Source organism: Motacilla alba, chromosome 2 (genome assembly GCF_015832195.1).
Source record: "Motacilla alba alba isolate MOTALB_02 chromosome 2, Motacilla_alba_V1.0_pri, whole genome shotgun sequence".
In the NCBI taxonomy this organism is placed as follows: Eukaryota; Metazoa; Chordata; class Aves; order Passeriformes; family Motacillidae; genus Motacilla; species Motacilla alba.
The window spans coordinates 65634026-65778204 of record NC_052017.1 but is presented as its reverse complement, the minus strand read 5'-3'; positions in this window follow the sequence as shown (position 1 = coordinate 65778204).

Here is a 144179-nt window from a genome sequence, read left to right as displayed (position 1 = left end):
TCATGGTACTGGATGGCAGGGGTCTCATAAATCTAACCTGGTAGTGTTGCCAAGCCAGAAACTCCTGAAATAATGCAATTTTCTCCTTGTGTTTGAGGAATATAGCACTATCATAATGTCATCTGTTTGCCATTAGGTGATTTTTTTGGAATACTTCTTATAATTTTAATATGGTTCCTATACTATTACAAGTGCTTAGGCTTATTCTAACACACATATTAATACCAAAATCTTAGAAACTCATGAATGGCACATTTACTTGAATCTAACATTGGTTACAAAGGGTTGAAGATGTCCAAAGTCTAGGGATGGTATCTTGTACTCATGTTTCAGAGTAAATTACAGAAGGTGATTTTTTTTTCCTTCCAAAGTTGTCTTCTCCTGGTCTGAAAATCTCAGTTAATAAAATGCTGTGTTCTGAAATCTACCTAATTCCCACCAGGAGCTGCATGAGGCTGTTTTCTTTTTAGCTGACTAATTATTATTATTGTAGACATGTTATTTACTCCAAAGTGGTTTGGGTATAATTGATTAGGTTGCACCATGTCATGAAAGAACAGATGGCAGGCTAGTCTGTCAGTTCATCCACAGTCTATAAGAATGCTAAGAAAATTAAAATTGAGGGGGGCAAAAAAAGAAAAAACAAGAAGAAAAGAAAAAAGAAGGTGACTAGGAGGGAACGAACTAAGCTGTGCTTGCCACACAAAAAACTTCTTGTTGTGGGTGGTCCTTTGGGAAGGTAATCGGAGATCTGCAATATGTCCACTACAATCAACAAAAGGGTACAATACTTCTCTGCAGGGAACTGGGTAGGGAAGAATTTGTTTAAATAAAATTGCAGGGTTGTAAGAATGTTAAACTAATTCTCTAATGTTCTGTGCATTGTCTGGGGAATTTTGGCTTTGCATCATTTGCTGTAGTGAAGTACAGAAAAAATATTCTATTAGAAGTGTTTTGGAATGTGTTAACATGTATTTTAGCTTTGGAAACCCTGACTGTGTTTAATGACAACTAAAAATGCCTTTAGAAAACTGGACTCTCTTGTGTTCTCTCCCTGAAACCTCTCCCAAATTCTTAGTAGAATTCTTTATCTTTATCTTGCAAAGGGAGTTCAGTTTGCTGTCATTCTGGTTGGTCAGCATCTGCATTTTACTGTGTGTCCATGTTAATTATTTGAGATAAAATACATTGGATAAAACTGTAGGTGGGTTAGTTGCATATAGAGGAACATAAAGTTTTGAACTGATCTTCCTTTAGCATTTACATTTATATGTGTAAAAATGGGGGAACTGTAAGAAAATGGCAGGAAGAGACATATTCCCTGTCCTTCCCAGAGTGCACAAAAAACAACAACTATACCTCCAAAATCCAAACATCCCAAAAGAAGAGGCCCAGAAGAAAGTAAGTAATTTCCATGAAAGCCTTCCCCTTTCTAGACCAGCTTCTCCTTTATGTATTAGGTGGTATTTTACTTTGCAAAGTATCATGTTGTATCAGCAAACTGAAAAGGCAAGACGTCAGCCTTACTCTCCCTGTGAGGTGGAAAACAGGGAGTGTCTCACTCCCAGTCAACCGTCTCTGATAAGATCGCTCCCAGCAGGACTCTCCCCCAGTTTAGCCCATTTTCTTCCCCTCAGTCTGGAAAATACCTACTATGCTGCTCCCACAGAGCAGCAGGGAGGAAGACTTACCTCACTATCCTCTTTCTCTTGTCTCTAAGTAATCCTGTGTGAAGAAAGGAGAAAATTGCATTAATACAGGAGTTTTTTGCTAGGCAGCACTACAAGGTTAGATTTATGAGATCCCCCATCACATACCATGAGCCCAGTTTTTCAGGCGCTGGACAAATGAGCTTCTTGCTCCTAAAATCTTAAAGTCCCAAAAGAGAAGGAAGTCACAGGGATTTGTTATTAAACACAGACAGGGACAAAATTAAACCTTCTCAATCTCAGAATTTCAGCTTGTCTCGCAGTGTATTATCTCTCAGCCCAATGACCTTCCCTCCCTCAAATGTATAATTGTGCTTTCAATTAAGTAATTCCGGTAGAAGCAACTTATATTTTACTTCCATAAGGTAAGCTTCTCTTGTAACTGCACTGGCAAAGTTGTGCTTCTTATTTTTTTATGCATGTTGGGCTTTTCACACATCTGGAACTGCTGTTATCCCAGCGAATGGTTTTTTTGCTGTCTGCATGCCTTCCCCAGTGCTGAGCAGCTCCAAAATATCTGCCCTCATCACCTTCACAACGGCTTTTCTGTTTAAAGAAAGAAAATAACCAGAGTCTGATCACTGCATAAGTATTTGGGACCTTATCTTTATCAAAAATTGTCAGTGAGGACTAGTTCTCATCGGATTGCGAGTCAAGGATTAATTACACTGACCACAGATGGGCACGGTGCAAAGAATGTCGGTAAACTCCCCACACAGCTCCCAGAAAGTACTTTAATTATGGCCTGCATAAATTTCTATTCCAGTTTTCGGACTCCCTTAAGCAGAGACTACCAACTGTCCTAAATTGCTTGGTGGTTTGCTGAGGTGGAAATGTATCCTCTATGGACTAAACTCATTACTGGGAGGTTTATTAGCAAGAAGGTAGTCTAAGTCCATTAATAAATGAGGAGTGAGGCAAAATCAATTATGATTTTAATATGACTGAACCACTAAGCTGCTTTTTTTGAATCTATCATTTAAAGGGAAATAAAAGAGTATGGGCAATTAAGAAGCAAAGAAGATCATAGCTGGTGTGGTTATTGATAAATGCAGGTGAGTAAATATCTGGGAAAATTAAATGCACAGATCAGCAGTACTTACTTCACTTTAAGGAAATTTGGGAACTTTGTACTGAATCACTAAGAGGTAATTTTCAAAGCCAGACCACTGGTCCCTGCAATAAAATAGAGTATGTTTATATTGTAAAGTGCAGAGGGAGTAAGCATGGGGAAAGAGAAATAGGGTCATTTAGCATCTAGCAAATGTGATTTGTCTGCTCAGTAAAATGATATAGCTATTAGGACAGAAAATCTGAAAACTGGTCGCAAAGAATACTACATAAGTAGAAAGTACCCATTTCAAACTGTGTCACAGCAGCTTGTATACTGTGGGTATTCTCAGCTGTACAGCAGAGCAGACGAAAGGAGGAGGACAGAGGCCACATTTCTAAACGGTAAGAAAACATTAGGATATGTGCTTCACAAAATTGCCTTTGGAAAACAATGCCAAGTGGTAGGGATGGGAACACTGTTACATGGGCTGAAAGTGGTTAAAGATTTCTAAAGTGGAAGTAGGAATGAATGACAACAGGTTTTTGACATGGGCAGTTTGAATTATTGTGGGAATTGTCATATTGCCTACTTTTCTGCAGCATCTTTTTTAACAGTTTGGAAGAGTCAATAAATAATATGTGAAGCACGTATTCCCAGTATCAAGCAGAAAACTACAATGAAAGCTGTTTTATCTGTGCTGTGGTTGGATTCCTGGGCTGGTTTGGATAACAAACTTGATTAAAGTGAGGTTTTGATCCATTGTTCACAGATTCCAAGGAGAAGGCTCCATTTCTATTCACTCAATAGGGGTCAGTCTTGGGAAATTTTGCAAGACTTGAAGAATAATCATGTAGGGAATTTTTTTGTTGATTTCAGGAAAACCATTTTCAGTAAATCTTTAAAAGGTAATGTGTCTTTCATCACTTCTTGTTGCTTTATTAGAAGGTCTTATTGAACTTTAGGGTAAGATTTTTCCTTTTAGGTCTTTGAAATTATGGAATTTGGACTGCTGACATTCTTGATGGGTTTTTAAGGAAATATGAACAGCTGTAATTAATGGAATGACATGTTATATTAATTTTCTCTACCTAAATATTAGAAGAACATTTTCTTTGTCCTGGTTGAATGGTCTAGTTACACTGGCTGAAATGTTTATTTTCTTACCGTAGTATTTTGCTAAATATTTTGCTTAAAAGATTACTTCCTAGAACAATTTCTACTAAAAAAAAGCCTGGTAACATGAAAACTTTATAAAAGTATATGTCACATTTATGGCTAAACAGAATCTATGAAAAAAGTTCTGACACTGATTTACCAATAAGGGTCAAATTCTTCTGGCTTGAGTTTTGTAATCTCAGTATTTTCACATGACAGGACTTTTTACAACAATCAGCTGATTGCTCTGCATGACCATAAATTTAGTTCTCTATGTAGAAATCAAAACATCTGTGAGTTTTATGCTGAATTTGCCATCAACCAATTGGATTCTGGAAAACATAAAACTGAATTAATTTCTGTGATAAGAAACTTCTCTAAATACCAAGTTAAAGCCAGTGGGGAATATGTTCCTGAAAGTGTTGAAATAAACTAACACTAAATCAAAAGCCATGCAAAGCAAAACTGGAAAATTTTATTAAGCTTTAAAAAAATGTATTGGTGTCAACAGTCTTGGAGAGGATGACTGAAGAGGGACATTTTAATTAAACAGGTCTGAATAGGCCAAACCTCTTGAAAGCCTGTGAGTTTGAAATGTGGTTTACAGCTATTCACATCTTTTTGAGATTTCAATGCAAGCATCCCTTCCAGCAAAAAGATCCTCAAGCACAGTTACAATGAGCAATTGTCACCCTAGGAAAATAGTGGAACATAGTGAAGTCATATCTCATTCTCTGATCAAAGTTCATTAATCAGGTGCCTCAACACAGCACCCAGAGTGCAAATATGCAAATATGGAATGACCTCTGATTTTGGTCTCCATATTTTTAAATTATGTTTCTAATTTTTAGATAGGCTTTGGCGTAGCATCTACTTTTTCCACATGTACAGTTTTCTTTTATGTAATCTCTCCCCAGCCATTGAAACTTACATATTTTGACTTATTTCTGAGTTAATTTTAGTCAACTTTAGAAATGACACATGACATTAACTTGATCACTCCCATCGCTGTGTACTATCAGCAGGATAATAAAATAGAATTACAGAATTACAGAATAGTTTGGGCTGGAAGGCACCTTTAAAGGTCATCCAGTCCAACCTCCCTGCAATAAGCAGGGACATCTGCAACTAGACCAGGTTGCTCAGACCTCTTGAATGTTTCCCGAGATGGAACATTCACAACTTCTCTGGCCAACATGTTCCAGTGTTTTACCACTCCCACTGTAAAAAAAACTTTCTTTATATCTAATCTAAAGCAACTCTCCTTTAGTTTTAAACCATTGTCCTCGTTCTATCACAATATATCCTACTAGAAGGCTTGTTGTCATCTTTCTTATAGGTCCCCTTAAGGTACCGGAAAGTTGCTCTAAGGTCTCCCTGGAGCCTTCTCTTTGCCAGGCTGAACAGTCCCAAATCTCTCAGCCTGTTCTTCACAGGAGAGGTGCTCCAGCCCTCTGATTACCTTTGTGGCCTCCTCTGGACTCAATCCAACAGGTCCATGGACTCAGGACTCCAGGTGGGTTTCATGATGATGAGATAACTGCTTGCTTTCCAGCCTGAAGCTGCTGTCCCTCTGGTGGAGGCATTTCCAGGCCTCAGCATAATTTCCCAGTCTAATATTTTCACACCAGCCCACTACTGTGTATCAGTTCAAAGTGATTTCTGGTGATGTGAGCTGGTACATGGGCTCCTGTTTCTCAAGTTCTTTAAAGCAGTATCCATGTAGCTTCCACAGAGATGTGACATTGCTACAAGGAAAAGGGTTAGGGGTTGGAATCTTGGTAAAGTAGGACTGCACAAGCTTCTCCCCAACCAAACATGCTCTTCTTTGCTTCTCAGATGAAGGGTAGAAACTTGACTAACTATATCATTAAACAAACAAAGCAAAACACATTTTTGCCTGACAGCTTGGTACTTGCTTTTTGATTTTTGTGGGGGTTTTTCTTTTTTTCTTTTTTTTTTGTTCTGAAATGAAGTACATTTGAAAGCTTGTTTGTGCTCTTCGTTTCTTGACTGTCTACTACAGTGTTGGCTTTACAGGCAAATGATGATGCCACTGCTTATAAAGTAGTGCAGGAGCTGATGGTGGTGAAGGAAGTTGAAGTAGAAGCTAGAAGGGACAATAAAAGATGTTGTGAGGTGAAGCTTGAATAATTGTCCGGCTGCCTCCTCAGAAATCCCATTAGCAGATGAGCAGGGAGACCTTTCCATCTTAACCACAAGTCAAGAACAATCTGACCACACTGATCTATGCGGGCTTTCTGTATAGAGTGATCTGTGTAGGCTTTCTGTATAACATGAGGCTTATACAGAAATCTATGCGGGCTTTCTGTAGAGAGTGATCTGTGTAGGCTTTCTGTATAAGATGTATAAGATGACTTGTGACCTAACACCAGCCAGCCATGGGACATGAAGAATGAATCTTCATTTGAGTTAGAACCTGTATGAGCTGGAGAAGAGGGATCTTAATTTTAAATGCTGGAGTTGTAAGCAACAGAAAGATTGATTATTTTTTAAAATTTTTTGAAAGAATTTTTTTTATTTAAGGAAGTGAGTATTGTATCTTAAACAACATATACACAAACTTGAAAGTATTAAGTGAAGCTGGTTATAATTTTCACATGTCTATTTCATATGTAAATTTTTGGATCACCATTAGGATTTATTACCAGTGTTGCTCCTGCACTCTTGTCATGGTTTATTCCCAACCAACAACCAAGTCCTGCTCAGTCACACATTTACTTCTACACCAGTGGGATCAGAGAGAGAATTGGAAGGGTAAAAACAGGAAAGCTTTTGGGTTGACATAAAGACAAGAAAAGCAAAAGCCATGGACACAGACAAACCAAAGCAAAGAATTCATTCCCTGCTTCCCATGGGCAGGCAGGTGTTCAGCCATCTCCAGGACAGCAGGGCCTCTTCACAAGTAACATTTGTCTTTGGGAAGAAAAATGTCCTCACTACAAACATCCCTCCTTCTTCTTTCTTCCTCAGTTTCATATACTGAGCATGATGCCATATGCTCTGGAATATCCCTTTGGTCACTTAGGGTCACCTGCCCTGGCTGTGTCTCTTCTCAGCCTCCTATGAACCCTCAAATCCCTTGCCAGCATGGCAGTGCAAAAAGCAGAAAAGGCCTTGGCTCTGTGCAAGCCCTGCTCAGCAATAACAAAACCATCTCTGTATTACCAACCCTGTGTTCAGCACAATTCCAGAACGTACTCCCATGTTGGCCAGAGTGAAGAAAATTAACTCTACCCCAGCCAACATCAGCACAAGTCTGTACCAATTTGCCCTGAAATTGATATGCAGTCTAGGGCAATTTCCTAAAGGGACAGTGGACACGATCCCACAGAATGGAATGTATTAGAGCTTCCTGATGTACAGATAAAGTGCTTACCTATTTACAATTTTGTTGTTCCACTTAGCCCTTCATTTAAATTTTACCTCTTTCTCTTTCAGTAGATGAGTTTGGGGCTGTTGTGAGAGCTATGACACAAGAAGCATTCAGTTTGATTGCTACCATACTGTCCAAAAATACCTTACATATATTGATTTATACACCACATAACATGCATGTTTGAATACATATATATACATATATATGCATCTATACATACATGAGACACCTCTGTATTTTTTATGAAAGATCAAAGCAAATGTTTGGTTAAAAGAAATGCACGTCCAAAGACATAGTAATACCAGGAGCTACAGGAAGTCTTGTTGGATGAAAAAGGAGAAGCAACATGTGTAGTGTTTTAGCCAGTTGCCTTCGCAAAGGCACATGCCCAGCTCAGGTGTGTAATGAATATTTCAGAAATCTGATTTTCGCATTTACTTTGGAAATAGTTGCATGTGCAGTCACTTCAATGTTCAGCTTCCTGCTTTGTCTCTACAAATGAGATGACAGAGATTTCACACCTTGTGCTGTCTAGACATCTTCTGAAATTCGGTCTTAAATTTGGTAAATATCTTTCCTGAATTAAGGGTCTTTGACAACCCATTGACTCCCGTATTTATTTTTAATGAGTGATTGTCTCTTCTCTTGTTTGGCTACACACACACCCCCCCCTACACCCCCACACACCCAGGCTCCCCCCTCCCCCCACTCTGTTCAACTAAATGCATTCTAGAAACTTTGTAGAGGCAAAATATAAATTAGTATTATTCAGACTGACAGGTTATTTTAGACAATATTGTCCTATAATTCAAGCTGTGCAGATGCTACCTATAATGTCAGAATAGCTTCTGCAATCAAAAACTTGATGATTCATGATCTCTGTGTCTTTTGGAGACACTTTGTAACACAGGGCCAGATTGGGAGTTTTAGTTTAGAGGGAGCATTGTTAATCTCAGGATAATTCTTTATTTATATCCTTTCTTTTATGGAGGTTTTCTACTAGAGTAATTAAAGCATCAAAACCTGCTCTGAGGCCACCTCTATTTCAGGGCTCTAAAGGAACTCACCACTGAATGAAAATCATTTCAGGAACAATTAGGGAGAAGGTCCGCATAAATTCTTCCTGTATCCAGGGCATTAGCATCACCCAAGTGTCTCTTGCTTACAGTACGTTGTGACAAAGTAAAAGCTATTTCAGCTGTTATTCTGTGATGGTTGTTATTTATGGAACATAAAAGGATACTGAAATACAAAAGGGTTTGAAAAGACCAGGGTAAGATCAGATAAAAAAAAAAAAAGAGAAAGAAACAGGCATCTTGGGATGGTAACAACCCTGCCATGTACTGACAGGGAGGTTGTATATTTTTAGAATATACTGAAAGGAATGGTGCTTTTACTTAGGTTTTTATGGTTTACCATGAGATGCAATTTTCTGGCCTTATATGCAGTTGTAACAAAAGTCAGAGAGATTTTATGATAGCTGCCAGAGTTCATAAATGATGGCATACACTAAAATATTTATAGAACTGTAAAATCTTGATTTCTCTCTGGTTTAGCAGATGGGGTCCTAAAACTGGTTCCCAGATTGTCACATTTCTTTACCCTTTGATGACAATGAAGCCTGTTATCACTTTTTTTCCCCCTCTGGAAAGCAAGTTCACTAGTGTAATCAAGTTCATACTTCTATCCAATTATACACACCAGGATCTCATGAATTAAGATGTGTCAGCCATATAAGATTTGTAATTATTCAAGGCAAAGGGCCTATTGTTAAACACCAGGATCTGAGGAGCCTTGCCATGTCTCTGACCAATGACCATTGACTCATGTCAGTATAATTGCTGATGAAAACTTGCTTCCTGGTAATTAGGCTGCATCCACACAACACAGAGAAATGCTGCTTATGCACTAGAAGTGGTGAACTTAGGTTCCTGTTTGGTGCAAAGCAGCAATATAGCACAGCTATGTGCTTCTCTTCAGGATGGTTTTTGTCCTCAGAGAAAATGTCGGTAGCACTGCTAAACTCAGCTGTACTTCAGAATGAATTCTGATGGCTGGAGTTGCAGAAGCAGAATAAATAATCTCTGAAGCAGAATTTTTCCATTGTTGATCAGTATTTACTCTGCATTAAAAGACGTTTCAATAAAATTGAAGATGCTGAAGAGAAAACATCAAGTAATGTCCCTTTTCTATCATATTTTCATGAGATAGTTTCTAGGCTTTTGCAGATAATCAGTGAATGAACATGCAGTACCTATATTTTATATATATATATATATATATATATATATATATATATATATATATATATATATATATATATATACATTTTGTTGCAATATTTGTCTAAATATTTACAAGATAGAAAAGCAGAGCAGGGCCTGGGGTCCCTTCTTTCTAGAAAAAATGGAAACTTCTTCACTTCTGAACTTCATGCATAAGAAAAAATATAAATTAGCAAAACAGTGGATCAAGAAGGGAGGATCAAGAGAAGTAAAAATGGTGTGATAAATATGTTTTTAAAGCCCAAGGCCATCTCAATCTAGTGTCATTTCTCCGTATTTAAATAAATGCAAAAATCTGAACACCAAAATAATGATGAATCTAAATGCATTTCTGTTTTGGCATACTATTAGTAGTATCTACTGATATTATGCCAATAGAGGTGGAAGACATGACAACCAGGCACCCATACCTGAATGCCATGAATGACTGTAGCAAGTCTGAATACCAGAGTTCAGAGTTTGGTCTTCTAAAAGATCCCAGAAAAAAGCACAGCTTCATCAACAAAGCAAACCCATTTGAAATGGATGAGAATGTGGACAAGGTAATAGGTGGATTATTCTGGGATTTTGAATGATTTGTTTTGTTTGTTTTGTGTTTTTTTTTAAACAAAGAGCATTATTTCTTAGCTTACAGTTCCTAGCTGCCTGATTCCCCACCTTTTGGGTTTTCTTTTCCTTTCTCTGTTTCTATCAGGAGAACAGAAGAACAAATAAATGATAAATAAAAAGAATGTAGGTTAAACACAGGAGTTAGAGAAAGATCTCTTATTCAGATTCTGTAGGCAGAGCTTTTATGCAAACTGCAGTGATTAGTATTTTCATTTTTGTAGGAAATGTTTATTTCTTCAATAAAGTGATTCTTATTTCCAAAAACGCAGTATTTTTTCTCTCTCTCCCTCGCTCCTATCTTTTTATATGTCTCCTAGCACCTTTTTGTCAGAATGTATCCCAAGATTTTTTTAAATAGGTAGAATAACAACAATAAATAGCAATGTCTCTTTTTATTTAATGGCATTTATGAGAATTATCTCATTGAGCATTTATAAGGTTTGGTCTATTTGTGTGGGTATGAGAATTACTTTAACCAGATGGCCTTATTTAGACATTGTTTTGCTTTAACTTCTGCATATGTTACCTCACCAGCTTGATTTGAAGTCAGACATTTAGCATGAAGCATAAGGTATTGAGAAAAGAGCTGGAAATTCATTGACAGCTGCATTGTCAATGGAAACCTATCTTTGATATGCTGGTCAGTTTGGTTTGGTAGGAAAACCTGAGGATCTTAATTTAATTTCCATTTTTCTGTTGTCTTTTGGAAGTAGAAGTAAAATGTTAGATGGTAGGTAGCTTTACATCTGTTACACAGAATGTGTGCAGTTGTGTCTTTCTTACAAAGGAGATGTATGACAACATGAGAACCAAAAATGCCTGACCATTGGCTCTAAATTCACTTGTCAGAGCTTTCAAACATCTGCCAAATGGCACTGATGGTTTTGTTTTCTCAGTTTTATTTCTAATTAGAAAACAGAGAGTGAAGTCTGGATAGAGCTACGGTGCTGTAAGTACAGAATGCCTCTTTATCCAGTGGTGGATAGGGGGACATTCTCATCATTAACAGTAGGGGAACTGCAGGAAAAGTAGGAAATGCATTTTTCTTTGAGAAAAGGTGGGTTGAGACTGGTGCTAGTCAGCCAGGTTTCTTTGATGTGTTAAGAGTGAAGACCCATACAACTAGTTTCCATTTCTTCAACTGTGCTTAATTAATTCTTAGGCATGAACTCTGAGGTCATGAACATATGTATCTGGCATACCTTTTTTATCAATTATGTTCAGTTTGTGCATGTGAACCTGCGAACCCCAAGCTCTATAGAGTTTCTCTACCTTCAGCAGGCTCTCAAAAAAAAAAAGCCCAAATAAAACCCAGCTCTTTTTTTTTTGTGTGCTTGGCTGAGTCTCTAATAAACAACAAGGTAGCTTCTCTAGAACTCTTCATTTTTTGCCCCCAAATGCATTCCTCCTGCATCCTAGCTGCTTGTCTGGAGTTGGTTGTACTTACTTTATAGCCTAAACAAGCTGTTTGGTTTCCCTGAAGAGAAAGCCAGCACTGCCAGATGATGACTTGTCCCATCCTGAAATGCATCTTGTATAATTTGCTTAGATCATTTGATGGGAATTCAAGTAATTTATGTTAAGTAAGAAGAATATTTTTAGGTCTGAGATGTGTTGGAAAGTCTAAGGTTTCACTTGAAATACTACATGATCTTTTTATCATTTTGGATACCCTGATTGCTGTGCAATTTACTGTGTGGTATTGTTCAGTTGAGGCATTAGAATAAAGGGTGCTACATATTTGAGCTATTCTGGCACTATTTTCATTGTAAAAATAGATTGTGATATTTGTCTTTGTTTCCTTTTTGTCTTGCTTTGTTTGGCCTTTAGTGATTTTCTTCACAGTAAGATACTGATAGATCATAAAATACTATATAATAATACTATATAACAATACTGTACAATTTAGAAAATGAAGTATACAAGAATGAAGTAGCACATAATATACACTATTCTGTGTATATAATTATGGAAAATTTGTTACCAAGTATAATACCTGCTATCACAGCTTTTGTTTAACATAGTTTTGGTAAAAAATTTACGATTTTTGTATAATTTTTAATTTTTATCTGAACATTACTACCTTCAGCCATGCACACGCACAAAAGTTATGAAGTGTCTAGATCTTTCACAATAACAGAGCTATATACATGGAAAAAATACTGGAACCTAAGAAAATCTGCAAAAAATATCTGTCATATGCGTATAGGTTAAACCAGAAAAAAATACTTTTAAAGTATTCAGACTAATGCTATGGTACTGATTGGGAATACAATCTGCTATTTCACAGGTGGCACATATAGCTATATTTTTCAAACTTAGGTCAAGATGCCTTAGAAGAAAATTTTGTATCACATGATTTTGCATACATTTCTGCTTGTGCTTTGAGGTGTGAATTCAGTCCCTGGAACACAGTGTGACAAAAATGTTTTTCAGCTTCAGCAGTACAACTGGAACAGATAATGTGATGAAATGTACTAGACTGTGTGTGTTTGGGCGGTTGTGTGTTCAAAAAGTACAGGTAGAGGACACAAGGAATTTTGAGAGAAAAATAGTATTATGAAAAGTCATTGTATATCTTAATAGGAATTGTTAGCCTTATGTAACTGTCAAGCAAGAAAAGCAGTCTGTCACTCCCAAAAAATCCTGAAACATTAGTAAGATTGCTTTACATAGTTTGGAAAACTAGTAGTTTGGAAAATTAAACAAAGTGCTCTTGCTGGAAGCTAATGAGAAAGTAGAATTGACTAGTGGGCGTTTCATCCCATTGGTGTAGCTCTAGGGCTGATGCTAGAGCTACTGTGTGCTAGAATTACCATGTTCTTTTCATAATACCTTTGTAGGTGGTGACATATTAAACATGATAGAGAGCTTGTCTTAAGTAAAAATTTGAGAGGAAAAACCATACAAAACCCTGCAAAGTCAGTCATAGGCTTCACAGTTATAGTCAAAAAGTGAGTTTAGATTTGATGGGTAAAACCTTGGTCCCAGTGAATGTTTTAAGACTGAATGCATGGGAATGGCTTCAGAAGTATCCACAACCCCACATAGGAGGGGAGAAAAATTGCCCATATATGCTCACCATGTAACTGATGAAATAACATCTCTGGACACTTTTATTTTTAACATGACTAGAGGTGAAGTAATCACATTTCAACCAGCAATGAGGTGAAGCCCTCAGTCTAACAGGAAACAAGTTTCCTAGACAGAAGCATCTGATTATTCCAACCATTTTTATATAGTTTAGCAAATCTGTTCTTTTGCTGAAAGTACAGTCCTTTCTTTGCCAATATTTCCCATCCGTCCCTGGGAAGAGTGCATGGCTGGTAAATCAACACAATTATTATTCTATTCCATAGGACATACAGTGATTTACATTTATTTGCCAACATTTTCTTCCTTGTTGCCCCAGCAAGAGCTGGGAAATGATTTATAAGGATGCAGAAGTGCTGGCACAGATGTTATACAGCCTCAGCATGTTTGCAGTGCACAGCATGGCAGACTGTTCTGGAAGAGTTGATGCACAGGTAGGGAAGGAGGCAGCCTGTGTGCCAGCGGTGCCCTCCCAGCTACTGTGTGGGGCTAACCCTGGCCCTGCTGTTGGCAAACATATTTGGCATCCATCTTCCTAACAGGTCATTTCTGCATGCTGCACTTTGGGGTGGAGGATTGTTTGGTTCTTGTAATTAGATGCTTCTGTTGAATTTCTTATGGACCTGTGGGTCATAAAAACCTTTCTGTTTTGGAACAGTTGGCAGCTCCATTTCACGTGTTTGCTTTTTTCCCCCTCTCTTCCCTGCACACCACCCCCATAGAGGAGGCTTGGAGGCTGAGTGGATACACAGAATAAAAATGTACTTTGCTATGGAAACTGCTTTTCTCCTTCTTCAGAAAGCTTGGCATGATTGATAAGTTTTGTCTTTGCTTGTATGTATTATCAGAGCAAATGAAGACTATCAAATCATTAAAATTCACATTTCAAATGTTAACATTCAGGAAAAATAAGCCATTGGAAAGCCAAATTGTAAGCATTGTATTTCCTCCAAAAAAGTAAATTTAAGTAGCTTAAAAGACATTTCATATTTCATGATGTAGTGAAGTGTGGGAGTCTACCTAGTCTAACTGCTGTGATACTGACCCAAATACCTCCTTTTTCTAAGCACCGCCATTCATAAACCTTGAAGGTCTGAGGCTGAGAAGGGCTAGGAGTTGGGGACAAATATGAATCCTGCTACTTTTCCATGCTTCTCAGCATGGAGCCACCTGGAAATCTGCTGAGGGGGCACCTGATCTCTTCATCTACATCATTAAAGAAGATATAAAATAATACTGGTCCCAGCATGGACCCCTGAGAAACAACACTTGTCACTGAAGTCGTTTGGGACTCTAAGCCATTGACCTCTACCCTCTGGACCTGACCATCCAACCACTTTCTTCACCTTCTAACAGACCACTCATCAAATCCATCTCTCTCCAGTTTAGAGGGAAGCATGTCATGGGGAACTGTGTCACAGGCTTTAGAGAAGTCCACATAAATTATATCTGTAGCCCTTCCCTTTTCCTCTGATGTAGTCACCCCATGACAGAAGGCCAAAATGTTCATCAGACTGGACTTGCCCTTGGTGAAGCCATGCTGGCTGTCTTGAATCACTTCCCAATCCTCCATGTGCCTTAACTTAGCTTTGGAGGATTTGTTCCATGATCTTCCCTGGCACAGAGGTGAGGGTGACAGGACAGCAGTTCCCAGGGTCTTCCTTTCTACCCCTTTTAAAAACGGGTACAATGTTTTTCCTTTTCCAGTCATCTGGGACATCACCTGAAAGTACTGTAATTGTCTGCCCAGGGAGGTGGTGGAGTCACCATGCCTGGATGTGTTTAAAAAAAGATTGGAAGTGGCACTCGGTGCCATGGTTTAGTTGAGGTGTTAGGGTGTGGGTTGGACTCGATGATCTTGAAGGTCTCTTCCAACCTAGTGATTCTCTGATTGTGTGATTGCCATGACTTTTCAATAACTCTGTGATTCTGTGATTCTGTAATTGCCACAACTTTTCAAACATCGTGGAGGGCTTGGGAACTATGTCAGCCAGCTCCCACAGGTCTCTAGGATGCATCTCATCACGTCCCATAGACTTATGTACATTAGGATGTTAGGTGGTCCTGAACCTGATCTTCACTTGTAGTGGGAGGCATTTTGCTCCTTCAGTCGCCATCCTACTGTCTGTCCACTTGATAGATGTGGGAAGAGAAGTTGACAGTGAAGACTGAGGAAGAAAGTTGATGAGTACCTCAGGCTTCTCCTCATCCATTGCTATGAGATTTTCAGCACTGTTTATCAGGTGGGGTACACATTCTTTGACCTTCCTTTTCTGGTTAACATACCTGTTAAAGCCTTTCCTTTTATTCTTCGCACTCCTTGCCATGTTCGATTCCAGTTTTGCCTTGGCCTTCCTCACCCCATCTCTGCACAACTGCATTTCACCTCTATACTCTTCCCAGGTCATTTGTCCCTGCTTAAACTGTCTATGCATTTACTTCTTTCCCGGTAATTTGACCAGCAGGTTCCCACTCAGCCATGCTGGTCTCTTGCCTTTGTCCGATTTCTTGCCCCTGGGGATTGCCAGCTTTTGCAATCTATGAAAGACTTCCTAAAAGATCTGCCAGCTGTGTTCTTTTCCTTGTCCCTAAGGGTAGACTTGCAGGGGATTCTGCTGACTATCTTCCAGAAGAGCTAGAAGTCTTCTATCCTAAAGTTCAGGGGCCTAACTCTTTACCTGACACATATTCCTCATGTGACCAACATATTTGGGTAACACTCTCAGGCACATAATGTGATTCTTGAGGGGGGATCCTGTGCAGGGTCAGCAGCTGGACGTCAATGATCCTTCTGAGTCCTTTCAGCATATTCTGTGATTCTCATCTCTGATTCTATGGACGTCTAGCTTCATCTCCCCTGCCGTGGTCAGGGATACCTTCTACCAAACCAGGCTGCATGAAGACCCATCCAGCCTGGCCTTCCACACTTCCAAGAATGGGGCACCCACAACTTCTCTGGGCAACCTCTTCCAGTGTCTAACTACTGAGATTATTGCTATTAAGTTGATAGAAAAAAAAAAAAAAAGTTTCTATGTAGGATATAAGTCCAGGCAAAATGTTACATCCCTCTCATCGGGAGAATAGATACGTAAAACTGAAGCACAAAAGCAAAGTAATTTTTGAGGAACACTGGTATAGACTTGAGGACATTAGTCCTCTATGAGTTTCAAAAAATGAGTGCCTAGATTTTGGGGGCATTATTGCTAGACATGTTGTTGCTTTTATGCAATGCATCCATTTTAGGCTTGGTAGAGTAGGCTACAAGACTTAAGCACTCAGTGTTTAAGTAATTTGGTAGAGGAGCAGTGATGATGATGATGATGAAAACAAAGGGAGAGGATTATACCTGAGGCATGGAAATTATGCTCTACCCTGCCCAGAGTCAAACTCCGGCAATGGCTTTGTGGTTATAACTTAGGGAAGAACTTTAGCCCACATGAGGAAGAAATTAAATAATGCAACAAGGATGGGCTCATATCTGGGGCAAATCCTCTCCCTCTCAACTATGTACAATCCCACCACAGGTGGTAGATTGTAAGCACTTATATTAGGACTAATATTTTCTTTGTGATGGCTGGGTATAGTGAGCAAAACAGGCTTTAGTGACTCCCCATAGTAGTAAATAACCTCCTGTGGGTCCTCTAAAATACCCCAACTCCTTCATTCAGCACTGAGAGATCTCCAAACACTTAGTTCATAAACAACCCAAACGTTTTAACGCACTTTCCTCCTTCTCCCAGGGGATGTTCTTGGCTTGTGTTTTCTCCCTTTATTACAGCTTTAATCTTACGATGCGAACTGGGACTTGTTTACATTTTTATTTTTAAAGGGTTTTTTTTTGTGTACGTGTATGTGTAAATGCATGCACTAAAGATCTAAATTGACAGATGCCTTTTTGTAGGACTGAAATGACATATCTAAGTTTTACTGCTCTCTTCCCTGTATTTGCATTTTTAATTACTTGCATCATATTTTATTAGTGTGTTACCTGATGAAGAATTCCAACTAATTAATTTCACCTGGAATTATATGTAGGTGTATGAAAAATTATTCTCGGCCATTTGTGGAGACCAGCTGTGTGTTAAGAATATCTGGTCCCCATCTGAAAGATTAAAGAAAAAAAGTAATCAAGAGCAAACAGCTGACTGTAAAAGCAAGCCCCTTTTCTTCTCAAGCCCTAAAGATATTATTATTGGCAGATATCCTTTATTACTCACCCTATACACTACACATTAACTCAGAAGTTTGTTCTAACTGAACATCATTCAGTCAGATGACTTTTTCTTCAACCATTTCAGCCTTAATTTGTAGTAAAGCTAATGTTTTTCTATCCATATGCAAAGACTGGTTTATTTCCACTCCAGCATTGCTCACAGAGGTATAACTTCCCTTTGACCAGTTTTTATTTTTTTCCACTCTAATTTTCCTTTTCTAGGTGGAATTAGGAGAAGGGAAAAATTGATTAGGAATGTAGGCATTTTATAAAAAACTACCTGTAAAGGAAAAGGAAAGAAGAAAAGAGAATGTGAAATATGTCCTGATCCTGCAGCACAGCTGACATACACTCACACACGTGCATGTGCCCACTCTCTCTCCGTGAATAATTCTGGTTTGATTCTTTGTCTGTACTGACAACAGATGGTGTTTTAATAAAGTCCAGTAGGAATATTACTGTGAGTAAACAATCCAACACATGCCAATTTCATAATTGCTGGGTACTGATACAGCCTCTTACCTGATGAATCCAAATTGGGAGGAAACCAACTGTGCACACACCTACTGGCAGCAGCCAAATCCACAGCTGTGGTATGCTCCAGCACTGAGCTTCACCACGGAAGGTAAATTGCAGCTCCAATCATCTTTCTTGGCACTGGGCTTGGGGAACAGCTGCCATCTGGCTTGTCATCAAAGTATGGTCACCGAGTTTCTGGGAGATGAAATAGCTTGCTTTTTTACCTTGACATGCACGAAGATTGCAATCTTCATCTTTACAGGTATCTCTTAAAATAACATTCTTGGCTTCCTAAGCCATAGATTTACCAAGTGGGATTTTCTTCTTTAAGTGATTCCCACGCCTATAGGGACTTGAAGTCTAAACCTGTTATATGCTAATTAAAGATTCACACCCACATGACTTGTCAAAGAGATAAATCTTACTCATTTGTTTTCATCATTAACAGGGAAAAAAAATGTTAGTAATACCATGCCCTACATTAGCAGGTTTATGTGGAAACGTTTGTTTTTAATAGAAGTGGAGATGCAGTTAGAAACATTATTCCCATCACTGTTGATATAACCCAGTATGGAAATTGCAACTTGGCAGAGAAGAAGGAGGTGAAAGGCAAAAGAGGGAATTCAAATATTCAGGACCAGCATTCCAGCTCGAAGGAACTGTGTAGACAGCCCTCAGCAAGTGACTGCTTATTAAGTGTATTACATGATCATTATTTATATATTCAGTCTTTTAAAGATACTCTTCAAGTAATGGCAGATTAGATCACAGAAGAAGGAAGTGAGTCTCCTTATCTATAGCAGTATTTAAGTGCTTCATTTCTGTTAGTTTCTAGCAGGCCCCATGCTGCACAGCTACACATCAGAATAAAAAAACTTTATTTTCATCAGTAATTCTTAGTGTTGAGAATTTAGTCTTCAAATTTCATGCAAGAGACAAATCTTTAGAAATTTTGTTTCAGCTTAGATTGGGACTGATTGGGACTGATTGAAATTCCAGATGAATCTTAAATAAATTAAAATAGCTGTTTAAAATATCCAGCAAATGTAATTTCAGGTAATTATCTGACTTCACCAAATTACTTCTTGTTGATGAGAGCTAAGTATGCTTTTTTGCATTATTGCCTTGATACACTGTATCATTATCTTTCAAGATTTTTTTACACCAGTGAATCTGTTTTCAGATGGAAAATTAATATCACTGGAAAATTTTCAGCTGTGGTAATATTCACAGTCCTTTCAGGGATCAAGATTTTTGCTCAGTGAAGATTACCAGGCTCTTAGCATGGGAGCAGAACTCCTTTGCTCTGGATTTAGAAATTCTATTGAATTCAGAACTTGTGATTGTGGTTCACTTTTTCCTCAATAAAGGTTTTGTGTAGGAATTTGAGTAAGACAGGCAGAGAAGGCTGTCCTCCCACTTAAATGCCTGCTTTGGAGTTACAAGGTTCTGCTCCTGTCTTGGAGTTGGCAGTCATGGTTTCCTGTCTAACCTGAGGAAGATCAGTGGACGTGGATACACAAATAAGGAGTTGTGCTGCTGCATCTGAGCTTTTTCTTGCCAGGCCACAGAAGGTCTTCAGAGATACAACCTCCATGGTATACAAGGTTAAAAAATGTGCATAGATATTTTGTGGACCTATCGACTGAAAAACATTTGTGCTGGATACCTTTATGATTAGTCCAGCTGTCAGTGCTGGGCTGGGTTGGTTTTGCATATGCTTTCTATTTCATGGTGTTCTCTCTACAGATACGCTAAACAACACTTTTGCCTTTTTAATTCACTACTGACATTATATTTCTAAAAGAAAAAAAAAGAAAAGGCAGGTGATTAGGAGTGGATCCATGCTAGAGGAATAGCTATTTCATACACGCTAAATAAATGTACAAGGAAGTGTTTTGGCAAGAGCTACTGTGCTGTTCAGTACCTCCAGCAGAACTGAACAAAATCTCTAGGGGAAAAAGGCTTGGTGGAGCTCCAAGACACATGTTCATGGTAGCTGCCTGACACAGCAGTCTGCATATACAGTGCTGCTGATGGACAGAAAATGAAGCTGTTGTATGGAAATGCTTAGCAACTTTCTTCCGGAAAAAAAAAAATGCTCCCAAAAGAAGTTTATGTAGAAGATGAAAAATTGTTGCCTGTGGGTTTCTCTAGCTTGGAGATTGGCAGACTTGGAGATGTTGGAAATTGCTGACCTCTCTGCCACAGTTTGGCCACACCCATGCCTGGGCGGCATTTCAATACAGTAGCTGCCTGCTGGATTGGAATCTCATCAGCCCATGAAATTTCAGGTTTTCTGAGGAAGGAAAACACTGCAACACTTCCAAAAATTCATGGGGGCTGTGAGATGTGGTGGTTTCAGCTGTGAAGCAAAATTGGATGCCTGAGACAGAACTGCTCATCCTGTCCTTTTATTCTTTCTGTTCCCAAAAGTTGGCATCAGAAGAATTAGGAATTAAGAATCAGGTCATGTCACCTCCAGAAAAATTTCAATCAGGGTTATATGTTGCAGTATCCCATTTTTTTAAAGACCTGAGAATAGGGAGTGGACATGTAAAGGCAGTACGTGCTATACACTGACAAACACTGATTCACAAAAATTGTATTTTCTTTTAATTGAGAGCAGAGGTTGTGAAATCACTTTCTACTCCAGGACCTGGGGCTCTAAACATTGACTTATAGTAGAACAACTTAATTTGGCCCTAAGCCAAAGCAGAAACAATGACAGAATCTGAAAATGGATGGGAGAAGCAGTCATAAATCTAGCACTTAAGTAAGGATTGATCCAGCATAGTGATGAGAGGTGTTTATCTCATCCATCAGCCAACCTGACCTGCAATCCATTCAATCCTGTACAAGAGCTGTTGTCCATGCCTTTTCAATATCTGATAAGAGTTTTAGGCTTATATATAGGATGCAATATTCAAAGTAAGCTTTGCTGGGATATTCTGAAAGAACTGCTTATTGTGTAGGCAGTTCCGTGTTCCTATCTCCTCCTACCTTAGTGGAAATTTGTAGCAGATTCCTAGCATCAGTAGCTGCTGGAAGAGGGTTAAAATTTTTAACATCACAAAGTCAGCCTTAGTTTTCCATTAGTCAATGCAATGCTGTCAAATCTGATGACCTTTTTTGTTGGAATGCCATTTAAAAGTATGACTAAATTATTCTCCAAAGCTGAATTGATACCTAAAGTAGATATATATTCCTCTAAATAAAATAGAAGATATATTACCTTACCCTTCAATGCTCTAACCAATACTTGGGCTTCAGAGGGAATGGAGGGTGCCCATTTCCACTGTTCTTTACAACAACTCTCTGAAAAAACTTTACAGCCTGAGTAACCTTTTTTTTTCTTTTTTTATTGGTATAGAAGTATCCTATTTCTTTTGGTATAGGTCCATTTTCACAGAATAACAATATCATCAAGGCTCCAGCACACTTCTAGCCTACTCGACTGTTGCTGCACAGCTCCAGAAGAAATGTCATCAATACTTTAACCAAAAAAAATGATCATGCTTATTTGTGTCTCAGCTGTAATAGTCAGAGCTTTTCCCAAGACTTGCAGAGTTATACAGCCACAAAGATAACCTTTGCTTTACTGTGACTGGCCTCCATTAAGTCTCAACTCCTCCACGCATGTGGCCTGTTGGTAAAGACAGTGTACATTTCTCAGTTAAACAGGGAAGTATTAAAATAAATAAATTCAATCTCCAGCCCAACAAAGGACATGCTTAGTTTTAAGTACATCAATATTGCTTAAAGGCAACTGGACTGTTTGGAGGGACGAACTGAAATATGTGCTTAGAAGCAAAAACCTCCACAAACCCAGTAAACAACTTAATGACATGCAAGACCAGTTCTCTTTTACAAACAACAGAAAAAAATCTCTAAACAAAACAAGACCAAAAAAAACCCCAAAACAAAAAACAATCCCCCCACCAAAACAGCCTCAGACCAAGACTTTTTTTCCAGCCAGCTCAACACCCAGCATGGAGGTGAGATTTTTTCCAAATAGCTCAGCTTCCATTTATGCTCTTAAATACAGGCCAGATTTTTATAAATGCTCACAATCTAGTGTTTAGAGCTCTTTGGACATCTGGCCACTTATTTCTATGCCAGAGCTAAAGCCTTCTAGAAATCTGGTCCCAATTGTGTATGCTTGGCACTTTTGAAAATCTCACCCTATGGAAACTACTTTTATAATGGCATTTCTTTTCCCCAAAAGGAAAAGCCATGAGATGTAATTATTTTATGTACAATGTCCACACTTCAAATACAATTGCTGTCACTTTTCCTTGTGCCTGTTAAAAGTCCCAGGCAAAATAATATTTTCTGTTGCTCTTCCAAGCATTTGGGCCTATATGCACACAGAAAGATTATTAAATAAAGTTTTATTCTATTTTTACATGATATTCCTTCAAGATTGAAACTAAAGGAGGAGTCACAAGCAGAAAGAGGCAGGGGAAAGCCACACAAAATTAATGGATATCATAGCAAGACTTGAGTTTGTTATGCTGTGAGTAATGAAGAGTCAAGTCCTAGAAGTAACCGTAGAAAGAAAAAAAAATTATCTGAGATGGCCTTAGGACTAATTAATCTGAGGCCTTAAGACTAATCAAGCTACAGAATATTCTTTTCCCTTGCAAATGTAATTGGCCCTTTAATATTCATATTTACCACTCAAAGTCTATGTTTATAATTGCTATCCTGCTCTGAACAAAGACTAGCCAAGATACCCTGACAGAAGCATCTTTACTCCTCTCTGCAGTACTGCCTATCCCATTGGGGCTGCTGCTGTCTCTGCGCAAGCAGAATTCCAGTTAGATGTAACAGCACCATTTAGCAGCCACTCACACAAAGGGTGAATAAGCAGTGTCTAAACAGCCTCATTTTTACAGAATCCACAGCGCAGATTCTAGCAGGGAGCTTGCTAGAATGTTATAAGGTCTCATTTTCTGTCTGAAGAGACACATAATGAAAATTAAGTAGCATCCTAATCCATCAAATGCTGTGTCTTTTTCTACTTCATTCCTTACCAAAAAATCATGGAAATACAGCCATTCTGTCCAGTGACCCTTCTGGATAACTCCCAAAGCTTTTTCAGCCATCGCAGATGGCGGTGATTTCATTGTATCCTGTCAGAGACCATGTCCACAACAGAAATCTTTCCTTCCTCTCTGGAGTCAGACAGATGATGCTCTGACAACATTCTTCATACAGGATTGCCGTCTCTCCATCCAGTGGTGGAGCATGCAGCTGTGATGTCAGTTTCTACCAGTCCCAAATCCCAGAGGAGCAGTGCTGGCAGCCAAGAGCTGGTTCCTGGAAATTCCTGCCTGCAAGCTTTGATCTCTCCAGCAGCTGTTGTACAAATGCAGGTGGGACACAGTGTACCGTGATTGCCCCCGAAATTGTGCTGGAACATGGCCACCACACCTATCTGTGCACATTAATGAGTAAGGAGAAAATAGGTAGATGTCACCCTCTTAACCTCCTTTCCATCAACCCTCTCCACTTATGCTATGAATGACAGAATTTCACCTGTACCTTGTAAATCCTGGATTTTGAACTGTGGGCCACTGTCCAGCATGAGGAACTCACCTTTTCCTGAATTTCAAGACTCAATTCTATGAGGAAGTACTTAGCCAGGATCCTAACTAGTAGTTTGGTAATTAAAATGTACCCTAGGGAGCATAAATGCAACTAAATCAAAGGGAACAGTTAAAAAACAAACAACAATTGCATTGCCTAACTATTAAGGGCAGGAGAGCCTATTCAAGAACCTCTGTTTACACCACAGAACTTATTTATAGCCTTGAAGTGATGTTACCACATGCATGCAGGGTTGCCCTTGTCGTAGTTGGACAGAGCACTGCGGAGCCAAAGCCTTGTAAGGCTTTGCAGCCTTACCACTCCTACATATGAACCTCACATTTGATGGGCCTGGGGAGGTAGGAGTGCACCCAGCAGCACTGTCATTACCCCAGCGCACAGTCACTGTCACTCAGAGACATGGTGTGAAGCCTGAGGGGGAAGGGGTGTGGTGCAATCAAAAAGGAAAGTCCGTCTTTTGGAAAATGGGAGTTGATTAGTAGGTTGGAGTTCTTGCACAGGACTGGGAAACCTGAGCCATGCACCCAGTTTCAAAGTGTTTGAACTTACTTCCCAGGAGGAATGATATTTCTGCCAGCTCATCTTCCCATCAAGAAGAATGAGACACTCATCTACATTCAAGAGACTGATTTAAAGTACCAGAAACCATACCTTGGCTTAAAGTAAGAGTTTTTTAAAACCTGCTTGACTCAATGCTGTGGGTTGGCAGTTTTGTATGCCAGCGGAGGAGGGTGTTGTTTGTGTGCTCCATGCAACAGCATTTGATAGGAGTTCATTTTGATAACCTCTCTGCCACTTCTCTCAGTGTAGGGACTGTTGAGACACAGCTTCTTCTGTTTTGTATGTGGACCTTGGCTTTGTGAATTCTGCTCACTGAAATGAATACTTTCCACGTCCCTTTTAAGCTCCAGTTCTTAGGTTTACTCTCTGTCTCTCTCTCTGTGCCCCACCACCCAGCTCTTTTTCTGTTTTTTATCAAGATAACATATTTTGTATTAGCAAAAAATAATCTCAACGATGCCTTCCTCAAAAGCAAGCTTTTTGGCTTATTTTTCCCTTTTGGTGTGCTTGGTCAACCTTTCTCAAAGCCAGTAATTTCCGATGTAAAATAAAAACAAAGAAGTTCCAGTGATGGAACACACAATACTTGGGACACTCTTAAATGGAGTAGGAGCATAAATTGATTATTTAGCTGCATAAAAATTGGTAGGTTTGGTTGAGTTTGAGTTTATTCGCTAGTTTCTTTTGAAATAAGCTTTTGTATCAAAGCAAAATGGCTGACATGATCCTAACAAATTGTGCCAGAAGATATATAATATAGTTCTTGCACATTTCCATGGATTCTGGCACAAGATGTTTCATCCATATCTATATGTAACCCAAAGAGGTTTCCCTGTTCCTGCAACACTGCTAAATGCTATTTCTTGGAGTACTCCATAACCAGAAAAATGAACAGGGGTGCATTTCTACCGCAACCAATATCTACAGAAACTGAGGGGGTTAGAGTAAAAAGCCAATCAGCAATTTCTCTGTGATCAAGGTGACCCATGCAAAGCCATTTTGAAAAATTGTTGTAAAATTGGCTTCATCTTAAAATGAAATAGCTGCTTAGTGCCAGAGAAATTGTTTAAGATCACTACGGTGAAACTAGTGATAGTGCAGTGGGATGGTCAACATTTCACTGAGTGGAGCAGTTAGCCAAAATATATAAAAAATTCTTGATAGAACTCTAACCTGGAGCTGACTTGAGAAAGAGATAATTTACTCTCATTACCCATCCAGTTTCACTGGGAATATTACTGGCAGATGACAAGGATAGGACTGACTTGCTTTCTTTTATGGGCTTCACCAGCTCCTGTGGCTGTCTCATGTGGAAGGACTGCTAATAAGAACAAGATACAGAGATCTGAGGGTTGTCACTGCCAAAAGAGTAGAGAAAGCTATATCTTTAAAAGTCAGCATCTCTGCTAAGTGTGATGTCTTAATGAGTGATTACTGGGTTTATTTCCTTGGAAGTATTCTGAAAACATTTTTAAGATCTGAGTAAACTTTATGGTGCTTTTTCAGAGACTAGTTTGCATTCTGAGAAGAACTGCCACTAGGACAAGCTGCCTCAAGAGGTTTTGTTGCTGAGAATCAGGGGCATAGGATAGGATTGGTGTGAAAAAGCTGCAAGCAAAAGCAGTGGCTCTGAACATGGAGGGACTGCAGGAGGAGCCCTTCAAATTTGCATTGTGGCACCCATCAGGGAGTAGTGGATGGGTCTTCCAGAAACAGCATTTGTGCCAAGCAGAGCAGCACTCCCAAAAGTGGCACTCCAGTGCTGCCCTCATACAGACTTTAGTCAGAGCTTTACAGGAAGGACAGAAAACTTAGGCAAAATTCACTACTGGATGTCATTTGCTTGCCATTGCAAACAAATAGAAAAACAAAACATACCAAATATGCTACTTGTGCCTGCCTATGCAGTGGATACCTTATTGCATTTTCATTTACAAAATCATTTGGCTTCATCAGCCATGAGAAGCCCGGCTTCCTTCACTGCATTTCTTCTCAGAGAAACCAGCCCCTGAATACTGCAGTGACACAGTAGACATTCAGCAGGGCATTGGTCCCATCACATTAGGCTCCGTCACATCACATCAATTGATGTGACTGACAGAACCCGACGTCTCATGTCACAGCAGGGCACTTCACCCAGCACCACGAGTTACAAAGATGCACTTTCTAGCAAAGTAAAATAAAGATGAATTGAAATGATGTTGGGTGGGGGAACATTCTCCAGGTCTTTCTGGTCAGAGCAATCTAAAAGCAAGTTGTATTCCAGTTTTTTATTGGAGTAAGATGGGTGAGATTTATGAGATACAGAGAGGCTCTAATTAGCTTCCTCAGAAAGGCTGATTTTATTAAAATGCAAAAGGAGATTAAGAGGCAGTAGCTCCCTCAATAAATACCTTGTGAATATGTGTGTATTTAAGCTCAGCAGGCATTAAGCTAGCTATTATATGTGTTTGTATGTTGTATGTGGTTATATTCCTGTACATAGGTAGACAACTGGATTAAATGCTTATGAGCACAAGGAAAATAGCTACAACACTGCATTGCATTTTACACTTTGAGGTGTCTGGGCAGCTCCCACTCCTGCATGTGAAAAAGCTACTAATACCACATCCAGTTGTACTGGAGGGTGAAATGACTGCCTGGTCCCCAGACTGGGCAACTTTTTCAAGCTAGTGGTGTCTTCTTTTGTTGTTAATCTGCAAGGTCCTCAGAACTACCTTCAATTTCCATTTGTGTTAGAGACAGACATACTTTCTTAATCTCACTGTTGCTCCATTTTTTAAAAACTTTTTTTGTCTCCTGACCCATTAAAAGAGTGAAGTTTCTTTTCTTGTTTAGTGTGCGTTGGAGGAAGTGTGTATCAGGTCTCCTGTTCTGAAACACCCTGTACTGCTGAAACCCTGAAAAGCATTAAAAAAAAAAAGATATGTATTATATAGTGTATATGTATTACATACTGATATTGCAATATTATTGCAATGTTAAATATATTTTATAAGAATGTATACATATGTGCATATTAGCAATTCATTTACATTAGCTCCTCATGTTCATCAGAGGTTTTGCAGTGCAATTATTTTTTGGAGGCTTAGCACTGCAATAATTTTTTATGTACAGATTGCAACCTGTATTCTGCCTAGAGACCCTACATTCTCTTTTAGCCTACACTTACATGGTGCTGTCTGTTTTCTGATACCCTTTCTCCACGTTTCATGTTCATGCACCCTTTTCTCACAGTCCCTTCAGACCCATCCCTTCAACCCTCTTCAACCACCCTCAAAGTAGTGCCCCTTGGCACTCCAGAATGTCTTCTGCTTCGTCCATTCATTTATTGCTTACTACTGCAATCCCTGTCTGTGGGAATCAGGAGGGGGCCCCCTTCCCTGAGTCAAGCTGAATTTCCTCACTGCAAGTGGTGGAAGTGGCAGCTATCATCATGAGGGTGGTCAGCCTACCTTTCCCAGGGAAAGCCTTCTAGAGAGGAGAGCCAGCCCCACTGAGATGGGCTTGACACGTGCCCTGCAGGAAATAACAGACAGTGGCTGCTCTTCAGGAAAGGGGGAAAACAACCTGAACTCTGAAAAGGAATATTTGATCTCAGCCTTTCGAAACAACAGTCACACCAAGCCTCCGTGAGAAAACTGGTAAAAGAAAGCTTCAGGAGTGTGAAAAGGCTCTTTCCCCATCCTTGTTTATGTGTATTTAGAGCAACTCAGCCTGATGGCCTTGATACCTGGTGGATAGTTGAAATCACTATGCATCATGTGTTTAATTTCATCAAAAACACTGCTGTGTGAGTTTCCCTCTTTTACTTTCTATTTTGATGGCATTTAGAACAATGTGTTACCCTTCCATCAGTAAATGCTAATTTCCAGCACATTAACTGACTAAATATTCTTATAGAAATAAACTTGTCGATAAGTGGCAGCTTTTAATTAAACACTCATTTATTCTGAGACTAAACTGTGACGTTTGGTTTGAGATTTGCCAGAGAAACAGGGGGCTGTCTAAAGTTTGACTGAAATATACTGTGTCTGAAAAAAATATTCAAGATACTCTGTTAAACCCTGAAACACAGTTTTCCATCTTATCTGAATGCTTTTCTCTGGTTTTACTTTCCTGTGGCTGCTGAAGAAAAGATTTGTCTCTAATACTTTATTGATAGGAAAGTAAATGTGGTTTCTGCAGCCAGACTCATGCTATTATACTGAAACCTGCCAGGGAATATTCCTTAGGATTGGACACTGACCCTCTGTGCTATTGAACTGTTAGTTTGGGCTCTTCCATTGCTTTGGACTTGCTAGCACCACCAGCCAATATCACCCTGAGCAATTCCCAGGCATGTTTCCAGAGATTTGAAGGGGCACAGATAATTTCCAGTACCCTGTCTTTGTGCAACTGTCCTGTTTTAGAAAGTAAGAATGCTTCAGTCTTATTTCAGGTAATCCAGACATTTTGCGCTAGTGGTGTCATACCAGAGCATGATCCCCTGTCTGCCCAAATTGCCAGTGTTGTGCCCACGTTGGTACCCGAGCTGACTCCAAAGCTGTGTCGATAATTCAGCTGCTGCTGCTGGCAGGAATGGGAGCTGCCAGGTGCTCAGGGCTGCTGTCATCAGGCCGGGTATGCACGGCTGTATTTAAGAAGCTGAGATTTGTAAAGTGATGATTTATGTGTATCTGGTTCCATGAAGATATATACAGAGGAATACAGAAGGCAGGTTTTAGATTCAACAGCAGAAAACAGATACAGAGCAGTGATTTGTGAAACACTATCAAGTTGCATGCTGAGAAGAGGAAATCACCTCCCTCGCTCAATTGCCCCGGTGTGTTAATCTGACAACTCTGGTAGTCAGCACTGACTGCAGTAGGTCTCTGTCTGTAGTGTGATGGATAAAACAGCAGCTGTTTTGATTTGTATTATCCTGTACACCGGGATTTTCCAAGAAAATCTATAAGGGAATGCATAACCGAATTCAATAAAATATGGTGATTGTATTTCCCTTATGATCCTTTGAAAAGCCTTTTAAAATATTATTTGCTGCAGTATATACATGCTCCAGAAAAATATTTATAGTCAAATGTTGCCTGATTTTTTTTAAAGCTACCCTATTAGCATCGCAGGACAAAACATTGTGAAGTTGAAATTGCACTACACCTTCATGCATATGCATTTTTATTCAGTAATCCATGATGTACACCTACCATATTTCAAACTACAGGGTGTCTTTTTCCTAAATAAGCATGGGTATGGGAAATTGTATGATGGTTAAATTTTTTCCTGATATGTTCTCCCCAATTTCATTATGATGATATCATAATTATAGGCTCTGTCCTGTTTTGGGGTTTGTCTTTTTTTTTTTTTTTAATTCAGCATTTTAATGAAAGTTTCTTATTTCCAAAATATATATTACTTAGATGGAAGCTATAGTCAAATTTTCTGCATTTATTTTTATAAGGAAGCTATTAGGTCTGCTATAACTTCTCAGGCATTATTTTTCCCTTTTTTGACATTTACATTATATTTCAGATTAGCTTTTTTAGACATATTACAGGGTAAACGATAATTTCAATTTAACTTATTTTCAGAGAATTTTTTATAGTTCTAATCCTTGTATTTCAAAGACTAAGGATATCTTTTCTGAAAATTTTCTTTTTTACAACAAGTGACTTATGCCTAACTGATTAAAAATGGATAATTACAGATGTAAGTTTTTTTATAGAAAGTAGTCCTTTTTTATTTTCCTTTAATGATTTCAGTATCAGAAAATGACATGTTTAACAGTTAATAAGGTTACAAGTCTTATAACTCGTATTCTATGTGTTTATCAGATTCACCTGAATCTGATGTGTTCTGCTACATGTCAGGGTGTTTTAAGAATTTCCTGGCACTTTTATCATTAGTTATTAGAACTGAATATTCCTCTTCTCTTGCCTGCTGGTGGATCTTTTCCATGTCATGGAATTATTTCAGAAATAACCTTCCTTCAAAACTTCTTTCAGCCTCTGATCATTTGAAAAATGCTTTTAAAATTTTTTTTTAAATTTAGGTTGACTAACACAAAGTCAACTGATCCTAGAAAATATGAGGAAAAACCCACATATTTCATGATTAGTTGTCCCTGTAGATTTTTTAAGGTATCATGAATATCAGCATCAGATTAGCTGACTTAAAAAACCTATTTTTAAACCATACTACAAAAGACAAATTTAATATTTCTGATGCTCCCAAAACCTAAAACAAAACAAAAAAATAAATTCAAAGACTTTTGTTTTCTAAGAAAAATCCAACTGAAAAAGGTCTTTAAGTGACAGAGGAAAGATTAAAATATATTTAGAGATAGGTTTTTAAAAGTGAGAGTTATGCACAGGAATTTTTAAAGCTCTACCAAGCCCTCTTGCTCTTTCTCTCTGAAAATAAATGTGATTAGTTTGTCTATCTGAAAAAAAATCATTAAGCAAATATTCCTAAATAATTTTGTGCTAGTGGAAGACAGGGAAATACTTGGTAGAAAGCAAATATCTAAACTCATTTACTGATTTGCATCACAAAAAAAGAGAGTGAAATTAAGTTTATTCTTGTATTCTTGTGGGACACTCTCTTCCCCATTACAATTAATTTGGCTAATAATCAGGCTAAACTAATTTTGTCACCCACAATAACAGGTGAAAATCAAAAGCATACTACAGTATGAGAGTGGCTTATGTTACTTCATTACACATCATAAATACACATCACCCAAATAAAAATGAATGAGATGGTAAAGGATTTTTTCAGTATACATTTGGGTTGAATGTGTAACTCATGAATGAATTACAGAGGTCATTCCAAATATGTGTTGCAGAACAAGAGCATTGCTTTCAGAAATCTTGAGTCGGGTCACTGAATACTGAAGCCAATTACAACCCCAGAAGTTTAGTAAAGAAAAAAAATACTTAAAGTTTTATTTGCTTGTATTTTTGATTGTGGACCCTGAAGAGTCAAATCCTTAAATTTTTGTCTACAGCTGTATGACCAATAAGTGCACAATATTTAAATGAAAGTCAAGACAATCTTTTAACCACTTAATTGTAAGAATGTGTTTTTAGGAAAAAAAATACCCAAACACCTGATCTTTATAAAAAATGGTAATAAAACTCTAAGAGCTAGAAATAATCGGATGTAACTGTTAAAGAATTCCGCTTTAGTGTATTGCATCTTGTAGTTTTCAGCAATTTTATTAAGATAATTGATTTCCTTTCTCCACTTGTAAAGTGTGAATCTTAATTAGTGAACCCTTGTTTCATTAATTCAGGTGAATTCAGTGAGGTCCAAGGATATCTCTAGATTTGGTACAGACAAACCTAACCATGTCTCTATATAAAATACTAGCCCAGATTTATCACCCTGCTGGTCAAACACAGGTTTTGCCTCAGTAGCACCCGTGCGTGCACTCGCTCTGTGTGGGTCTATGTGAGAAGTGTTGATGGATTGCCAGTACCAACACCTCCTGCATGTCAGGGAAGGAAATCATTGCTGGTGGAAAAAAAATTTCTCTGGAAGGTTCCATTTAAACACACCCAGTGACCATGAAGCTGGGACCATGCTGATGACACCTTGCTGGCTAGAGTAGTCTCACCCATACTACGGCATCCCCAAAAAGGGCAGCCTGAGCAGGCTTCCCTGATCCCATCTCCCTGCCAATGCTCTCCTGCTCCCGTGCAACTGCGAGCTATTCTGCACACCCCATCCCCTCACGTACTGAGGGCATTTCTCCCTGGCGACCTGACCACACAGGAGACAACGTCCCCCATTAGGGAAAGGTATGACTTTTACAGGAAGCAGCTTGACTTTAAAAAAGAGTAAATCTCTTCCCCTGGATGTTGTGAATCAGGATGGAGAACTGATGTCTGCAGAGGTGACACGGCAGGGTAAGACACTCACAAATTATGAGGGCAGATGTCAGTTCCAAGTGACATGTTTTCCATAACCTACTGCCTCTCTTTGTTTATCCATCAAATACAATCTATATAGCAACTGCTCATCTATTTAGTCCTGGGTAGAGCATAGAAATGCAAGTCAGACCTCAAATTTAGTTTGTCATTTGCCTTCTCAAAAGGAGATGTGATTTATGTTTATAATAAAGTATTTGAAATGTCATTTAATAGGAAAACAAATGGCAGTTGGATTCCCATGAGCAAGGAGAGAGGATTGTGAAACTTTGAATTAAGCGGTTCTATCTTATCACACTTTAAGTTACATATTTTTATCCTAATTGTAAAAATTATCTGCCTTGACATATCTTTTCCATTATTTTTGTTAAAGGGTATTCATCAGCGGTGTTAATGATGACACAAAATTTTAATATATGCATTAAACATTTAAGTTTTAATATGTTAACATGACACAGGATGTGAATAATAACAATGTTTTATATATGAAGTGAAAACATATTTTATGTTGGAAATAGTTAGAATGCCTGGCAAGTGACTTATATCCATAACAATTTCATTTAAATATTGCTTTTGCACCCCATCTATCTTAGATGCAATTTTATAGTCCTTTTTAAAAATTCATTTCTGCATGACCTCTTTGAGGCTGCAACTTAGTGCCTCTAGCCTACATATTCAATTGCACTTGTACTTGTTCCCATTCAATTACCTTTCAAAGTGGAGAAACCAGCAAGTGCCCAGATCTGAGCAGCATTTACCATTCTGGGACTTTTCAGGAATTACAACTTCTGTGCCGTTACACAGTAATAAGGGTAAAAGGCAAGAGAAAATCCATCAAATTGCTAAAATATGATGGTATACCAGGTTTGATTTAGATCTTCATAATTTGAGACCTCTTGGAACAGCCAGGTAGTTCCTAATAAAAGATTATATTCCCTTGAATATCAGAAGATTATGATGCATATATACAACAGCTTTCCTTTTATTTCCTCCTATCCTACCTTCTGACTTGTGGCTTAAAAATTATTGTCCCAATAGCATCAGGGAAAGGGATATCTTTGAAAGGATATATTGTAAAAGGAAAGGAAATATTTTGGTGTTTTAATGTGCCTAAGTGGGAAAGTAATTTGCAAAAATCTCTGCAGAATTTCCATCCTCTACGGGCCTCTTATCATATGACCAAATTGTGCTGATGGAATGAAATCTCTGCTCTCTGACTTTATTCATAGCATAAATTCAGGAGTAGTTTCCATTCATGACAGTGTATAAGCTTAAATAGACCTTGTACCCCAAAAGTTCACACTTTCAGTCCGTTACGGCTGTGACGTGTAGTTAAAAAATACAGAAATCAGAAAGCAGGCCTTCTGGAGCTCCAAACAGGCTTCCCTGTACGGTGCCCATTCTTATGATCTGGCTGAGAATTTACAACTCATTTCTGAGCACATTTCTCTCAGACTGCAGCAGACACTGCAGCCCAGCAGCAGGCTGTCTCTACCCCACCACCTCCAGCAGATGCAAGATGTAAAGGAAACAGATCAGGAAAAACACCAGGGAAGGACAGCAGATACTGTAAATCCACCTGGAAAAACTCTCACTGCAAAAAGGCAGAGATTTTTTTTCTGCATCGAATTCCAGGTGAATGTGGTAGTGTGATATAATAAGCAACAGAGAGATAATAGGAAAATCATCATTTCAGAAATGTAGCTAAAAATCTTGTACTGAATACGCAAATATTAACATGCAGATGGTAAATATTTTTATCTTTAGAAATACTAGCTATAATTTGCTTCTGTGTTTATTTGTGTCTGGTATGTAATGTCAAGCATTTAAAATATTTATGGTCATGTTGGTTCTAGTCCAGCTCTTTGATTTGTATCTTTTAAATGAAGTTCCTTGTTAATAACCTAGAGTAAATGTATTTTAAAAGATGTTTTCATCTTCTACATGCTACATGTATATGTATATATGCACACATATTTTTAAGAGCACAAATGGATGGGTCAACATTTATTTTGAAGAAAATGTTTTTTCTCATTTTTTTATTGCTGTCTTGTTTTAAAAAAGGATGCAAATAAGTTTACAAGGGTCAGAAGAATTGTTCTGCCTCTGCAGACAATTCACCTACAGAGGTTCAGCCACTGATGGAAAATTGCAAAATGGAACTACTACTTTTTTCCTGTAGTGAATAATTTATGCTTGGGAATGGTTTCATCACCGAACACTCTTCAAGTCATTAAACTGAACTGAAGAAAATGGGGTGAAGTCATCATCAAGAAGGTCAATTTATGGAAATACTGTTATCTCTTTCACAGTATTATTAATACCTACTGACACCTTCATGTTCGGCAGGGTAAAGCCAATCATTAGCCTATAAGGTATAAGTAAGGTCTCAAGCACATGCTCACAATGAGAACATCATTATTGTAAAAGTGATCTGAATGCAGCAGGTATGAGAAGGGAAAGACAGTGAGACAAGAGGAAGAGGCAGCTCTTGATCTTAGAAAGCCATAAATATAAAACCTAATTTTGAGCAGGCTGCTGTATTTTTTGCCATGGATCTGCATGGTGCTGCTGTTACTAACTGCATACTGGTTATCTGTATGACAGATCGCTTCAATGTCTGAAGAACAGCCACTCTGTAATTTTACGAAGAATTAAACTTGGCAGAGGGTAAAAGGGAAAGGCTATTTGACTCCCTTTGAAATGTGTGTAATTGTAATATTTACAACATTACTTACTAACGTCTAGTTCAAGTACATTGGCACCTGGGAAAAGTTTCCTTCTGCCAGTCCTACTGTTTTCAAATCAAATGACTTGCATGTGGATTACATACATGTTAATCTTTGCAATCTGACTGTCATGACTTAAGGTTCAGATAAGGCTACTTAGCAGGATTTTTGGCACTGGCAATCACAAAGAGCACAAGTTTAAGAGTTTTATTAGCTAAAAATGCTATTCCACTGCATGAGTTTAAGAGGATATAACACTTTAGTGACAAAGTTATACACAGCACCTTTAGAAAAACCTCTGAAAATTCTACATGCCCAAAAACCAAAAAAATTATAGCATTGCCCTTGTGTATCATAATATTTTAAATAAGCATAAAATTGATGTAGATACCATGCTTTATGAGCTTAATAAGTAGCCAGTCCTACTAAATTTAACTTGCAATTTTTGCAAATCTGCTGATCCAAGTGCACTTCTCCAGGAAGAAGCATAACAAATTCCAATCCTGAACACAGTATTTCCTCTTGTAACCAATACAAATAGTGCCTTTTATTTCAAAGGGATATAAACTCTACCTGAATTTTCTGATACAAGTAAAAAGAGTTTATCCAGATTTTGCTTGCTTGTTTTAATGAAGCCTTCCACACTGGAATGTAAATCTCAAAGGGACTACCTGCAATTGACATGATCAATATGAATTTCTGAATGCATTGAATCTTTTCCATAAATGTGAGTTACTTAAAAAAGTAAATCTGGATTTTGGGTAATTTAAGAATATTATTTTCTAAGGGCTTTAACAGTAGCATCATAGAAATGCAGGAATGAAAATCATCTTTAAAACTCAGCTCTCCCTGCTTTAAGAGATTGTCAAATATTCTCAGACATCTGATTTTTCTCTGTTCACAGAGGTTTTCAATTACGAAGTAAAGAAGCTCCATAGGCAGCTACTTTCAGTCCTTAAAAGCCTTTGCAGATGGAAAGTTGTTTTTTTTTTTAACGTCTAATTTAATCTAATCTAGCCTTTTTCTCCCTTTAGAAAAATTAAGACTGTGATTTCTTTTCTACATTGGGTGAACATGGAGAGTAGCTGATGACCATGCTCATTATAGAACCTTTTTACATATTTTATGATTACTGAATTGCTCCTCACTCTTATCAAAACTAAACAAACCCATTTCTTTCAACCTTCTGTTACATTTTTAAAAGTCTTAGCAGTACTTATGCTCTTGGCCCACACTCCACTTAGACTGCATCTTTTCTTAAAATGCCATCCTCAAAACGTGATCACATATTTCCCCTGAAGTCCTGTTACTGCTGCATAGGCCAGAATAAAGACCTCCATCTCTAACTTATGGCATGCCACCTAGCACACTCCAGAATAACACTGGTCTTTTTACTTGATATAATGTTCAAACATATTAAAGTATTGTAACTCATCATTGCTGCTAGATATTTTCTGTTCAGCCATTTCACATTTTCTGTTGGTTTTCTTCCTTCCCAAGTATAGCATTCCTTAGAATTTCATATTCTTGGTTTTGGAATATTTCAGCAACATTTTTAGGATCACTGTGAGTACTGATCTTGTCCTCCCAAGTACTTGGAATCCCTCCTAGAAAGATGCCATCTGCCAGTTTTATGTGTACTCCATAATTCATTGTCCGTCTCAGTAATGTGACTGTTCAATAGATTGGACCCAAAACAAATTTGTTGTGTGAGTTTTATAGCAAACTCCTAAAACTGACAAATTTTAGGATTTATTTTGTTTGGAATCCTCCATTCCATTCATTCATAATGGCCAATCTACCTCAATATATGAAGGTTTGCATCCTTATTCCTTTACAAAGGTCAGCATCCATAAGTAGCTGTGACAGAAGCAATGTCTTTCATAAGTTGCACATAGAAACAATAGTGCCATTGCCTTTTTTTTTTTTTTTTTTCAGTTTTTCTTCAGTTCCTTACAGGAGAAAAATGCCAACTATGTAAGTTCTTTGTCATGTTCTCTTTGACCAGATTTATGACACACCTTTGCAGAGACTTGGAAATAACTTTTGGGTTTACCACTGAAATTATAGCTCATGATCTATAATTTCCTACAGCATTTCAATATGAACGGGTAAAACTGTCACTAGCAGAGTTTCTATATACTGTGCAAAATGTTCTTTTCTTACATACAGCATACGGTAATTTAAAAAAACCAAGAGCATCAATGTATGCATGACACTTGTTTTGCACTTGGGATTTGCATTCAGAGAAACACATAAGATTGCTGACTCATAAAGTAGATTAATTTGGAGGACCACTGCTCACTAATTTCCCCCACTAATTTCCCCACATTGCCACTAGTAAAACTGTATAGAAATAATGCACTTCATTCACTGAGGTGTTTTTTGTAAAACTGACTGGCTGTCTCTCTGGGTGCTCAAATGCCTTTTCATATCTGGCCCCTAATAAATAATGAAATGTAGACGTTGCCCTCAGCTTACTAGTTTTGCTTTAGCATTGCCTACATCCTGCCTGTCAACTGGATTTAGCATATTTGCATAATTATGTTTCATTCATTCACTACTGGATTTTTTTTCAACAAGAAAGGGAAAACCAAACCAAACAAGGAAGCAGGGAACAGCCTATCTGCATGAGGCATTTAAATGCCTCCTGCTAGGCATGTTTGAGCAGATCCTATTTATGCATTTAGTCTGAAAAAAAAAAAAAAGTAAAACACTTAAGGTAATTGAAATAATCTGAATTCAATTTTAAATCCTGCTGGCATTATTTAGTATTCAATGAGAACTGTCATGCAATATATATATAAAAAAAAAGGGTAAATAATATCTTCCCAGTACAATTAGGTAGTCCTACTGCTACTGAAATGTCTAACAAAACTTCTGGGACCTTTTGGAAGAGCAGCAAGTAACTTTTGTATAGGCCTCATTCTTAAAAAAACTCACAGCAGTTCAGTGACTAAGAATTCTCTTTCATTGTCAAGTTCTTGGAGACCAAAGCTGTGTATTAGAAAAGCTTTGCTTCTGCTAACCTGAGGATCAGAAGCTGGGAACAAATCTTGATATTTTCTGCAGGAATAGGATTATTTCTGTCATTGAAAACTGAGTGGTACCAATGTGCAATCAAGCAAGGATGTAACTTTGCAGGGATGTACTCTGGAAACACACAAGAAAAAGAGAGTAGTTTTTGCACAGGTGTGGAAGATTACAGAGGGTTAGTCTAGCAATGAGACAAAAACCATTCCCTTTTCAATGGATCCAGAAAGAACAAACAGAAAAGGGAAGAAGGAAAAAGTGAGAAAAGTAAGATTATTTTTTTTTCTTCCAACATCTTAATGTCTAAAGCTGGTTAGTTTACTCCCAGACCATAGGAAAAATAGCCATAACAGAAGCATAGAAAACAGACTTCATCGTAGGATCCTGTGTTTCAGAACATCTGGTCTGTCCTTCCACATTTCTGATGGTAATAACTATCCATACATGAAAGCATCTTCTCAAGGCATTTTTAAAAATCTTGACTGACACTTGAAATTCAACAGCTTCTCTTGGCAATGTATTCTGGTTTCATTACTTGTATCACTAGAAATTTTTTTACCTGAAATCTAAACCTAAGTCTCTCTTACTTGAAATAAATTTTTCCTTATCTTCAGTGGATATGTAAAGATGTTTTTCACTTCTTTGTAAGTAGCCAGACTTTTACCATTTTTCTCCTGCTTAGTTTTCTTTAACAGTTGCTTTTGACCTCCACTGGCTGACTACCAGTGTTTCCTGACATCCCATGGGCTCTGAGTTCCTTGCAATTCTCATTGCTTCTTCCTGGCCTCCCTCCACCTGATCTGAATCTTTCCCTGTGAGGCTGGATTATCCTGTGGCCTCTAGGTGGAAAAGGAAAGATATGACTTCTCACACATCTTTGATTTAAACCTGAAAAATCAGAGTGATTTCTTTAAAAGTGATAATTTCTGTCCTCACAGGGAGATGTTATGCTCTGTTTCATTGACATAAGGTGTGCTTTTCTTCAACTGCTTGTTTGCTATATATATCTGTCATTGAGTAACTAAAGATTTCAATTCATATTGAAGAATTTTCAGCAATGACAAGTTGGTTCAAAATCCAGCTACTCACCACTCTCCATATTAAAGCAGCAATAAATTAATACTTTTATATGCTCCAAATAAACCAGTAAAAAATGCTGAATATGAAACTGAGATCAAATCCCTTTGGAGAAATTAATTTTTGGTTCTTTAGGATTTCTAGGACTGTCATTTCTCATTTTTGAGCTATTTCTAAAACTAAGTATTAAAGCAAATTTATCTTCTGAAACATGATAGGGGAAAAAAATGGTTTTGTAGGATTTCATGGGCATTGTGTCTTTGTTAATCAACACAAAGTACATTGCATTTACCAGTAAGAAATTAGAAATTAATTTATGCATATTTCTTTTTTTAATTGCCACTCTTGGAAGCTCATTATATTTATGAACATTGAGCAGTTCTTTCTGGCTCACACACATCACTACCCATTACTCAGAGCAAGCAAGAATAGGTGCAAAATAGGTTCAAATGAGGTTCATCACACATACTGGAGGTAAAGATTCTCCTGCTATAAATTAGCTAATAATGTATTTGACAATACAGAGAGCTAAATGAATGTCTCATGTCTAACAAACAGCTGTATTTGCACTCCTACAGATAATCGGTGAGCACTCAACCACAACGAATTTATTGAAGGAGGCTGATAGTTCTTTACCGTAAGACTAAGTCAGAGCATATTAATGTAACACACAGTCATACATGTGCCCCCAAAAATGTGGGACACATGTGCCAACCATCCAGCCATGCTGATCTGTGGTACTCTGTCACTTTGCTTACAGTGGATTACTGCTGACAAGTTGTAAGTCCAGATTGGCTGGATTCTGTTATGGGATCTGATCCTTTGTGATGCTGAATATTGCTCTAAGTGATACAGACTGCAGACTGCAAGTCAGCACTTCATGGAAAATGTATAGGAAATTGCAGAAATAAGTCCAGGAGCTGCCACCCCCTGAAACAAGACAGGGAAAGCAAGAAGTTACTCAGAATGATCCCCAACTCTCTGTTCTGATTTTCTCTAGTTGCTCTTGTCATCAAAAAATACAACTAAAGGGAGGCAAAAATTGTAATTAATGGCCAAGCTATGTGTGGACCCCCTTCTGTGGTTCTAGGCATGAGGTTGTTGTGGCAAAATTTAAGAAGACAGCCTTTTTTGGGGTTGTTTTTTTGTTTTCTCTTTGTACAAACTGGACCCAAGCTCTGCAGGCTCCAGGGTTCTATTGTTCATTTTATTAGTCTTTCCCAAGAAATGTAGTTTTAACCATTGAGGAGAAAGAAGCAAATAGCTCTGTTTCTCCAGAGAAGCCAACTACATTATGATTATGAAAAAAAACTATGAGGTCTGAAAAGCTTTTCTTGTTTAACTCTTCCTTTTTACCAGCTACGTCTACAACTCTCAAGCTCACATTTCTAGGCAGGCATGCACCCACACCAGACATCTGACTGTGCACAAAACTCTTGTGCATGGTCGGCAAAATAGCTTATTTCTACCAGATTGTTTTTTGGAACTCACTTTTTCATGTATGCAGAACAGTTAAGAGTCTCCAGGGCAAGACTGGAGTCCCAGTTGCTTTTTATCTGGATGTGGGAAGAGGGATAAAATGCCAAGCTCTTGGGCTTGTGCCCACTTGTCCCAAAAGACCAAAGCTTAAGCTCAGGAATTCAAATGCAAAGCAACCAGAATCCTTCACATATGGATGCTTGTTGTGGGAATATTTTTGGGAAATTCAAGAGCAGGTTAAATAGTCCATTTTTATGGACAATAGGCTTATACAGTTTTTCAATACAAAAGTAAGGTAGCTGTCTTTTCTCTTCCAGTCTAGTGGTAAACTAGTGTTTCTGTTGGTCTTTCATGTTTTCATTGCATTTCCTCAACTGAAGGCAATTTGCACAGCTTTCCTCATGTCCAGGTAAGGTAAGAAAATGGCCATTAAAGTCATAAAAATCTGGGAATGAATGATCAGACACCAGTAACAAATGTAGCTGGGATTACTTTATTTACTTGTGAATCAGCTACATTGTCAGATGGGAGTGCAGGAAGAGAAGCAAAGAGAACTTATTTGCTATGATTGGCCAAGTTCACAAAAAATATATATATATTTCCTAAAGGATACCAATGGGAAAGGCATAGCAAAAGTATTATGTGGTTTAGATTCAGGGAATTTGGTCATGAAAAGCGTCTTCATAGGTCAGTTGTCCAGCTTGTCTGAATGGATATTTTTGCAAATTATCTAGTCTTGTGCTTCTAAACTGAGTCCATGGACAAGCCGACTCTTCATGTATGCACAAAAAAAGTACTACGAGTTCCAAACTGGGCTTTCTGAAACTCACTAGACTTCGTTTTCTGCCTTTAATAATTACTATATGAGACACAAAACAGACAGACAGAAAAGCAATGATCAATATTGCCATTTTGCTTGGCTAACCCAAGCAGGGTGAATTAGAGATGGACTGGACAGTAATATGGGAAATAATGGAATGCCATTATATAAATTCCAGCAATGCCTGATCTCAGCTGTGGTATATGGTCAGATACTTCAAAAGCATTTTGCAGGATTCAAGAATATTTAAGAAAGAGGATCATGATAAACAGGCTTCAGGTAATTCAAACATCTAATGAGGAAATAAATTTTCTGCTTTAAAATTAGACTAGGGAATGTAGTGTATATTCATAAGAAAGGCTGGGAGGAGTAAACGTGTCTCACAGTGCAAGGAGAAGGAAGGCCCTTGTTGAACTGCAAGATAAAAAATGTACCTTGGATTGAAATGTGCCTAGGCAATGAGGCCCAGAAGACATGGAATGTGAAGAGGAAATTTCTCTGAACAGAAATAAAAATATGCGAAATTATTTCACTTTTCTTCTGAAAGGCAGATTAAACCACACAAAGCTGGGTGTGAACATTTAATTCTTCTAACTTAGAGATCATGATGATAGCTACTTCCATGCCAGAGAGCAGGTGTTACAGTAGTTGAGCCATAGGCCTAGTCTGATCTTGTCTGGCACTTCATCCTTTTCCAAAAAACACTCTCACTGAGGACAGAGATTTAGTCTTGCATCAGAACATTATTGCCAGCACCAAGGAATGAAAGGGAATTGGCTAGCATCAGTGTGGGAGACTGATGAGGCCACTGAATATTCAGCAGTGGCACTGATTCAGGATGCAGAATCACAACCATCAGGAATCTCCAAAAAAATAGCCAGGTTTTGTTTTTTTGCAAAATCTGGAGAGTCTAATGGCCCTTCAAGCTGAGGCTCTGATTCTGGAAAGAACTGTGCAATGTCGTAGCCTGTGATGGCACAAACATAATGATTTCCAGAGTCCTGGATGCAGCCATTTCCATTTGTTCCTGAATTCACATGCCCACACATAATAGTTTGTTCCTGAATGCTACAGCTCCAAACAAAGCCCAATTTAATATTAAAGCATGATGTCAAAACTGCCCAACTCCTCTGAAGAGGCAACCATTGAAAGGCTGCTGTTATTTCAATGTTAATGGAGGATAAGAATTCAAGTACAAACCATTGTTTTGAGTATGGTTACTTACAAATACATAGTGAGATGTCATGCTTTCAAACTCAAAGCTTTTGTTTAAGTAGAACAGAAAAACTAGGGTAGAAGGAAAAACTGATGCAGAGACCACAATTACATACTGGGGCACTGGCTGAGCCAAAAATACACCTGTCTCAACATTCAGTCCAATCTCCCTGCACTGGGCTGCCTACCAACTATTCATAGCAAGTCAAATTTTAACCAGAAAAAGACTGTGAAAGGACTCTTGTGTATGTGTGTTAGTGGAATATTACTACAAACAGCATTTGCAAAAATAAACAATAAAAACATATTTTGAGCTATTATAGTTGATTTTTTTCAGGGTCAGAAAAAAAGAACTCCCCGTGCTGATTGCTAAAAAGGAGGGCATATGCCCCCTAATACCTTTAAATCTTATTTCTCGTGAAAAGGAGCTCTTACTATTTTTGTTTCTAATCTAGGGCAAGTTCTGAAATCCTTGTAAAAACCAAGGGCTTAATAATGAAACAAAAAATAACTGGTAGCTTTATTTTTATATCAAAAGGAGATAAGGATTAAAAATACTAATGGTGTCTAACTGAGTATATTCCAGTCTGTTTCCCCATGGAAAAAAAAAAAAAAGAAGAGTTTGTAAAGATTAGGAACAAGACTCTATTGCCTGGCACATGAGGACCTATGACCTTGACCACAGTCATGACATTCTGGCTGAGCTCCAGCTGTCCTCAGAGGGTGCCTGGCTTCAGCAGAACATGCAGAATGGGATTGGTCATTGACACAATTTAACCAGTCACTTCTTATTAGCAATTGTCTTTCATTAGAACCACATTAAACACGAAGAGATGCTTTCATCACTATGTCCTGAATTCACATTCTGTCTATACATCTATTTTTCCCCAGGTTATTTTTCCCATTGCTACTACTTCTACACTAAAGGAGAAACTCAAAAATTGCCCAAATTTCATAGACTCTATATTTAGGTTTTTTTTTCAAAATAAAGGCTTTCGGTTCTGCATAAAAATTTGATAAGATACTGAATATTTGGTAGATAAGACTTTTTTGCATTTTGAAAATTATTGGTCATTCCCATGGAGATGTCACATGGAGTCCCCCTTATATATGGGTGATGCTAGTTGCCAGCATCATTTAAGAGGTACCTTTCATTTACTCTGAAAAACAGCATTGTATTCAAAATCTCTACAGATCCCTATAAATAAACCATATAAACTTCTAAAAAAATAGCATTCAAAGCAGCTCTTTGCTATATCCTGATTTTTCTGTAAAATATGTAAAATACATCATTCCATTAAGAAATTGCAAAGAAATCATATTACAAAATTGCTTCCAGTGCATTTAACAAAAATAAAAGGTTGGAATCTCTATTTGTGATAATCACTTAAGATTTTTTGTCTTGATACCATACTGAATTATTTCATCATCTTGGAAAGACCATTCAGTGTATCCTTCTTGAAGGATACCTTATTTAAATACATGGACACAGAGGCACATACACACATATGTCTTGTTGCTAAATTTCATTCATATAAATGGAGGTGGCACTTTAATAAAAAGCATCAAAAATAAGTTCACTTTCACTGCATCCCTTTTATATATTCCCCATCATTAAAAGGTGTGAGATGGATGGTAAAATAGATTTGCAAATCTGTTATTTCTCCTCAGTATTGCAGCCTCAGAGCCCATTATCAGTTTCAGAAGATGAGCTAGGCTGAAGACAGATCTTTTCTAATGGTCAGGAGTCAATGGCCCATTTGAGAGAAAACCATGAAGACCACACACATACTTTCCAGCACATAACACTCTCGAGTCTTTCTACCTTTTCTGGACTTGAAGCAAGCTTAACCACCAAGGTTTGTATAGTTTGCTATAGTTTACCTGCTGTTACTTGCATCCATAATGCTGGGAACTATTTCTGAGTACCTTCTGCTCATCTGTCTTCCAAAAGAAGATGTCACATATATCAGCTATTAGTGAGATATTTGCTAGTCTTTTCCTGTTTATGTCCTTCATATACTATGTTCATGCATCTGTCCTACTGGGTGTCAACAGATGAGGCCAGAGATGAATATTTTCATGAATATTTCCTGCTTCTTACTGCTGGCACTTCATTACCCTCCACAGAGCCATTGCAGAGCTTCCATCAATGCTGCACTTGAGGTTGTGACAATGTTATGGTACAGAGCACATACAAAGGAAAATGCAAACCAATTTGCTTCTAGTGGGGTCTAGAAGAGCCTCTCATTAGAGCTAGGCTGCCTGCAGTGAAGTGATGCCAAGCCCTCTGCCCTGCCGGCTTTATATGTACCTGAATACTGAAAAACTGTCCCTAGAGAAGAATAAAACGAGTCTGACCCGCTCCAGAAGGAAGGCTTTGATACCACAGACTTTCCCAGGGGTGATTTGAATTACTGCTTATGTACACCATCAGCTCCAGGAAGAAAGTTTGTTCCCTCTTTTGCAAGCATTTCTGTATTTATATGCAAGAGTATATTTGAGCCCAAAAGCTTTGACCTGGCACCACTGATGCAATGCACTGTAGATTTCAAATATACTGCCATTTAGACTCCTCTGAAACGCCCAGGGATTTCTCTCCATTTGCCATCAAGGTAACTGGCCTGGCCTCTGCAACTTTCTCAAGTACTCCTGGAAGACAAGAATGGCCAAAACAATCTCCCACTGGCTGGCTTGGGGGGGAAAATTTGTGCATACTAGGATAGTAGAAGGTGAAGCAGGTAAACCTCTGAGGAACGGATTCCAAGCTCTGCTCATTTGACAGCTGTTTTCACTGGCACATCCTCTAACACTGAGTCAGAAGAAATGTTCCTGAAAAGGCCATAATTCCAAATAGTTTTATGCACCATCCTTCATTCATTCTGATGATGGAATGAAAAAGTCAAGGGCTGTGTTAATTAGTTTCTTTTCTGAAATGGACTATAAATATAGTTAGAAGATGTAGAGCAGAAGAGCAAACTGTGGCCTTCTGTGGTGGTACATTAATTTTGCTGGAATGAGATTTCCTGTAGAAACAGAAAAAAATTTGGTTATCCACATTCACTCTGTTTTCCATGATCAATGGCTTATTTTACTGAAGTTTTACATAGAGTGTTACACAATGGAAGTTTTTATGATGCAATAAACTACAAGATGGGAGACACAAAAAGGTTAATTAATTTGGTCTCCAATGCTTAAGTATTCCTCCCATATCCAGACACACTGCATTAGGGTGATAATGTTGAAAGAATCAGAACTGCATATGTTTCTGGATTTAAAATTTTAAGAAGTTTGACAACAGTCAGCTTTTAAAATTGCAAGTTTTTTTAAATCTGTGGAAAGATTATTTTGATCCTGGCCTAGGTCTAGTATCAGACAAAATTCAAAACTTGAATACTTGAGCCTTTACACTTTGATCCATCCGTTGCATAAGCAGCCTAACACTTGTCCCTTAAATGGCATTTGGAAAAGGTCCTACTATTCAGTGGGAAGTATTCAGGTTCAAACATCACAATGAAATTTGGAAAAGTATGATATAACTTTAAGCAAGTACAATTTTCTATCCTTTACCATTTCATTGTTCACTAGCAGCAGTTTCTCAAATCTGTAATGCATTTGCAATGAACATGCATTACATAAAAGCATATTAAGATGATTAAAAAACAACTATGAAATAACATATGCCTTGCTTTATTGACTTGCTTGTATAGCTACTTAGTGATACTAGCTAGTTAGCTGCTTTAAAAGGCAACACACAAAAAAACCACTTGTTCAAGTAACTGCAGAATATATTAGAATATCCTTTCATATTAAGGATGACTCTTCTTGTTTCCTGCCTCCCCACAGAAAGATGACTTTGCGTCCTAGTAAAACAATTGCGAAACCCCCACTAGGATGACTATGATTTACAGTAAGTCCTAAATGTTGAGTAGAAGCTCTTTGATCCCTTTTTGCAAATTTTGGCCGAAGCTGCCAGGCAGTGACATACCTGTTTGTGGGATTCTGATGTTTTTGATGTTCATAGTCTGTGCATTGTGCTTTGATTTATGGAAGCTTAACTAAACCAGTCACAGTCTGCCAGGAGCTGCAAGTTTCTGGTTAAAATATGTATCTCATGACACATAAATACTTTCTGCAGAAAACCCTTTGATTCTTTTGTGTTTTCTGACGTGTCATCAACAGGTCTGAAAACTTGGCTAAAGTTCAGGGACTGTAATGAAAACTTCATCACAGCACCAACTGTCACACAAGCTGAGACAGCATTTGGGACAAATAAGCAAAGGATCCTCAACCTCCATCTCTTCTGCTCATGCACATATGTTGAAGCGCCTCGCACTAGTTGTGGGAAAACCAAAGAGGTTTAGAATAGGAAAGAGTTTACCTGAAACCTGAACAGACCTTCGAGGGGGTCCTTTAAGAAAAGCTATTTGCTTCTGGCAGCATTGTGATGCAATGCTGAGCAGTTAAACCAGCCAGGTGATCACCCTGGGCTCCCTCTGTAGTCAGCAGGCCAGTGGAAGAGAGTGGCTCTTCCCCATGCAAGAGAAGAAGGCAAATTTTGGCATTAGCATCACATTATTATGTACTGCAGTCATATTAGCACATTGCACAATACTAGCACGTTGACATTGTTAGTACATTGGAATTACATCAATGTATCATCAGCACAGCCTCTTTTTCACTCTGACCACAGAGGGTACCAGGGGTAACTTGACCCTCATGAAACGCCCACATTTGGGGTATAAGAAAAACCAAGTGTGGTATGTGCTAAAAACGGTGTCCTGGCAACTGGACAGCCCTTTTCAAAACATGTCTTATTGTACAGGTAGGTCTGTAGCAACTGGCAAGGGTAGCTTAGAGTGTATTCTGAGCTATTTGCCAATGGAGATTAAATGATCAGAATGAATGGCTGTGTACCTGGCATTTCTGTGGGTTTCAAGGTTGGTTCCCAGATCCCTAAAGATGCTAAGTGTTAAAGGCATCTCTCCAGTGGAAACAACCCGCTCAGGGTCACAGCAGCCCCGCCACGTACGACAGGCTGGGAGCTGGAATGTGCTCACTTCTTTCCAGGACAATAGCACTGCTTTCCTGCCTTTCATGCTGCAAAACAGATTCAGCCTGGTTGCATTAAATTCTTACGTTAATGTTCCATTAACTAGCCTCCCTTTCTTTATATTTGCTCTTGTTCATTGTTCTGCTTTGACTTTGTTTCACTCCCCATATAATTAAAACGTTTAACACTGTTCCTTCCTGTGGTCGGGACACATTCGCTTACGTCCGTGTCGCGCCCACCCCTGGCTGAGGCCAAATGGAAGCAATTACAGCCGGGGTGCACGTTGTCCGTGTGCCGCCCCCCTCGCCGCCGCCCAGACCCTAAAGCGGCGGCGCCTCCGACCTTTGCCGGGCCCCGCGGCCAGGCAGAAGGGCTCGGGGGGGGGGGGTCTTTCTGCTGAAATAAAGGGGCGATATATTTATTTGTTTTGGGTAATATCCGTGACGACTGGCAGGGTTGCGCACCCACAGCCCCACCCCCGCCCCGCCGCCCCACTGAGGGGGCCGCTGCCGCCGCCGCCCGGTAGGTGGCGCCTCGACACCGCCCACCTGCGCGGGCCCGGCCTGGCCCGGCCCGGCCTGCTCGGGAGGACGGAGTAAAATAAAATATCAAAATAATAAAGCGGATGAGCAATGCTGCCGACCGCTCCCCCTGCGCGATGTCTTCTGAAAAGCGAAGCAGCAGGATGGGCCTGCAGCCCGCTGCCGGCGTGAGGACACCAGCGCCACGGTCCGGCTTGTCCGGCTGTCCGCCCCAATGAGCTTTTGGCTTACGGAAGAGCTATAAAAAAAAAGCGAATTAAAAGCACTTTAGTCTCGGGTCAGCGGGGCCTGGCAGAGCCTGCCCGGCTGCAGCACCGGTCACTGCTCAATCGGTGCCCGGGCATGAGAGGCTTTCACATCCCCTGGGATCACACGGCGGGTGCAGCCGGGCTATGGCAGCACAAAACGGGTTCAATGGAAAGGTGAAGCACTCCCTTTTGGGAATGAGAAGCTGCTGTATCAGGAGAGGGTGCTGGGCTGTGGGTCACCGCCTGAAACAGGGAGGAGGTCGGCAGCAGGTCGAGTTAACTCGAGCCCCTTGCACCCTCTCCCCAGAGCTGCCAGCTCAGCTTCCCGACTTGCTCGTCCCATGCCCCGCAGTGCTTGCCTTTCACACAGGCTGTGTCAGCCCCTCTGAGTGCAAATCAGGGCTGCTGCCTGCACTCGAGAAGCCAGGACTTCATCTCTCCTACTGTTTTTAGTTCCCTGACTATAAAAAGGAGCTACTGATGTTTTGCCTACCCCGAAGTCAAACCCATTAAATAGTATAGTAGAACCTTCTATCATGGTGATGAGAAAAGTAAGAGAAGGAAGCTATAGATTTTTTTAAATGCTCACTTTCTTCTTTGGGTGTGTTTGTTTTTAATTAAACACAGAAGTTCATTAAAATGGATTGATAAAAATCAAGAGATTTATTTGGGGGTTTCTTTGTTAGCCTGTATCAGTTTATAGTGTATCTGCGCGGTGAGGTAGTCAGCTGCAAGATGTGTGAGGGATTTAAATACTGAATATCCATGTTTGGGAAGCAGGCAGGAAGGAAGTGAAACAGGCAAGGTGTTTTGGTGATTTTTAAATTGCATTTGACAAGAGTCACTATGCTCTCCAAAGTATTCACAGCTCAGTGTCAAAAAAACTGGTTTGGTTCACTTCTCCTTGAAAATCCTCTCCTGCAAGCAATGCAAGTAGTTGTCCCAAAATGATAGGATATTTCTGGAAAGAGAAAGAAGTGTTTCTGTTGCAATATCTATGCTTCCACTTTTGTATATTTTTACTATAAGCAGCTGGGATGTTGGGAGGAGAGGGTGTTGGTATCACATCTTTGTTACTAGAATATTGACATCTCTTGCTTCATTGATTTTTTATTACAGTCCCAAGGTTGGAAATAATGATTGTCAGTGACAGCTTCTTTGCTGTTTGCTTCAGCTTCAAGTGGTAATTTCAAGCATATTTTATTTTAGTTTATTTCTCCGCATCTATATAAACTCCCTGCCTTTCTGTCTGCGACAGGAATAAGTAGTTTGTGAAAAGCCACCTCTTGAAAAGTTCAGGGCTGCAACATGCTAGCATAAAAGATAACACCAAACCAAGCTGCCTTTGTCACTACTACCGCTGCTGTCTTGGCATCTGTCGACAAAGCGCCGCTCCAATCTGGGGATCCCTGCTGGGGTGAGATATGGCCACGTCTCCAGCAATGGACCGGGCGACACCAGTGCCAGAACACTGCGACCATCTGATGCAAGTCGCTCCTAATGAAAGTCCAGCATGGGGCTAAATGAGTTTTCTCCTCTGCTGGGTGAGGGGCTAATGATAAAAGCCCTCCCTGGGCTCGCCACTGCTGTCAGTAGCTTTGTCAGGGCATATGGCAGTTAGCTAAGTGCAGCTTGTGCGAGGTTCCCTCTCACCGTGTTACCTCTGGATTTGGCTGGCGGGCTGGGCCGAGGCTCCTCTGCCTGCTGCCTGAGTGCTGTGTGGGTGCGTGCATGCTTGCCATGGCTAGAGGGTGGGGAGTTGTGGGGCGCTATCAGTTTGGCACCCGCCAACTGATAGCTATGTTGCTATTGCTGCTGGAGGAGCGCAGCTCACATGAAATCTGTTCCGGTTTGCTGTAGAAAAGGCTAAAATTTGCTAGTTAGTGCAGTTAGCTGTGCTCCCTCACACACACACAGACACCTCTGCTGCCCTAGTTGTGTGGGCTCAGGTATTCTGCATTTTCAGTCACAGCATTCACAGGGTTGTAGTAGTAGTAGTTGTTGTAGTAGTAATGAAGGCGAAGTAAATAGTACAGTTGTGGCCACAAAGTCCCTAAGCAGCTCACAAAACGTAATTTTGGAATAAGAGGAAGAAAGTAGATTCTGTCTTCTGGAAGTAGACCTTTTATTAGAGAAACCAGTGAGAAGTTTGGTGAAGTAGATTAAAAAACCCAAAAGACAAATGCACACACACACACACGCACACATACATACACACACACAGATCCTGCATGGAAAGTGTGAAGAGTTAAAAAAAAAAAAATACACCACCACCAAACCACTGTATGGATAGGAGGAGCTTGCTGGCTCACATTCTTATAGCAGTTTCTTCCACCTCAACTTTTTGTAGCTGATGTTAAATGTGAGACCTGTAATTTATTTTTTTTTCAAACACAGCAGCAGCAGCATGTTCTCTGCACCTGTTGGTTTTATGATTTGCTTCTCACAACAATTCCTTTGCTGTTGAGACATGATTCGAATGACAGGCACTGCTGAATCAGCTTGTAAATAGAAATGGAGGTGGGTTCGATGCATTTTCCAAAATAACCTCCCTCTTCACGCCTTGTGTAACTTGCCCTTTGCAAGGCATATTTTATTCCTCTTCATCTCTTGCCATTCAATTTCTCTGTTCTGTTTTAATATTCTTTCTGTCTCTCACCATTATTTCCACATTCTTGTGTTCTCTTTGCTCTATACTCCTCTGAGTTCACTCCTCAACAAGATATCAGCAATTTAGATAACTGCAGAGGCATTCAAAAGTGAAATGCTTAGTTAAAGCATGATAACCCTGCCCTTGAGATGAATTCATGGCAGGTCAAAACCACATAAGGCTTTTCTTAGAGACCTTCAATTACAGGATAGTCACTGCTCCTGACTGACCACACTAACTCCATGGTGCCCTGGGATTGATAATCCCCCAATACTGAGTTAGACTGGCTTTTTGCCTCTAAGGACACAAAGCAGCTCAATGGAAGGCCGTAATCTGAAGCATTATGAGAAACAAAACAAAACACAACCTTTCTACTGCAATCACTGTCCATTTTCTGTGAGTTAGAAACTCTACTCAGTAGAGTCCTGAGTCAGGATTTTGGAATGCTTTTGGGATTTGTCAAGGATGTACTTGTTTAAACGTGTATGGCACACTCTGTCTGTGAATCTCAAAGCACCTTAGGCCTGTTTATCATTTGGACTATTAAGACCTCTGGCTGGATAGGTTATGTCAAAGATTGGAAAACTTAGGCATTGAGGCTGTGGTCTTTAGGAAGTTTATTACTGCTAAGATCCCTTCCAAGATCTGTGCCTAAATGCTTGAGGCACTATTGGAAAAGGGGTTTACGTGCCTTAGCAGATTTGCCCTGTTTCATAAGCTTCTTGCCAGCATTACTGTCAATCCTGAAAGCCTGTGGGAGTTCTGGATAGGTCAGGGAGGTCACACAAAAGTCCATTTAATTGTATCAGATCGAAGCAAAGTACAGATGGAAGCCTGCTGTGTTTTTCTGGCACAAATTCCATATGCCTTTTAAAACTAAATCTTTGGATTTGGACAACACATTCGTTAGCAAGTGCTTCACACGGGCTTCAGGTGATTCTTCTGTTGGTGGTATTATCCATATTAATAATTTTTTTAAGGAATTACTATTATTTATATATTTTGTTGTGAATCACATGGTAAGCTCCATCAAGTACCAAAAGCATTATGTCCCATTTGTCATATTGCTGTGATAAGTTATTCAAGAATTTAAATTTGCAATTTGAATGAAATAAAAAGGAATTTTATGTGAAAACTGTTTTGCTGTTGATCAATCCCCATGTATCCAGTACAAACTTAAGATATGCTGTGAGTGGCTTTCACTATCTCTTGGGGGCTATGGGAGGAACAGCTGAGGGGCCGTGCATCCTATGAGAGGTTCTCAGAGCAGGCAGGCCCCAACAAGTCTCTGCCTGGATGAGGGCAACTCTGACCACTACTGAAATGTGTGCAAGGCCAGCTGATGTTCTAGGGGTTCCCGGGATGTCTGCTGCAAGCTCCTGTCGCTCCAGTCCTGTGTTTGCTATGCTTCTCACACAGCACTGCCTCACTGCAGGCTTCCATGTCCTGGTGCAGCGTGCATCCAGTTGAGGAGTTTGGGTCTGTCCCCAGCTCCTGCTCAGGAAAGGCTGTTTCTAGGCAGCCTGAACTATCTAGCAAAACACACTGCTTACACAAACTGTGTATTTGAAGGACGCTTGCAGAAAGGGCAGGGAAACTTTTCAAGTAAGCTTGGCCTGTTAGAGCAAGTTTATATAAAGACTATAGGGCAATTAACTTCTTGACAACTGTTTTTTCTTGATGGGCCCTACATAAGCAAAGTTTCCTGAATACAGAAAAGTAAGAGTGATTTTTATAAATTTATTATTTATTAATAAAAATGCCCTAAAAGGTGTTGTGTAGTTTGCTCCATTCACCTAAAATCTCAGGTTTCTTTATGGAAAAGGCTTCCCAAAATGCTCTTCACTTTTTCCATTCAAGAAAGTTTCAGGGCAAATTTTAAATATAGACCCCACCCAATCCTCCCCCACCAATTTAAAAATACTCATTTCAAATGTACTTGCAGGGAAATTTTGTGTTCTAAGTCACTTTACCTCAAAACCTTTAATTTATGACGCATCAGCTTTTTGTCTTCTCTCCACCTTTTCACTTTTTTGCCATTTTCCTCAATACTTCAGGATGTATGGTAGCTTATTCACACTATTCCACTTTTTGCTTCTGCCTTCCAAAGTCAAGGAAGGTTTGAAAATTGAATGCAGGGACACATAAAAGGAAGGGGGAGATCACACACAGGTGAAGATAAGAGAAATAGAAATAAATCCACAACTGATCCTGTTTATTGCAACCATAACAAAGATAATCAGAATAAAGAGTGGGGAAAGTTTTGATTTAATGTATTAATATTGTTCTTTTAAATCTGTAAGCAAACATTTAAATCAGAAAACAGAAATTTAATCTGATTTCAGAGTTTCCAGTCTAAAATATTTGGAAATATATTCTTAAATTAATTTTATTTCTGTAACTGTTTTCAATGAGATGACATTTTAACTTTGAAAAAAGCCATTTGGTTTGACTTACAGCTTGATTTGCATTATTCCAAAGGCTCCAACAAAGCTGTGGAGCCATCATCTGTGGTCTCTGTGAGTGTGGTTCTTGGACATTTTGGTGGTGGTCATGTTTTCAGTATCCACAGGCACTTTTTATACCCGAGAGGAAGACTAACTTGTCTATAAGATAATGAAGCCTTTTAAACAAAAGAGTAAAAAATTAGTTAGCTTGAAGAAACAAGATGACAGAAATAGAAATACCAGTACTTTATATGGAATAATGCTTGGCTGAAAATGTTTTTTTTTTGTCTGGGTAGAAAGGGGAAGGAGCAAGGGATAGCAAAGGCGAAGGTAGACTACGGATAAAGTATGTGAAATTTTATAATTGTCCTGTGCTCTGGTATGTTACTAGCCACAGGAATGGGCTGGAACAAGTTCTTATTCCACTACTTATACTGTTTCCTGTGGCCTCAGTAAATCACTTAACCTTTGTCCCTAAGTTCCCTTATTCAACAATTGGGAACTTTAAAACTTAATTTTCTGCCTCACAGAAGTGTTGTGAAATTTAACTAGTTAGTGTCTGAAAAAGGCTTTGAACCTCACCAAATAACTACATTGGATTTTTTTAAAGTGAGGAATATCACAAATGCAGGGCAGAAATATATTAGTAATATTAATATACAAAAAATTCTTTTTTTTCTGCCCTTCAGAAACAAGACCAAACAAGTTGAATGTGAAATCAGTGTTGCTGTAGAGTATAAAGAAGCAATGACTGAATAAATCTGCTTTGGAACACACCCTGGTAATTCACAATTCTATCAAACAATCTTCAATCTCCTCATTTTGCATTACTGGCATTTATGATGACTCTACCCTGCATTTTTCCTTCCGATTTTAACTCCCCTTTTAACAACACAAGTTTGTATTTGCCCAGACAAGTAAGAACATTTTTAGTATAGGATATGGAATGAATTAATTGTTTGGTGGGTTTTTTTTCCATAAAAGGTTTTTCCTTTTTTCCTTCCCAGTAATATCTTCTATAGTTTTCTTCCAGTGTGCTGTCAGCCCTACATTTATCAGGTGTCATTTCTTCTTATTCAATAATTATGCTATTTTCAGTAGTGCTGGATAAATGCTTCGGAAAGCTGTCTACAAATACTCATTTGAGCACTTAAATAAACTCATTTCAATTATGTTCATGCATATTTTATGTACACTTTATCTGATCATTCTAGTGATTGATTTATTGACTGGAATGTTTGTCCAAATGAAAGATTTTAAGGCCCAGGTAACTCACCAAAAAGAAAAAAAAAAAAAAAAAGAAAAAAAAAGAGTGAAATCTGCATTTCTCATAATGAAAATCTGTACTATAAACCATAGTAAACTCAAGGTCAGTGTGTTATATAAACATGAAAAATTAGCAATAGTCCAATAAAATTCCTTCTACTTTAATTCATTTGCAGTCAACTAATCCTGAGTAAATGGCAAGCTAAGTGTTATCAAGAATGATTTTTAAAACATCCGAATATTACCAACAGGTAGTTAATGAAAGAAAAACAACATTCCAGAAGTTGACAGCTGCAATTCATGGAATAAATCGCCTGCAATTCATGGAATAAGTCACCTGCAAATTCTCTGGTCTTTTATTCTGTTTGTGTTATTTGATACTGAATTTGGTACAATAAAATTAATGCTGTTCATCTGACCAACACAGGAGAACAACCTATTCAAAAATGCACAGTTATCCACAAAGTGTCCTTTGGAGAAAAGTTGATTTATCCCATAACATATTCCAGTTGAATAACTTGTGGTTTTCTCTACATTTAGTTTCAGCATGGTCATGCCCAATGGATGCATGGCTTATTTGTTTAGATGACTTATTATTCAAATAGGAAAGAGAAATGATACCTCTACTGATGAGTGCTATTGCAGGGTGACATTTAAATGGTTAGCAGTGCTAAGAATCAACAAAACATTTCTGTTCTTCCTTCCAGTAAGTGCTTATATGTGCAGAATAGTTTGGAGAAGTCACAAGTACTCTGAATACAAGCAGTCTAACATTTACAAATCCCAGAGTATTTTTTTACATACATGATTTTCAAATTTCAGAGTAAAATTAGTAATCTCCGAGGTAAGCAATGAAATTTCTCTCCTTAAACTAAAAACAAAAAAGTGAGCCCATTGAACCGGCAGGCCAAACAGCACCACTGTCTATAATAGTTTGTATTTCCTCATATCATTTTACATTTCTCCTGCTACAAAGTGGTGCATTCAAAAAGGTCCAAGAAACATTACCCTTTGTAATCTGTCTTCTCTGATAGGAAATTAATCTGCCATTAGAATTACTTTCTCTCTCATTCTCTGTCTCATTTTGCACTTTAGAAAGTAAATCGAGCTTCTCCAGTGTGTGACAGCTCTGTCATGTGGGAATTTGGCCAAGTCAAGAAGACTGTACAAGCAGTTGAGCGGTCTAGTTGCCATTGGTGGGATTGCTCATTATGAAAGTCACATCATTGCCTTGTAACAAGGACAGCAAGGAGCAATCAAGAAATGTTCAGAGCTGACCAGTTTGTTGACGGAAGAAAAGAGACATTTAATTATTTAACTGAGTATTAGACACCTGGTGCTGCCCCAGGATTTGTTTCATAGCCTTAAACCCTCTCCAGCATTTATGGCTTTAGGTAGTGTTTCCTGTATTGCAAGACAATGGAGTAAAGATGACAATTACATGTTACTGAAGGACAACTTGATTACTGTCGTTCTTAAGGATGGGTTGATGCAGTAAATCACACCAGGCAGGTTGAAATTATTTCAGTTGGAGGGGTAAAAGGAGTAATTTTCTATAGCTTTTGGGAAAAATTAATCAACTCCTCCCCTTTCCTCTCTCACCTCCCCCCCTCCTTCTATGCCAATACATTGTGAAGGGCTGAGTACACTACGGACAAGATGGGAGATAATTCCCTGGTGTGTGGATCACAAGGAGACTTCAGTGTGAGAAAATGAGATATGGGAGAGCAGTTGCCTGAACAGTCAGGGATCCCTGTTAGACAAGCAGTATATTTCAGCCCTTTACTGACTTGCAAGTTTGACCAGGACCTGCTTTTGTTCCTAAATTTCGGGTTTTGGTGACTGCTGCTTTTAGTTTCTAACTGATTATATTGTTTGATCTTTTTTAAAAGTTAAGAGTGGTTTTATTAATAAACTGGAAGGTTTATCTGAGAATCATCAGGATTAACTTCTACAGCAGTTGAGGGTGAAGAAGGAGTGATAGTCACCAGGGATAACTTAGTGAGGAAATGCTGAAATTGGAGAGGCATGGGTTGCCCAAGGAAGTAAATCCCAGTAGGCAGATAAAACCTCTATTCTGAAATAAGATTTCCCACTGACTTGGGGGATGCTGAAGTTAATCTTTCTGTACACCACCTTTCTGATATCTCATGGAGAACTGGTCTTTTGGTTTGTGACAACCTATCAAATGCTCTGGTTGTGGAATCTGTCTTAAATTCTGAGTAATTTATTTATTTAATTTCCCCCCAGAAAGAAACAAACAAACAACATTTGCTTCTTTCTTAGACCATCATTACTGATTCTATTTAGTCCCTTCACAATTGCTTGCAGCTGGATCCATTAAAAAAAAATAAAACACCCTCTCCTTTTTAAATCATACACAAGATGGTTACTCTGACTACAGTGATCTGCAGCTACATTAATTTAATCCAATGCTATCTTCATTTCCTTCCTTTCCCATTTAGTTACATAATGTGAAAATTAGCCTATTTTGGTATTATTATGATGATTTTGAGCTTCTCATTCTTCTCTCACATAGTGCTGGCTTCCCCAATATGACCTCAGAAACAATCAAAAAAGAAGAAGGAACAGTTCTCTTGTCATAGCAAACTTTTGTGTAAGAGTACCAGCATAGCTCCTGCTTCCTGAATGCTTTCTGGGGCTATTCTGGGAACATAGGACTCCCACTTACTCTGATTAACTTCTGATTACTGTAAAGAATGAAAGTACTTAAAAAAAAGAGATGAGTTCTATTTCCTGTGAATTGCTTTGTGTCTAAGAAGCCAGGATATGGTACAAACAGGGAGAGAAAAAAAATCTCTTTGGTATTTAGTTCTAAAAAAAGAAAGGCAAATTGCTATTTGGTCTGTAGGCTGGGCTGTATGGCCATCTATTTATTTATAATTGTTTTGGAGTGGTAAGAACTAAGCTGGTGGCAGGCCCTACTCAGGGCTTCTCAGTAGAGTAGGCAGAAAATTAGTTTTATTGATCCAGAAGTGAGGGGTAAGAACAGTTACTGTGTCTGTAAGATGGGAAAACCCAGACCTGGTTGAGAGAAACAGGATTGGATCATAAATTTGGTTGCTGCTTCTCAGGTGGCAGCTGCAGCCATCCTGCCATCCACAGAGGTACAGGTGGACATTGGGCCTGTGTCATTTCTCTGTGTCTATGGCAGCCTGCTACCCTGAGAAATTGCTTTTTTAACCTATGTCTAGAGCATGTCTTCCTTCTTGACTGAGCAGATTTTTGTAGCCCAGTTAAGAGCTGTATTTGTGGTATTAACTGCAACAGGTCAATATTTGTGTTGGTACAATACTGCCTGTGATGGGAGGACTAAATTCAAACCGTGGTTCTGCCAAACAAAATTGCACTAGAGTAGAAAAACAGCCCCAAAGTCAATCCTACATTCTGTGAATCCTGAAATCTCAATGTACATTATTCTACACCAATATCTTGAATATCTTTCCGACTTGAGAGACTTTAAAAAGTCAGTTTTGTTCATCTACAGTATCACAGCCAAATGTCCATCAATGTGTGGGATCACATTAACCTAAAGGAAGTGACCTATGATGCAGCCAGGCAATGGAAGAGCAAATACACTGTGAAACTCAAAAAGAAAACAATCCTTTATTTCAATGTGGTCTATGTTGACTCTCCCATTACTATTTTGAAAGATAATATAAGTTTGCATTATGGGAATGAGCAGGAGTCTCAGTGAAACTGGATTTTGGTGCTCTGCAGATTTGGTTTTTAATAAATATGTTCTATTCAGGTTTTCCCCAAAATCTGTAAATACACAGATAGCAGAGTTAGGACTTAAGCAAGGCTATGGAATCTGGACACTGCTTGAAAAAACTGGAGATAGAAGACATCCTGGACATCTGTAGTTTAATGAACAGATCATTTTTTTCCATGTTCTTCCATATAGGCAGAAGTCTACCAAATCATTGTAGGCATGTTTGTGTAATTTTTTTTTAAGTAATACTTCCATTTTTCTCACCTATCTGCATGATACTAAGAACGGAACTATTTCAGTAAAGAAATGAAATTACCAGATGAAAACCAGACAGTGTACACATTTTGTGGACTGATGTTCAGGCAGTGTAAAACATATTTGCAGTACTCCTACTCTTTGCTATTCCCTCACTTTGGTCTTCACATACTCTTTGCACTACTGCTTATAAAAGACACTGTCAGGCAATATCAACCATTTTACTTTATTTTATTTTTTAATGAACTAATAACTACTGCATTGAAACATATGGAGTTGATTACTAAGGTTCTTAGAAATGCCCCTGCCCAAATTAAGGTGAAAATGAGACCATATGCCAGCGACAATAGTATGGGTTTTATTTGATGTGTAGGGAGGATAGAAAGAGTAAGGAAAATACCACCATTTCATGAACCCCAGTGATGCTCCACTAGACCTCTCCAGCTGGTCTTCTTGTCTTCTTGTTGGTGAAGGTCACCCTGAAAAGCCTAGAATCAGATCGGTTAGTATACATTCAGGCCAGATAGGAAAATCCTGGCATCTCCCTGGGGGGGGGGGGGGGGGGGGGGGGGGAGGGGGAGGGGGAAGGTTGCCATTGTCTCTTACAACAGACTCTGGTTTTGTTGCATCATGTGCAGTCCTGTGGTGCAAGGCCTCAGGAATGACTCTGGGGGCACTTTGGGGTAGCCTTTGGTGGATTAAGGCACCCCCTCAGCTGCCCTTCATGTGAATGTCCTGTGGATGTGGCTTTCCCAGGGCTGGGGGTTCCATAGCCAGTTTGTGTAAGGGAGGATGGGTTCACTGCCCCTGAGCAGAGGTTACAACACACCAAAACTTCCTCCCCCATCTCAGCTGGAGGGGAAATCTTTGCAAACCTGCCTCCAGCAAATGGGTCTCTGGGCTATGGCCTCCCCCACCTCAAAGCAAGCCAGAGATGATTCTTAGCATGGCTGTTGGGTTTGACTCACATTCTATTCCTTGTTTACTTGTTTGTTTCAGGTGATTGAAAAATGGGTTTTCTGTTTATCTAATCTCAGCAGTATGACTTTCAGTCCAAAGTCCCAGTCAGGTATCTTCTGAGAGGCATCTTTGGTTATAGCATCTTTATACGTCTTTGTTAAAATGACCAAAACTTTGTATCAATGTTTGAGGCATGAACTATTTCAGGAATAAGGAACTGAGAATATGAAGGATGTAAAGTATCAAGTAAGTTGTTCCCTCTTGTCAGAGTCAGTAATCTGGACATTATATTGGCAAATAACACTTAAGATGAATTGCACAGCTCAATCTGCAGCTCATACATGTATATTGGAAAACTGAAGAGAATTAATGTGAGCAATTTTTTAAAATTAAATTGAAAATGAGATATCTTTTTTTGCCAACAGAATATTACGTCAAATTGTTTTCTTTATTGCATTTTTCTTTTGAATATGATTATTATTTTCCATTTTCTTTAAGTGTGCACAATCCTATTGTTTCTCCATGCTAACTATTTGGACTTTCCTTTGATCTATAGCAATTTCATTTAATTTAACAGAACAGGATTGGAGTTCTCAAGCATTTTATCATTTCCTTTGTGATGAAATCTGATGCAAATCCATGAGTTCTGTAGAAAAAAGCACTGTTATTGACATAAATGTGCATTGTGTCAGGCCTTCACATTTCAGGCATTTTTTATATGTCCTGACAATAGTTCTTGAACTGTGTAGACAGTACTGATGGATTATCCATTCTTCAGCATTTCAAAATGGAAACAAAAAAGTTGGTCAAAGAAAAAAATCTTGGTCCCATTGTAATCAAAGGATGCTCATTACAAATATTTCCAAATGCTTTTCTTTTGAACTACAATCCAGATATATAGACTTACTAGACTTCTTTATAGTGTAAAATTTAATTCCTTTCTTGCTGGAACTAGACAACAGTGGTTGTCTAAGGGTCAGTGAGCCTGATTTGATTATGTTGAATATAGGGTAGCCTCTGTCCAAAGCACAGTTACGTTATATATGATGAAATGAGATTGTTAGGTAGGATCATTTCACATGCTGGTGCCTCAGGACGTCAGCTAGAAGTGCACGAGAGCTCCCTCAGTTGTTAAAAAAGAAAGGCCAAAGAGAAGTAGGAATTACAAACAGCTGTCAAACACATGCTGGTCACATCTAGAAGGGGGCACAAGAGATCATGAGCTGGAATACTAGTGCCAACTGTATGTCTGCTTAGTTCCTTTTAAAGGATTTGATTAGGAGAAAGTAAGCTTTAACTTGATGATGGCATGTCCACCATGTTCACTTGACACATTATGTGCTTAATTGACGTGTCACTGTGAAAAAAATACTATGAAATTTACAAATTCTTGGTTTGTACTCCAGAAAAGGATAAAGTAGCAGATTTGCTGTTGCTTTATCTCTTTAGTATACTAACACACATGACCATGAAGAGATCCTAGAAAGTGAAATCAAGAGAGTTGTTAGATTTATTAATAACTTAAGGAAAAGTACTGGTTGCCCCATTCACAGAGGAATTAAAAGCTTGCGGCACGCAACTATATCTCTGGCAGGGCATATACTACACAAAAAGTTCTAGCATGAATTAAAGCTTCAATAAGTGGAAGAGGTCATTTATGTTTATAGTCTTATTCAAGATAATTTCCATGAATGGGATTTTGAGAAAAAGACCTGACAAAGTCAGACCTAAAAAATTCATTATGAATCAAGACTCATTACAAACTGAAGGCTCAGCTCAAAAGCAAATAACGAAAGCAATTCACTTTGCTGGAAGAAATTTTAAGAATAGCCATTTACAAAAGTAAGAGCAGGATTTGGGAAAGAACCTGTGGGCTGTCAAAGTTCCCTTTTCACAGCAGTAAGCAAGAACCACAATGGCTCTCAGTTCTGCTGATTCTTCTGTGTCCTTTGCCCAGTTCATGCACATAAGCCACATAAACTCTTTCCTTTCATACATCCTCAGTGACTGTCTTCTGTGGGACTGTCATTGTAACGACATGCTCCATATTTTACGGTCTCTTGTCATACCAATTTTTCCAATATTCAGTCAATCGGGTAACAAGTTTAGTGAGAGGCAGAATGAAGAGATTTGGTTTATCAAGCCACTAACTCTCATATTGACGTTGATTGATAATAATGATGTATATATGCACGTGACATGGTGATTTAAAGAAAAAAAATTTGGTAGAATCCTAAACAAAATCCAGGAAGAAAAATATGAATGAAAAGTTAGAATTCTCTGAAAAAAACTTCATGGCCATAAATCATATTTTGATGCAAGAGAAGGAGAAAAAAAATCAATCTACATTTTTCATAATAGACAAATATATGATAGGATAAAGGACAAATAGATGTTGGATGATCTAAAATGTTTGGAAGGTTTCTTGCATCAAGATGGCCACAAAACACAGTAGAGGGGAAATGGCAGTATTATTCAGGATACAAAAAGGACAGAAAACTTCAATAAATATTTCCGTTCCCTGCATTTGGAAATGAGGGGGATGGTATCTTTCTATCTGATGATGAGGTATATTACCAGCCTTCTTCACTTCTAATGGAATAACAGAAAAAATCCTAGAAAATAAGCATCTTTTACACTTGGGGAGGAAAGTATAATTTCACTGCTCCGTTTTGAGGATTGATTGATGAGATATTCTGTAAATGTAATGGGCTTTTCAAAGACCTTTGAATCGGTGGTGCATAATGTTCTGATTATGGAATCAATGCAACGCAACACCAATAAAGAACATATTAAATGGATTAAAAATTGGCCACCTGACAGCTTTCAAAATCAGTCATCAGTGGTCAATGAGTAACCCTGACTTGCTGTTGAACAGTTGTATCCTAACATTGAGAAGATACCACAAGGGTCAATACTGGGCCAGTACTGTTCAGTATTTTTGGTGCTGGGAATCAGTAACTGGGAAATAATTAATTGCAGCTGTGGAGAATTCTAGGTGACCAAGACATCGTGGAAACAGGCACACAAACTGATCTGGATCAGTTGTCGGTAAGCTTGTTCAAACAAACTACTTTGAATACAGCTAATTACTCTATCTAAGAGGAAAAATTGAGTTCATGACAAGGCAGGAGTCTCATTCAGCTAGAAGTTAGACTGCACATCTTTAACAGTACTGGTCAGAATGGATAAATTGACACAACAAAGCACCAAATCATGATCTTATGTCTTCTTTGAAGAGGTATTTAAACAAAAAACAAGTAATTGATCATCATACAGAGTAATGCATATGGATTGCAAGGGCCTAGGATGACTGAGAAATGAGACTCAAATTTCTAGTGGCCTGTCTGACTTTGCACTCAACAAATGTGTAACTTCATGTCCCCAGAATTTCAGCTCTTGTAAATTTCCCATGAATTTGTATTCTATTTTGGTTGTATTCTTATTTTTTGCAAAACAGTTAGCTCATGCCTTTAAAAAATCTCAGTCATGATTAGTAAGGTCATCTTAAAAACATAAGCTGAAGAGGGAAATGACTGCATCATTACCCACTGGCCACCCCTTACTTTTAAAAGACATAATACCTCTTCTCCATCCCCTGTGCCACACAAATGCTAAGTACTGTCTTCAAGTCAGGGAAGTTTCTGGCAGAAATGCTGAACCTAGAAATTCAGGGTTTGGTGAAATTCTGTGTTCTGAAGGGATTAGTAGTATGAATATATACTTAATTCTCTCTCTCTCTCTCTCTCTCTTCTTTTTTTTTTTTTTTTTGGCCCAATTTAATGTTGCCATTTTTATCTCTGCTGTTACTTTTTTATCACTTCTAGTCACCCTTTTTGTATTGTATTTCAGGTGTCAAGTTCTCCATGCAAGACATTTTTTTTCCCTTGGCATAACTAGATCCCATTGTAATAAATAGAAATTTCCTAATACTCATAAGATTACCGAGACTCCTAGTAGTTCTGAAGCATGGAAAATTTCAGATGTGTTTGTAGCATGAAGCTGATCCAGTGATGTTATCTAGTGTGCCATTATTATTGTAGCCTACAGACTATGGTTGCCTGTCTCTACATGCAGATAGTGATGAAGCAGTGAACAAAAGCTTTCTAAGTGAGGGAGGAGACATGGTACAATTTGAAATTGTTAACCATACAATATAACAAAGAGTCCTAAGTTTGAAAACAAAATATAAGGTTACAGTTTGAAAGGAGGGTAACTAAGTATGGAATTGTGTACAATATAATTATTATTATTTTTAAGGGCTTGCCTAGTTTAACCCCATAATTCCATATGTGAGCACATCATTAGAGCATATCCTTTATTTAAAAAACAGTCAGAGGGGAATGTGGGTAAACTTTGGACCAGTTTACATGAAGAAAGTTGTCACATATAAAAGCAAAGAATTTGGTCAGATTTTGATATGATATTATGTTTGTCAAAGTGGAGTGTTGCCAGTGCTGTCACTATTTGCACTATTACTGGATACAGGTCAATTTTAGGGAAGAGATTTTACTGAAAAAAAAAATTACCTCAGTTCTAATTAGAAGACCTTTTTGTTTGTTTGTTTTTCTAAGTGTAGTTCCAGAATTTCTATCTTATAGTGATGAAAGCTCTTATTCCTACATTTTAGCTCTCTTTATTATGGAATCAGCATCTTCCTGTGTCTCTTGGGCTGATGTTAAAATGTGACTAATCAAAGGAGTTCTGTATGCAATCCCTTGATATTCCATTAAATAGAATAACCCAGACTTGGTCTCCTTTTTGTGTAAATAGTCCTTTGATGTGTACAACTCTTTAATGGAAAGTGAGAGAATCCAGTGTTTCAACAGGATGCATTTTTCATGTGCAGGAGGAGACCACAGCTGAGATGAACCATAGTATCCTTATTTACATGGTTTACCTTGTTTCTGCATCCTTTAGGGCTCTTCTAGTTATGTTTTGAGGCAGTAGCAAGTGAGGAGGCGTGTGCTGCAGGAAATACTGTGCTGATAGACTTCAAACTGCCACAGGGAGTTACTGTGAGGACCTAGGGGAACCAGGATAAACCCTGCGATGGACCTAATTCTCCCTGTCCCACACTTCCTCTGGTTTCTTTAGATTATGGTTTAATGCTGTTGAGGTGTGCCTATGGATATATAATATGCTTTGCATAAGCGGGTGTGGTGTCATTTCCTCTGCCTAGCTTTGCTAATGCGAACTGACAAAATCCTTATTCCAGTCCTCTGAGAATCTCACTAGAAAAGAAACTGGAAATGTATCTCCTTGAGCAGAGGGTCATGCAAGAGGCTCATGCAAGCCCAGAAATGGAGATGCTACAGCGGGATTTTTTAAGTTTTCAGAAAGGACCACTCACCTGAAGAGTGCAGTTATAGGTAAACATAGGCAAAATTAACACAGATGTTTCTTAGATAGGTAAAAGAGTGATTACTCCCATGTTGCCCACTTTGGAAGAACAAATGGGTGAGTTTTTCCATTCCATTTTTTCACAACACTGCTGAGTAACACAGTGTCCAACTACTTGAGCTGAATAACCAGCTAGAATTTTTTTTTTCTAATGGAACATACTTAGGAGGAAAAAACCAGTCTTCTACAAAGATGGAAACCGTATATGGAAAAGCATAGATTATCTGCTTGGGGAAATTATTGTGCTCATATCTTAAAGGTAAATTTAATACAGAAATTTAGCTTTGTTGGAAGACTTTGCTTAAAAGTAAAGAAGATTTTACTTAAAAGTAAATATTTAATATGGTTAGGAATAGGGGAGATGAAGGTAGAAAGGAGTTACAAAAGTCTTTCTCTTTAGGTGAGCTCTAGGAAAGTTTTTATATTCAACAAGAAGCTGCCAACAATGTTAGTACTCAGCAACTTTCCCTCTTCCAGGAATTGCAGTAGATCCACTGATAACAGAATTTATGCTTGAGCACGCAGCACTGACTTAAGGTTAGTGCTTATGAATATATTAACGTTCCTTTCAAATTCTAAGGAACATAAAGACTTTAAAAATAATGAAGTGTATTTAAAAGTCTGTTGCTGAATTTACATGTTAGGTTATTTTGTTATTTAGGGATTTTCCTCTGCTGGATTTATGCTAGAGCACAGTTAATCAGCAGGCTGCACACAAAATGGCTGTTCCATGGAAAAACCCACGAGTCAGGTGCCACTGGTCTTCCATTGCATGGCCAGAGTTTGGAAACTAAACTGAAGACTGAATTGATGAACCAAAACAAGGACTGCTGAACAAAGAAAATCATGAGCTAGCATTATTTTTTTAATAGTTTTAATTTAAAAAGAAAGGGTAAACCTGGTCTTTTTACCTTTGTTATAAATGGTAATTGTAAAGGTCTGCCTTGCAGGGTGTCCCAACACCAATGATTAGAGGCTCAAAGTTTAGCTTTCAGCCTGAAACTGTTTTTGAGGTGGAAGAATAATATGAATAGCTCTCATCTTCCTAGGGGAACAGGTTTATTTTCCTCTCCAAATCTTTTTTAGACAGCTAAGTTTGTAACATTATGAAATGGTAAACAATACCAACAAAATCTTGGAGCAACTTTGAAAACTCAACTCATAATGTATATTTGATTGCTTTCAGGTTCACTGTTAAGATTTATTGGTCTTCCAGTTGGTAGAAATTATTTTGGGGGAGGGAGACCAAGTGTTTTTCTGTCACCCAGGCAGGAAGACAGAACATGATTTGTTCACTTATGTGACGTAGAGAGAGCTGACAACTCTGTGATTATGATGTTAAGCAAAGTTTGGAGGGCGTTGCGCGCAACATTTTGCACTTTTTTCTGTTCCCTATGAGGAGAATGATACTGTTTCTCTTGTGCTTTGTTTTGCCTCTTAAAATTATAAGGTCTCTGAGGTATGGGTTGTTGCTGATGATGGACATATATATCGAAGCATTCACTGGAGACCAGACACAAGCAGCACTTTCAGGAGTTACTATGTACCGATAAATAGTATTGAGGAAGAAATATGGACTGCTAAGAAGTGAAGGAAAATACTACCTCTCTGTTGTGAAGTAAAAATTAAAAGAGCATATGTGGCCTTTGTTTTTCTCCCCATGGGTATTATGTATTCTCATAGCCTTCACTAACCATTTCAGAGCAGGACAGCTGACCTTCGAAAGTAAATACGATTAAAGCTGAACAAATCAGGTAATTACAATAAAAACATGACTTGACAAGCAGCCTCTGGACAGAATTACAGTTCTATACACAGCCTTCTCATTCAATTAGGATGATTTGAAATGGTAAAAATATTTAGTTTACTTTTGCTTGATATTTGTGGGATACTCAATTTCTAAGCTATATTTAAAAAGTTCTTAATAGTTCAACTTAGGTATTGAGTTCTTGCATCCATCACTCAACAGGACATTAACAAGGTATTACCAGAGGTACCTGGACACTTTTTCGACCCAAATCTCTGGTGATACAGGATTTCCCTCCCTAGCATGGCCTCCTTCCCTCTCCTGCTCTTTTGCAACAACCTGTTTGCAGCTCAACAATTGGAACAGCTGCAAAGCCCTGCAGAGAAGAGCATGTGCTGGTCTCCTGCCTCTCCCCTCTCCTTCTCTCATTTGGGAAAAGTGCAGGTAGCAGCCTCCCAGCTCTAAGGGAACACATAGAAAGATCCTGTGAAAGGTGAGAACCAGAGATGGGAAAACATCATGTCCATAGAAAGAGGGGGACTCAAGACTAATGCTATGAATGTTGCTGTAGTATTACCATGCCACAGTATTGGCATCAGCACTTAGAAAGACAATTAATTGTCACCTGTCACCACTGCTCAAACTGCACTGATGTTCCCAAAGCAAAGATGAGTTGCAAGGTACAGAAAAAAAGGTGAGCAGAGGAAAGAAATCCAGAATGTGCCACTGAAAGCATACAGCTCAACATTGAAACACAAGGTCAGGGAGGGGAACCAACACACCCTGCATCAGCAGAACATCAATAAATTCCTATGGCCAGAGTAGGTCTCATAGTATCAAAATTAATTGGTCAAATTCCTATAGAAACAACTTCTAAAAGACCTTTAATCCCATTAAAACCAATCTGAGCAACACTCTCTAAAGCACAGAATGCTCAGACATACAATCAAGAAAGAACCATAATAGAGTTTAAATAGATGAGATAGGTAATATGATCTGGTGAAATCCCTGGTACTACTTCCATGCATGAAAGTTTCACAGGAACAGGCACATGGTGGAACCAAGAGTCCCAAACAGGCAGGAGACTTGGAATGGTTTGGATGTGTCTGGCAAAAGGAGCTGCTTGTGCAGATTTCCTTGGGATGCAGGTCACAGAGCAGTGTCTGCAGGGCTGTGTTTTTTAGCAGTGTCACTGCAACTTGGAGACTAAGTGCCATTCTGTCCTGGGAAACAAGTTGTGGCACAAAGGTACCTGAGCTAGGGGAGATCCAGGGTAGCACATCTGGTGGGCACAGCTCCATCAACATGGATCCCACAGTGTCGTGGTGGCACTGGCGTGGCACAGCACTGTCCTTGTCAGAGACATGCAAGAGCCTGGCACTTTCTCAGCTGTGCAAGCACAGCACTCCAGTGCTGTAGCTGGGCTGCCTCTGCTCCCAGCAGGAGCTCAGGTGCTGCTGGCCTGAGCATCTCTGCACCTTGAGCCTCATTGTGCAAAGTATTTGACAAACACAAAACAGAAAGATACCTTGCCCCAAGGAGTTTACTGTCTAAATAAAATGGAACTAGTGTAGACTGCACATTGCTCAGTGTATAAAGCAGTGCTTGTCGCTTTTTCTGCCAGCAATGTGCCAGAAGTCAAGCTATTAAATTGCAGTTAGGAGATGGGCTAGGTACTCCCATTGCTTTTGCAGAGTGCCATGCAGCAATCATGGCTCTTCATCATACACCTGACTCTATCAAAATCCATATTAGGGTCTTAAAGAGTGATAGAATATCTCTAAGCTTGGTGAGTTATATGCCCCTCATTAATATACCCTTTATTTTCAGGGATCTCCCATCTTTTGAAAGGGTGAAGATTACTTGAGGTTTTAATAAATGAACTGCTGCAAAGGAACATGTTGCTTTCCTCCTCCTAAAAAGATGCTATTTATATCAATAATCCCGTTGTGAGTGTTACTCCAAACCTCAGAACAGAACAGTGACAAGTTAACCAACCACTTTTGTAATAACATTTACTGCCCTTTATGAAGTTAACAAATCTATTTTTCAAATTTCAGTCATTTAGAATACAACGGAAAAAGCCATTTTTTCATATGATAAAATGTAGCTGCTGCTGGAATCAAAGAGTCAACCACATTTTTTTCATTAATTTGATTATTCTGAAATGATTGATAAGATTAATTAAAACTGCTTTGATTCAGAGATCTTCAGAGGACCCATCTACACAACTCTTGCAATTTCCACTTGAATAAAAATGGAACAGCATCTATAGGGAGACAGATATACCCAGCATGCCTCTTTTCCACTCTAACTGTATGATAGTTATTATGCCTATTATTCTCCTTGTGAAGCCTCAGTCTATCAGGAATATTTTGAGAGTCTTTCTAGTAGGATGTAGAAGGAAAAAAATACAAACCTATGAGAGAAAGAAAAGAAGGAAAAGAAGGAAGATAAAGAAGGAAGGAAAGGAAGGAAGGGAAGGAAAGGAAGGAAAGGAAGGAAAGAGAGAGAAAGAGGAAAGAGAGAAAGAAAGAAATTGATAAAAGAGTAGAGAGACAAGTAGAGAAAAACCTTAGAGCTTAATTGTAATTTCAACAAATTAAAAAGCTCAGCTACTCTGCATTGAACCTTTGGGGGAATAGATAATTTCACCTCCCCGAACAAAATGCCTTAAAGACTTCCTTTAAAGCTGTGAATAAGCAGTAGTTTTTCACCCCTTCCCTCCCCTTTCCTTGTCTGTGATGTAGAGTTAAGGGTATCTAATAAATCAATAGTATTTGCATAAATAAAACCGAGCTTGTATTACAAGATCAAGGCTAAAGTCTTCAATATTATTCCCATAAAATACTATGATTAGGGAGGGCTTAATCCACTCTCTGGATCCACAGATGTTCTTCTTGAGTGTGTCTATAAAAACCTCTAAGAAGGCATTTATTTTCTTGTTTCATAATGTGCTGTTGACTACTCCTCAGTCTAGCTGTACTGCTAGACTAAAACATCCTGTGGAAGGGCATGAGTGACCCAGAGTTCCCGCCACACTCTTCCTTCCAGTGTTTCTGTCTCAATGTGCTCCCTGAGATGATATTTTGTAACATCTCAGTAGAATCGCACTAGTTAAACTAATTTCAGTAACCATAAAGAAAACATAAACAAACACACTGCTGTGTTTTATTGCTGTTAAGGTAGGTAAGGACATGATCCAACCAAAGTTTAGATATGTGTCTAATTAAAAACTGCCAAACATTCAGCACACTGCTATTCAGTAAATAGGCTTCAGAGGCCTTTGATATTAAACATGCATGTAGGTGTTTTACTAAATTTGGTCCCATGAAGAACAATATCAGTATCACAGGGGCAAAGTGACTGTTTAGAAAGTAAAAAGAAATGTAGGAAACTTCAGGAGACTAAACTAACACTATTGATTAAAAAACCCAGTTCTTACTGTATCTTATGCTGATGGTACCAGCCATGAGATGTTGCAAGACAGTGAAAACCTCTTCCAAATCCCAAATCAATGAGAAGTTTTGGAATTTACTTTATTGGGCCCAGAATTTTTTCCCTCAGACCTTTTCTCAGCCGTTCATGTGATTAGAGTAATGCACAAGCATAACAGATGTACTTTATGCTGCCACAACATTATGGTTTAGTCAGAGTGCGCATTAAATCTATCTTTTCAATACTGTGCAATCATTTCCATATCTGCATGAGTCTACCTTTAGTAAGCACATGTACAATGTAGGCCACATTTGCATGTGAAAAGTCATCAAAAATTGGGAGGAAAAGTGCCTACCTCAGTAATTTTTAAATAACTCAGTCCATTAATTGGTAACCTTTGTTCTCCTACTTGCACAGGCATAAATTAGTTTTATGGATTAAGTATATTTGAACTTTAAAAAATGCTTTTATAGCTTAGAAAGTGAAATACTGTATTTGCCACCCCACTTCAAAAACAGTGGATAGGTGTGTATGTGTCTGGGAACTGATTAGGACTCTAATACCTTGATGCAAATTGTTACTGGAAATAGCTTGGTTAATAACTGCAGCAACAGCCCAAAGGTTCACGGAAGAAAATATTACAATTAGCAAAATCAGTTTTCACAGTAAAAAAAAAAAGGAATATGCAGCATGTTGTTTGTTTATAAAAGAAAGCTTTATGAAAGCACCAGCCATCAGCCATCAGTTAAAACAGAGAATATGAGAAACCTTTTGTGTTATAATTAAGTTACGACTTCCTCAAGTACCATAGATTTCATTATCAGTTTGATGTCCATACTTATGGAGCACCAACATAATATTTTAAACTGGAGTAATCACAGGTAATTGTCCACATTACTGACAGGTATGGTGTTAACAGATGCAAACGGCATCTGTGGCACTTGGGACTTAGAACCAGGTCTGACCTGTGAGGGAGCGTTGTGCTGGTGGGGATGGACTGTGTGCTGCATGGCTGAGGTTTTTGGAGCAAGTTGTGATTTAAAGCAAATTTTGACTTTTGGTTTCCAGAAGTGACCAGAAGGGAAGAGGTGGATTCTCAGGCAGTGGTTACTCAGCACTTAAAAGTTTCATATGGTACAATACAGTCTTGTGCCACAGGGCTCTGTTGGCCTTGGAACACCTCCAGATGGTGTTATCATTCACATGGGACTGGTAGGAAGTAAATAATATCACAGTAGCAAGGAGTCAGATATAGACCTCGTGAGAGTTGCTGCTAGTACTTGATACAGAATCATCTAGAGGAAGCTCTCACTACTGCTGAGGAGAGGCTTTCCTGAACTCCCAACCCCTTACCCAAATCATACAATTGAAAACCAACCAGCCAATGAATTCTGTGGTTGCTTTTGCTTGCCTTGTCCTCGACAGCCATTTCCAACTTGACTTTTCAACCATGATAAGACAAAGACAAGGTGTTAAAAGAACAAACCATGAAACCATGAATGTTTTGCATAATTGCATGACTCCAGGAGATGTAGCCTTAACAATACCATTTCTGGATGTATCTGTACTAACTTCTGCGTTTCTCACTATTCTTGCTTTGAAACTGGCAGTATCTTTGTGGCCGGACTCTCTTCTACCATGGGAGGCCTAAGATATATTTTTTTACAACTCAGAGTAGTTAGATGTCTTCCCAGATCAAGCAGCACCATGTGGTCAGAACTGAAAGTATTTCCCAGCCTGACTGCCTTGCAGAGTAGTTATGCAGGCACATGTTTCTTTCCCCAGTATAGATCTCCTGCCCTGAATGGGTGCTCAGTAAATTTCAGAGGACTTCTAAATATCTGCTTCTGCTCCAAACTCAAGAGAAATCAGATGGAGAAACTTCTCAGTGATGTCAATATTATGGAGACTTGGGGCCTAATAATTATCTCTTGGCAAACGCTTTCAAGTCTACAGCAGTAGGTCCCACCATAGTGGACAAAGGTCTCCTTTGTCCATTTAACATTGCTTCATTTAACCAGAGCATGTTTCAGTACTCTGTCAACTTGGGCACTTTAGCTGCAGCTGCTAAAGTGAGGAACCAGGATCTGTGCTGCTCCCTCACTGTAACAGTTGCTTGAGCATTCTTCACCAGCTTTATCTAGGCTCTGGATCACAGTTCACCTCTTCACAGATGCTGTGGAATGTGTAACATTACAGCTTCTCCAAGGGCCTTTATGCCATTAGCCTATGCTTTGTGAGAAAAGCTAAATGGAGCTAAAAAAAAAAAATAGTGATATAAGTATAGGCCTTCACTTAACTAAGTTTTTTCTCCCATTCTTGAACATTTATCTGAGCAATTTTAGGTTTTCAGGATCTTGCCTTTCCCCTTGCATATGGACTTGCATTGATTTTCCTTAAGCACCTGGCATCCCATCTTATCCCTGCAGCCACTGAGGTAACAGAGCACTTCTGCTTCCCAATTAATGAGATGACAAAAGACCTTGAGACCTTTTCCTTTGTAATCACCAGATTTCATCATCAGATAATCAGTTACTCAGTTACTAGCTTATGAGAACAGGTGATTTTTCTGGTTGGCAGCCAGCTCCTCACCTCTGCTAATTTAGGGTGAAGAGATAATAGAGGCTCAACAACTTTCAGTTGTTACCTCTGTCTTCATCATGAGAAATCCCAGTCCAAGGTAAAGGTAAAAAGGGTGTTTGATCAACCCATTCTAGTGGATAGTTTGATTTTAAAAAATCCACATTTCTTCAATCTATATGCAAAAATTCACCATATCAAAGAAGAAAATATTATCTTTACAGTGAAGGATTCTTCCAGCTGTTGTAAGGATCCTCTTCATACACCACTAGGACTACTAGTTTATTCAGATGAACATTTTTACCTGTTTGGACATGTTTGTGTCTTGATGCAGCAGAAGGCTGATAGAGCTTTTCATCAGTCAGACTGAATCAATCCATCAATCAAATATTGGTGCATGACTAGCAAGTGAAATCTATCCTTAGTCTATCAGTCTTTCATTCCTCCCTATCTTCAAAGTCACCCACTCTCTAAGACCAATTAATGCAGAGGCTGACAGTGGTACTCTTGCTTTGATTTCTTTGTGACAGAGTATCCAAAAGTATTTCTTGGCTTGTTCTAGCACTTACTTTCCTTTGCTTAGTGGTTCAGCAACAAACATGCACACTATTGCTAATTAATATGTTTGAAATTCTATCCTGGCCCACAGCACTAAAAAAAAATCTCAGAAGTCTTTGACTGCAGTAGCTATTAATCAGCCCTAAGCATTTGCATTTGTCCTAATTCAAAGCATTTGTTTCACAACATATTTTCTGCCTACCACACCAGTGTTGATCAACGTAGGTTTCAAAATCCTTGTTTATTTTATTTTACAGCATGTCAGTCTGGGAAGTTAGACAAAAAAAAAAAAAAAAAAAAGAAAAAAACCAAAAAACCAAAAAACAACTAACAAACAAAAAAAACCCAAAAAGCTGTTTATTTGTCTCATGCTGGGAAATTACAGACTCCAGCAAGGTTCAATGGAGTGTGTGTCACCATCACAGAGCATGCTAAAGAGGCACACTGAGTGGGAGCTGGTGATGAGAGAGAAGGAGCAGAAGAAGTCCATGTTTGGCAACAGGGAGGACATAAAGGAAAACAAACTACAATCTTTGCAGAGAAGCCTCTTTTATGCTGTACAATGGATGCATGTTTTTATTGGCCTGCATTGTCCATTCTGCTGCATAAAGGGAAGTAGTCTCTTGCCACAAAACTCAACCCTACCACGCACAGAAGGTGACAATTCCACAGAAGCTCTGCTGTGTGACCTCTGAAGACCTCAGGAAAGATGCTAGGGTGGTGTCTGAACTGATGCGCTGCCTGGGATATGGGGAGAAGCAATGTAATAAGCCGTTCTCTTCCAGCTCTGTAGCAATTCTCTTAGAAAAAGGAATAAAACAACCATTATGCAGGTACAGCCACCCCAGGACTCCTCACATATTAAGGGTGGATCTGGGAAGCATCTCTCTAAAATTTTGCAACCAGAGCAGAGGGAAATTTGAGACGCTTTCCTTGCCTCAGATCTCTCCCACACATATTGACTCTCTGTACAGAGGCTCAAACATTGCTTTGAGCAATGACTTATCCCTTCCTTTTCTACAATACTTCTCCATAAGTACATTTTTTGCCCCTACAATTAATTGGATTTATTAAGATAGCAAGCATACTGACATGACTGTGTCTGCTAACTCTATCACTCCTTGTACAATAACAATGTCAAAATAATACAGTAATACCTGCCAAAAGAGAGTACATTTTTAAGGAAAAAGTACCCACCTATATCCAGGAAAGGGTAGCTGTGAGAGAAACACAACTGCAGCTGAAGCTGCAATTGAGGTTGCTCTGCCCATTTTTTGAAGGAGATACACAGAGAAGATAGGAAAAAAAAAGTCATAAATTCACTAGAATAAAAACTAGAAGCTGTTAAAAACACATTTGCCAAACAGGTAACAGATTCAATAAATAATTAATTTACACACACACTTCAAAACCAAAAACAACCAAACAAAAAACCCCCACCACTAAACTCCCTCACAAAAAAGAAAGGAAAAAGCTTAAATCCAACTCCAGTCTTGCCCACTATGTCCTTGCAGTTTCTATGTTTGGCTTGCTATGACTCACTGTCCAGCAGCTAAACCTGCCTGATGTTTTGGGAAAGCCTTCCCATCACCTCTGAGGCAGCTGCTCCCATCTGTCACACAGGTCTCCTGCTCCTCTGGCAACATCAGCACCTTCCTCCAGGAAGGAGCCATTTCCCCCACCCATCCAGAGCTCGTCTGACCTATTCTTCCGGGAATATGTAACTTAGTACAGATAAATCCCCTTCACAGCAATGTGATCTTGCCAGCTTTCTAAGCAGTGCTTTCACCTCACCTTGGCTATGCAAAATTTTTATGACTTAAATGGCAGGAGATGTTACTTATTTGTCTGATTTCTCCTCCTCCCCTCCTGTGGGAGCATTCAAGGACAGAGTATTTATTGGAGGCTGGGACAAAACAGTCTTATCTATAGCACATCACTGCTTGAAAGCAAATATTGTTTCTAGCTTCTGATTCCCTTTTTCCCTAAGGTAAGTTTAACTCTCATTCAGTTTAGGCATTTAGTTTGCCTTTGCTTTGTTCTATCCCTAAAGTGCCTAAAAGCAAAACATAATGCTGTGTCCCTATTCCCTCTTGGTGTAGAAAGATTTCTGCATTTTTATCCAAAAAGAAAAATAGAAATAAAAAACTGGGTGATTTTGTTTTGGTTTGGGGTTTTTATAGGGTTTATGATTTCCTTCCATTGTACTGGAAGACTCAAACTAACAGAGACCCTGACAGGAGTATCATAACAAGGAAAAATGAACTTCCTGAGGCTCAAGGTACGTAGTAATGCAACTGTTTTTAAACTTGCTGCCATTTTTTTTCTATACAGAAATGTCCAGCTGTAGTTTGAATACAGCTTACACTTCTACTTAAACAGCTGATTCAGTGACATTTTTATCTTAAACCTTTTCAGGTTCCTTGCAGGAGAAAGAAGAGTTTTATGCTTTTATATCCACTGTCATTATGTTACAATTCCAGAGCCATGCTTTGGAAAAGCCTATCAGTCAAACAGGATATTAGATTCTCATTTCTGACAAGCACTGTTGAAAGAGGTGGGAGGAGAGGCGTGAATGGGAAAAGAAAGCGAGGAGGAAAACAAAAATATATATGGGCTTGTGTTTCCCAATGATAAAGGTGTAAAATTGTGAGATTTTAAGGAGATCATTTGGGACAAAGAAGGAAGGAGAGTAAGGGTGAGATCTATATGTTTTTTTTTTGTTTTTTTGGTTAATTTTCAGTAGTGTTACTCAATGTATAGATGCAATGTATTTACCCATATGCAGAATTACCATATGACCATAGTAACAATCAGTGCTTAATTCTTCCACAGAATATTTTTCACCATAGCACTAGATCAGACAACAAAATGCAAAATTCGGCAAACAAGTCTCTTATCCTAGTTATAGAAAAGGGATTTTTTTTTTTGGTGAGTCAGGAAATGTAGTCCAGATTTCCTAATTTTCCTGTTCAGTATGTGTACTTAAAGACTGTTAAGCACTACAAAAATCAATGAACTACATGTTGTAATATGACAGTGGGAGTGTCTTACAGCTTGTCCTTGAAAGATGTTTGTATTGACTGCAAACAGCCCAAAAGACAAAGCCTGCACCATGACAATTCCACAAAATCACTTAAAAAACCAAAAAGAGTACAATCCTCAGGGCTTCAAACCTTCCAAATTAAGGAATTGAAATCCCTATAAAATGTCTAACCCTGGAGGCTTTTTACTGTAGAATTATCACTGGTAAATATATAGATTATTTAATTAATCCACTTGGTTTTAAGTTGTCTGCTCTTTTATTTTCCTTCTGTGCCTCACTTTGGTGGTTTGAGCCCCCTGGCACCTGCAGAAATTGCTGAGAGGTGTCTGGTAGAAAGGATCAGAAGTTCACAGGCGCAGGTGGATGTGGTGTGAGGGACCTCATCCCGATGTCTCAGTCCCATTTCCACTCAACACTTGCCCCTTGGATGCAGTCTTAAGTTCAAAGGCACACCCAAAGTGGCACCCCAATGGTACAGTCTTGCCGGCTTTGCTTTTAATGAGATCAGGGTTTCACTAGGCTCTGGAGTCTGTGATTCAAATGCTCTCCTCACTGTTCAGTTAATGGGATCAGAGTAGCTCCATCTGTAATGTGCGGGTTGTCTCCTGGGTAATCTGCCTCAAGGAGATGAATTGAGAAGCTTACACCTTTAAATATGATGCAGTCAAGGAGAATTATAATTATTGCATGTATTAACACTGTGTACAAGGCCCAAATTACATGGTACAGAAAATATGAAATAAAATGGAATATTGCAATAGCCAATAGTCAGGGAAAAAAAGCCCTCATTTATTGAGCATTATCTATGCTGTTGGAAAACTTTGCTGTGGAGAAAAGAAACAGAAGATCCATTCTCCCTGAAACTACTGGAAGTCCTCTAGGGCCGTGAGGCAGATCATCATACTTAGCTTATATGTGGGAGTTGGGAAGAACTCCATCAGCTTATCCTGTCATTTCTTCTTCCTCAGGATCAGTCTTTTTCCTCACTTTAAGATCAGAGAGCAACTTTTGCCTCTTTTGCTGTCCAGCTTGGTTCATTGATCTAAGCACAGTTTAGTTAAAATGGTTGTTTTCTCAGAGGAATTGATTCCAAAAGGCATCCAAGCATTCTCTGTATTGGTTGAGAAAGGAAGAGGCTGAGTGAATTTGGAAAGTCATCTTTGAAGCTGACTATAGGACCTGAGTGCCCGGTTTAGTTTTCTCTTACTGGGAAGTATGCATACAAATCCCTAAGCTTTTGAAAAAAACGTAGCCCTAAGACTTGACTTGTCAGTCTTAGCCTAAAGGAATGTAGGTGTCATCAGTTACAGATACAGTTGTTGGCATTTGGCTATCAAACAACTTGATTTGCATGTATAAAGATTATTTCAACCTATAAACATTGGATCTCCTCCTCCTGTTGTCCAAATTGAATACTAAGCACAAAGCCTCTCATACAAGATGAGGCTCTGATACCTCAAATAGCCTTCAGGAAACTGAGCATTTTCCTACTTAAAGTTGAAGTCAACGACACTGGAAGTTGACGAGAAATATATTTAAAAATATGGGCCTTAGTCCTATTTATGTGGCCCAATAAATGCTGTTATCTTACAGCACTGATTTTAGCTGCTTCTTTCACCATTAAGGTGTCTAAATTCAGCACCACATATGAGACCGAGTCCTCATCAAAGAGATTTTCTTCCCATTACAAGCAGTTTAGGAATCATTGTAATTTCCATGGTAACAAAACTCCTATTATACCTACACTTCCCAGCTAATTCATTCTTCTACGTGAATTAAAATATAGCAATAGGAACTTGTATTTCACTGCTTCCGAAATCTGCTCTGAAGAACAGAAACACCATGCTGGATTTCAGGTATGGGTAAGACACTTTTATTGCTTTTTTGAGGGCTTCCTTCATTCTGCATCAAATAACTTTTTTAACAAATGCCCAAGTCACAATAATAAGCACCTGAAATTACCTAAACCCTTTCCAGTTATTCTAGTTTCAAATATTTTACTGGGGATCACAAACAAGCACATTAAGAACCAGCTTCAGGAAAGACTTGTGTTTGCAGTGGGCCTGAGCATGCTGTGCAGTTTCATTGACATCACGGGGACAAGAGAGGAACACATCAAGTGTGGAGGAAAGCTAAAGCTGTAATGCATCTGTTTTTGAAAGTTACAGACTCCATGTTTGTGAGAAAAGAGGGTCTCACAACTGCACTTGCTGACACAGATCTGTATGAAATTTTAAAAGCCTGCAGAGGAGGCATGCTGAGTTAAAGAACTTGATATGGAAGTAGATAGCAGACAAGATGCAAAATAGAGAAAATAGAGGAATAACAGCTTTTAAGAAAGTTAAATGATTGCTCAAATCTCTCCTCCCCTTACCATTCCTGACCTCCCTTAAGTTAAGGCAGGCACGATGAAAGATCTACACACTTTCTTCTTCTAATAATTTCCTCAGTAATCAAGGAGCGGAAGTTGTTAAGTGTAGTATGATTGGTTGGAAGAGATTTGCTCCAGCATTTGGCTCTTGTGCCAAGAATATAAAACTGTCTAATAGGAAGTCCTCCACACATGAGCAGGGAGTAGAGCTGAAGTAGCAATCAGGAGCTGATCAAGGCTATCTGAGCACACAGACCAGCTGAACAAGCAGGAATTTCAGCAAGTGGTTGCTGAGCTGTTTTAGACTAGCCCGTGCATCTGATCCCACTGGCCCGGATAGCAGCTCCACACTTTGGGGAAAATCCTGCAGCTACTTGCAGGGCTATACAAGAACCATAATGCAAGTAGATTGGGAGGTAGAATAAACAAGGGAGTGTTGCAAGAAAAAAAGGTGACATTTTGGTAAGACCTGTATACTAGGAAATGGAATGGATTACTTGGTGGGATAGAAAGCTAAGGAAATGTGATCCCTCTTGCTCATTCTTCCATGTTCTCCTACCTCCCACCACGTAACATGTGGGTGGATAAGTGGATCCTCTGGCTTGGTTTAATGCCAGCAATGAGAACATTTGTGAAGCAAAGCCAAGCATGCTGGCAAACATCCATTGATCATTCTTTCCTTCATTAAAGTCCTCTCACCTTGTGAGAAGAAATTGATTACGCTACCATAGACACGCTTCCTCCAGCACTTCAAAGCCTGCAGAGGTGGAAGCTGGATTTGGGCCATAGTGCCTGGAGCCTTCAAGAGTTAATTAAACATAATGGTAACCTATATATTTACAGGTCCCTTTTTGATGACAGCAACAGAATAGAGGTTAACCCCACTTTTCAGGTTCTCCCTCAGGATTTGTTTGAACTTTGCTCTTCTTGCATCTCTCCATCAGGCATAAACTGATTTCTGCAAGTCAGAGAGAAATGAGTGCTGAATCTCTAGCTGCAGACACGGGCCACAAGGGTGGAAAGACTGAGTGATTTGCCAGAGGTTATATGTGAAAACTGAGGCAAGGTGTAGTTGTATTATTTCATCCTCTTTTTTTTTCTCACAAATTCCCTGCCACTCTCCCTCTTCTGTGATGAATCATGAAAATACCAATACATAACTAAGTATAAATGACATGTAGGCACTGGCTGAAATTCTGCAAAGCACCTTACTGCTGCTGAGGTGGCAAAGAACGAGGAACAGAAATCCTCCAGATTTACTAGTCCTAAATTCAAACAGCATTTATTTAAGCTTCCACATAAAGATCAACTAAGCAGCTTTAAAGACATCACTAAAACCTTCAAGCTGCATAACACTGATGAAAAATAGACTCAGAATCAACATGCTGCACTGTGCTTACTAGCCCTGACAAGGTGGATAAAAATAGTAAGGAGACAATGGTGACGTCAATCAAAGACTGGGTGAGCCAAAGAGTTTTGCAAATACTCCCACGTGGAATGAGTCAGAGATGGAATAGAGAGTTTGAGAAACACAAGGCAAGCAAAATCTCTTTAAAAGAAGTTTCACTGTGTGCTCAGAAGCCGTAGAAAATTTAAATTTAAAACAACAGGGAAATGTTGAAAAGAGGGGGGAAAAAAAGTGTCCTGAAGGTGTTTCAGTCCACTGGCGTGGTGAGACGTTCTTTTACAATTTTTTTCCCTGAAAGCTTTCCAAATAAAATGTTATATGTGATAAATAAATCCAGATCTTTAGGCGGGATAAATTTCTCAGCTGACATTTGGCAACAAGAAACCTGATTCCTATGCCTTCGTGTGAGGATGTGATAGGCACCCTGCAGGATCTGGTACAGACTATTGATGTCTCTCATCAGTAGACAGGGACAAGGACAAGTTTGGCAGCTGATGGGCAGACCATGATGTGACGTTACGTGGTAGTTTAGGGAAGGAAATAATGAAGCATTTGCAGCCAATTGGAAATTATGAGAGAATTTTTGGAGGTAGAGTGTCATTAAGTTACTTAAATGTTTTCCTAAATCATTGACAATTAAAAAAAAAAAGTATAAAATTAAAATTAAAAGGCAAAAAAGTGAGTATTATATCTCTCTAAACATGTCAAGCAACAAAAATGTCCTGAGATTTATAGAAGATGGTACTTTTACATGTAGCAGTCTAAGGTCTCATATACATGCCAGTATCAAGTCCTTTAGGTTTACTTTGGAGAAATATAAAACAATTAGGTTTTCTAAAATCTCTAATTCTAAAAATCCACCAAAAAGATGTTTTTTGCACCATCTGAAGACCTTGATCATTATAAAAATACACAGCTTCTTGATAACATCAATAAAGATCTCTTGGATTAAAGATGTCAGGAGTGATGTTTCCTTTTTAAGCTCAATACATCCATGAGTTTGATTATCTTGATCCACAGGGCATAAAGACCCTGCATTTGCATGCACAGTATTCAAAGCAAGTATTTGCCTATCTTCATTAGGCCTGGGACCAAGCTTCCTAGTAACTCCATCCAAATATCTTTCTTTTTCTCCCATCAGGAGAGGTGCAACACACAAATATGGTGCAACACACAGGAGCCCCAGATGCCAGGTCATGTCACAATAAACATCTTTCCTAAGGTAAGGAAATAGGCTTCTTTCACAAAACTTTTATCCACTCTGATTTTTTTCCCCAAGTCAGGCCTTTTCCCCACAGATACTTTTTCTTGCAGCTGGTTTTACAACCTTTGAAGTCTGCATAATGCAAAATTTACACAATTTTGTACTGAAAAAGATCCCCACAAATAACCAATCTCTTTTCCATTTCAGAATTGATTCTACCTTGTAAAAGGCTCTCAGTCTTTTCTTTATCTTTGACCACTTGTGGAGTTGGGTCTGAAGCTGGAAAACAGAATGCTTCTAAGGGAATAGCTAACAGACAACTTTTGTCTTCCTTTTTTTTTTTTCTGCTATATATTCTTCATCTTTTACTTACATTTCTTTGATGTTTCAGTCTTTTGCAACTGTTGAGCAAGGAAGATTAAAGCCATTATGGCTTTATTAAAAATTCAGTGTTCTTTGCCACTCCTTTCCTGTTTTTGACTGAAAAGTCAGCCAAAACTAAGATACTATCTGTGGGTAGGAAGCATCTGAACCGAAAATGCTGTGGTCTCTAATGGTTACGAGGAAAACCAAATATTTTGGTATACACGCAGCCTAATTATTAGCTCTTTTAAAAACAGCAAGTACTCACTTGCAGTGGAAGACCCATCCTAATATTATATATGTAGTCATTCATCAGTTCTTGAGAATCCTTTACATGGCAGAACAATGAGAAATTCCAATAAAGACTGAAAAAATACTCATATTTTTTCCTTTTAACTTCTGGAATTAGTGTAAAACAATGTTTAACTTTCTTTATGCTAAGTTTTAGCTGTGTGAAATGATTTTAACCTTCCTCTACCAAAATCATAAAGTGCTGGGAAATCATAACTGCTATCATATTATGATTTTGGAAGAAGAGTTAAGTACCCAGCCATAGTTTAAGGAAAGATACATAGGCCTCATTAACTGATCATGTCAGAACAACTTTACTGCTTCTTGTTGCAGGCTTTTGGTATACCTGAAGGCTTTGGTTGAAGGCGGAAGCTTCATTTTGGCCTGGGGATAGCCTCTGAAAGATGCAGCAACCTCACAGCAGAATAATGGCTTATCTGCACTGCTAATTTAAATACCAGAAGACTGTAGCATGTCAGTGTAATACTGTGGTGGAGATACTTGGGGAATTACACGTGCCCCACTTAATAATGTGACTCGTTAGTCAACAGAGCCTTTGCTGGTGGGAATTGTCTGCATAGGCCTTAATGGAAAAAGTCTTACTTCTTATCTAACTATGGAAAAGAGAGATATCATTTTACTCAGTAAGACAATACCATAACTTAAATGGTGATAGCTGGACAATTTCTGGGTGAAATCTGACCAACGATTACCATGAAATTCAGTGTTCAAGCAAAAATGATTGCCCATATTTTACAGCTATAGTATGCAAGGATAGGGATTATATCTGACTGGTTTCTTTTGACAAAACAAAAGTTTACTATTCAGTGTAGTAACTGTGTTGTAAACTATCATCAGGATAAGGGCATTAGATATTGCAAGGTAAATGTCTACATATAATCCGACTAATGCATGTATTTTGTAAGCAATTACTATCATTTGTCCTTAGACAGGGCTTTCTGAAACATTACAGAGAAGTGAAGGATACTTTTAATTTGTACTGTATTAAATTATACTTCTATTAATTATTAAATAAAGATTATTACTAAAACTTAATGAAAGAAACTATCATTATTATATCTGCCACAAATAAAAAATCTACCTATTGCTTTGTAAAGATGATACCATCCATTAATTATAGACCCCCAAATCTAAGGGAGTGCCAGAAATTTCCAGGATTTCCCTGACTCTCACACATATGTAAGGTTTCTGATGAAGTTGAAAGACACGCGCTGTGTATTAATTTGAATACTTCTGCCTGTACTTCACTCATGTAATATCTTCCTCTTTCCAATTTATTGCAGAAAAAGCATCTGACTATGTTGGGCAGGAGATGCAGCCATTGGGCTGTCCACAGGGAGGTCTGAGAGCATGGAGATCTACTGCACAGAGAGTGAAGTCAAGCCACTTGCTGAAACCTGCTGGCCTCTACTGCTAAGCTCTGCAGTAGTTTTTCCTTCTAGAGGACAGGAGGGGATTTTTTCAGTGGGCATACCTGCAAAGCTGTGTATCACTGCCCACAAGACTGGCATGCACACAGCATCAGCAAGTGCTGTCTGAGGGGCCCCTACCAGACTAGGGGAGAAACCCACTGATCTCATCTTCGCTGATCTTTCTGTCTGACAGTTACTTCTCCTCCTACTTTGCACAGGCCCTGGAGAATTCACCCTTACTAAAAATCAAAAATGTGAGTGTAGGACATGCAGCTTTACAGTGTTGATGTATTCACAAAGTCATGCAAATACTGGATGAGTATGTGAGGTACTTGTCAGAGAGACAGTTTCAGTTAAAATAGCTGACATACATATCTGGATAGACAGATGAACTATGCTGGGGTGAAAAGTATAATCGTGCTTTTAATATTCATGATACAAGTGGCGATACAGGTCTTTAGAGACAGGACAATACAGAGCCAGATATGTTCAGAACAGTTGGATGTCACTGGAAAAACACATGATGTGATCCCAGAAGCAATGCTTCTCAGGACATTATTTTCTTATAGGGACAATGTCCTTGATCTTGAATGACTGCGGGTTTTAAGTGAATAGTATGTCAGTACTTTCCACTGAAATCATTTGACATGTCAGCTTTAAAATACACAAAACATATTCTGCTGGAGAAGAAATTCATTAACTACTGGAGCCCAAAAATACCTCATAAATAAATATCTGGTAGCATCTTATGTGGATTAAAAATACACAAACATATCTATGCACATGTATATGTAATATTAGACACAAAGGCATATAGAAAACTAAATATATAAACATATGCATATTAACGTAAGATTCCTACACATTATTGACAGGAGCAAACTATTCAGAAGGTAGCAGGTTTACTTATAGCAAAAAAAGACATTTTATCACTACATTTTACTTGCTCTTGTTTTACTGCCTTGTCTGTCTCCTTGAAATGTTCCTTTGTATTCTGGTAAAAACCAATCTCACATTTCTTAGCTGCTGATTGGAAAATCTAGCAACTAACTTGTTTGAAAACATGCACAATCTGATCTTGTAAGTCAACATAGTGGGAGCTGCAGGTGCTGAGCAAATGAAGAGCTAGTGTAAAGAAGCCTAAGTAGAGGTATCTGTGTCTTTAGATTTTAATATGGTAACTTACACCAGGCTATCAGATCTTTGACATCTGTTTGACAGTTTTGACTTGTAATTATTATGATGAATCCTTAAACAAACAGACCATAGTAGACAGTGGAAAGTACACTAGGATAAAGTAGAATCTTGTCTGTTACTAGAGCTGATATGTGTAGGAGGAATTGACAAATACTTTTTTCTTTTTTAAAATAAACCAGCATTTTTTTCTGCTCTTCTACCTACTGAAAGCATACAGTATGATGCATTTGGCATTGCCAGTTTAAACCCTGAATTATTTGGTAGAATTAGAAACTCAAAGCAAAAGATGCTATTATTGCTTTGACTATGATGCATTTACGGTGGCACATACTTGCAAAATGAAGAGCCTAAAGTAATACTCCTATTACTTTACCTATTCAGACACTCAGACATAAGCAGAATGAAATCAAAGCACCCATTGCTCTCCTTTAATTCAACAGGATTTGTGAGAGTAGGACATGTTAAGAATATAAGGCTGTTTTTACTTTGATTCCTTAATAAACGGACTTAGGTTCCCAACTGGAAAGCTGTAACTTATGTGCATAAGGGGGTTAAGCTGACACAGGGTTAAGGTGGGAAGGCATCAGAAGTCTCTTTGCTCTGTTTCAACCTTCTGAAATGTGATGCCATTCACCAGAGGTCTCCTAAGTGTAAAAGTTTGTCTCCTCTTGTTATATTGCCACCTGCTCAGGGAAACGCTAATCCATTAAGGTCAAGCAGTTCTGAGAAGGTGCTGCAGTGCCTGGGGCATCCTCTTGAGTTTCACTCCTAGCAGCTGCAGGAAGATGAAGTTGGGATGGTCCTCGTTACTGAAATTAGACAGATCAGGAAGTAAACAGAGCTTGCCTTTCATCTGAGCTGGCTTTGAGATGGGAAAGGTTGGGGAGGGGGGCAGAGCGGAGGGTGAATTCCTCTTCTAATTACTTTATGGGTCAGTTCTCCAGACTTTGTGTCAATGTCAGACATGCATAATCTTTTTTATTTTTAAATGAGAGAAAAGGAAAAAAAATCTCATGAACTACTGAAGATTTTAGGGTTTACTATCATTTAGTTCTCAATACCATGACTTTCATGGGGATTATTATATTTTCCTTTGGGATTGAGCAGCCAACAGATCTAAGACAGGGGAAGAGCCATACTTTCTGCATAAACTTCTTTCCCCTTTACACAGTGAAACCTTTTCCTTTTGTGTTCATTGCTTGGCTTCTTTTCTCTGAAGTGGATTTGAGGATTATGAAACGCACTAGACTGACAGTAGCTCTCGCTGGAGCTCTCTTTTTTTCACACCTGAATTGCTAGGATAGCAGCCCTATGAGACCATCTCCTCCCCACAGATCTGAAGGGACAGACACAAACTACAGAAGGGTCAGATGCCACCTCCATAGCAAAGGCTTCCTACTCGTCTCCTGTCTTTGCAGCCCATGCTAAAGACCACCCTGCACAAACCACAGCCCCTCTGGGAGGGTATCATCGCCTTGTCGAGCTCCCTGATTTACAGATAATGACTTTGAAAAAGAGCAAAAAAATCTGAATGATGGAAGATTACTGAGGAACACTGCCTGGTGTGCTCAGCGTGAGCTATAACGCATAGCCACAGTTCAGATGCACTCCAGCAGATGAATGAATCAGACTCAATCTTGTTTTGTCTCACTGAGAGCCAGTATTGTCTGAGATCAGCTGGGGCAAAAACAGAATTTTCAACACCTTTTTAGGGTAATGTAAGCTGTGATTATATGAATTCCATAGGCACAGGCAGCCTCATTGCTGCAGTCCCCACTTCTCACACACACACTCAGAGTCCTATTTTCACAGGGTTTTTAAGACCCGCTTTAGAGAGCTGTGATAATCCAGGGGATTAGTGAGAGCCAGAGGGGAGCCAGACACATGATGCCCCACAACTGAAACGTGCAGATGCTTTGCTTTGATGTGATAAGGTGCAATGAAGCTTTTTAAAACCGAGGTGAGGGATCATTTTGTAGAGCACTGCAGCATCCTAACACTACTAGGTCTTCAGAAGCCAAGATGCTGTGAAGACAGCTGGTCAACTACTTGATACAATTAATTTTTCCCCCCTTGATTCTGCTCAGCCAAAGCACTCTCCTTCACCTTCCTCCACACCTCTACTCTCCCAGTTTATGGGGCAATGGGGGTGAGCAAGCAAAGTATATTTTTCATATGGTACCACAATGAGATGGAAAGACACCCTCCTCCAGAATCAGTTCTGTCTCCATTACATGTAGCCAGAAGGAGCCTTTTGACTGGATGAATATAGACTTGTAGCAGTTGTTTCTCCTAGAACCAATGGTTTAATTTGAAACTTTCCTCTCTTCTCCTAAACTAGGAAAGATTCTCAAGTGCCTGCTTTTCCCTCTATAAATTCTCAGTGTTTCTCCACCAGAGACAAATGCATTAGCAACATTTCTTTCTGCATAATTGCTTCTCAAAGTATATGCAGAAAATCTCCAATGTGCATGCAGATGCAAAGAATATACATCTGTATGTCCCCATACATATATGTACAACTAGCTGAGAGACCAAGACCTTCATTGGGCAATTTTCTTTCATGCTAGAAATCTTTATTCATGGAGTTGATGTCAGTTATGTCATGAGGCTCAAATGAGGATTATCTTGTGGTGAGCATTTTGTAGAGATCAGAGGAAAAACAATCTGTAAGCAAAGTAGTTCCAATCTACATAGTACAAAATAACTGGATAAAGTTAGGAAATAAAACTTTTTTCTTGTTGGAAGATGCATTTTTCTAATACTATGTTGAAATTTCTTTTCTTACCCGATATTAAGAAAGCACAAATATTTACTGGCACTTGAAGTCAGTAATTCATAAATTCACCAGAAACTTTCAGAGTTTGTTTGAGTCTTCAAGGATGCACATCATCAGGATTGTTTAAAAATATGACTCACTGATTACAATAAGTCTGTAGACCACAGATCACAAAGTGTGCTCTAAGGTGCCATCCAGATATGTCCACAAGCCCTGCAGATTGAATTTTTAACTAAAAAAATCCTAACTTAAGCAAAACAGTGGTAAAATACCATCACAGATACTGATCCAGAAGCCAGACATCTTTGGTTTGCTCTTAGAATCCATACAGATTGAATTCTAAATGAAGTTATTGGAAACTACCTTTCAGGCTTGTGACAGCTCTGGACCAGAATGCATTCAGAAGCCATCACATGCTACAAATCTCAGAGTGATGACTAGGATATTGAGAGACACTACTTTCTTCTTCTTTGTGGTACTTTTACACTGTTTTATCTTGTTTTTTTCCCCCCCAACATTTCATATTCTATTTCTCACATCTCAGCTGAGAGTCTTAATAGGTAAGATAGGGACTACTGTGGAGTCACTGCTTGTGTGTGTAAATAACTACTGAGGATTTTGGTTTCATTCTGCATTGTTCTGAAAACAAGTCTTGAAATCTCAAAATTTTTCATTAAATATATTTTTTGGGGTTTTGGCTACCCTAACTTTTCTCTACCATCTGCTTGGCAAACCATCTTGTCTTTGGGATACAGTTGGAAGAGGTCTATTAAGATTAGTATAAATGTTGCTGGAAAATAAACACTTCATTGGAATTTTTATATTATTCTATCAGACAAGGACACTCTTGCTAATTGGACCCTATCCCTGCACTGCCAGTTTCAGTTAAGAAGAAATGTGAAGAGTACACATTTGGGACTTCCTTATTGTGATTAAACACATAGTTATTTAAATGAAATCTAGAGGAGATACATCATTCAGTATACCTTTAGGTATAGTTTTTATCTTGGTGCAAATGTTTGCCTCTTCTTATCTTGGCACAGTCCTAAAATGAGTATTTAGTCAACAACGCTAACTGAATTCTAAAAGAGCATCCAGTCAGGACCAGGCAATATACGAATATTTTAAAAACAATGACAATAAACACCAAACTAACCAGAAGCATTGTTGGAATAGATCAATTATTGTAAGTAAACTGCTTCTTACATGAGCTAAAATCTGTAAAAATGATGTTTCGTAATAGCCTCACATCAGCAGACCTCTTCAGGATGCTCTTTTTAATCTGCAATATCTTGGTTTCAGACTCCCTGCAGAATAAGAGATTATCTCTCATTTTAATGTTCCAAAGGTACAGTACCACGTATTCTTTCAGCAGCCACTTGACAAAGAGAATAGAAGATGTTAGGCCCTTTATGAAGTGGAAAGCTTTAAAAAGCTCTTATTATTATTCTGCAAAATGCAAACACAGCTCAGGAGGGGTCTCTGTTAGGAAGTGATTTGCATCTCTTGGAATGATTAAAAACTGTCGAAGAAGACAACTTGAGTGACTCCTTACCCACTGTGGACCTCGAAGGCTTAGGCAGAAAAGGAAGTTAAATATTGAAATTGTTTTGCTATTGAAAGACACAAAAGCTGATCTGATATTTAGGCCTTCCATCCCTGCTTCTGGGCCTTTGTCACTTTATCATCTGTGACCTTGACTCAGGGAATCACTGATCTCCATTTTATCAACAGCCAGTGGCTGCACAGTCTGTAGTTGATATTAACAGCACATGGTGCTGCTTAAAAAATTGCACTGTCTCATTTCTCAAGAAGTTACTTATTTTTAAAGATTTTTTTATCTACTCGACACATTAAGATTTTCTTTACAATAAATTCCACATAGCTCTAGGACAGCAAGCTGAATTCAGTGACAGAAGCATGGGAGAGCAGATAAATAAGTGGGATTGTACAGTTAACTCTGTGAGTTCAGCATTTGTTAAAATATTCTAAAGAACAGAAGACTTTCCTGAACTGAAGAAACAGTAAATGGGAATCAAAGGCAAATAACAGCAGAGAGCACATTTCGAAGACTCATTTTCCTTATAGAAGATCAACATACCAAGAAAAAACCCCACACTTTTAGATAAAATTTAGTGTATACCAAAAGTAATATCTTTTACAGAGAAGTCAATAAGAAATGCTACAGAAATGTGGAGGATCAACAAGTTCTTTGATCATTAGATCCGACTCACTAATCTGCAGAAGTACAAGGTGATAACCCAGATTCTTAACAAGAATTACTGACACTACTATTTGTTATATAACACAATTTGATGGAAATGAACCAAAAGTTTTAGCATATGATGCTCCACTAGAAGAATAGAGTTTGCCTGTACCATCTGTGAAGTCAACACAAACTCCACCTTTAACTTGGTAGGAGCAGAATAAAGCCAGTGAAGACAGAAAAGAAACAAAATGTGAGCTTGACCAGTCTCAAAAATCCTGGAGAAATGACCTACCTAATTTATCACACAAAGAGCTCCAAAGCAGCTCCAAAACTAAAAGCATACATAAAGAAGATTCTGTAAAGGCCAGCCAGACATGGACATGCCATGATCCATTTTTGTCTCATTTGGTCCTGCCACACCCAGCCTGGATCTCCATCCATCAGCCACAGACAGTGTGTCTGGGCCCATTGAAGACAGTATCAACCCTGTGGCCCCACTGCCACAGGGGTCATATTTCATGCAGTCACAATTGTCTACACAAAATTTCAACTCTTCCACTTCCTGTCTTGGATGGCAGTGCATTTTGAAGCAAACTGGGACTGATGGGAGTCACTGGAATATTTTTCAGTACACCCTTTTTGGTGGAGTTGCCTTCTGGTAGCTGTGCCCAGAGATGCAGAGGAAACCGTATTTCAACCAGGAACTTTGTATCACTGTGGTTAAGAGCCAAAATAAAGGAGTACATAATTGGCAGGCTGACAGTGATTGCAAAGGGATGAGCTATTACTGCTTCTCCTTATTTGAGATTGAATCCTTATTTTAGCAAGGTGACAAAGATCACTTTCCTTGAAGTTTGGAAAATAATTTTCACAGAATCACAAGGTTGGAAGAGACCTTCAAGATCATCAAGTCCAACCCATGCCCTAACACTTCAGCTAAACCATGGCACTTAGTGCCACATCCAGTCTTTTTTTAAACACATCCAGGCATGGTGACTCCACCACCTCCCCGGGTAGACCATTCCAGTACTTTATCACTCTTTCCTTAAAAAATGTTTTTTACTAATATCCAACCTATATTTCCCTTGGAAATTTCAGTTACTCTGGGCTTTGGTAAAATGCTAAATAGCATAGAGGTGTTCTGAGCTTGGTAAGTCACTTCTAGGGACTACAGCAAACAAAATTAGTAAATAATAATCGTAGTCATCAGTGGTTCTTCTTAAAAAATTGAATGCTCAGAAAAGCAAAGTAGAAAGGCATTCTGAAGTTTATGTCTGCAGTGTCAGGTGAGAAGAAATAACACATGGAAAAGTCAACATAACAAAATTTTAGCTTTTCAGATGGACCAGGATGTTGCCTCCAACTTCACTGATAAGCTCAAAGTCTCTTGGATTACATATCTAGGAATTTGGTGGCCTTGATGGGGTAATTGAGAATAAAAACAGTCTCTTCTTGGCAGCAAGCATACAGTAATGCCTCTTTTACTACACTAAGTTTTCCTCCTTACACTGAGCTTCTTGCTCATATCTGATTCATCTAAAATCTAAGGATGTGCACTAAGATCAGAAAGCAGCATGCAGGAGCAAGGATGTTTCTTTTGCAGAGGAATGGCACTGCGTTTAATAAATGTCCTCAGCCTTAGTTCATTCAAAAGCATTTCATAATGAAGCCCATTTTTCAATCTTCTCTCCTCCCATAGTTAATAATATTCTAATTCAAATAATTATTATTTCCTAGCATTTACATAACACTATATATCTTCAAAGCATTCTCTAGCTATGAATCACACTGTTCACAATTTAAGTTATAGAACTAGCTAGGATTTCCCTGCAAATTTTTTGAAAGAAAAACAGTTTTTTAAAGTCCTGATTTTATGATGTGGAGTGGTATAATTAGCTCATATTTGAACCTGAATATCTTTCAGTTTGACAAAGTAGCCTAGTTCCTTTGGGAAAAGATAAGGACCCAAGCCTGTCCATCTGTAGCATCCCAAAAAGCTCAGGGGAATACTGAACTGGGCCCAAAAGGGATAGGTAGATTTGGTCTAACAAATTGAAATAGATCATTTAGTTGATTTTTTTAAAAACACTTTCACAATTATGAAAAATTAAAACTAGAAAAAAAAACCAGAATAGCATAGAGAAGCATTTTCAATATTGTAATTTAGAACACATAGATTTTGAGGTAGTGGATTTTCCCTCAATATGAATGTCCAAGTTTTCATCATCTCCATTAAGTCCAAAATGATGACAGAGCATTGAGCCATTTTCCTCCCCTCTAATCAGTTGCTGTGTGAACCAGGGTCTCAGAAAACAAATGGGGAAATCACTGTCACTAGCTGAAGAAGGAACACAAAGAAAGAGAAAATTCTGTTCTTAAATAGGGAAAGGTCAATGAGGGGATTCAGGTGTCCAAACTTCAGATGCACATAAGTACCTTGCCAGCACAGGAACACAAGACTATTCACCCATCCTTGGTCACCAGTGGTCACAGAGGGAGAAGGAGGTTTACTGGTGGTCTCTGCACAAGATGCATGACTGATACAGGCAGATCAAAAGCTTCCCAAGCATGTCTCTTTCACTTCACTGAGCACTGAAGAAGATTTTTTTCTTAGGTCAGAGCTCTGAGTTGGCTCTAGGTAGACAAGATTAATCCCTTGTGGATGAGGAAAAGTGGCTCATTTGGCTTTACTTTTAAAGAAACTTTTGTATTGACCAAAAAGACAAAGTCTCCTTTCTTTTAAATTTGCACTACCTCTGACCTCCCCAAAGAAAGCCATGACTTTTCACCTTCTGATGGCCTCTCTGAGAGGCCCACAAGCTTGGGTTTGGTCCATAGATGGTATTAAGCCATTAAGTTCAACAATAAACTGGATAATCTGCCACGAAAATAAGCACTGCTGCATTTAACTTCATAAGAGATGGTTACTCCTGGACTATGTATATTAATGAGTTTTGAATGAGTGACGTTTGATAAAATATTCACCATCTCTTCAACTTTCTTTCATTTCTTTTCTTGCTGGAGCCCTTTCATATTTGAAAATTAATTATGCACACCATATTTAACCAGGGTGAAAATGAGACTTACATGGAACCTTTCCAGCTCTTCATTACATATTTAATTGTTAAAATAATCAAGCTATCCATCACACATTCTGCCACCCAGTCATCTGTCACCTTGGAATCAGTCAAAAAGAACATAGGAAGAGAAGCGTAGAAACAGAAATTTCACATTTCTTGAGCTGAACAGTTTTACTGTTGAGAGGAATGGTCTTAGCATGGCATATCTCTATTGTGTTTGCAAAAATAACAAATGCTATCTTCATGGCATCTTCTGTGCTTTGGGTTTTCTGCCGCGAAGCCCTAAAAACTATCACCATGTTACAGGAAAGTTCTTTAGCACAGAAGAAATTAAAGTTCCTGTGTCTTCTCATTGATTTTACTGCCTGGCTAAAACACTTTACAAAGTGCACAGTGATCTGGCCAGCATTTAATAATAGCTGCATACTGTGGGATGCTTTTCATCAAAAACTTGTCCATGCACTTCACCAAAATGCTAGGAAACACAGAGCTTGCTTAGTGGATGGTGAAACAGAAACTCTAGAGCAGCATCAGGCTACAGCAGTAATCCATCAAACATAACAAGGCATTGTGTGCAGGCGCGTCCTTTGTCCTAGAAAAACACAAGGCAAATATAGGAAAAAGAATGAAACCTCCTCCTCCTGAGTTAGACCACAGTGTTCCTTTTACTAAGCTTTTCACATTCTAAGAGCTGCATGAAGTCTGCTGGAGTGTTCCATTTAAACATGGGGCTCTGTGCTGCAGGATCAGGAGCCCTTATGATGCAATTAGTGCACAATATTTGAAAAATGTAAAGTAAAAAGAATTCATGGACTTTCTATGGACCCTTGGATTTTTAGAAAGTAGAAGAGTAAAGGTGTGAAGAGGAACAAAGTTGTTTTACTTACATGGGTGTCATTCCCTTACTATCTCACATGGTAAATGTCCATAATGTCGCCAGGAAAACAATATTGCACACAATACTTTTTAAATATAGGTATATTTCAGTAGTCATAAAATATAAGCTGGTTTTAATTCACAAAGGAGCATAGATGAGGTGCAAGTTTTAACTTTTCATTTTTCACTAAAATTTTATTTCACTGTGTTCTATGCTAGAGACAAAAGGATCAAAAGGAATATCTAATTCTTATAGTCAATCCCACAGAGGTGAGATTTTCAAAGGCATTTTGGTGGGAACTGAGTAGCCCAGTTAGTTTATTTAGTCCAGTCTCACTGTGTATTTCTCTATAAATAAAGTATGATTTCAATTTAATACCCAATTTTACATAACAAAGAGTGGGCTTATAACTAGACAGGTCCAATGGAGCTCAGCAAAACTGTACCTTTAAATGATTATTATTTAATTCTTTAGCAGTCCCTAGCAGTAATTGTGCATTGCCCTGTGGTCTAAAGGGAAAATAAGCTTTCTCCTATTTCATACACAAAGGTAGAACAAATACTATTAAAGTCTAACTGGAGAGCTTTCTAGAGAGTATTAAATAAATCTCAGCTCAGGCAGACTGTGATGTATTGTGAAGGTCAGAGCTGATATGAACAGTGAAGTAGCTACTTGCAGGGAAATAATGCATTTGGATAAAGAAGTTGTGCCTATCAAATAGGGATATGAGCTGGAAAAACAAAAAGAAACCACCCAAAACCTAAAGCAAATAAAAAAACCTACAGAAGATGTAAGAATCACAAAACAAAAGTCACCAACACCAGCCATAGCTTGAAAAGTATCAAGGACAGAACCAGTGGAGCGAATGATCTATCTTATAAATTAGACTTCAACTAGTGTAAAAGCAGCCAAAGTGAGGGCCCAATTGTTTTTGTAGCCTGTCGGAAATAATTTCAAACCTGACAGGATACCATGGCTCGTAGTGTGATCTCACAGATTTCAGTGGTCATGCTGAGAGATAAGCAGAGAAGCACGGTAAAAACTCTGATAGCAAAAGCACTGCTGCCAGCTTTGCTGTACTAAAAAATTATCATTGACTCTGAATAGCAGATCAGGCAAGCGCTGAATGACTTCCCTTTCCTTCTCTCCCTCCTCCTCTGCCTGTCTCCCTGCTACCACCCTCTTTCTTCCCCTTTCCACTCCCTGAGAGGACATGAAATGTTGTGTTTTATAGTATCGAAACCAGCTGTTATATCCAGTAACAACAAACATCAGAAGAATTACACTGTCATCAAACTATCTTATGATATCATTAGTGTCCTAAATTAAAGCAAGATGATTGCCCCAGCAGAGAGCAATCAACCATACACAGATACTAATGCTGCAGGTAGGTTGTAGAGTTCCACAGGAGGAGAAGGTGCCATGCCCTTGCTCTGTAATTATGCTGGGAATCGACTGACAAAGCCATTTCTTCAGCTACAAATGGTGAAGGGCAGAGCCACACACTTCGTGTGCCTGTCTGAGATGGAGTGCCTGTTCCAGCTCCTCAGATTCCCAGTGGGGCCCTGCAGCCTGCCACACTCAGGTGGGAGAAGGGCTGGTCTTGTCAGCCCTGCAGGGTCATACAATTACTGTCATGGAACTGCAAGCACCAAGGGAAGCCCACGGAAGTTGTGGCATCTCTTTTGCTGTTAAAACCCTAGGGCTTCCTCAAGCAGGGAAACAAGAGGGACTGGTAGATGAAGGGATGGGGGCAGAGGTACCTGGTTTGGAGTGCAGAGCCCCCTGTGTGGGGGATGCTGTTGACTTCTTAACCCATAAACATTCACTTCTGGCTGTTACCCTCCTTTTGGAAGTTGCTGTACTGGCCTGCAGAATGGGAATGTCTCTGTTTTCTGGGGCAGGAAATATTTATTCTCTCTGCCTTATAACCGCATATACTTGGACTAGTATTTGCATCTGTGCTGTGCTATGAGGCCCTGTCCCAAACTTATTCCCTGGAGATTAATATTTTCCTAGCAGAAAGACTTACTAATTCCACTAAAGGTACGGTTTAAATCCATTTAATTTATGGGCACAATCTTCAAGCTGGTGGGAAGAAAAGGGAGCCCCTCGAGAAAAACACTAAGCAAGGGTTGCAGGGAACTGAATTTGGATCTTAGTGTTGATGCAGTTTCAGCTGTCAACAAATTACTTCATTAGCTTGTACTCACTGTCCCAAGTGAAAACCAGAGATATTTTCTTTGATCAACATATCCAATTCTAAAGTAGCTGTTCAGGACAATAGTCATTTAATGAATGCTTTCATTTCTAGAGTCTATCACAATTTGATTCCAATAACAATTTGGCTGTCTAGCTATGGTGCTTGAAACAACAACTGTGCTGGTGGGGCTGGTGTGCAGCTAGAAGATGGGGTACAATTCCATTTAGCTTTTTCTCAGTAAAGATGCTCAGCTGAAGCTTTCTTGATTCATCCCAGGTCCCCAGCACTGTCTCCTCAGTTCAATATCCACCAATTTAACTGATCTGATACAGGTTGAAGGCCCATGACTACTTCTTTTTCCCCACCCACTGTATCCTACAAACACTTGTACTAACACTAAAGGGTTGGAAGATGAAAAGCAGGAAAAAGAGAATTATTTTCCTTCAAAAATTTTACATTGCTGGTGCTTGTATGTACTCCTGTAGACAGGCAAAAGCAATACCATCTTTGTTTTACAGTCAGGGAGTGAAATCAGAGAAATATTAATTGCTTTGCCCCAGGTCACACAGGAATCTATTGCATGGCCAGAAATTTGACATAGATCTCCCATATCTCAAATCAGTGTCCTAATCACGAAATAACCACCAGAAAGTTGAATAGTTAGCTTATCTGTGGAAATGGAAGGGGGATTTATTGCTATGGTCTATAAAGAGAGAAATGGCAGCAATACGTTTATGTTAACTTATATACTGATCTGGGGAAAATGGCACTGTGGGGTTCCCTGTTTACTCCCTCTCATTTAGTTTATATGAAGTTTGCAGGGTTTGCAGTCTAAAGGAAGATGCCTGCACACTGCAAACTCAATTGAGGACTGAAAATCATACTTAGTTTCTCACTCTTACATCATCAGTAGCCAGGAAGAGTTTTCAAAAATATTCCAGAAGTCAAAGTTCCAGAAAAAGAGATTCCTTTTTAATTTTTCTTACTTCTGTTTGTGGCAGAATGCTGTCCAAAATGTGGAGGCCTAATTTCTTTCAAACTTACCCTGAAATTAGAGAGAAAAATCTTCCAGTCCAATTCAAGCTATCTAATTTCTAAGACAGAGTTACCTTCTGGAATACATAAATATTAATACTGTTAATAGAATAATAATATTCCTTCACACTTGATTTCAAGCAATTATATAATTTTATTAATCCAAACAGAGCAAGAAGGATTTCACTTGCCTATTTCACATTTTCTTTTTGTGGTGCATCCTTCTGATTGTAAACTTTCATTAAGTTGCCGTTTGCTGTCCTCCAGGTGCCCGACAGGCCACAGAACTGATATGCTCAAACAGAGGTGTGAGCAAAGAGTGAGATTTTTGGACACTTTTCTCCACAAACACAGTTGCAGGAGGCAACTCTCTGGCATCCACCAGCACTCACCACACTGAGGCCGTGGTTCCATTGCTGCTGGAGCAAAGGGCCTTTTCACCCAGGGGCAGAAGCAAAGGGGTGCGATGCTGCCAGGAACAGGGCTTCTGGCAATGAAACATTTGGTCAAGCCCAGATTTAGCTGATCCAGAAATGGCAGGTCTACAGTCCCATCAGGAAAGAAAATGATCATGTGGGCAAAAACCCTTTCCCTTTTCCAGATTTTAAAAGAAATGCCCAGGATTTGTCCCTTAGATTTACGCTGGCCCAAAATTTCATCTAGCTACAAAGCAAGTCCAGCCACTTGCAGCATCCTTTGTCTTCTCCTTCTCATATTTCATAGATCCATGTATTGGTCTGCTCACTATTCTCACTATTCCATGTAATGTAGTAAAGAAAAAAATGGGTGCATGTCTCAAAATATTGACTGGGATGTTCTAGAGTATCAAAAGGCAGACTTTATTCTGAGCATCTACATCCAAGACAAAGCTGAGATTTTAGTTTATGGCCCACTCTGTGGCCTTGTGTTTGCAAAAACCAGCAGCACAGTGGGACAAATCCTTCCTTATCTCTAGCAACTCTGTACTGCTCACATTCTGTAGAGGCCCCACATTGAAAGGCTCCATATATGGCTGGAATTCACCACAGGTGTTTCTAATATAGTGCTATTGCCTCCCTATTACTACATGATTTTCCCTTTCCTTGCCCCCATTTTGAAAGAGTTCTTAATTGCTTTTGTGAAATAAATATTAAGACAGCATGATGACAACAAAGGTTGGGAAGTCATAACAAAATTTTAAAACTGTAATAATACAGTAGGAGTATTGCAGTAGTGTTTTATCTTCCAACAGATATTATAGAAGAAAGCATTAATTAAGCTTCAATCATTTAACCTTTGAGGTAGGTAATATTACTGTACACACTTCACTAATGAGTAAACAGAGGCCTTCTTACAAGCCTTGCATGTTACAAGCCTTTTCTAAAGCTGCCCAGCAAGTCAGAAGAAAGGGAAGAGGAGTAATGAAAATTAAGAGCAACAGAAAGTATTTCTAGCATAACATCATGCAAATTCTCTTCCCTACTTCCAGCAGCTAGCACTATTGTATTTCCCAAATTATGGTGGTTTTATACATTTCACCCATGGGGTAACCATCTTCCTGCTGTGGTGTAGGAGTTGCACTCTTTTCTGTGGGTATTATTCCAGGTTTGCCCTTTTCTTCATTTGCTTACTGACTCCCTTCTTCCCACCCTGCTTGGTCTTCCTCGCTTCCTTGCTTCCAAGCTGGCATCCAAGGCAGCAGAGGTCAGAGGAGTCATTTTCTAGTAAGGATACCTTTGCAAAAGTGCAGGTTTCCAAAGGGTTCATTCAAAGCCTGAAAAATATGGCAACAGATCAGTCAGCTTTCTTTTAGCAAGTTCCTGACTGCAGCGTCATCTATGGAGAGGAAACCTCTGTATGCGTTTTCCTTGCTCGATCTGCACAGTCACCTCTTGGGATCAAGTCACATTCAGGGAAGTCACCCCCCAGGAGGAGAACAAAACAAGTGTTGATTCCCCAGAAGACCACTTTCGTGTAAAATTTCTTCAATGCCTTCCTGGAAAAAACAGAAGAAAAAGAAAGTTAGGATGTACAAACTTGTCTACAGGGGAAAGAAAACCAATCATCTTTTCTTTTACAGAGTGGACTTTTCAGGATCAAATGTAAGCTCCTTTCTGAGGCCTGGAGTGGTTCCAGACAGCTGTGGAGTAAGGGGGTGGGAGAGACAAGATTTCCTCCCAGTGCATACTTATTTGTATTTGTGAGCAAAATGTTGCACTATTACATGAGCAGCACAGAAGATAATGTGCCTTGGAGGTGCAAAATCAGTTAGACTGGCACACCTTACAGAAATGCTCAAAACAGAAATGCTTTAATACTCCTGATGGAGTATTAAAGGAGATAGGTAATGAATGAAAACTGTCAAGGATCTGCCCCACAGTTATTTTAAACCTTCCTTTTTTTGCCTCGTCTCTGCCCTAGCCAGTGATGTTTCCTTCCCTCCTCGTTTTGATTCAATAGCCCTGACAGAAGTCCGCAGCTCCCCCTCTCTCCCATTTATTCCAAGACATAATGTAGTAATTATAGTTACATTTTTAAAGGTAGACATTTCTCCATAGGCCCTATCAACCTGTGGCCTCACGATTATAATTACTTGATCTACAGACTGTTAATTTTTTATCTTTCATAGGAATAAAATAGCACAGGAATAGGACACAAGGAAATGCGGAGAAGTTGCAGACAGATAAAAGTTAATGTTCTCTAATACTACAGCGTATGACAGGAAATATAAACGTCAGGGGCATCAGAAAGTACATTATTTTACTTACATTTTTTTCTAATTTCCTATTTGTCAACATGTCAGCAGTGAAATGGATTAAATTTCTAGGTGGCTTCCTGGGTTATAAGCAGCAAGAAAAGCATCCAAGTAGGTTTCTGTTTATTACTTTTCCAATTAGATTTGCATGGCATTGATGCTAGCTCTCAGGAGTCTGTTTGCAGTATTGGGTAAGGGTGTGAGTGAAATGAGGCCAAATCCATGACAAGTTTCTACTTAGCCTAGTTTTCCCTCAGTTACTTATGACATTTCTGTTTTTCCAGCCTGTAAACAAGATGAAAACCAGGAAAAGCAAGAGTTGGTAATAACAGTGCTTACGCTGGCTGGAAAAAAAATGGTCCAAAAGAGCAACCCTGGCTTTGATTACATCTAGTAATCAAGCTGTGCTCATAATTACTTGACTTAATGTCTCAGGAAATGTTAATCTGCACATGGAAATCTTAGTTCTAAGGACTGTATGATCCACTGACATCAGGTAAGTTTAAGTACTTCATGCTTCCTTGTTTTCCATTGTAGTTTCATGCTGAGGGACTGCTAACAGAGATAATGGAAAAGCTGGTTGATAAATGGCATTTTTATCTTCTAGGCCAGTATTGTAACAATACTAAACAAAACACCACAAACAAAACCTATTAGTGAGTTAAAGAAGCTGGGTGTAACTTACACAGGAAGGTTTGCTTTTTGCCACTGGACTTAGAGTACACTAGCCTGACAGCATATATTTTAATACACTTCAGAGTTTAGTGTACTAGAAAAATACTGTACTGTGCTGAGGATATCACAATGTAGCAGAAGTACTCTGACATCAGGGTAACATTGAAGTTTTCAGATACTGTTTCATCAATATCTCCTAAAGAAAGACATACATTAGGTGTCAGCACTGTTAACTATGCCAAAGTGAATTAATTACACAATTTCACAATTGCATTCAAAAATAAAACAAAACTGCTTCAGGACTATACAGCTTATTGGGAGTGGAAGGCATGGGGAAACTAAAAGAGCTCAGGGGATGTGTGTTGTCTTGTTTATGTGGCAGGTAGTATTGTGGTACTGCAGAAACTCTCCCGGTCCCCAGCAAGAGTTTGATTGCATTTGGCTAAGTTATTTTCATTTGATGGCAAATACCATCTTTTTGTCCTCTGTGAGTGTCTTACCTTCTTAAAACTGTTCTGCTTCCCATTGCAGGGAGTTAGACTTAGAAAGAGCTTGGGGAGGGAGTGGGACAGAAGTTTGAGGAAAAAAATCACAGTTATTCTGCAACATAGGGGGAAAAGTGCTTAAGACTATATTTAGGTTTAACATAACAGCAAAAGAATTAGTAAAATCTGGCAATCTGGAATGAACGACATAAATTGTTTGTGATTATTTTGACATGTACTTGAAGACCAGTTTTCAAGCATTTCAGAAACTTAGGTACTATTTCATCTTGTCAGCAAAACTGAATGTGTTTCTATAGATCAGAATTATTTTCAGCTATTTGACATAAGTATGGATTTTCTACTGAGAACTCTGGATTTTATTCATTATCAATACATCCTAGGCTTGCATTTGCCTCTTCTATGGGATCAGCCTGATGGGTCTCAGCCATGGATGTGCTTGACTGATTGCACACCCAATTCTTTCCCTTCTGTTATTTCCAGGTAAGAAGATCTAACAAAAAGCACCTGAAACTGTTGCTGCTTCATGGGTCAGTGATCAAGCACTTCATGCTGCTGCTCACATCTTGTGCAGTATTATCTCTCCATTGATTAAGACTCCCATCCATACTGCCTTTCTGCTTTGTATGCTATATATCTCTGCAGCCAAGGTTTCCCAAGGTTAGGAAAACCCCAACAAATTTCATTAGCACTCTCTTGCTTTATATGACATGGTCAATCATGCAAGTATTAAGTAAAACCTGTCATAAGAGTGAGCCTGCAGGAGCCTGTAACTGCAATACCTACTCTTTCAGCACAAAATACTATAATGTGCCCTTTAACTTATTCTGCTCCACCTCAAAGCTCTTGACCAAATCCTCCCTTTATGCCTTGGTAATTTGCCACCCCTATGGTACACAAGTCCACAAATCTTGTACACTTTCATTTGTCTAAGAAAATCTTACCAAGAAGTAGCATCTGTTGAGTGTGGTAACAATCTGCATTGATGTCCTGTGCTGCCTTTTTCTCCCCTTTCACCCTTTTTTTCCACACTTTTTTATTATTTTCTCTGAAAACATTCCAGTAGCTTTCATACTCAAAAGTGCTAGACCTGTAGTTGCCCAGATTTTTATTTTAAAACCTTGACTAAAATTAACACGTTATGACCAACTATATAAAATTAAGACTATAAGGAGTAAACAATTTTTTTTCAGATAATATTTCTGAAAATAAGTACCATGGAAAATAGTTTCCCATGAGTGTCTATAGTGGTTCATAAAATTTTATTCAGTTATCAGAGAGGGTGGTAATTTAAGCTGATTCAAATCATACTGCTCATGGTAGAACCTCCCCCATGTGTGTTATAGGTGAACAGCACAGAGGGAGTTTGGCAAGGCTAAAAATGTGGTGATCCTTAGATTTAAAAAGTAAATAAAAGGAAGATACCTGCCTCAGACCTCCCCAAATCCTTTGTTCTTTATAGCTAGCAATATAAAAACAAATAAACAAACAAATCAGCCCATCTCAGAGGTAAGCCATGCATAGAACTTTTTCCCCACATATTTCTGCCTAGAAAATATCTCTGCATTTATTTGCTGTATGCAAAATGCTGACTGGCACAGCAACCGTAGAGTGACTAATATATCACTGTAATCAAGGACAGCTGGTTTTCTTGTGGAGTTACCAAATTCTCTTCAGGAGCCCTAGCTTCTAATTATCTCTAACTAGGAGCAGCCTCCACCTTGCCTTCCCTCCCCAGCAATACAAGAGACTGCGGTGCAGCACCCCCAGCCTCCAACTCTCGCTCCCACACCACGGGAGGCGATGTATTAAACATACAATGCATGTTCTAATAAGTGGAGCCAACGAGAGCTAAAGAGCTTGCAGCTGCTGGTACCACCTGTGTCCCTTCGCTTCCAGCCAGAACAATCTCCTCTCTGCAGTCCCTAGTTGTGGCGAGAGATAAAAGAGGCAGAAAGTGAGAGTGACATGTCTGGCTCGTGTCCTGCTCTCGTCATGAAGGAGCCAGTTGATCTGGAAAGCTTGCTTGCTCCCTCTGTGCATGTGGATGATTGGGCCTGTTTCCCCCCCGAGCAAGCAAACACAAAGTGGCCATGTATGAATTTCCTACTTGTTCCTGTGTGGAGTGTGCCCCACGTGCTTGTTGCCATAGTTCATGGAAGTGCAGTTTCATTAGTCATCCCTGTTGGCTTCCTGAGTCATGAGAATTGCTGTGAGATGGTAAATTTGGCTTGAGCAGGGAACAGACCTGATGGGTAAATGTGACTTTGGCAGACTGAATGGAAATCCATCCTGAGATCCATTTTTTTTTAAGAGACATTTTTATAAAGGCTGTTGACAGAAAACTGGGGTATTTTTTTTAACCCTCCTCTTTTTTTAATATGCTGTTTCTTTTTCCCTTGTCTGACCGAGTGGTAATATGGATGCCTTTCAAAGTTTAGAATTATCTGTTGGCCATTTCACTGCCTCAGGACAACTGGCATCCATTCAGGAATCAGAAAGACCATCAGTTGTTTGGATCTTTTTCCTTTCACATGGAGTTTTGTTTTGCTTTTTCCCTTTCCATGTATTTCATTTCTGAGTTGGCTGTTTTGAATCTATGCCCATCTTGGGCCAGATTGTGCCATTAAAGCACTGGCCAGTATTGTGGCCTGGATAGGAAGCAGGGCTGGCAGAAATAGGCACTCACATAGATTCACACTAGATTATTACCAGTATTAGTTATCAACAATGAGAATTGAATCTGTTCTTTAGATAATTTTTTACTGTATTCTCAAACTAGACTCTCCTTTCTTGAAACACTATCTGCAGTTTATCCACTCATTTTAGATATCCTCACTTAGCTGACATTCTAAGCATGAGTGCTGGAGAAAATTCCCTCAGCCACATTTTATGAGCAGCACCTGTACTTCTACAGTCTTGCCCTTCTTATTTCTCAAATCCAGGGACCTTATTCCTTCCTCTCCCTTGCATCATACTGGAATGTTGCTGCCAGACAGGACTAACAGGCACAACAGAACATCTCTCTTTTAGCTCCAACATAGACTTGGCTCCTTCTGTTTGAATTTCACATAAACTAATGACCCAAACTGCAAAGATATTTTAGCTTTTTAGTATGGAATCTAGGCTCTTTGAGCTATCACAAAGCTCGGGTTATAACACCATTACTTCCTTTAGACATGTCTTCTCTTCAATGTAGGAATACTGTTCACAAACACTTTGAGCATTCCTTGTGCTTGCCCATAAGTTCTGAATCCACAACAGCATTGGTAAGGAGGCTTTTCCTCTAGCTAGGACAACTCTGAGTTTGAATATATTTCTCCCACAGTTTAGAAAGGAAGTAATTGGATGTGGGGTTGTGATAACTGTTCCGGTCATTGCAGCAGTTGTTTTCCTATTACTACATTATAGTAAGTATTCATAATACCCACATCAAATTATCTAGCACAAGCAATGCAGCAGATGAAAATACTCTTTGCTTCTCTGAATTTCCTCACAGAAGAGCTCTCCCTCCTCACTGACTACACAAAGAGCCTGAAAGTCCTCCCAAGGTAACTTAGAAGGTGACTGAGGTTGGAGGTATGAATATCGCACTGTGCCACTGCCTATTTACTGCTCTGTGTGTCGTTTGTTTCATAGTCACTGTTACATGCTTTGTTCTCCTTTGTGAAATGCTCTGTAAAGCCTTAGATGCTGTGAGAAAAGATTCTTGCATTTAATGGCCTGATTGATTAGGCCTGGTCATGGAACAGAGGGAGCACAAGGGGTAGACGGAACAATTTAGGGAACAATGTTATTTGATATTCCTGCAACTAAATACATCTAGCAGAAAGTGACCATGTTAAACAAGCAGCCTGCTCTGTATCTCTACCATTAGTTCTGATAGTAAAGAGGGAGTAAAAAAGTTGACCCTCCAGCTTTCCATGTTGTCCCATGGCAGCTCCCAGAATTCGTTTTTGTATTTGCACTTTAGCTCATTCCCTTCAATTATTGCAACGCTGGCATTAGACCAATTTAATTTCTCTTGGCCTCCTTGCTTATCCTCTGTATGCACTGATGGTCCGGTCCTATAATGTGACAGATGCTGTCATGAAACAGAGGGAAATTGAATATTGCCCTGGACCTTCCAGGCAAGAAGCAAAAGACAGCCCAGACTTTTCCAATCGTTACTAAGATATTACTTCTCTTATTTTTTTAATTACTATTATTATTTTTCAGACATTGGACACATACATTTAACAACAGACACATACAGGTAACAACTGACAACTGATACTGTAAGTCTACCACAAAGTCTTTATTTTCTTTAGGAACAATTGACTCTTTAATTGTGGTCCTTAACTTTTTTTACAAACATACTATTTATACAAACCACTAAGGGAGGCAGATATCCATCTGTCCATCCATCCATCCATCCATCCATCCATCCATCCATCCATCCATCCATCCATCCATCCATCCACATTTCTGCACAAACACAGTTTGCATGTTTAAATTCAGATGTGTTTATGAGTGCATGAGAGAAAATATTAATGTACAAAGTTGGGTGTAACTCAAAAAACCACATTACTACTTCTTTGAAAATGCAATGCAGTATTTAAAATACTGTTGACATGTTGACATGCTAAATTAAGAAATGCTTAAAAGCATTTAACATTTCAAATATATCTTTATTCTCCCTACTTAGCATATGGCATTATAGATTCAAAACTTAAAATAAAGATGTTCACATTGCCATCTTCTGTTTGTGGGGGACTTAGAATAGTTGTTCTTACAGTGGGCTGCAGGAAAATTATTTTTCAATAGCTCTGTTGTGTGGAGCTTGACTAAGAAATGGCAATAATTGTCATTAGTTACTCACTAGGCAGTGTTTGGGCAAAATTTTTAGTGCTATTTTCAAATCACTCTAGTTGAATTATTTTTCATTGTAATAATATTAATATTGGTGTTCTGTGGAACTGATACCTTGATGGTTTATTTGTGAAAGATGCAAGTGATCTCTTTTTTTTCTTGTGTGTATGTGAATGTGCATTTAGTCTTTCCATGCTTCCAGATTTTCTTCTAATCGTTACTGTATGTGCAATAATGGCCAAGTTAATGAGGTTTCATTTTAACTTATGCTCCAGCTAGTCCTTTGTCACAGGAAGGAGGGACCCAAGGAGCTACTGCTTGTGAAAGCTTAAATCATGGATGCAGGTAACTGCCTCAAGAGCCACTCCAGGGTAGCAGTAGAGCAGTGCGGAGCAAAATTTAACCTCACGTGCAGGTGATTACAGCTGTGGTGTAGTGAAAACACCCATCATTACTGCTGCTCAGCCAGTGTTTTCCTCTCCTCTCCACATGGATTCTCTTAGAAGAGAAGAATTTGAGGGAGGCTTTTACAGCAGATTGTGTCTGCTTTCCACCTAAGTCAGCTGCAGAAACACAGCCATCAAGCTGATTTTAATCTTATGCTTTGTATGTAAGGTGTACAGCAAACAGAGGTGGGGAAGAAATGTTTCAAAGCACTTCAGTAATTTAGGAGTGTAAACCCTGTTAATTTGTCAAGTGTACAAAAACCACTACTGAAGAAACCTGGATCGTAGAAGAGATTTTCCTCATAAATACTGTTTGTAAGTTGCCTAGAGTAAGTGCAAACAGCGTGATACAAAATTGTATAATTTGTTCATACAAACAGAAAATTCTCCTTTCTGCTGAAGATTCATAATATATGAATCCTTCACTTGCTCTTGCCAGTTTTTATATTGATTCTAGTATGGTATTTATCAGTTTGTATGTATATTTCACTTGAATTTTAAAAGATGGGCTCATCTGTATTGTATTTTATTCTTAAATAAATCATGGGTATATTAATTTCCAGACTGTATTTACATGTATGTAAACATACAAAAACCAGAAAAGACTGCTGAAAACAAAGTTTTATGTAGTTATTGCTAGATACATCTACATTTGAGTAAGCAGTTATCACACATTTAGCTATATTGTGTTATGTATATCCTTCTCAAGATAAAAGGACAGGCAGAGCAGCATTTTCACATCACTACCAAAGCCATGTTTCAGCAAAATTGTTCTGTAATTATAGTACACACTGAGATACTACTGTAAAAAGCTGGGGAGAAATTACAGGTTATTTAGATAATATGACATAAGCAGAAACAAAGATTTGTTGTGTTGGAATTCCCAGTTTTAGTAGCCATTATCTGTTGAACTGATCTTGTGATTTCCAAAAATGCATTTCCTAATAGAGCCATATGCAAGTCATCTGCAAAGCAGATAGTAAATTCAGTCTTCATGTGAGGTAATGTACATAGAGAAAAAAAAAAAAAAGAGGAAAAAGAAGCACACAAAGATAATTATATGAATCCTGGGCTTGATTCACTGCAGTAACCTTCCAGCCAAGTAATTCAAAAGAAATTAAGCCAACACCGTATTGGAAGAGATCCACAATGGTAAATTAGGACTTCTTTTGGCACACTCATGTGCAAAAGGGAAATTTGCTTGTTGGATTCTCCTCTCACTTTCACAACATAAATCAGCAGTAATTCCACTGAAATCAATGGAGTTAAGCCAGGTTAGAATGAAGGGGAGATGAGAATCAGATTCACAAAGCACAGTTTGCTGTGATTTAGCACACAAACGAGTGCCTTATAATCTGTTTACTAACAATGGATGAAATATGCAAATTGTCTTTTTGGAAAGCAACCGTGAAAACTGAGCTTCACAAAAGGAAAATGAGGGGTGCGAATGTTCTTAATTCCAGGCACTCTCATCCACAGCCAGAGGTTTGATACATACACACTGTTTAAGTGAGAAGAAAACTGCCAACTCTTCACAAAGCATGCAGAAGTAAGGTAGATTATAACAAGATGTCAGACCGTGATGTGGAATGGCAAACATCCCTCACAGACACTGGGATAATCCAGCAATCAGGCCCTGAACAATGTCCCTCCGAGCAAACCCAGGCAGGCCAGCCATGCCATTTCACAGTACAGGCTGAGCCCCAAATCTACTGCAAAGCCCTGCAAATGTGACTGGGTCCAGGTGGATCCAGTCTGGTGGTCTAGAGCAGGAAATGTTCACAAAAACCTTCCACTTTAATGTTTTCAAAGCCACTAAGGATTTAAAATGTTTGCAACTGAGAATCAGAATGTGTTAAGTGAGTGAATAGAAGATCTCAAAATAGCTAGACAGTGAAATGCTTTCATATTCATTACCCATGGAACAGACAGGAAGAGTTAACTTTTACTGGCTCTGAGCAAATGCTCATTTTGGGTTTCTGGATGCAGAATGAGTGTGGTGAAACTGCATATCATAATTAGAGAGATTACTTCCTTATGCTGTCTTTGACTTGAGATTTCCTTCTTTGGATTTTCTTTTTCCTTCTGATTCTTTTATTCTGATCCAGGCTTAACATGGATATTTATGTTACCTGTGAGAAGACATTGTATTATGACATTCAAGACTGGGCAGGACATTCAACACATGGAGAGACTGGTATTTGTGTGAAGCATATCCTAAAGCATTGGCTCAGGAGCACTCCAAGTTCTATAGGAGATCACAGTGAAGGAGGGCAGAGTTTATCTTTTCCCAGCAAGCTGATGATCTCATATCCCTAATTCCTGACTTCTGTTGATTTCTAGTAGGTGCAAGGAGGACTGTATCACAGTTTGAGATAACAGGGAGGAGAAGACATGAGGAGCTTTCTCAGCTCATAGGCCTACAAAACTTACACAGTTGGCTAGAAAATAGTATGAGGGAAACCAAAAGCCTGTCACAGCAGACTCTGGAACCCTATTGCCCAGAAGAGGGCAGACCTACAGTATTTTTCAGTAGGTGGTGGCATTCGTGCAGATCTACTTTTCTTTTGTCTGTCTAGTCTGCTGTGTGGGCTGAAGAAATTAAATACAATGCAAACATACAAACAAACACAACTCCAGAAAAAATATAATCTTAGGTATTGGTCTCAATCCATGGGCTTAATCCTTTACCATTTTAGCCAGTCAGAGTTCTTAGGCAAGTACGTTTTCCGTCTGCCTAAAAATTATTATGGTCAAGTAAGTGAACTAGATCCATTTCACTGCTGTAGATCTAGACAAAAGGCCTGTCACAAGTAAAACCTAACCCTTAGGACAGAAAATGCTTATTTCAATGAAGTTCTGCATTTCCCCCCCTCAAGTAAAATGAAAACTATCACCCAATTTTTCACCTTAGTAGTTTTCTCCCTACTTTTCTTCCTTCTTTCCTTCTGCTCCCTCCAGATGACTGAAAGAGACCTTAATACATTATTATTCATGTATTATTTATTTAAGAATATCTATCTCTCCAAAATATTTGAACTGATATTTCTATTTCACTGAAAGTGCATAGCAGAAAATGCAGTGAATTCTTTCTCTGTTGAACCTAGGAATCATAATATCAATATTAATATGATGATACTGAATGACATACACCTAGAGAGTAACATCTCTGTGAACACAGTTCTTAAAAACACCCATTAAGAACAAGCACTTATCCAACTTTCTTAGCTTCCAAACATTTTTACCTACTGTCTCAGAGTTACAGCTGTGATAAAAAGACATCACTTTTTACTTTAAAACAAGCAGAAATTCTGCTCTGAAGCAGGCTGTGATGGCAGTGAAATCTCCTTTTGCCAGGTCTTAACGTATCTTCCGTTTTTTGCGTTGTTCTTGCTGTAGAAGCCTCCTGCTCAGCAGCCAGCTCACACTGGCTCTTGCAGTCTGGTTAATGCAAATTGTCACAGAATACAGCTGACCAGGGGAGTGTGTCTGGAGCCTGGGTACTCCAGCAAGAAGCCTGACCCAACAGACCTCTAGCCAAGCTGTTGGATAGTGAAACATGGCACCAGGAGAGCTCTTCAAGGTTCTCACTATCCTGTGATACAGATCTCCACCTCCTTTCACACACCTTTACTCAGATGTCATTTTAAAACTGAGCAGAATCTGGCATAAAATATCTGATATAAACTAACACTCCCCTGTGTACACTCCCCACTGGACTTTTGCAAGCTGGTCATCCTAAGGGTTCCCTTTAAGCTGGGTGGAAAACTGCTGTGACTGCAGAAGGTGACTGTCCCCCACACTGTTCAGACAGGTGTGTGTGAAGCAGGCCTGCACTCTTCTTGGAGCACCACAAATATTCTGCTCCACTAATACACTAAAACTTAAAAGGTAAAAGAAAAGTACACACAGAACTATCCTTACTCTTAGCATGCATCAAAGCCCTTGAAATCAGATGAGTTGTTCCCACCCACAGCTCCAAGTATAGTACAGACTAGGACAAGAAAAGCATCATTTAAAAAAACTTCCCTGTGGCATTCTGTCTCCTAGAAAAAGAGAGATGATGCCACTGATGAGCAGTGTAGGAGACCTACTACATATTATGACTCTACTGATTCAGAAAGAAATAAATTATGGTATTAGAAAGTAAAGTATACCACAAATGGCATGGAGAGAATGAATAGGTAACAATTATAATTGTTTCTTGTTCTGAAGGACATGAAATTATTACAGCCTGTTTAAAGTTAACAGAAGTAAATACTTTCTCATTTGACATGTAATTAAAATATGAAGCTTATTGCTACAGGAAATTTTGGAGCCAGAAATAATAAAAGGGATAAAAGAACAATTAGAATTGAACCTAGAAGAAAAATCTATCAGGACTATTAAACACAGAGATGTGTTATCTTCTCCAATTCTGAACGGTTTCTATGTGTTCAAGGATCTCAGGATGACAAGCTCCAATACACAAATTCAAATAATAATTCAGAATAAAATTTCACAAAAGGGAAACAGTATTTTCCAAAAAAACCAGCCCAGCCACCATCTTTCAAAATCTGTTTATGAAAACTGTCTGAGGCAATGCTCAAAACCAAACCTAACCCCTTCAGAGTGCTGCTTAAGGAAGAAAAACATTTATAAAATAGCATTATCTCCTGGCCTTGAAACATTTTCCAGAAAAATATCTCCCAGCTGCTTAAGTCAAATAGCTATTGAGGTTCCAAATTTTTTGACAGAAACTGTTAAATAACTTTACTCACAGCTCACTGTTTCTCCAAAGCAACAGGCACAGTGTCAGAAGATTACAAGTTTAGGAATATCCCTGTCAAAACGTAGCATACCCCGATTCAGCCCCAGGTACCGCAGCTGTTGCTCCAGAGGCAGAACCAGCCTCTGATGTCTGCAGCACCATGCATGCCAGGTTCTCGGCCTAAACCTTCCTCCAGCTTAAAGATCTAGACCTGCCAACATTTCCAGAGCAAAGGACTTCTCCCTCCTCATGTCAGGAGAAGACCTTTGCTTCCCTGCCTCTTCTCAGAGGGAAGAACAGGTAAGAAAAAGAAGTCAGCATTTTCAGGAGCAATAGTTTAGCATCCATGAAATTCAGTGGGGGCAAATGTGAGCATCAGTGAGTGCTTGTTTAAAATGAGCACCCTCTATTCTTGGCTCTGTTATAAAGGCAGAGCATGCAGAATAACTAGTTCATTATTGAGAGACAAACTAGACTGAACAATAGGGACAGCTGACCTCAGACCACACACATTCTGTCTTCACTTGGTTCCCAGATGATCTCTGGATACCGGGCGATCACTTTTCCTGGAACACGAGTCTCTTCTCTCCCCAAAATTATCCTACCCCTTCTCTGAGCACAGCTCTCAGTGAGTGAATCAAAAAACACATCACAGGTTTTCAAAAAGTGGATCCAGCAGAAATGGGACACCTTTTTATCTGTATGCTGGGAACCTGATTTTGTCAATTATACGCTGTATATAAAAAGCCTCTGCTATCTGCTTTCCCAGTACTCTGGGGAATGCATATGAATAATTTTAAATGAGGAAAATGCTGTTGGGAATATTGTTTTATTTGGGAATTCTAAACTTTGAAACACATCTACAAAGACTATTTTATAATTAATAATATTTATTTTTTATATACACACATATATGCCTGTATTTTAGGTTAAAATACATAGAGGAAGGAGACTTCATTTAGATTTCCACAACCACTATCATAGATCTTGAAAGACATGACAAAGTGCTTTAAAAAGAAATATCTTTGGACAAAGGTGGGAAGTGTGGGAAATTCTCTGATCACCTTCATGACGGCCCAAATGAGTGACATGTGAGTGACAGATGTGCTATCTGTGGCACAGAAATTATTCCATTTATCAGCTATATACTTTCCCTGCAACATGATAGTTATGGAACAGGAATAATTCTGAAGAACTCTAATATATGTCAATATTGGCAAAATTTCTGCCTGGCTTTTTTAGAAGAATGAGAATGCTAATAAGTTGCAAAGAAAAAAAATTCTCTTTGCATCATGAGAGTTACTTAAGGGTGATAATTTAAACCTTTGCAGTCTTTTTGGCCTCTTTGATGACGCCTCACCATTTATTGACATAGTTCATTGTCTTTTGAACTATGTCAGTTAGAATCATTCATCTCAGAAACTTAACAGTGATTTCTTAGAGACTGCTGACACAACACTGTTATTCTTAAAGGAACAATTTTCAGAGAAACACACAGGGGAATTACACTGTTTCCATATTGCAGTTGTTGGCCAGTTCTTTTGTCTTTCATGCTATTCTTTTTTGGTAATTTTTGATGTAGCAAACAAATTGAATTCATCTTGGAAAATAAATTACAAACTGGAAGTTTTCTGAGCTGTCCACACAGTATCTGTTTCATCTTCCGGCATGTGTTCCAAGTGTATCACTGGGACTGACACTAAGAAAGAAGGTGTTTGCCAGCTGTCACCACAAAATGGTTTCTGAACTGAGTTCAGATTTGACTGAGTTTCAGATATTGCCAGATCCTGAGTGCTCTTGCATAAAAAGTATTAGCAATACCTGATCTCTTACTGGTGACCAAAACTTACTAATGATCAGATAGAAATTTCTGATAATACAGATGTTTTTGTATTAAAAACTAAGAGCCCACTTTTTATTTTAGAAATCTCAGCAAAGTCTTCTCTATTCCATTTTTGATCAGTGGAAACAAAATACTTGCTATCTGAACTTTGTAACATTCACATATATTAATTTGCCTTCCTACAATACTGTACCACAAGATGTTTTCTGTCTTCCTTGAGCTCTGGATTATTTCTTTCTCAGCTACAAAATTCTGCAAAACATTTCAAAACAATGTTACAATAGTTATTATGTGAAAAGACTTAAAGTACAACCATCTCAATCTACAAAAGGCCCCCTACATTTTGCATTATATTTCTCTATTCACCAGCATTTGCTAATGCATTTAACTTTTTAGAAAACACAAGATTTTCCTTGAAAAGCAGCACACAGATTTTCAAGCATTTTTTCTTGTTAAAGTGCATCATATTTTGCATTAAATTTACAATATTTACAAAAACACCCACACACCCCTTGAAAAGAGCTCAGAGTCAAAATATTAAAAAAAAAACCAAAAGTCACCACTTTAGGTGGGGAGAGGTAGATGACAGATTAGCCAAACGTGACTTTGAATCTGGTCTCCAACTTTGGTTGTAAACCTGAGATTTTCTTTTCCAATGTTTTAAATAGGAATATATTTGTGTTAAATATAGCTTTCACCAGATCTTCCTGACTTGCCATCAGCACAATTCGAAGAACTTGACCTCTACATATCCTAATGAAAATGCTTAATGATGATAACTCATTAAAAAAAAAAAAAAATTAAGATCTAGTTCACTAAGGGCCATATTAGGGTGCTTCATTCTCATGAGTTGCCATCTACAGATGATGTCCAATGCTGATGAAGAAGGTACTGCTCTGTAGGGAAAATACACTGCTGTGATAAATCCTCACATTTTTCAACAGAGATAAATTTTACAATAGTGTGTATTCATACGCAAACACACATATATTTAAAGTAAAAAGTAACTTGTATTAATACCCAGAACACCCGGGGTAAAATACTGCAATGTAAAATATACTTTAGCTCAAAAAAATAGTTAATGGCAGAAGGAAGTTTGAAAAATATTTCCTTATAATATGAAACCTACAGTGGTGTCTGCTGTTAAGTATGTTCTCCTTCAAGATATGATATTCCTGTGCATGAAAACAGGGTTATTGCACAGGGATTTGGGGATGCCCTGATATTTATATAATGGATTAGAAAAACAGCCAGTACAAACTGTTAATTTTACCCTTCCAAACAGGAGTAGAAACCTGGGAAGACTACTTTCCCAGCTCCAAGTTTCTTCACCATCTTGAGATGACTGACACAGAAGAGATCAAATGCTCAGGGTCTTGCTTGAGCTGGCATTTTTCAGGTATCTTGTGCTGGACATATGCAACCATGACTCACTTTTTTAAATCATAATGAATCAGCCTGAAATCTGGAATAAGCAGGGAACCCTGCCTTCTCTTTCTTCACTCACCCTGGACAAAGCAGGTAAAAATTTGCTTTCTGACCTTGGTGATACTGGATTGTTTGAGAGCTTCAAAATCCTGTCTTTGCCTTAGAGAAGCCTTTTTATCTTGTCTCAGCCATGCCTCAGCTCAGTGTCACCAGGCTGCCACAGAATTTCCTGGAATTTCCTAGAATTTCCTGCCAATGCCCCAGTCTTGAGGATCCCATGTCTCTCCCCAGCCCTGCTTTCTTGTGGTCTCTGCACTCATGCTTCCACGGGGAACTTTAATCCTAGGAAATTCACCAGTGCTAGAATTTGATATTACCACAGTATTTTTATATTGCATTAGAGAGCTAGGATGGATAAAAATCTTCTCTTGGAAGTAGAAAAGAAGGTACATTTTAATGCAAATATTTGGCCAAATAAAAAAATTGCAAATTACCTCAAGAAGTACCAAAAGGTAAATATGTGTCATCTTATTTTTTTCAGCATTGAAATTTTATAAACCTTGCTTAACTCCTACAGAACTCCTCATACCTCCAAATTCTCACCAGCTAAGATCTTGAAGGTCATCCAATATCTCAACTGTTCAAACAATTACCATGTTAGTACATATGATTCACAGCATGCAGGTTTGCAAATAACATGTTTGTTAATGTAACTATTTTTTCCATATGGGAATTAAGATTCAAGAACTATCTGTACTTTTGGAAAGGATAAAAATTAATAATAGGGCACATGTTCAGTCATTTCCATTTGCATAATGAATTACCCATAAAAATAGAAAATTATAACTAAATTGAGTCAATAGTTTTGTACTAAACACTATTTTGTCACATTATTTTAATACAAAATTGAGACAAAGATATAAATATTCAGGCATTGCTAGATACAAGTGCATGGCAGAAAACAAATAGCCTTGCTGTCAACATTTAAAATTTCTGCAACTTAAATTATTATTAATATAGACACTACAGACCAGATCTCTAGCTGGTGTAAATCAGTGAAGTCTCATGGAAAATTTGCCTCAGAAAATTCAAATCACTGTAAACAATCTCACATTGAGAAGTACAAGTAGAACTTTACAACAGTCATTTTTTAAAGCCCAAAACTTGTCATAACTTATCTTTGCACAGCTATGCATTACAAATAGTATAGAAATTGTTGGCAGAGTGAAATTTTCAACAAATTTTGCATCATAGCAAGTAAAATAGCCAGTAAAGAAATATTTGAACAGACCTTGTAATCAGATCCTATAATCTTTTGCAAATAGAATTTTCAACTCCAGAAATTCAATGGGATTGTTCACAAAAATATTGAAGTGCCTTACAAACACAAAACATCTCCAGGGGGAGGAGGTGTTATTTCCTTTTTATGGGAGACAGAACAGTGGTAGAGGCACAAGGATTTGTACAAGGTGACACCGAAGGCATAACATAAACAATATATTAACTAGAATTTGTTGGGTTCCCATCCAGAGTCAGAAACAATACCACAGACTTTTATCTTCAGTGAAATTCAAGTTCTTATTTCTTTATAACTTCCAGTGAATCCATCATAATAATTAAAATAATTAATAGTGTTAGCAGGAAAAAACCCTGCATTTACAGGCTCTGATCTCATGCACTGTTACCACAGCAGTAAGAGACTTTCAAAGCTGGTTTCCCATTCTCTCCCTTTTTGGAAGGGATTTGCAGAATTTCCTCCATTTATACTCTAAATGAGGACAAGACTAAATGCCTATCTCACCAAACACTCTTTTTCCAATCATGATATGTTTCCTAGGCCCAAGGCATTCACAAAAAGTAAAGGAAGCAAGCTTCTGCCCTGGAAGTTTCTGCTCTGCGGTCATTCACTCACATGGAATTTTCAAAGAGTCTGCACTGCTGGTTCAAAATGTTAGCTGTCCCTGAAGAAAACCAAAGCACTCCTGAACAACAGAGTGCTTTTTGCTGCTTGAGGATGTTCTGAAGAATGTCTCTGCTGAGGGTTTTTGCAGGATTCATGAGAGTGAGCCCCTCAGCTGGCCCTGAGAACCTGTGGGGAAGTCCCAGGGCCATCATTTTTCCATAACCATCTAAATGCTCAGAGGGTCTTACATAGTGTGGGCTTAGGAAGAATTGCCATTTTAAACTCAGGTTTTTAACAGATCAGTTTTAAAACCTTGCATCAATGGTCTATCTGCAAAACAGTGGCTAAACTCAAAACAAAGAAATTCCTTGCTAGACAAGATGCCAGCTGAAAAAACAGAGTGATAACTCTCCTCTCTATTCTTCACTGATAGAAGTGTAAGTATCTTCCTTATCATCCCGATGAGTGGCAAAACCCAGTAAATTTTATTTTAGGTATTAAATTATTAAAAAATACATGGGTTTAAAAAAACCCCACCATGCTCCTACTCTGAGAGTGATAGTATTTTTAGTCTCGACTGCTGTATCAGGAATTTTCAGCAGTAAGAATTCATAATTCTTCTCATTCTGTGAAATAAAAAAGGCTTACAATTCTGTGAAATGTAATGTACAGGTTTAATAGGATTGTACTCTTGCCTAATGTCACAGTAACAAATAAATGCAATAGAGAGTTGCTGACACAATAGAAAACTGCTAGTTCAACACAAATGAGCCTCTGTAAATAAATCTGAAGTAATTTCTCTATACATCTTGGCTACTGCTTTAAGCTCGGCTTACAACCAGGGTGAGGGTGTGGGGCAACCTTACAGCAACCTCCTCAGTGTGTTACAGCATTTTGCAGCTCAAGGAAAGGGTGACCTGGTGGTTTGATACCAAAATAAAAGTTGTTTAAGCACAAACTCCCCATTGCAGCCCCCATGTCAAAAAACACAGAATGGCACATCCGGATCTGATGGAAAAGGGATTACAAAGGCGCAGTGGTACTGCCATGCACTGGCCCATGGTCACATAGAGCTGTTGCCACAGATTTGGCAGCACATAACCTGGGTATGAGAAATGAAAGCAGCACCTTACCTCCATGGTCAGCAGGTTTTGGCTTTTTCTGCCACCATTTCCATTCTGGCACAGGCTTTCTTCTGACTGGGAGATCTTGCAACAATTATACTGGGAAAATACCCATTACTCCTACCCCAATCACTTTCCATCCTACTTATGCTGATTTTTTCCAGCGTTACCAGTTTTAATGTAACAGCATCTCTCCCACGTGTTGACAAATCAAGGGGAAAACATAACATAACACAATGTACAAAACATAACATACAAGGTTTGTATGTTATGCGTTATATAAAAGCACGAGACAGACTTATCTTCAGTAAAAATAAAGGCAGGGAAAAAAAGGACAAAAAAAAAGGCAATTAAAATAAAAAACCCCAAACAAAAACCCAAAAGTGGCTGTTGTGATTATGAAATGGTAATGAATAAAGCATCTTTCCCCCTTTTTCCTCACCTTTCCCTATATCGACATATTTCCTATTCTATATTATCCCATATAGGATACAGCTCTAAGCACCATGTAACATTAAGCAAATTGTATACTATAATATTTTTCAATTCAAGGCATCACGTCTCCATACACTCAAAATGTTGCTTGAACAACACAGACAGAAATCACCTTTTCTTTTTCAGCATGCACAAAACCTATTAAATAGGATGGCCAGTATCTCTTCTTAAGGGGTACTTAGGCATGCCAGGAAGAGCTGGCATTTTCTTCAGAACACACACTGGGTGGTTTATTCCACCTGTTTACTGTAAACTATATCATATAGTCATAGACTGCCTCTTGATATTAAAAAATGTTATAATTGTTTTTTGTCAAGGAAATCCTCTTATATATTGCTATCATGACTTTCTGTCTGGGGAAGGTTGCCCTTGGCCACGCACTCCTCTCCCACTTCTCCTCAGGAGGATATGGGGAGAAAAAATAAGATGGATAAGCTTACCAAAAATTATCAATAAAATTACCAATGTTCATGGGTAAAACAGACTTGATTTGGTGAAAAGTAATTTTTTTCATTAAAAGTAAATAAATGTGTTATTTTATTAATTATTTATTGCCAGCTAAAAAAGAGTTGAAAGGTTTGGAACAAAGGCAAAAAAAGGGAAATACTCTCACCCTCTGATTCCCATTCTTAACTTCATTCCTTCATTTCCATCTCCCCGAGCCCCACCAGGATATCTCCAGTGGCAGCAGGGGACTCTCACACCTGGAGGAACTCTTTACCCTCCTCTCACTGTGATGATCAGGAAGCTGCTTCTCACACTTTCTTCTCCTCATCGCAGCGTTTTGGCCTTTCTTAAATAAAAAACCAAAAAGCAACAACCCCGTCTGAGCAGTCTTCAATGATCTGCTTTCAGTTAAGTGCCATTATGGAATATGACACGTAGGAAATAAGGAGCGGCAGGAGGACCCGGTCCTTGCACTGTTTATTGACAATCTCCCTGGGTGGTTTGATTAGCTGAGGAGCAGATGCTATTTTTCCCCCTTTCTTGGTCTTTTTTTGTTTGGAAAACTTGAAGCTGATTGCACATATGCTTAAAGTTTAGGTATGCAGATTTGGAAAACTCTAAACATGTAAATACATTTCATGAATATTACCAAGTAGGCACCAAATATTTATTCTAACCATCAGATTTCCACGCACGAATGTTTAGCTGCTACAAACAAAGGGACTCAATTGGTCAAATTCTCTTTAAGTTATGAAAGGAGTTTGTCTTTGTTTCTGTCCTGGTTTAATTATCTTTCTTGGTCCAGATGCCTTCATTGAGCTGCATCTGCAAAATATTTCTTGGATGAGATATGACTAAATCCTTCCTGTGTTATGCCCCTGTGGCCAAGATCCAGGCAAGCTGAACACCCTCATGGCTCTTCTGGAGGTATGAACTGTGAGTGCTCAGCACCCTACACTGTTTTATAGGCAGCTTTGCATATGTCAGTGGTGCAAAATTTCACAGCAGAAGAAACTGCTCGTGGGCCTCTCCTCAGAACACAACTATACTCACGTACATGTATACTTAATATTTTGTGGGGTTAGACAAGAAAGGACTGGACATTAATATTTCTTGTAGGAATTGATGAGCAAGAGGATGTGAATGGTGGTTAAAGCATCTGAGAGGACTTTGTAGGGCCCAGCTGGAGGGATCATGGCTGTAGGGTGGCCAAAAGCCTTCTCCAAAGAAGGACAACCACAGAGAGCAGCAACAGAAGGAGGAGAGCCTTTACTAAACACAATCAAAGGACTCCCTACAGCATGTTACTTCTTTGAAGGAAACATTTCTGACTGATCTCAGTTTTCCAGAGGACAAAAATTAAGGCCCTTCAGAAGGCAAGACAAATAATCTTCAAGGATCACTAACAACAAAAGCGTCAGAACTGTCTTGACAGAGAGCCTCTGAAGGTCATCTCCCTCTGATTCTGAGTCACCATTTCATGTGACTCAAGGGTCTGTGATTTCCATTGAACAGATGGATGCACACAGTCCATGTTTTAATGCCAGGAGGCAGCTACTCTTCCTCTATAACAGTCTTTTTATTCTGGAGGGAAGGCTGGGGGAGAGATCAGGGGACAGGGCAGGAATATTTAATTAATATTTTTAATAAAAAGAATCCCTTTGACACAAAAATATTAAAACCGTGTTTGTACATTTTCCAAATTGCACCAGGAATTAGAATGATACATTATTTGTTTCCCTATAACATTTTATTTTGGTATTTCCTGATCAGCCAAATAGAAGTAGCTATATTTTCTTTCTTTTTTGTGCTGAGTACACTGACCTGAGTGTGTACATTTTTCTAACTCTATGTACAATAGAGAAACTGATGGTAGAAGTGTTGGCAACCCTCATGTTTTTAAGGCTGAAACAAGTGATCTATCTGTGAAATTAAGTCACAACTCTATTGGACAAGTACAAAGCAGGAATTTTCATTGGTAAGAGGCAGCACATTAGCAATTGGACAGTAAACTTTTGAGCAAAACAAACAGAACTTGACCAGAATTGAAAATTTCATTAAAAATCATAAATTGTCATGTCTTATCACAACACATCCCTCCATGGTGAGTCAATCAATAGTGCATTTGACGTCTGTCATGCTGGTATTTTCAGATTAGAGTACTTTTTCCTTTTGGCAAGTCACACTCTTGTTTGCAGTGGTTGATTCACTTTTTTTTTCCTCTTAAATTTCAGGGGGGAAATTCTGTAATGTAATCTGTTTTTGTAAAATGGAACTAACCAACAGGAAGAAACAGTTAAGACATATAGACATAATAAGATGAATTTTGGTTGTTACCAATGGCTTTTCATTTAATGTAGACTTATGTACGTATAATCATGACATTAACTGTGTCTTTAATTGTCACAGATATCACAGACTTCAGAACTCAGAAGGAACTTTTATGCCCAGAGTCTTCAGATATCTGTGTGGCTGAGATCTGGTTGTATTATATACAGTGAATTTAAAATGAGAAGGTAATCCCTTACAAATTCAGTGAGTCAGACAAGCATTATGATCGGAGCTTTTTTGCATTATCTTACAGAGAACCAACTGTTACCTCATCATTTGCTGATGGATATATTTTTCTCCAAGTCCATAACTTTATTTTTCTTCTCCAAAATGCATCCTTAAAGAAAAACCTATTTCTTCTCATAATACTTTTGAATGAATTCTGCTATAGCTGAGATGGCATTATATAGTTAACCCAGATGGTCTGAATAATACTGAATGATTCAAGCCACTCTAATTGCATAAAATTTTGTTGTAGAAGTTGTTTTGTAGGGAAAAAAAAACTAACTCATTCCAGTATTTTTTTTTCTTTCAGAAATAGACTTACTAAAAACTGGGACAAGAATTTAAAAAGCAATGAGTAAATGTGGGTGCAGAGCAATACCTCAGAGAATTCACTCTCCTGGATGCACCCTGGCTGGGCAGACTTTTGAAATCATGGCTTAACTTGATCAGACAATGGTTTTAAATTGAGGTTTATGTGCAACAATATAGTAAGCAGCTCTGTGCTGTGTCTACCCTCTTCTATGTTAAATGTATTTAACATTGAGCTAAAAAATACTCAATATTTCCCAAAAAAAGAAAAAAAAAAGGGGGGAAATCAGCTACTTCTTGCAAAATGTTCCTTTCTTACTTTTTTTTTTTTTTCTTTTAACCAAAGATTTCAACTTTGAAATATCTGGAATACTTATATTTCTGACTTCATTTCCCATGGGAAACCAATGGATTCCATAATTCATTGCAGCAGCTCAGCAAGAGGTGAAAATTATATGCAATGTAATCTATTTGGGGAGAATCACACAGCAAGAACAATGGTGGGATAAAAATCCAAAATATAACTGTCATGAGCCCTGTGGAAGTATTTTTCAAATAAAAGTATTCAGTTTTCAATTTTTAGTAAAAAGGCAAAGTATTCTCAAAACCAGCTGCCTGCTTCAAACCAGTCTGGTTAACTCCTGTGTAACTGTGACAGCAGATACAGACACTGGTTCATTTATCTGTGTAATGTCTGCATATAATGACCTGGCTTTTTTTTTCTTTTCAGTGCTATGGCAGAATATGGCACTTAAAAAACATGCATCCTCTTAGCCGCTACGATGGGTGGTTGAAAAGTCATAAACCCACAAAATCCTCCAACCTGTTGGTAGCTTAAATGGTAGCACACAGAGGTCATCATTAAGGTTTACCTGATTTTATTTTCCACTGACAACATATTCTGTAGATCAGTCATAGACAGCGAGACTCCACGGCCGTGTCCACAGGAGGAAGGGTGACTCTACAGTTAATGCATTAGACCCAAGTTTAAGAGACTTGGCTTCAGTTTCCAGTTCTCCTGTGGAATCTTGGGCAAATTATTTAACGTATCAGTTCCTATCTCCCATCTGGGAATACAATAATACTTCTTTCATGGCTCTTGTGGTTTATTCACTTAAAAAACACTTAGGGGCAGAAAGTGCCCTACAGTGGGTGTCTGTGCAGGGCCCAGCACTGCAGAAATCCAATCCTGCTTGAGGAACCACTGCGAGACCACAACAATAGCAACAATAACCCGCTCCCAGGGATATAAATACACACCCAGGTTGGCTGGAGCACGTGTTTAAGCCATAGTGGAAGGCAGGCCCACCAGCCAAAACAGCATACGCAGTGCCTTCGAGGAAATCTCAGACCTGCCATAGCTGTGAGATGAGTCATGCTCCATTTTAGCCTTTTGCAGCAGTTGTTGGGGCAGCAGCAGGGTGATGCTACCTGTCACCTGCAGGCTTGTGAAGCTTTGCTGCCTACTGTCTTCACCCGCTATTCAGAGAGTGCTTGACTGACAGGAGCTGAGCAGTGTTTCACCCTGTGGGGTTCGTGACGACCACATTGTCTGTCAACACATTCTATCACTCTCTGCTTATGCAGACAATTTTTTTCCTTTTGCCTTTCTCTCTCTATCTCTCTTTTTTTTTTTTTTTTCCCTTCTCCTGATGTATTCATCACTAGGCTGCAGACACCTAGTTAATCCATTTAGAACCTATCAGCTCTGTTCATCGGCTCATAAACCCATTACCTCGGAGGCGCTGTGCTCAGGGACACAGGTGCCAGACCAGTGCACAAAACCCAATTGAGTTATGTAGCAGGCAGCAAGGCCCTTGGATTCATGATTCTGCCTGCATGGGGAATTGCACGCGTTATGTGGCAGCAGCCACTTTATTAAATATCGATTTAAATCACAGCCTTTAATCAAATCTGATAGAAGACCTTTCTCACCTCCTGTCTCTCCTCCCCCTCCTCATGTCTTTTCAATGCTCCCCCCTCTCCCGAAGCCCTCCCCAGTCCTCTCCTGTCTCACACGGGTCTGCCTGATGACAGCAAAGCTCAGGAATGAATAGTTAGCAAGTAGTTCAACAGCAAACCCTTATCAACAGTAATGAGGCATTTGCGATAATCGAGTGATGAAATGTAAATGGGCAGTAATGAGCACAATTACATCCACTGGGGAACCATCAAAGCTGCTTCTTTCCTCGCAGATAGATGAGCTCTCTCACTGTTGCTGCCCATTGCTGCCTCTGCTCTGAGCACGGCATGGATGCTGGGACCGGTGGGGAGGGAGGTGCCACTGGGAAGAGCAGGATCTGGCGGTGCCTTGATGGAAGAGCCTGCTGTCCAGGTAGAAGCCGGGCTGCCTCTGTGCTTATTCCACCTTTGATGGTTAGCCTTTGCCTCCTTCTCCCCCACCCTCCCTCCGCCCTCTCCTCCCTCCCGGTCCTTAGGGATGATTTGATTTGCTGCAATGTTTGAAAACTGCCTCATTGTGCTAACAAGATTAACTCGAGCCTATGTCTGTTTGATACACTGGAAATGTGCAGGGTGACTCAGACTGGCTTTCAGCTGGAAAGAGCCAAGAAATGGGATGGTTGCCAGGGAACAGGCCCGACGGCAGATTATGTCATCCTCGCCGGCAAGGGACCAGTGGGGAAGTACACCAAACTGTTCAGGAAAGGGGGAAACTCGGCGTTTCCGTAATCCAGCCGGGAAACATCAACAGGTCCCAGAAACTGCTCACCCAGAAATAAACACATCAAACTGCGTAATCTGGCCCAGTTACTCAGTTTATCCTGGATAATTTGTGCAACTAAATAGTGATGGAGAAAAGGCAAAGACCCAGGATTAAAAAGTTGAGTTGCAAAGAAACCTATGTGAAAATACTCTTGTGGCTGCCGTGTGTTTGCCAAACAGCTCTTGCCTCTTTATTTCCTGGGTCTCACGGGGTTTAACTGTGGCTTATAACCTAATTGTCAGTGTCCTTATTTCCCTGTTTCCCGCATAATCAATGGGGATTTATCACAGTTTGTTTAAGAAGTGATCAGCTAAGGAAGGCTTATCAGTTGTGACTTCTTTTTCTTCAAAGTCACAGTAAAGCTTCTGGTGAGCCTAAGCTCTGACAGGATGGCCAAAGTTATGTTTCTGTTATTTCCTTGCATTAAAATCCTCTTTAATTATGCATTCATTGTATCCTATGAAGAATTCCTATGCAGAGAAATCTCCTCCCTGTGGATCACACTCTTGAAAGCCAGGCATAGTGCAGATGGTCTATGAAGAGCACGCTGCAGGACTTTTGACCCTTGGCAGATCTGCAGAGAAGAGTAGGTGTCACATTCAGCATGGCCACAAACATGCCAGCCCACTGGGGGTGCAGAAAGGGGCCCCTGGCAGAGCTGGAGGCAGGGAAGAGAAGTTCACCAGTGACTGTGAACTGAATTTATACACTGCAAAGACGTGGGTCACATTTGCAATAACACCATTTCATAAACTGACTGCAAAGGGCAGGCTGTGTACTTTGTTGTTTTAAAAGTATACACATTTTGCATAACTTAAATGGCTGCAAAGTCTCAGGGATGACTAGAAAATCTCACAAAGCTAAATAGCAAAGCGTGCAGTGGAGCAAATTAATACTGGTGGATAGGGAGTAATGAAGCAGGAAAGGGTGAATCTTTGGATTGTAATAGGTAGGATCTGAATGAAAACAAGGTTTGTGAACAGAGAATACAAGCCAGACACCAACAGGCTCAGGGGCAGGAAAAAATCTTGAGAGGAGACTGGCAATATTCACTACGTGTTTTCAAACAAAGGTTAAGGCTAGAAATTCTGAAGGCTACAAGAATGAAACAGTTTTCAAATACAGGTTAGTTTTTCTCTCGGTTCTCCCTTTCCAGCTCTCAGGACTGGAATGCTCTCACAAATGCAACTTGGTGGCAATTAATTCCATCAGTTACCACTCGTACCATACAAGATGGCCTCAAATAGAGCCAGGGGACATTTAGCTTGGATATTAGGAAAAAATTCTTCAAGGAAAGGGTTGTCAGGCATTGGAAAAGGCTTCCCAGGGAAGTGATTGAGTCACCAGCCCTGGTGGTATTTAAAAGTTGTGTGGATGTGACACTGAGGGGCATGGTTTAGTGGTGACTTGGCAGTGCTGGGTAAATGGTCAGATTCCAAGATCTTAGAGCTCTTTTCCAACCTAAAGGATTCTATGATTCTAAGAAATACTCCCTCTCATCACACTTTAACCTGCTGCCTTCTAATTTCAGAGAACATTCCTCACTTTGTGTGGGGCTCCAAATTACCAGTCACTGTGCAGAAACCACGTGAGCAATCCAAATCTTGGCAAATGAAGTGCATCAACTCATCTGGGGACTAATTATGCAGTTGCTGCATCTGGAAGTGAATGGCCAGTGCATGGGCTTAGGAAAGATCCCACCGATGCTGCAGTCTGGTGTGGTAGATCTCCCACCTACCTGTTCTCGAGCCAGAAATAAGCTCAAACCTGGATAGTCAGAGGGATGAAGATGGTCACCCCTGCTGGCTGCCACAGAAGATCCTCCTGATGTCCTAATGAGTTACTTAATATTATAGACTTCTATCACCCCCAGTGTTTTTACCTGCACTATTTTTGATGCACGCTGCATTTAGAAATACGCTGGGATCTTTTATTTGTTAGAGATGCAATAGTTGTTAAATTGTATTAGTTATTGACCTTAGCAGCAATAAACTGTAGCAAGAGTAGTCTGTTGTAAACACTGCTAAATCATAATCAGCTGGCATAATGCTGGTATTTCTGACCATTTGTACCACGCTCTGTAAAGTGTATTTGATCACTGTACATAAAAATGTAAGAGTACTGTATACAGTGTTGGGATGGACTGGATTTAAAGACATATTCAACCAATTTATCATTTAACTTACAGCTTCACAAAAGCTATTAAACAACACAGTGAGCCTGGAGGCCACACATATGCTACAGCCCTGGAAATGTAAAGAAGTTCATTTGAATCCCTTAATAATGACCTTGACCTATCGAACAAGGTGTACTTATTGTCAACAATTCATCTCACTCTTGACCCTGGCAAAATGCCTAACCTTTGAATATTTTTGGTTGGGGGAGGAAGGGCTTGGGGTGTTTTTTTCTTTCCCCTGGTGAAATGGGCCAATTTTTTCCCCTGTTTAGCAAAATCTGGAACACAGATCATTAGAATGCTTTTGGCAGCTAATTTGAACATCAGTGATTCAACTTCGAGAAGGAAGCCTTTTTCTGCCCTAAAGAATCTCAGAGAGTTTTCAGACTACAGTAATTGAAAAATCCCTAAACACTCACTCACAGAGGAGATACACATTACTGCAGGAACAGTCTACAAATTGTAAAGTATTCAATTTACATTCTCAGTACCTCAGGGCAGTTGTGAAGAATTTATATCTTCAGAAACCTTTGAACTAACAAAAGATAACATTTCACAGCAAAGTCTACTTGCATAAAAGTTTTTTAACTCCCTTCATTCTTATTCTGAAGGAAGTGCCTTTTGCACTTCTGGAACCGCTGCTCAACACAGGTATCTGAGATGTTAAAAAGGAGATGGAAAGGGAAATGGAGGTGTTAAAAAAATTTAATGGACATCCTGCATCTCATTTAGAACATGAGATCATTATTCACCAGTCCATACATGATATATTCTTGCTCAGAACTTGATGTCTTTTTAAATGATACTTTGGTTTGATCAATGTGTGAAGATTCTTAGTTATATTAAGGCCCTTTATGCAAAGGGCTTTATAATGTGCAGGTAACAGGCACAGCCATACCCTGGGTGAGGGCAAGCTACCCCTCGATGAGAGCAAGAGGACATCTTTTTGTCCCTGTGAGCATCAGCTGGGGCTGTGTATGGTGCCACATCTAATGCAGTACACTGGTTATGTCACCCACTGGGTCTTCATCTGCTTGCTGACTTTGCATTTAAAAACAAATATTGATGACACTTCTGTAAGACTGAAGGGAAAGTTTTTCTCATCAGAAGTGTTTGGTTTTTTTAATAGGCTCACTACATAGATTATATCTCTTGAATCTCTATCAGCAAACCAACATTTTTGGAATTTCCATTGTGAACCACACAAAAACTGGTGTATACCTCAAAGGGTTCATGGAATACCTTTAGGCACAACTTCAATGTTGTGCTCAAGCCACTCAGACGTGAGGGTTAACATCCAGCTGATACTTGAGTCAAGAAGAAGACAGAGACTGATAGGTCATAGGGGGTCAAGCTCACAGAATCAGGCCCTGTTTATGTAGAGACAATTGGTAATAGATACAGGCATTGCATGTGCTAGCTAGGAAATGATCTTTCTCTTCCTCTGCCCCTTTTCTTGATCAAAGAACACTCAACATAATTACCAATCTAATGACATCCTTTTGCTTGACTTTTTTGCTCCTAATTTCTACAGAAAAAAGAGAAGAGAGGAAAGACAGAAAAAAATTTGCTTCAAGCCAACCTTAAAACTGTGATTACCATATTCATGTCCAACACTAAGCATTATGTGGAAACATTAATGAAAGTTTTAAAATGCAATCATTGGTTAAAGTTTTTTTCCCTTTCTCTATAAAGAAATTGATAAATGTTTCTATTAACTAATAACCCAGGAATCAACAGTCTTATAAAACTGGTTTATTCAGCCCAGAAAATTAGGCAATCCATCATGACTGATTTGCTCACATTTTCCCCTGCAAATAAGTGAGATGAAAACTTTAAAACCAATAAGATAATGCACTTAACAAATTCAGCTGAGAGAGATGGATAAACTAAGATGCCACTGGCATCAGTTAAGGAAAATCTGTCGTGTTTCCAATTATTTGAGCAGATTTTGTATCCCAATTTGCTGCCAGACTGCCTGCATCCCCCACTCCCCTCTTTCAAACCAAATCATCTGATCTTAAATCAGAACAAGCTCATCATATCACACTATGGAAGGCCAACAGGGGATAAATGACACCAGATGTTATATGAGTTTTCTTTTAGGCTTTCATTTGAGACTTACTGCATTCCCCATGCTGCTTTTTACTTGTCAAAAACTAAAATGTGCTTTGATAGATAACAACCCTATTTTCTTCACTGCCTGAGCTTAGAGAATACCATTAAGTATTGATATTGATGGTGCTTAACTAGGGAATGCAACCTGGGACCACAGAAAGCAGGATCCTGGGATCCAGAGATATCTTTTGGTCCCACAGATACATTTTCTGTGGGTCCCAGGGTTTCTCTGTTGTTGCTGCTGGGGGTGGTGTCGGGATACACGCTGTGTGATTTTACAACACAAAATGTGAGCACTCAGACAGACAGGAAGAGCAAGGAGGGGCAGGCAGGCTCAGAAACATAACTCTTAGGCCCATCTGCTGCTGCTGCCTGAGCTGCTGAGGGAGTCACTATCATACCAAAAGAATAACAATGAACTTCTGAAACTGAACTGCGGCCCGCTGGTGCAAAATCCAAGGCACATCATTTTAATTTTCTTTGCTTATGGTCTTCCAGAGTCATTGTGTGCCCAGACCAGTAGTGAAAAAGACTGGGAAATGGCAGCAACAAAGAACAGCAAGGGGAGAATGAGACATGCAGAGGAGATGACACACATGACTGCAGGGCACATGGTACCCAACCAGTCTAGGTCTGAGCAGAGAAGCTTTTTTGTAAGGGAGAAACCTGATGATTCTACCAAGGTGTAGGCATTTTAAAATCCAGCTTGACCATGCAATGTGTTCCCAGCTGTGTTCCCAGGCTTAAAATGGCTGGCTAGTACTGCAAACAACCTGATATAAATAAAATGTGAACCATCTTGGTAAAGGGCAAAGAAATAAAATAATATATGTCAGTTGCAATTGTGAAGGAAAAAGCCATTTCTTTCAGTAGAGTAATAAATTATTGTCTTTAGGTACTTTTATAAAGCTACACTAGCCTTTCACAATTGCCACAAATATTTTCTTAAGAAAATCTCTAAATATTAAATGCATTTTAACTCTCAAACCCACAGTGATGGGTGACACCATACCATAGTGGTGTTTCTCCTGAAGATGACACAGATCTGCATGGAGTGCATGGTAGTGCATGGAGGCACTACCATAGCTTTGAATACTTCAGTCTGTTGCCTGGGAGTAGCTTGCTTGTCTCATGGGCATGAGAGGTGGCAGCTTAACCTCAATCCAATACACCTGGCAGGTGCAGTGAGGGAGGATATTCATGTGTACTCTGACTGCAGCTGGTGACAAGCGGCTTGCTCCACAGTGTGCTGAAGTCAACAGGGTTAAGGCTCGAGAGCAAAGGAAGAGATAAGGGTACAGTCAGCATGCATGACAGCAGCAGAAGCTCCCCTTTACAGGTCAGAAATGCTCAGTCACAGATTCTGAAGCAGAATTCAACTCCATTTAAACATCAGAATAACTTTCACCCCTCATCTCTTTCTGCTGCACTGGGGCTCTGCTGCTGCCTGTACATTTTTGCCACGATGAGTCCACTTACTACCACTGATAGCATCACTTTTGCAACTCATGCAAAATATACTTGGTGAACAAAACACACCAGTAAGCCAGCATGACTTACAGCATTAGACAGCATCAGTTTGGTTTGGCTGACACTCGGCAGTATCCACCTACCACAGCACCACTTGATGCTAAGAATGAGCTGGCCTCAGCTCCCACCCCAGCAAACTTTTACAGGAAAGTAGAAATCCTCACCAAGAGATTTGTGCAAAGAAGTCACAATGCAGAACACTCAGGGAATGGGGAGGAGGCCTGGCAGCAGGTACATCAATATGTTCAGGCATATCAGTCTAGAAATCAGTGCCCTTTGGAGCCTGCTTTCTTTCAAAGACCAAGGTGAAACACAATGTGAAGAAAGGAGAAAACAGCAACTCCTAAGTCTGTTGTGACAACAAAAGGAACATCACTGAATAACTCACAGCAACAATGTTGTGCCAGACTTGACTTACCTTAGCCATTTGTACCACTGTGGGACATCTAGTGGTAAGCAGCAGCTTGAGCTGGTATCTTTATGCTCCCCTCCTAGCATTTTTTAGTTTGAACATGAGCATCATATCAGTAGTTTGTCCAGCTTCTTCAGTGTATTTTATGTCTTTCATTGCAAACTAGCAGAATAGGGTAGAAGGTGACAAGTTGATTGCTAAACAAAAAAAAAAAAGAAAGATTAACAGTGGAAGTTATTTAGGCAAAATGATGACAAAATCCATCATCTCTTCAAAGTATTGCCCCCCAAAAAGGTGGTGGAATAATCTTTTAATATTTTCTAAACTTCTGATTGCTATAAACACAATCAGATATGCTAGGTCACAGATGAAAGGAAAGATCTCCCTTCCTCCCATGCTCTCTCAATGCTAATTTATCATCCTTCCAAGGATCTTCTCACATGCTTTGTGGAAGAGGGACAAATTGCTGCTTTTGGATCCACAGTTACAAGACAAAAAGTCTGTGACTCAGCAATCCTCCAACATCATCGGGAAGGGTCATCCCTATGGTCAGCAGAAATATGAAACCTGTGGCCTCCTAGCAGCCAAGTTAAGTGTGGTTCAGAATGGACTGTGGTGGGGAGACACACAGGAGATGCCACCTCTCCTTCCCTTCCATGTCAGGACAGAACAAAACGGGCTTGGAAATAGATTGTCCTGCACACAGGCACTTGGTGTTTTCAATCAACATGAGCTGGCTTTCTTGGCACATCTGGACAGCCTTTCTGTAAGGGTTTTCTGTGTGTATGAATGTCTTTGGTGGAAATTTTTGCCAAAGCTGAAGATTTTAAATGAAATTGGAAAAAATATCTGTGGAAAGTGTTTCTGGAATTTCTTTTGATGGGTAGCTCATTCCTCAAACCAGGAAAGGAAATTGATTTTCATAACATTGAAATCAAAGCAATCTGAAGTGCAGAAGAAAATGCTGACAACAGACTGCTCTCAACCAAACTCCAGACTGAATTTTACAAGCAGAAATTAGGCAGCTAACACTTTGGCAGGATGAACTGATTTAAGAAAATCAACACTCCACTGACATATAAGTCATGAAAAAAGAGCAAAATTAATCAAATCAATGGTTTGTAAATTATATTTAGCACAGCTAAATCCCACCTATTCCTTGCTTAGGCCACCAAAACAGTGAAATCTCCATGTTGTGTCACTGGCCTGCCTGCCTGTGGGAAGAAGCTCCTAATTTAGCTATTGCATACATCATGCTCTTACTGCAGAGTTATTTCCTTTGACATTTTTTCTGACCTAAGACATGCCATTTTTTGGACTGACAGTAAAAGGAACAACATTGAAATATCCCCATCAGTGACCCTCTTAAAATAAAAGTCGAAGAATTAGCAGCAGCTGCACAGGTATATTTGGAGATCACAGGAGCAACTCCAAATTTCCCAGCATACAATCATGTGAATGTTTGCCTTCTCATATCTTTCCAGTTGAGAATGAGGCAGCCAAGTAACGGGATTTGAATGCATATTGGCTTGCTGCCTCTGCTGTTTTGATTTGCAGACTGGCCAAGCAGAACACAATTAGTGGTTATTGACACCTTTACAGGAAGCACTCATAAGGGAAATGGGAAATTGAAAATGTCCTTTAAAAGATGGAAGCAAAATACTGTATCAAAGCTTGCTGGTAAATAGACGACCCCAGAAAAGTGCTCAGTCAGAATATTTGTATTTCTGTATCATTTAGGAAAATCCTATTATGGCTTTAGCCACAGAGACATCCCTGGTGTGCAAGATAGAGGCAGTTCATAAAATACATAGCATTTTCAGCTTGAAAATAGGGCAACCTATTGCTTTCTGTAGATGGCTATGTTACACCCCAGTTCCCATCAATAGAACATAATCTCATTGCAGCAGGCAATACTCAATATCAATGAAACACTGGTATTGTAGGCATCTGCAGACTGCCAGTACCTAAAGGACAGAAAGACTTTGTGTTTTTACAAGGGCCAATATCTCTGGAACACATTTACGAAACAAGGCAGCACACCAAGGAGGCAAATGAGTTATATGTGTGTGTCCACAGAGCTGTCTGCAGGCGTTTGTTTGCTCTTGCTCCCCTCTCTTTCGCTCTCTCTCTCTCTTCTGGTACTTTGCACCATCCCTACCTTACATTCTCTAAGTTTCACTAGCAATGTCAGTTATGCAATTAGTCCCCTGCCAATTAATGCCAAATTAGATGCCTGCTGTCAGCATTCCCTAGCTCTGACAGAGTGTATGGTAATAATCTGTAGCCAGGATAATGCTCTAAGGAGTCTGCATTGTTCTCTGGATGGGGGGGGGGGGGGGGGGGGGGGGAAATAAAGAAAAGCAAAAGAGAAAGAAAAAGTATGTTGCACGTTCACTTATGCCATCAGCAGTCAGTGTAAAAACAAAATAAGTTTTGTTGTGCAGTTATCCCAATGATTAAAATATAATAGGCTAATGAGATTACAGAGCTGATTGTGAACAAGACCAATTGTGTTAATTGGAGGCTCCTGAATGGCAATTTGAGCTGCTGCCGCTGCTGAGTTTTGAAATATAATCAGTTTTACTAATTTTATCTGATTTCTTAATGAAGCTTGCCTTGAGCAATTGTTCTATGTGTTCTTTAGCAAACAGCGTGTGTCATAACTGCTGACATTAATCTTGATTACTTTAGTTAAAATAAATAGTTATACTTGGGCAGCTTTCAGAAAATACATCAGAGCAAATGCAATGTTAGGAAAAGATGAAGATTTACTCATATTTGGTGTTTTTCCTATACTGTATTTGCAAAGTCCCAACTGTGAAACATCTTTCTTGTGTGATGTGATCTCTCTCAGACCCTCCTATCCTTCACCCACCCTTCAGAAAGCATTTTTGACTTCCACAGAAGGAGGGATAAAGACAGAGACATTATTACAGGAAAATTTTTATTAAAATACAAAAAAAAAAAATTCAAACCCCATCTCAGGAAAAAAAAAAAAAAGCTTTTTCATGCATGAATCTCAAAGTTGGCACAAGCATTCTCGCCACCTCATGGTCCAGCTGCCAGTACTAACACTTGAGCCTTATAGAAATGCTCTCTCTCATATAGCTTATTTATTTTTATGGAGGATTAATATACTTAGGATGGCTCTTTGGAGCTTTCACGGTGAATTTGATGGGATGCTGTACCATACTGCTGCTTACAAAGGGACACATAAACATTAACAAAAATAAACAGTAGAAAAAGGGAAATGGAAATATAAGTGCAGTCTGAATTAATAGTAAACATAGCTAGAGATTGTTCATATTTCAGAACTCCTATTATATTATCGCCTTGCCTTTGCAGGGATAATCCTTTTGTAATTAAGATAATGGCTAACTAGTCTGATAGGTATTATACATCTTTTTGTGCCAGTATGTTTATATGACAATATAATTTGCATGTACTTATTACTGAACTATAAAATCTGTGGATTTTATATGTAGTTACATTGATTAGGTACTTGGATGATAAATAGAAACCATTTGGGGAAAGATGATATAGGATATATTAAACATTTATTTCATGCCCTCTTTATGGCCAGCACTGGTTCGTTAAATTAAAAGTGTTTAGTCTGGCCTGGATAGTAATCTATGTCCAATTCAGATCTAAATATGTATAATAAACAGTCTAGCTTTTAATCCATATGCATGTAACAATCTCTTTAGTCATGAGGTTTTAGAAAGAATTTAGGTGATTTTTCTCCAAGACATGTTTTCTGGAACAGAGGAAGGTCATGGCCAGCACTGCAAGGATGGAAAGCAGCTTCAACACAATACTGCCAAGGACCACTCTGAGTACCAAATAGCAGCAGCATTTTCTACCCACAGACATGATGGCTGGAAGTCTAGATTTCCAATTTTATACCATGCTTCCACAGCTTTTAAACTCACTTCTGCGTTAAAGACCACAGTTAGAAAAGATGTCATCTTTTTATGGATGACTTTGACTTTTATGGAGAAGCTGACACCTGGCATACAGTGTTTTCATGCTCCGCCCCTCAAAGTACTGCCTTTTATTTAAAAGTACTCCCTGTCCTGCTTAAAAATAGAGCCAAAAATTTCAAGGAGGAAAAGAAATCTCCAACAAACCATAAGATGTTTCCAGAATGGCCTTTCCTTGAAATAACTGTAATTTTTAATCATGATTCATCACCATGACTCAGACCCTCACCCAAAAGGCAGTGTCCCCATCAGCCCAGGTCCCTCAGACACCAAACAACCTTTCTCAGACATGTTGTAAGTCTCCAGTGAGTAGGCTTATGGCTTCTTTAGAAGGCCTGCTTCACTTAGTGAGTACAAAATATATGTGAATTTGAATTTGTATTTTCTCACTTTTGCTTAATAAATATGAAAATTTGTATCTAATGAGAAGCCACTTTTACCCCTCTCTGCCTTCCTTAATGAGAGCTAATTGAATAGAACAATCTTCGTTTGGCAGGACACATCACGAGGGCTTGTCTATACTTAGAAATTTACTGAGATAACTAATCTGAAATGGTTGAGAAATATCCCTACAGCTTTCCTGCCCAAATAGCTGTTTCAGAGCAATTATTTCAAATGAGCTATTTTTGTAAATTTCAAGTGTATACAAGTCTCAAATCTAATATCTGGCTGGCATTACATGCCCAGCTAACTTTTATGGATCAACCTATTTGATCTGGTGAGTAAGTCACACTGTAGGAACAAAAAAATAAAAAACGTAACTTTGGGTCTGATTTGCCTTTATGCTAATGCTTGACACAATAAAAAAAAGAGCATTTCTGCCAGTGATAATTTAACTATAAATGACCTGGATATAGATTCTACAGTACCAGGGGCAAATTCTAGACCCATATACTTTTAAAGGAGCCACAGAGGCTGCTTTTTGTTAAAATCTTTCACCTTTTGGTTTCCGATTGGGACTCAATAATTTATTTCTCAAGTGCCTTCCCTGCAATTTAGAGACAGCTAGGCTGCTGTAACTTTCAGAGGTACATTAGCATGTGATAAACTGTATTTTAAGTACTTGCTGTGCTCAGTCTAAGAATGGCTACGAAGTTTCAAAGCTCACCAGCATTTCTTTGGGGTCTGGCAGCACACCAAAACGGCAGACTCTGCTATAACAGCCAGGATTCGGCAGACGTGGATTGATCCTTTCTTGTTCTGTGTGAGAACCATTTCCCTCAGCATGACCACTGCTTTAATCTTGTATTTTAAACATAAACAGAATGGCAGATTTTACAGTGTAATCTGCTAGGCACAGCAGCCTTTTAGAAGAATGAATCATTAACCTAGAAGCTATGTTTAAGTAAAAAGGACAGACAACAAGAAAGGGGAGAGAGGGAAAGGGAGAGAGATTGGTTTTGTTCATGATTTAACACACAACTGTGATCCACTTGCCTCTAAAATGCATTGCTGGAGAAGGAGAAAACCTCACTACAAGCAGGGCAGGAAAAGGTGTCAATACAAAAGAGCTTAAGAAGCATAGGGAGAGAGGGGGAGGGAAAATGATTTTTAAAACTTTCTCTCCTGCTGCAATTTTGAAATGCAGCACATAATTCTATGATAGTAATATTCTTGTTGCCATGCTGGTGTAAAGAGACAGAAGAGAAGGCATGTTGAGGAAGGCAATGTCTCTCATTAGAGCAACGGAGACAAATGCGAAAATCGAGGACACAAAATGTTCTGGTTTTCCTCGTATTCAAGCCGTTTAATAAAAACTTTCATACCAGCAAAACACCAGGTCATTTCTGTTTAGAGGATAACTAAACTGCACCTAATGTTATATTAAACAATTTGCAGAGGAAGAGTATCTGAGACACTTTCTCATTAATACTACTCTCCATCTTGCATCAGGCTGGACAGACTAAATGAAATTTGCACCATTGTTCAACCATTTATTTTGCATTGTGATGTTATTAGTATAAGAAAGAATCAGAACCTTTGCTCTTAAACTGCTCCTGAAGGTGAAATGTGAAACTGATATTCTCATTTACTGTCTCCTTTAATAAGTTTCCCTTTCATTTATGAGTACAAACATGTGCGTAAAGGTATTGACATCACAGGTGCATAGGTGGACCAGGAGAATCTGTTTCAAGATTGCTATAAGGTATGTATGTCTGTTCATCATGTGTACGCATAAAGCTTTCCTCCTCCTTGATTACAATAAGAAGGGTGCTAGATTGACCCATTATTATCTTAAATGTTTTGACTACATGTTGCATTATTAAATTAGACATTTTAAGAAGAAAGCATGGAAAAAAGGAGGCCTTTCAACTTGTGGTTGGGATATTTGCCAGCAGATAATTTAAATAGTTTGTGTAACTTGAATTTGTGCTGTCCAATTGCTCACTGCAGTTGGTATTCCCAAATGCACATCCATGTAAACAGCAGGTTTTTTCTGCCATTTCCTGGGAATTGTTTTATACACCTGAGTCATCAGAAATGACTGAGCTAGATCAAAGTAGGGCGAGAGTGCATTTGTCCGCTTGGGTGGCTTCTCTCATGTGTCCTCATCTAATTTGATGATACAGTGAAAGAACATGTTACTGTAACAGGATACATCAAAAGGAAGAGAAATGTGTTTTCAGGGAGGTGATGTCACCAGAAAAGCTTAGGCATGGCCAAGTGCAGGTATATACATGGAGCTACCTGAAGAAATGTCCATGGCCATTTATAAATGACATCCTGCCTGTGGTGGAGGACCATTTCTATTTGCTTGGGGGAATGAGCAATATCTCTTTTTTTTTTTTTTTTTCCCTATTCTTCATTCAAACTAAGACATTTGTAAGCAAGAAGCAAACTCAGACCTGATGGGACCTTTCCATAATGCAAAGACCAAACTGTTATTTAATCCTTCCAGATTGATTTACTGTGTCAGACATCTCTTCTGTTGCTAATGGTAGGAACTGAAGAATTTGGGGGCTTACCACTCCATCCCAGAGCACAGACTGGCGTATCTCCCAGTTCTTAAACCTTCTTTCACAAGCACAAAGATGAAGCCACAGATCAATCATATTTTGGGCATTAGAAGTTTTTCACATGCACATCACAGAAGACATGCATGCCTTCACCTTCCTATCCTACTTCAAGGCGTCTCTACATTTTAGAAAAAATGGTGGCATCATGACCCCTTCCTCTAGTTCTTCAGAATTACTTTTTAAATGCTGCAACACCTGCACTTCTGAGATGCTTTGCTAACCTTTTCCTTTTTATCCTTAATTTCTCAAATGGATCTGATGAAAACAGACAGCTGTTATTTTTTCAGGCAATATTTACTTAAATTATGTCATATAGTCTATATTTAGATTTTTCTTTCAGAAGAAAATATTGTCTCAGTCTGTATCTACATGTAGGTAAGGTGTCTTTGTATTTAAATTATTTTTTTTTTCTGTAGCTAGTACTTATATTTTTCCACATTGTTTATTTAATACTTCATTTTCTTTTTATTGGGTTTTTAACATATTTTTCATGCATGACTGTGGCTTCCTCTATAATCTTTTAATATATAAAGGAAGCTTATTTTACAACAAATAAGAATCAGCTAATTTCACAAAACAAAAAGGAAAAGAGACCTCAAAATATTAAGGTGGGTCCAAGGTCTAAAATTTGCCTTTAAATGCAGTCTAGCACATACACAGACACATAGTTATAACTGTAAAAAAGTACCACTGAAATCTAGGAGAGGGTATTTAGAACAGTTTTTGAGCATTATTGTGCTGTAACAAGTTTGGGGCTCAAGCAAAACACAACTGTAGAGTGATTTTATTCCAAATGCCTTCTCTCAGTTGGACAAACTGCAGTCAAAGCACATACTGAAGCAGAAGGATGCTGTGAGACCTTGGCAGGCACCCAGCTTGAGACCTGGGTGCAGCTTATATCAGTCATATTTTCTTACCTTCCCTTTCCTCCTGAGTTAAATCAAAACTCACAGAGTCAGGAAGAGATTAACACATTTGGAGCTTGGGAGCAGAAAGGCTGACTCGTTCTTGTTTATGATGCTTACCTGGTTTGTGATTTAGAACACAAGAGATGTACCCAGCTAGATTTTTCAAGGACATGACAGGCATTAAGGGTTGCCATGCTTCATACATGAAAGGCTGTGTAACTCCTTGAAGGAAAATACAGAGGTCACAGCCTCTGCTTCAGCAGCTGAAACCTGCTTGCTGTCCTCTAAACACTTGCATTTGGAGGAGGGTTTTTGATAATTATCTAATTGAGGTATGGAAAGTTCACGGGCTAGTCATAGATAAACAGTGAGGACAGCTGGATACAGAGATTAATCCAAAGGTGTGATCTGATGACAAAGTGAAAGGCAAGTTTTCTATAGATTGCCGACCCCAAAGTTGTTCTTCATCTTTCTTACAGAAGAACCTGTGATCTCCTGGAAAAGCAATAAAAAATAAACAGTTCTTTCTCTCAACATCCTATAATCCTAAGGTACCTGTCACCTCAATGCTACGCAGATCTACTTAATCCCTGTGGTTTTAAAATGCTTTTTACTTAGTATTTTACTAAAAATGCTTTTTACTTAGTATTTTACTGCTGCTAAACTCTGTCCTTTAGTTTGCAGGGCCAGCTGGATTATTCACCTTGTGGAACAACAGAGTGGCTAATTTAAATCCTCTCCAAACTTTTGCCATATCTACATATGCCAATACACATATATGGGAAGATAACTTTTAACCTTTCAGATCTCATAGCAAATGTAATAATTGAACTGTTTTCCTGACATGGAAAAGCTGAATTCATATATTTCCTCTCTGATTCATTCTGTTCCATTTATTTTGATTTAAAGTAAGTCTGTAGTAACTGGAAGTAATGCAAATTCTTTTGCTTTTTGATAAATACAGTAATCCTCTATTTTCAGACAACAACTTTCCAATCTGCAGACTTCATGCTTGAGTAAGAAACTTTTTTTTTTTTTACTTTTGTTTTTGTGTTTTCCCCATGTTTTTGTCTCTGCTGTGATGATTGCAAGCAGTACTAGTCTCACATTGAGGTTTTAAAAAAACTTCAAATCACTATCATTTGAAATCTGTAGTAAAGAAATAAAATATAAAGTAATCAATTTTTTACTTCAGTTTAGAATTTTTGACTGCAGAAACTTTGTTTTCAGGAATTATAAAAGTTTTAATCTTTTATATTTCAATGTATTCAATTAGTTTTTCTCAATGAATAATTCAATCAGCATTAGAAACCAGTTGGAAGCTTAAAAAAAATCTTGGTTTTGTCTTGAAGTTATAATGCATACAGTAGATATCAAATTAAGTGAAAACAATATCTGTTTAAGGAAATATATTTTCCCTTCTACATATCCATTGAGTTAAAGACAGATTTATTTAATTAGTGAGAGCTATTTTAAAGTGTTTTTTCCTTCAATTATAAAGATGTTGTGATGTGTTTATAAATGTTTTCTAACACAAATACCGAAACAAAAATAGTGTTCACCTAATGAAAAGGACTTATACCACACACCATGTTCTAATATTCTGAAATGTAAAAAAGGATGAAGTTAAATTATATTAAACTAAAAACCTGGCTATTTGAATGGGCAAAGATATAAAATCTCTTTCAGATCAGCAACAAACACAAAATGAGCAGCTTACTTAGTAGGATGTGTTTAGTCACATATTTTACAGCTTACTAACCAATAGAAAAAGGGAAAGCTTTCTAAATGGCACAAAAAGGACAGATGCAAACAAAAGCAGAAGATAACTTAAACCAAGTTAACCTCCTTGAAGATTTAAATCATGATTAAAACAAACAATTTAAATCCTCAGGAATTAAATCAGATCAATGAAAGCTTTGGGTTTGTAAACTTTTCACACCTATCACAGTGAGACCCTGACGTACGCCTGCAATACCAGAGATGGTTAATCACAACTGCTCTCACTTTGGAGCTCTCTCCTGGTAATCAAGCTTGACAGGCACCCCTGTCAGCCACACAGCTTAGCTCTGGGCCACAGCTGGATTTCCCCCATAGCATTTAAAGATTGTGCAATCCCAGAGGTTTTCAAGCTGTGACCCACTTTAGGGTGATGGGTGACACAAGGCTGGCAGCAGCTTTGCTACCATGGCTGCTGCTACCCAGAGAGATCCTTGCCCCTGCTAAGCCTAAAATCACTGTCAGGCAACAGTGACCAGCCCCAGCACTCATAGCTGAGAAATGAGACAAAATAATTTTCTCCCAGGGTCTGTAGTGACCTGTCTTACAAAAATGACCATGGTCATCAGGTTCAGAGCTATTGGCTGGACCTTTCACGCTCCTTACAATGAGGACATCCCTGTCTGTTCCTACCCAGGATTTCCTCATAACTAGAAGGCAGCAAGTATCACAGAAAACATCAACCAATTTTGGCTGGACAATAACTAACCAGTATTTACCCTTTCTCTAATATTTCTGTTTCAAAGGGAGGTGCTACAATGGTTGCATCAAGGGAACTTGGAGGTAATGGCATCCCAAGATATTGTGCCTTTCTTTCTCTAATGTTTCAAGCCAGACGATCTGCTGCAGGTTGAGTTTCTGTAGCAAAGAGTGAGAGCTACCTGTAACAAAGTTAACCATGGGATAGTTCTGGTGGAGAGACGGAGGCAATTTCTTTGATGATCTAGATGTGTAACCTGCAATGCGGTGATGATGAGCCATCTGGAATTTCCTTTTTACTGTAAACCCACCACTTTTAATTCATTGCCTGTTTTGTTGGGCTTGAAAACTGAGTAAGAATGCAGTCCAGATCTCACAAAAGCCTCCAGTCAAGGGGCAGATTCAACAGCTGAATAAGCAATAGAAGAAGTCTGTCTGGTTTTATTTCTGGTAGATGAAGTCACTTTTTGAAAAATTGGATCTATAAAACTGCAGGGCATGATACAATGATAATAAATGCATAGAAGCTTTCATATTTATTAATTGCACATATTATAAGATAGAAACCAGCCAGAGTAGTTTTCTAAATTGGGATCAAGATTTTTTAAAGCAGCAGCTCTTTCAGCTGCAGATCCTCACACAAAACACACCAGAGAAGTTTCTGAGCATCAAGAGACTGAAAACTGTAAGTATTTGAGACAAGGTAACAAGACTATCATGTGAAGTTCATAGCTGCTTTAAATTACCTTGTTCATACAAAGATGGACATTAAAAAAAAAAATAAGGTAAGAAGTGACACTTTTCAAGTCTTTTCCCAAATCAGTCAATAAAGAACAACTTCTAGAGATCACTCAGAAATTATGTGCATGTTTCCATTTACTGTTCTGAAACATGAATGATTAATGGCAAAAAACTGTTCTTATTGCTAGCTTAGAAAGTAGAAACTGAGGCACTGAAAGTTTATGTAGCTTCTTTAGAACTGCCAAAGGACTTGGGAATACAACTCCTGTCCTTGCTCTCAAGGTCGCCCATTAACTTTCCAGAAGTGGGAGATGTTACTGTGATGACTGTATTGTTTCCCTTAGAGTGAAAGGCAAGTCTCCTCCCACACAATTTTCTTGATATTGTTTGTTAAATTCCTTCTTATGGCTGTCAACAGGGCATTTAAAAATAAAATATTCTGTGAATTCTGTGAATTTAAAAACCAAAATATATAAAGGGAAAGCTATTCCACATGGCAGGTATAAAAAGCAACAGTTCTAAGGATTAATGCAAATATTAAAATGTACCTCCTACAGTTAACCTAGTGTTATTCATGATTTCTGTTACACTACCCAAAGGTGTTTCATTGTTTCCTACAAAAAGGATATTTGAATTTTTTCTTTTACTTTTATCCCAGTAATTAGTCATGACTGACATTTAGAGATATGCAGGGCTTGATACCCCAATGCAATTTCTTTTGATGGTCCTTGAATTAAGCTCAGGGCTAGAGGAAAACATTTCCCTGCACCTCTGCCCTTTATTTTTAAATGAATGTCATCCAAACGGCATTGCCACTCAAATCTTACAGCAAAATTCTTCACATGTTGCTACTGCAATGTGGGAATCTCTAAAATTGTCCCCCGTAGGTTCAAATTCAGCCCCTGAAGGTTCACTTGAGTTTAATTTCACTAATCACACGGGGACAGTTATTTTTTGCTCTTGTTCAGCTTCTCTTTCACTTGCAAGCATGCACACACATGCACACACACACACTCTCACTCACTCATGCTGCATCCCTCCCTTTCCATTGCACTTAAGTCCAGACCAGTCTGACCATTCCCGCTCATGAGCGGAGAGCGACACAGCACCACGGTGTCTAAAGACCACAGGTGGGTCCTGTGCTTCAAGCCAATTTATTCACATTTGCGATGGTAAGATTGATTTTTATCCTGCATTTCTGAGTTTATTTAACTGATTTCAGAAATTGCCACAGAGGTGGGGGCAGAGATCGTCTTCAAGGTTGTTGTCATCCGGAATTTTATGTCCTTCATTTTCTTTCACTCTGTATGCCTGTCACATCGGCTTAACTGTGAGTAGCGTACTAGCCAGTACCTCTGGCATACTGTATATTAATAGAATATTGATATATCCCAAATACTGTTGTGGGATTCATCATTTGGTAAATCCTCTGCCGTCTGCAGTTTTACAGAGCTGTTTAATTAGCAATTTTACAACCTCCTATTCTCTCATTAAATTAATTAATAATTAAGTTCAAATATAGGCATCTTTAATGTCATAATTATATTTCAGTTTTATGGTCACCAGAGTTTAGCTCATTAGGCAAGGTAGTCATAAACCATAGCTCTATTTAGGGGCTGAGGCACTGATGCTCAGGTAGTTCGCTTCTGTGTGGTATTTTTTATCCTTCTCACTTTCTCCTCTTCTTTCCCTGTCTGCCCCCTCCTCTCCCTGATTCTCCTGCTCCACTCCCTTTCATTGCTCTCTGCTAACATCGGCGGTTTTTTCCTGTGGCACCACTTTCTCATTCATATGTCATGTTACAAAGAAACCCTGTCACACACCCTCACAGCCCTCCCCTCCCTGTTAGTTTCTCTGTGATGCTGTGCAGCAATGCTGGCCTGCTGTGGGTCCTGTTTCCTTGCATCCCTAGGGACCATCACCTTCAGTGCTGTGCACCCAGCAGTAGCAAATTTCATGTAGCATCCTACCAGGGACGTTGTATTCCTTTTTGACTGTGAGATTTACCAAGGCACGGGATGTAATAATGACATTTCACACAGTATGGTATGTTGTGCCTTGTTTTATATGTAGTGGATTTATTTCAGTCATTATCACTGATTAAACCAGCTTAGTTGAAAAGGCAAAGCAAAACTTGGCTTTGAAATTGTTCTTATTTAATTTTGTTTGTGCTCACATAACCCAGGACAGCACTAATTATCTCTTTAGTGTAGCTCATATTTCTAATGTAATTCATATGTAAATTGTAATTTAAATCATATGGGAATGTTTGTGTTCCTTGCATATTCTCAGTAAAGAGCACAAACAGTGAATTAAAACTGTTTGGAAATGAAAACTTTATGTTGCCTTTTTTGAACTGTCTTTGATTTCTTTTGGCTTGCTGTTTCTCTAATGAATCATGATTCAATTGGATGGCTAAGGCCAATGCATTTAGTCTCTTCTCTCTGTATTTATGCAGCTTGCTCACTGGCCTGCTTTTCCTTCTGAATTTGGAAGGCAGGAGGGAGCTTTCTGCCTGCTCACCGTCTTTGAGAAAAAACATCATAAGATGGCTATTATTATTCATAAATAATATTTTCTATGACAAGAGAGCCTACGAGCATGGCATGGCACTATTTGTGTTGCTTTGCTACTCAAACAGAGCTGTGCCAGAATGTTCTTTCTGGTAGCATATCTGAATGATATTAGGTTAAAATTTTAATCCGAACCCAAACTTTCCATCTAATAACCTCAACATTTTTTTTTTGGTTAATGCAATATATGTAATATTACTGTCCTCTCTAAAAGCCGCTGCTGTCCATAACGAAGTGGTATTTTGACAGGGCAAGTAAAAATTTATTTGTGTGAGAGGAGCACAGGACAGTTAAAGTTGTTCCCAAACTTTTTAAGTTTCAGGATAGGTTTGCTTGCTGGGTGGTGTGGTACACTCTAACACCAAACACAGAACTAAGGTGGGTGCCCGGAAGGTGGGTGTGAAAACCTGAAGAACCATGGGTATCAGGTGCAACTGAGCTACCAGCTCATGTGGAAGAGAAGATGAAGCAAATGACCTGAAGGAAACAGGAAGGGTAAAAGTTCCATTGGAAGAATAATTAGACCTGAATAGCTAGCAAGTTAGTGAATGATGATGCCAGCTACACCTTTTTT